Source organism: Pipistrellus hanaki (assembly GCF_964339955.1).
Source record: "Pipistrellus hanaki genome assembly, chromosome: 12".
NCBI lineage: Eukaryota > Metazoa > Chordata > Mammalia > Chiroptera > Vespertilionidae > Pipistrellus > Pipistrellus hanaki.
The window spans coordinates 23193102-23301556 of record NC_140514.1 but is presented as its reverse complement, the minus strand read 5'-3'; the positions used below and the strand labels follow the sequence as shown (position 1 = coordinate 23301556).

The window sequence follows — 108455 nt, the reverse complement described above, 5'->3', positions numbered from 1 at the left end:
TAAGCCTATCCAGTCTACACTGAAGCTAACCACATTGCACTGTAGATATACAGTTGATGAGACTTGTAAAGAGTGTTAACTGTTCCATCAGTAACCACATTACTGAACTATGCTTAAATATGTAGAAATTATCTGTACCAGCAATTTTAACAAAGAGTTGGTTTTTAGGAGATTATTTATTCTTGGGCACATTAGGCAAAGAGAGACCTATACCTAGCTCAAAGTATGGTCCATGACCATCACCAGTCTAAATACTATTTGTCTTTGTTACATGATAACGTAGAATACAAAAGTTGAAAGTGTTTAGAAACTTTTACAGCAATTCTAACAGAATGATTTTATGTCTGTTGAATCTACTATTAAAAAGTTAGGTGGCATTTTACATCTTTGATTTTTTTATTTCATCTTTATAGTAATTTTTATTGCATTTTACAAAAATATTAGTCCATAAAAGATTAGAAATTTAAAATAACTTGTCCTTTTTCTTCATATAGTTTGAGAAACACACTCTAGAGATGAGCTGTCCAATCTGACAGCCACTATCCACATATAGCTAAGTTTAAATTAAATCAAATTAAATTAAAAATGCATTTCCTCAGTTGCACTAGCCACATTTCAAATGCTCAGTAGCCACGTGTCCAATGGTTACCATATTGTGTCCAACACAGACACAGAACACTTTCGTCGTCATAGAAAGTTCTATTGAATAGTGCTGTTTTAGAGACTTTTATTCATCCCCTATTATGTTCTATCGTCTAAAATTTAATGTAAGGTAAGCATCTAAAGGCACTTTTCAGCCTACTTTCTTGGTTTAGTGTTTAGTCTCTAACGACCAATGAAACATTCCTTGTGGGTATGAGTTTTCCTGTCTCAGTGTTGTTTTCCTATCTCTTAGCTTAAAATCTTGGCAATGGTATGCAATAAGTGTGCTGAATTTCACTGAAGTTACAAATTCTATAAGAATTTTTCTTTTAAGAGCCCCATCTTTTTATTTAAGTAAAATAAAATATTTAAGTATTTAAAAATATTTACCTTTATGCCCTGGACAGTGTGGCTCAGTTGCTTGGAATGTCGTCATGTGCACTGAACCGTTGTGGGGCTGATTCTCCATCGGCACATACCTGGGTTGAGGATTTGATCCCTGGTCAGGACAAATCCTCAACCATATGGAAGGCAACCAATCAGTGTTCTCTCTGCATCACTATTTCCTACCCTTCTCTCTCTCTCTCCTTCCCCTTTCTATAAAAATCAATAGGCATATCCTTGGGTAAGGATTAAAAATAAAATAAAAATGAAAAATATATAACTTCTATCCGCTTTATCTTTTGAAGGATGGAATAGAAATATATATCCAATATTTGCTAGAAAATAGTTTAATTTATCAGGTTGATTCTCATAGGACAATGAAATTATTCTATACTGCTAGGTATTATCTTTATAAGTGCTGCATATTTTATTTCACCTGTTATAAATTTCTTTAATGATACACTCATTTCTTTTATTTCGTTTCTCCTACTATATATATACCCTAGAGCCTTACACTTGGTAGGTGGTTAATATTTTTAGGTTATTCACTTTTATAACAGAAATGTAAAATAACCATAAGGAAAGCTTTTCCCTTATGAGATGGTCTCATAGAAAGTGTGTGCATTCTTAAGCTGTATAATCTCTCATACATAAATCACAAAAACATCAAATGCTTAAGAAATTCATATTTATAGCTTGTATTTTTTTTCACAATGTTTGATACTATCATAAGTCCCAAAATGACTAAAAAGAATTAATCAACCTGGAATAACTCAACTTACAAAATATTTTCAAAAGGTATTTTGTCCTATATTCATAATATCTGGTTTTAGTTTCTTCAAAACTGAATTAAGTCCATGCATAAATTAAGAATCTTTATGTCACAAAGATTTATATAAATGTGTTCATAAATGGAAATAATCTTTTTTTTAATGTGCAATATTTTTATTGAGTTTTTTTCCTACAAATTATTACCACGGGCCTACTATTTATAATTTAGGCTTCTAGTTATAAATCATAAAGTTCGCACCTGGCTTAGAGTATATTTATATGAATATCAGCATAATGTTAACCAACTAACATGAGTCAAAAGAAAATCCCCCAGTAAATTCCCCTGCTCACCACTCCAATTAACTGTTGCTATACAATCTAGGGTTGTTTTCCTGTACAAATTAAATAAATGAAACAGAGCCTTAAGCAGAACTGGTGTCTCACTGACCTATAAAGTCTGAACTATACATATGATTATTTATACATATTATTACATGTTGAATAAAATAAGTAAAGGAGGTATTCTAGGCAAGGGTGGTTGGTTATCCCTAAAACACTGACTATGCAAACTCAGCATAATCTTCTTAGCCTATAGGGAGATGTGGAAAGTATGCAAGAAAACATATGGAAAATATGTAGAATATAAACATGAGAAAAAGTTTTAGTTGGGAATTATGATACATGATACTTACACAAATTTCATTTAACCAGCAAACTGTAATCTCTATAAATGTAACCTCTACCTATAAAACGGTATAGAATGACACTTGCCAAAGTATTGTATTTCTATGAACTTAGAACCTACTTTTGACATTTTGTTATAATATGTAACAAGAAATGTTTAGCTTGGACATGGGGAAGAGGTTTCTAAAAGTAAAAGTAATATCATATCAAAACCAAGTCTTGGATAAACTCCACCAAATCATAGAGCTTAAAGAATAATTTTTTCTTTTGGAATAAGATTTGTCACGCTCTATCTTTAGCATGTGTTAAAAATACTCATTAACTATGAATCATGACCCATCAGTATGTAGTGAAATCAATTTATTTGGTCAATACCATCATTTTTGAAGTGTATTAGAACAAAATCATATATATATATATGCCCCTAAGCAGGGAGAAACCAAGATGGTGGCATAGGTAACCACCTACACAATAATTTCAAAACTACAACTAAAAGACATAACAGACATCATCCAGAACCATAGCAAAGCTGGCAAAGTGAAAATTCTACTACCGTAGAAGGAAAGAGAAAAGCACACAGAGACTCAAAGGAGCTGCAAAAGTCAGAGGTAGGGAGACAAGCACGGAAAGGACTGGCTGCTGAATGCGTGGCTGCCTTTCTCAAGCAGGAGGGAGATAGAAGCTCCCAACTGCACTGAACTCTAGTTCTAGGTGACACCCTGGAGACCCAGACTCATACAAGGGGAATCTGGACTGTCAGGAAAAGAGAAAAGCTCACTCAAAGGAGCTGCGGAAGGCAGAGATCCAGAGGTGCACACACATAGAGGACTGACTGCTGAGTGAGCAGCTGGCTTTCTCAAGCAGGAGGGAGACAGAAGCTTCTCACTGCACTGAACTCCAGTTCCGGGTAAGATTTGGGGAACCCGGACTCATTCGGGGAGAAACTGGACTGTCTGGCAGCAGGCAAAACTAGAGGACAGCTTTCCCTCAGAGGTGCTTGCAGCAATTACCAAGGGACACTGAAACCCAGGGGCATTATAGAGCAGGGCTGATGGGAAGCCAAGACTGTCTGCTCAGCCCTGGGACTCTGCCCCATCCAAGCTGAGCACAGAGGCTTTTGCAATTTTGCTAGTCTTGTCTCATAAGGCTATCTCTAGCACAGAAGGTCTCCCAGAGTAGACACAGCTGATCCTCACAGCCAATTGGCCTGGAGGTCAATTACTCCCAGTGATACCAACAACAATCAAGACTTAACTACAACAAGGCTGTGCACACAGTCCACAAAGGGGTGCACCAAGAGTATCCACCTCAGGTAACTGGGAATCTGACCCACTGAGCCTTATAGGTCACCTAGCACACAAAGCTACTCTACCAACAGTTGGAAGCAGCAAAAATGCCGAGACAAGGAAATAGATCTCAAACAAAAGAGATGGAGGAAAACAAAAGACTGGGTATAGAGTTCAAAACCATGGACATAAGGTTTTTCAAGAATTCCCTAAAAAAGGTCGATAAATTTAATGAGACCCAACTGGAAATTAAACATAAACTGAGTTAAATAAAAAATATTATACAGAGATGCAACAGCAGACTAGAAGAACACAAGAATCAAGTCAAAGATTTGGAATACAAAGAGCCAAAGGACACTCTTCTGGAGAAGCAAGAAGAAAAGAGAATCCAAAAAGTTGAAGATAGTGTAAGGAGCATCTAGGACAACTTCAAGTGTACCAACATCAGAATTATGGGGGTGCCAGAAGAAGAGAGAGTGCAAGATACTAAAAACCTATTTGAAGAAATAATGTCAGAAGACTTCCCCCACCTGGTGAAAGAAATAGACTTACAAGTACAGGAAGTGCACAGAACCCCAAACAAGAGGAATCCAAAGAGGACCACACCAAGACACATCATAATTAAAATGCCAAGGGAAAAAGATAAAGAGAGAATCTTACAAGCAGCAAGGGAGCACCCATATGTAACCAATTCCACATCAGCTGATTTTTCAACAGAAACTATGCAGGCCAGAAGGGAGTGGCAAGAAATATTCAAAGTGATGAGTGATGAGAACCTACAACCAAGATTACTTTGTCCAGCAAAGTTATCATTGGGAAGAAGGGCAGATAAAGAGCTTCACAGATAAGAAAAAGCTAAATGAGTTCACCACCACCAAACCATTATTATATGAAGTGCTGAAAGGTATTCTTTAAGAAGAGGAAAAAGAAGAAAAAAGATAAAAATTATGATCAACAAATACATATCTATCAACAAGTGAATCTAAAAATCAAGTGAATTAAAAATCTGAGGAACAGAATAAACTGGTGAATATAATAGAATCAGGGGCAAAGAAAGGGAGTGGATTGATAATTATCAGGGGGAAAGGGGTGTGGGGTGCAGGAAGAGACTGGATTAAAATCGTACACCTATGGATGAGGACAATGGCGGGGGGGGGGAGGTAAGGGAGGAGGGGGGGAACTTGGTGGAAAGGAGCTATGGGGGGGAAAAGAGAAACAATTGTAATAATCTGAGCAATAAAGATTTATTTTTAAAATAATAATAATAATAAAAACATCAATGGCAACAAAAAATTTAATAAAAAAAATGAGAGAGGGGTAACCCAGTATGACTAGGAAAAGGACATAAGTCTAAAGTTTCAACAAGTAGAATGAGAATCTAACCTAATTCTCCCTCACAATTCTCCCGAGATAGGAGGATACAAGAATGACCTGGCCACAGGATAAGCCCAGAGAGACTGATTCTTAGCTCAGGAACCCTGGCCTCAGGAAAGATTTCCTTGTTCATGTATAGCACGGGCTTAGCAGAGGCGGCTGCCTTCAAGGAACAATTTGGGTTGATCACTAGTAAGGAGTGTATACTAAAAGACCCAAAGAGGCCCTCTTATATATTCTGCTACCACTTAGTGAGAGATGGGAGGAGCACCGGCTCCAATCTATTAACTGATCCTGATTTCACTATGCAGGGGAATTGTAGTCTGATTTCAATTTTATTTGAAGATATATAAATGTTACATTTCTTCATACTCCATCGCACCTATGCATCTATGCTTTGTCATGGTATAGATAATAAGGGTTTAACAAAAAGAAACCCTTTTAAATTAGTAAATGAAAGAAATATAAAATTGTATATTTATATCTGCATCTGAATTATAATTTTATTAAATTCCAGTGAACCAAAATTTGAGCAGCTTTGTGGACTATATTTAAACAAAAACAAGTTTCACAATACATGATATAGTCCCACTGGTGTTTATGATGTATTGAGCGCCTAAGTTTTACCACTCTGCATCACCAATAGCTTTTGCAAATACATAGTCTCTCCCTCCAAAACACATAACACCATCTTTCAAATAGAATTTCCATTTGTTCTTGCTTCGATGAATCTGTAGGAAGAAAAATAGTCTAAATTAATTAAAGTCAATGTATTATTTACATTTCTTTGCATATCACATGTGATTATTCTGACTCTATATGGGCATTCTTAAAAACTAAAACTTCCTGCCCGGACTGCGTGGCTCAGTGGTTGAGCATCAACCTATGAACCAGGAGGCCAGGGTTCAATTTCCAGTCAGGTATATGCCTGGGTTGTGGGCTCAATCCCCAATAAAGGACATGCAGGAGGCAGCCAATCAATGATTCTCTCTGATCATTGATGTTTCTATCTTTCTCTTCTCCTTTCCTCTCTAAAATAAAAATAAAAATTTTAAATAATAAAAATAAATAAATAAAACTTCCTCAAGATAGTTCACTCATTCAGAAAATATTTGAGGTTTCGGGTTTTAGGAACTGGATATATCAGTTTTTAAAAAGAAATATATATACAAATGTTAACAAACAAAAAACAATGCTATCTTTGAAGAGTTTACATTTTAGTAAGGACTGGAGAAACAAAATACATAAATTATATGGAATATTAAAAGGTGATAATTGCTATGAAAAACAGAGCAAGAAGTGGAAGGCCACAAATACAGAGGTGGAATTATAATTTTAAATAGGAGAGTCAAGGTGGCCCTGGCTTATGAAGTAACACTTGAACAAATACATGAAGAAACTGAGGGATAAAGCTAGAAGATATTGACTGGAGAGCATTCCAGGCAAAGGGAAAAGATTGCAAAAGTCCTGAGGAGGGGCATGCCTGGATGGTTCAAGAACAGCAAAGAGTTCAGGATGTCTGCAAAGAAATAAAGGATGTAGCAAATAAAATCAGAAATTTTTTAAAGTGGTGTTTCATTTTGAAGAAAAAAGTCACAATAAAGCACTGAGCAAAGTCAGAAGATATATCTTATAATCTATTAGATTGTATCCACTGTTCTTTGAATTCAGTAAGTCAGCCTAGATACTGACAAAATAAAAACTAGGAAATTCTACTATCTCAATAAGAAATAAATTATAAAATCACTGTAACCTCTGGGTAAACTACAAATCACTACATATATATTTTTTAAAAACTTAGAAGTGAATAATCTAAAATCAAGGATTAAAAATTAAACCTAGTTGACTGCAAATAGTCAAATAAAGAAAGAAAAGTCTATGATTACTATTCAGATGGGTTTTGTGGAAGCATAAGAAAACACAAAAAAGAAACCCCCTGTTGTGTGAAAAAAGTCCTAATAACGGAACTTTCTTCTCAGAATTTGACTCCCAAATTTCCCCTTGCATATATCTTAAAAAGTCTCAACATAACAGTGACAACAGAATCCTGAACTCAGCAATGGTGATAAAATCTGGCCAGAATTAGGGAAATAACAGTAGTAACAACTCATTCAAGTAACTTTATTAAGTAACTACATTCATTCTAGAAATGCAGCAAAGGTTCATTATTAGGAATTTATTAATATAAAAATAATATTGCTAGGCCTAATGGGAAAAATCATATAATCATTTCCAATGATACTGAAAAAGCACTTGATAAAACTAATGCATTTTTAAATTTTATAACTCAAAATAAGAATCAAAGATTATGCCCTACACACACACACAGCCTAAAAGTAGTTGAGTTAATGCCTACATATGATGTTAATACCTTCAGAAAATTTGACATATGAAGTTTTGAAGCTTGTTGTTAATACAACAAAAGAGCATATATATATATATATATATATATATATATATATATATATATACACACATATATATGTGTATGTGTGTGTGTATATATATATATATATATATATATATATATATATATATATATATCAACACATGTGTAACTCCATCTATTGAAAACAATCTGCATTATTAATTGGTATACCTGGTATGACAACACCTTCAGAAAATTTGATATATGTTGTCAATATAATGAAAGAGCATACATTTCAAATCGCATATATATCAACATATGGGTAACTCCATCTATTGAAAAAAAAAATCCACATTACTAACCAGTGCACCTAGTATTGGGGGGAGGGGGGGGCGGGAGGGGGATCTAAAAGTATTTCCACAAAAGTCAGGTTATAAACAAGGATACCAACTATTATCTACCCACTATTATCCAACTTTTCATTCTAGAGATACTAGCCAATACAATTAGACAAAAGAAAAGTATAATTTTAACTAGCCATTACAATTTGACCATATGTATGTATGGAAAACCTACTAAATAAGAATTCAGTATTGATACCAAATTAATATACAGAAATTCATAACCTTTATGTATACACATAACAAAAGACATAAAGAAGAAGCCCATTTACTCCAACAACAAGAGATGGTAGCTAGGATTAAATTTTAAAAACACTTGGATCTACTGGCACCATTCAATCTACTGGCACCATTCAGCATACTCTCCTCTTTGAAATATATTCCTCCCTTTGCTTCTAGAACACTGCTGGTTTTCCACCTAACTCTCTGGCCACTTCTTAGTTTTCTTTACTGATTCCTTTTCTTCTCTCTTACCTCTCAGTTTTAGAGTGGGTCAGGACTCTCTTTCTGTTTATACTCACTCTCTTGGTGATCATAACTATTATCATGGCTTTAAACACCATCTATGTGCTAATGACTCCCAAAATTTGTATCTCCAATTCACACTGCTCCCCTAACTCAATTCTCATTTAACTGCTTCAGCATCTATCTCTTCCTGAATGTCTCTGGTTCCCTGTCTGCCAGCAGCCCTGCTCCTGCTACCACTGTTCCCATACACTGATGGCACCAGCCCCATTTGCACCCACTGATGGCATGGAGTGATTGAGGGTAGTGCCAGCCATGGGTGAAAGCAGGGCCATTGCTAGCAACGGGTTCAAGAAGTGGCTGCTGCCCTGATAGTCCCGCTGCTAGCAATGGCCCTGCTTGCACCCATGGCTGGCACTACCCTCGATCACTCCATGCCATCAATGGGTGCAAATGGGGCTGGTGCCATCAGTGCGTGGGAACAGTGGTAGCAGGAGCAGGGCTGCTGGCAGACAGGGGACCAGAGACCGCAGCAGAAGGGTCCAGGCAAGGGTGCAGAGGATGGACTGAGATCCACCCCTGTGCCCACCACAGCCTCAAGGACCAGAAAGCCCAATGCATAAAATTCATGCAAGAGTAGGCCTTCCTCCCTCCAGCTGCTGGCACCGGCTTTCCTCTGGCACCTGGAACCTGGACTTCCCTCTGACCACTGGCAGGCACCCAAGACCCAGGCTGGAAGGTAGTCCAGATGACATCCAGTCTAATCAGCATATTATGCCTGCCTATATATACTCAGCGCCTGCATCTGCAAATTAACCTGCCATCTGTTAGGTTAATTTGCATACTCAATCCTGATTGGCTGGTGGGCACTGCGAAGGTACAGTCGATCTGCATTTGAAGTAAAATGAAGGTTACTGGTCAAGATGCTGTGTGAGAATTCCTTGACTTTTCAGAGGTTTTTTTTAAAGAGTTTTACTAGTCAGTGTGTTTTTGAAGGCCAGTAGCATCAGTTCCCCTTGGGATAATTACCAATGCAGAATTTTGAGTCTTACCTCAGACTACTGGATCAAAATGTGCATTTAAACAAGATTTCACCAGGTCATTTTCATGCTCATTAAACTTTGAAAAGCACTTTTAAGAAAAGTCAATTCACTGGAGTCATTCAATACTATTTGAAACAAGACAACTAATGACGAAAACTGGGAAATTACTTACAAAAATTCACTGCCACATGGTCTTTCCCACTCTACTCTGACCTTAGAGATACATTCTCTTTGCAAGTTATATTTGACTTCAGCACTCTTCTTTAAAAATACTTTTCAATGGTTCCCCAATGCCCTGGTTTCCATTAAAAATTTTAGTACTTAAAATGTTAACTAATTAGAGAGTACCCTCAGACAACTATATTTGTTAACACTATAAATCTAATATCACTCCTTCTATTACCCCACAAGGTTATTATAAGAAACAAAAGGAAACGTCTGAGAAAATACTTTGAAAAATACAAAGCACTATGTAATTAATTACAAGCTATTTCCCACAATGCAGTACAACCAAGGTTACACTCCCCATAATGGTCTAGAAATTCTTTGTGCCTCTATAGAATGCACATATAATTTGGTGTCTTATAATATTTGCTTCATAGAAGGCAATATACTATTTATAAAAAGGTAAACTAAGTGTGGTCCCTTTTCTGTTACCTATTCCTTCTTATGCTTTGCCAGAAGACAATTCCAGCATGTCAGTAGGACTGACTCATCTGGGACAGCTAAAAAGCACTTCCCCCAAACCTGAATAGTATTTTTTGCTGCCAGACTGCTCAGGGCATTTTAAATCTCCATGTTATTGCCTCCTGTTGCTATTCCCCAACCTGACAATGCTTCTGTAAACCCCACCCTTTGAAGTGTATGTCTCCACCTTGTCTTAGGACAAACTGTGTTAATAAATAGCACAGGGTCCTTAGACAAGGGGTAGTCTTTTAGCTCCTTTACCTGAAGTTCCTTTGACCCCCAATGCCTTTCAAAACTATCTTTCATCTTTGGACTCCTTATTGATTCTACACATCAGCTCTTTTCTCCAGATTGCTGCACCCCTTTGTAATGCTAGAACAAGAACCCCAGCAATGCTTTTGTTTACCAGCATCTAAATTGCCATTTTCCATCTGTATGAAATGTTATAGGTGAGAAAACAAACTTATTTTTAGGGGAAAAAATTATTTATTTTTACAGCATTCTAAATACCATCCTCTATTTCACCCAAGTATATTGAAATTGTTAACAAAAAAAGTCAAAGATGTAAACATGCATTAGTCATCAGGGAAATACAAATCAAAATCTCAACGAGGTACCACTTCATCCCCACCAGGATGGATAAGATCAAAATGTCAAATAACAAGTGTTAGTGTGAATATGGAGCAATCTAAGCCATTATACACTGTGGTGGAAATAAAAACTGGTACAGCCACTTTAGAAAACAGTATGGTCGTTCCTCAAACTATCACCACATGATCCAGGAATTCCACTCCTAGAAATAAATGGAATTATATATTCACACAAAAACTTGTACACAAATGTTTATAGCAGCATTATTCTTGCATCAGCTGAAAATGCAAAGTGTGGTATAGCCATACAGCAGACTAGTATTAAGCAATAAAAAGGAATGAAGAACTGTTACATGCTACACCATGAATGAAACTTTAAACACTGTGTAAAATAAAGAAGCCAGTCACAATAGACCACATATGAAATTCCAAAATAGAGAAATCTTAAGAGACAGAAAGTAGATTAATGGTTCCTTGGTATGGTAGTGGAGCTGGGAGGAAATTATGAGATATATGCAGTGTCCCCCAAAAATATATATACACATCTTGAATACAATTCATTTTCAAAATATAATAGAATCTATAGACATTGTGCGCATATATTTTTTTAATAGCCTGTAGGAGTGAGAACTAATAGGCATGAGGTTTCTTTTCAAGGTGATGAAAATGTTCTAAATTGATTGTGTTAAGGATTGCACATATCCATGAATGTACTAAATAGCTGTACACTTTAGGTAAATTGTGTAGTTTGTGAATTATATCTCAAAGCTTTTAAAAATTAAATGTAAACATGCACAAGTTAAGGACAAAAACTGATCATTCTACTTCATAATTATAGGTATAGTGTTTCTTTAAAAATAAAAAAAGAACATTATGTTTAGTTACTAAAGTTAAATTACTACTAACTTAATTTCTAGGCTTAAAATTTGAGAGACACCTTCAACTCTCCCTATTGATAATTCTCTAATATCCAGCTAATCACCAAGGCCCATTGATTCTTTCATATAATCATTGATTCTTCCATGTTCTACTGGCACCTTTAGTCTGGTTCTGATTACTTCATGTATGTACTATCTCTGTTCTTACTATTTTCCTATTTCAAATCATCAAACACTGCCAGTTTTTAAATCCAATTACAATTTTTTCAGTAACATTCTCAGAATACCAATGCCCATCAAATCAAGTCTAGATTTCTCCTACCAGGATTTTGGATTTTCCAATCTGCTCACAACTTTGTTTCCACCCAGCCTCATTTCCTAACACATCCAAGAGAACACTTTAGTCAAGACAACTATCCTTCACTGTCCCTTGTACATTCTACATGCATTCATGTCTCTGCCTTTTTATCAGGCTATTCTACTCTAAATGCCTACCACACTTACCTATCTTATATAATAAAAGCCTATTATGCTAAGTGTCCAGTCGTCCATTCAACCAATCAAAGTGCAATATGCTAATGATATGCTAAGGCTGCTCAACCACTCACTATGACATGTGCTGACCACCAGGGGACAGTCGACTGGTCGACTAGTCGCTGTGACGTGCACTGACCACCAAGGGGCAGATGCTCCAACTGGTAGGTTAGCTTGCTGCTTGTTCTGGCCGATCAGAACTGAACAAGACAGGCTGGACATGCTCTGGAACCCTCCCGTGGTCCCTCCCCGGCTAGCCAACCTCCCACATCCCTCCTGGCCTTGATCGTGCACAGATAGGGTCTCTCAGCCTGGGCTGCACCCTCTTGCAATTTGGGACCCCTCGAGGGATGTCTGAGAGCTGTTTCAGCCCAAGCCTGGCCAGGCCAAGGAACCCCATTATGCATGAATTCGTGTACCAGGTCTCTAGTATCCTATAAATCACTCAAAGCCTCAAATCACTCATGAAGGATTTGTAGAGAACTCCAACTACAAATGATTTCTTGTATCTCCTAGCCACTTTTAGGGCTTATTGTGTGTACAGTATCTTAGCAATATGTATGTATATAACTTGGCAAATGTTTTACATGCCACTCATCTTAGCATTTGACTTACCTGTCACATATTTTAGCTTTTGATTTACCTACCATCCTATTTTATGCCATTCTATTATTCCATACACAAATATCTTGTCTCAATAAGATCTCTCCTTCTTTAGACAAGGACTACCACTTTTCTGTATCACTCTGACACCCCCCGCCCCGCAAATGTATACAATTAATGAGCTTTTTCAAGATTAATTTAACTGTGAACTATAATTCACCATCATATTCCCCATAATTTACATAAATTTCTACTATTAATGCAATTAATAAACCCAAAGTCTAAAAAATGAATACAGTACCTTGTCATACTGACAGACAATTACATTATCCGTGTCAAACAGGTCTGGCACATCCTGCTCACTAACATCATCTCCAGAATTTAAGGGGTCCTGAAGATGAAAGATGAAAGATGATCACATTAAGGAATTTAATGATGCTTTGAATTTTTTAAAGGTAGGCATATGTGCATATATCTTGGAGAGTCAGAACAGTAGTGTACATAAAAGTCAAATAGCCTGAGATTGACTACTGATCTTCAGCAAATTATTAAAACTCCTCATAGCTCAGTTTTCTCATCTGAAAAAAATGAGGTTAATAATAAGACTCATAAGGCAGTGAAAATGTTAAATAATGTAAGGCAGATAAGATTTAATATGATACCTGGAACATATGTAAGAACACCATAAATGACAGTTATTACTACTTATATGCTTAATTGCCATGTTCCATAAAAATTTTGGTACATTTATTAGGATTAGAGTAGATACCATATGCCTCTATTCTGGCTGCCGTCTTTACCTATACTTCTCTCTCCTAAATTTCCCACAATCTCTAGTTAGCACCTTGTTGACAGGTTATTTCAAGCTAGAACTTGCCCATGCAGCTCGCTACTTTTCTTTTAGTAGTTTTGGCAACCCACGGTTCCCCTTATTGTTCCACAGACCAGTGTTTTGTTCTTCAATAGTAGTTCAGCTGTAGACATGCTGTTGTAGTAATTATGTTAGTAAATATGATGCCAAGAAAAGGCTGTAAGATGGGAATTATAGTCTATTGTAACTTTTTGCCTTCTCCTGTATATATCTCAAAATTGCAAACACAGCCACTCTCACTTCCACAAAGCATTCTTACTAAAATTCCATATTTTATTACTGGATTATATGTCTTGAATTTGATGGTGTCCTCTCTATGGCATCATTACTTCACCAAGTGATAATGCTGTTTTGGTATATATAAAGATTTAAATTTCAAGGTAGTGATCCAAAGGAGGTCTGACTTTGTAAGGACGGTCTGAGTTACATGCTGCTTGTGAATTATCATTAAGAATGTTAAGTATTTGCTTGAATCTCTTTCTAGTCATAGTTTTTGGAAATATGGGTAATTCAAGTAAAGGATTGGTTAACTGGCAATCCTTCCATTCTAGCTTGTTAGTTTCATCAATATAATTAAATGAAAAAGTTTCTTTATATCCATATAAGTAACTCAGTCCATGTTGAAGTTTTAGCAGAGATTTTGTGGTATTTTTCTATTTAGTACTGGTATAAGTTGATTTGAAAAATGAGATAAAAAAAATCCTTACCAAGACATAAATTGGTTACTTCACTTATACTTTGTGGGTCCTCAAGCTGAACAGTTATGCTTGAAATATTTTTATAACCCTCCAAGGTTGGTAAAATACCTTTTTTGCCCATTCTTCTTTGGAATCACTTTCACTATCAGATACTATCACATTTCTCTTTTGCCTTCTGATGGTCTAATGTCAGACTCATTACTATCTTCTAATAAAGTACTCTCTTTCAACTGACTACCAAAGTCACTCGGACAATCAGACAAAGTGGCTGTACATAAATTTTCTCAAACATTCCTCTCTGCTGTGACATGTCTTTTTTTTTTAATTTTTGGCATAATAAAAAATGGATGGAAAAAATTAGATGTATTGCTTGTCATGTCTCTTGAAATACTGGGTGACGAGTTGAGAAAAAGCCACAAGTTAACTCCTGACCTGTCAGCAGCATTCGGACATGGAAACACGATCAGCAAGATGTTAAGATTAACAACTATAATAGCTGATTTCTAAATACTTGCTACTGGTGTAAATTACAAGTTTCAGATTAAAAGTTTAAATACTAGCATACAAATAAGTCTCATTTTAACACTATAGACAGAGTTCATCTTAATTGTTATTCCTCTTGGTTCTAAAGTATATGAAAGTACAAATGTTACATATTGAACAAAGTTTCAGCTCAAAAGTAATACTTACTTCTTCCACAATGTCTATTGGAGGGTCTTCATTATCACTACTGTTATCAGTTGAATCTCCATTTGATGTATTATCAGCTTCTCCTTCAAGTGCCTTCAGGTCTCCTGCATCAATAATCTCTAGAACTTCATGCTCACCTACATCTCTTGTACTTCCTATGTCATCATTGGAAGATGTATCATCAGTTCCATCTATTTGAATTATTTCATAAATATCTTCATCAGTTACCTGAATGCTTAAACCCATCTGAGAATTATAATCCTAAAAAGAGAAAGAAATGCAATGAAGTTTTTAAAGTCAAACAGTCTAAAATTTTATACAAAATATAAAATTACTTAAAACATCTCACAAGTGGTCACTTAAAATGTTTCTTTCTTGTAAGATGATATTCCCTGATTTTAAATAAAACATAGGAATAATTTTAAAATTATAAACCTTATAGTCACATATAAAGAGCAAATGAGTTCTCTGCTTTAAGATAACATTTGTTCGTGTTTATATACCTTACTTATATTTATACTAGAGGCCCGATGCACAAAGATTCATGCAAGAATGGGCCTTCCTTCCCCTATAATCCAAAATTATAGTTAGCAAGTTCAATACTCCTCTCTCAGTAGACTAAAATTCAGTGAGGATGTAGAAAACCTGAACAACACAATTAACTAAGATAACCACATTGACAATTATAGAAAACTGCACCCCAAGATGCAGTTTACAGAATATTCACCAAGATGGACCATATTCTGACACATCAAATCTTGACAAATTTAATACACACAAAATATGTTCTCTGAGCACAAAGGAATTATTAAACCAGATACCAGTAACAAAAAAATCCCCAAAGATTTAAAAATTAAATAACACACTTCTCAATATCCATGAATCAAAGAGTAAGTCACAAGAAAAATTAGAACAATTTAAATTAAATGCAAACAAAACATAAAATTTCAAAATTTGTGAAAAGTAGCTAAAGCAGTGAATAGAGGGAAATTTGAATAGAGGGAAATTTATATCATTTGATTACATATTAGAAAAGAAGTAAGTTTGAAAGTAATGGCCTAAAATTCACCTTAAGAAAGTATAAAAAAAAAAAAAAGACCAAATTAAGTTCACAGCAAACAAAGAACTAATAAGATTTAAAAAAAAAAAAAAGAAAGAAAGAAAAAAAAAGAAATGAAATAGAAAGTAGAAAAAAAAATTAGACTAAATGTTCATTCTTTGAAAGGATTAATAAAATCAATAATCTTCTAGCCAGAATGACAAAGAAAAAAAGAGAGAGGCCAGATAAACAATATTAGGAATTTTAAAAGGGGTAATGCCATAGATCCTGAAGACATTGAAAGATAGTAAGTTATCTGTTATTTTGGATGCTATAATAACATATCATAGACTAAGCAGCTTAATAACAATAAAAATTTACTTCTTATGGAGGCTGGAAAGTCCAAATTAAGGTACTAGAAGATTTGGTACCTGATGACAGCCCACTTTCCAGTTCACAAGGCAGTGCTGTCTCATGATGTCCTCACATGGCAGAGAGGCTAAGGAGCTCTGTGTGGTCTCTTTATCCTATCTAATAAAAGTAATATGCAAATTGACTGTCACCCCAACACACAAGATGGCTGCCCCCATGTGGACACAAGATGGCCACCACAAGATGGCCAGCAGAGGAGGACAGTTGGGAGGGACCAGGCCTGCAAGGGATGGCAGTTGGGGGCGATCAAGCCTGCGGGGGAGGGCAGTTAGGGGTGACCAGCCTGGCAGAGAGGGGAAGCTGGGGGCAAACAGGCTGGCAGGGGAGTGATTAGAGAGTGATCAGGCTGGCAGGCAGAAGCAGTTAGGGGCAATCAGGAAGGCAGGCAGGCGAACAGTTAGGGGCTACTAGTCCTGCATTGTGAGAGGGATCTCCGACTGCCCGTATAGGCCCAATCCTACTGGGATCAGCCTCAATTGGCAGTTGGATATCCCTCGAGGGGTCCCAGATTGGAGAGGATGCAGGCTGGGCTGAGGGCCACACCACCACCCCATGTACACAAATTTTGTGCACCAGGCCCCTAGTATATATATAATTTCAGAGAGAAAAGGAGGAGAGATAGAAATATGAATGATGAGAGAGGATCATTTACTCATGCCTCCTGGATGCCCCCTACTGGGGATATGACCCACAACCTGGGCATGTGCTCCTGACCGGAATCAAACCTGGGACCTTCAAGCCAATGCTTTATCCACTGAGCAAAACCGCCAGGGCTCTATGGTCTCTTTTAAAAAGCAACTAATCCCATTCATGAGGACTCCATGCTCATAACCTCCCAAAGGCTTCACCTTCTACTTACTAATATCTTTGGGAGTTAGGATTTCAACATGTGAATGGAGAAGGAAATAAACATTCAGACTGATATAAGTCAATTTACAAAACTTAATTTTATGTCTGTATAGTAGCAATAACAATTTGAAATTTAAATTTAAAGATGGAAGGAGCTGAAACCGGTTTGGCTCAGTGGATAGAGCATCGGATTGTGGACTGAAAGGTCCCAGGTTCGACTCCGGTCAAGGGCATGTACCTTGGTTGCGGGCACATCCCCAGTAAGGGGTGTGCAAGAGGCAGCCGATAGATGTTTCTCCCTCATCGGTGTTTCTAACTCTTTATCCCTCTCTCTTCCTCTCTGTAAAAAAATCAATAAAATATTTTTAAAGATGGGAAGAGGGACAGGAAGAGATTAACTATAGAACTCATATGCACATATGCATAACCCATGGACACAGACAATAGGGCAGAGAAGGCCTGGGGAGGGTGAAGGGAGACAATGGGGGGAAAAGAGGGTTATCTGTATTTCAACAATAAAGATAAACTACTTTAAAGGTATATAAATAAATAAATAACGTGAGAAGAAAAATAATAAAACAAAACAATACTATTTAAAGCAGCAAGAGAAAAGCAACTCATCACATTCAAGAGATTTTCAATAAAATAACACTCATATTCAAAAGATAAAACTCTCAATGCCAGAAGGCAATGGATGATAGATATGTTTAAAGTGTTGAAAGAAAAGACTGTCAACTGGGAATTCTATACCTGGCAAAACTATCCTGCAAAAATAATTGAGAAATTAAGGCATTCCCAGATAATGAAAGAAAAGGAGTAGATATGAAAGTAAGATTTCTGAAAAAAGTAATAAATGGGTCAGTAGGAATTAACCAGAGGATGGTGGGAAGAAAATACAAGCAGAGGATAACAAAAGCAAAAAGAGGAGCAGGAAACAAAGAGGTCAACACAGAGATTCACTTAGTAAAGTAGTAGGCATAAATAAAGAGTAAATAACAAATTCTAACTGAGAAAGAACATGGAGGTCCATTCATGCCACATTAAGGACCTTTGATAAGAGGCTGCACTTTGGATAAATGTCTGGTAGCCATAAAGAACAGAAATTAATAGCTAATAGTCATTGAGCACTTACCATGTGCTGCTAAGCAGCGTGCTACTGAGCACTTTACATTGATTATATCTCCTGTAATCCTTCCACCACTACAACTCTATGGTATATACTATTACCTTTATTTTACATGTAAGGAAACAGTAACTGGTCCAAGTCACATAGCCATTAAGGGACAGAAGATGAATTCAAAGTAATTCTTATCTCTGAAGCCTAATGCTTTAACCTCTAGGATGGATGGACTTGGAAGAATAGAGTGAGAAACAGCAAAGACTGTAGGCTAATAAATTAGGAAACTACTATGTTAACCCAAATAAGAAGCAATTAGGGCAATGGTAGTAAGTATGAAAAGGGAACAGATTCCAAAAATATTTAGTTTTTAAAGTTATCAAAATGTTAAAATTTTTACATGATTACACCTTAAAAATGAATTAAATTCTGACATAGGCTGCAACATGGAAGAACCTTAAAATATTATGCTAAGTAGCCCAGCCAGTGTTGCTCAGTAATTGAGCACCAACCTACGAACCAGAAAGTCGCAGTTTGATTCCTGGTGAGAATGGTTTGGGAAGGGAATGCAAGAGATAAAAAGAAATTAAAGAAGATACACTACCATTTCTCTCCTAATCCTACTTTTTGGAGTTCTAATAAAGACCTAAGTTTGATGGTATTATAGCTCCATAGTTCTCCATGGCATTATAAGATTAGAAAACAAGTCCTACACTGAGGAAAAACTTAACATAGTAATAACGTAGATTTTAAAATAGGAGCTCATCAAAAATTGTTGGGAATATATGTATGAAACAGTATGAATGTTAAATTTACATAGAAACTTAAGATCTCTGGCAGGCTACACAAGAAAGTAAACAATTATAGATAATTTTATCTTCCAATAATAATTTCTAAAAAGCTACTTATATAAAAAAGAAAAGCTATTCATACATTTTTTGAAAATTATATTAGCATAAACTTCACCAGATTAAAAACTATTTTAAAGATAGCCAACAATAAATTTTAAAAATTGATAAAGTAAATATTTTGAATGTTTGGACTGTTTTTTGTTGGTTTTTTTTTTTTTTCTTTTAAAAAAATATATTTTATTGTTTTGTGTTTTGTTTTGTTTTTTACATCGATGAGAGAGAAACATCTATCAGCTGCCTCTTGTATACCCCCCTACTGAGGATGTGCCCACAACCAAAGTACATGCCCTTGACTGAAATCGAACCTGGGACCCTTCTGTCTGCAGGCCAACGCTCTATCCACTGAGCCAAACCGGTTACGGAGTTCACTATTCTTTCTGAAGTGTTTAATAGTGGATCAGTAACATGCATTTTATTTTTTTTAAATAAATTTTTATTGTTCATATTATTACAAATGTTCCTTCCCCCCCCCCCCCCATTGCTCTCCTCCACCAGGTTCCCACCCCATCCTCTGCCCTTTCCCCACCCCCATTGTCCTCATCCATAGGAGCACAGTTTATGTTCAGTCTCTTCCCACAACACCCCTCCCTTTTCCCAAGAATCATCAGTTCACTCCCCTTCCATACCTCTGATTCTATTATATTCAACAGTTAATATTGTTCATCAGATTTTTTTTTAATTTCCTTGGTTTTTAGATTCACTTGTTGATAGTTACATATTTGTTGTTCATAATTTTTATCTTTATTTACTTTCTCTTCCGAAAGAACCCCCTTCAGCAATTCATATAATTCTGGTTTGGTGGTGGTGAACTCCTTTAGCTTTTTTTTATTAGTGAAGCTCTTTATCTGACCTTCGATTCAGAATGATAGCTTTGCTGGATAGATTATCTTTGGCTGTAGGTTCTTACTATTCATCACCTTGAATATTTCTTGCCATTCCCGTCTGGCCTGCATGGTTTCTGTTGAGAAATCAGCTGACAATCGTATAGGTGCTCCTTTATAGGTAACTACCTTCTTTGCTCTTGCTGCTTTTAATATTCTCTGTCTTTTGCTCTTGGAATTTTAATTATGATTTGTCTTGGTGTGGTCCTCTTTGGATTCCTTTTGTTTGGAGTTCTGTGTGCTTCCTTGACTTTTAAGTCTAATTCTTTCACCAGGTGGGGGAAGTTTTCTGTCACTATTTCTTTCAGTATGTTTTCGATATCTTGCTCTCTCTCATCTTCTGGGACCCCCATAATTCTGATGTTGGTTCGCTTGAAGTTGTCCCAGAGGTTTCTTACATTATCTTCAATTTTCTGGATTCTCTTGCCTTCTTGCTTCTGCAGAGGAGTGTCTTCTGGCTCTTTATGTTCCAACTCTTTGACTTGATTCTTGCGATCTTCCATTCTGTTTTTAGGACTCTGCATAATATTTTTTATTTCAGACAATGTATTCTTTATTTCTTGTTGATCCCTTATCATTTCTTGTTGATTCCTTATTAATTCTAGTTGATCCCTTTTCATACCCTCATAGGTCTTATCGATCTTTTCTAGGAAATTCTTGAAAAACCTTATAAGCATAGATTTGAACTCTATATCCAGTCGCTTTTTGTCCTCCATTTCTTTCGTTTGTGATCTATTTCGTCTCGGCATTTTTGAAGCTTCCCTGATGGGGCGGGGTTTCAGGGTGGAGCCTACAGCTTTGGCTTCTGTCAGCCCCGCCCTATGCGGCTCCTGAGTCTCAGGGTCCTTCAGTACTCGTTGCAAGCGCCTCTGAGAGAAAGGTGCCCTCGATTTTCGCCTGCTACCAAACAGTCTAGGCTCTCCCCCAATAAGCCCGGAACTGGGGTTCAGTTCAGTTGGAAGTGGGATTGGAGGTGGTGTTCAGAGAAGTCTGGAACCCCTGTCTCCTTCCCGCCAGGGCAATCCCACGGCACAGCCAACCGTTTCTTCTCTGCGCACAATGTGCGCTCCTCCGGGACCTCCTTTCGCCGCTCCCCCGGGGTTCCGCCTTACTGCCCAGCTCCCTATGGATGAGCCTGGGTCTCCAGGGTCTGGCCTAGAACTGGGGTTCAGAGCAGTCGGAACTGGGGCCCAGCACAGTCGGAGCTTTTATCTCCTTCCGGCTAGGGAACGCCAGCCAAGCAAAGCCGCCCCGCCCTTCCTCTCCGGCTCCATCCTCTCCGCTCACACCGCATGTCTCCGTACCTTAGGCTTTTACAGCTCCTCCGCGCTTCCTTCTGGTTTTCTCCTTGCTTCTCGTTGTAGAATTTCCAGTCAGTCGACTTTCCTGTAGTTCTGGGTAATGTCCATTTTATATTTTAGTTGTATTTTATTGAAATTGTTGTGTGCGGCTGCAGCTAGGTGTTTACCTGTGCAGCCATCTTGGATTCTCCCTGGACTGTGTTTTAAATACAGATCTATTTTAATACTAACCAACAAGTTATATGAAAAGTTACCCAATATACCACATGCCCATCCTATATAATAAAAGGCTAATATGTAAATCAAATGGTGAAACGACTGATCACTATGGCATGCACTGACCACCAGGAGGTAGACGCTCAATGTGTTGAGCATCTGCCCCCTGGTGGTCAGTGCACTCCCACAGGGGGAGCGCTGCTCAGCCAAAAGCTGGGCTCATGACTGGCGAATGCAGGAGTGGTGGCTGGAGCCTCTCCCACGTTTGGGGCAGCGCTAAAAATGTCCGGCTGCTAACTTAGGCCCATTCCCTCAGGGGAGTGGGCCTAAGCCGGCAGTCGGACATCCTTCAAGGGCTCCTGGAATGCAAGAGTGTGTAGGTCAGCTGAAGGACACCCCTCCAGTGCACAAACTTCATGCACTGGGCCTCTAGTAGTAAAGTACAATAGCACTACTATAAAGCTTATTATGGTACCAGAAGCTATTAAAAACTCTATATACATCATCTCTGATAATTCTAAGAGTGAGGCTGGTTTTATACCCAGTTCAAAAAGATAAAAGTAGTGAATCTGGAATTTCAACCTATCATGACTCCAAAGCTTAAGTTCTCAACCACTATCCCCTTAAGCTCCCTTAACTAATCTATTTCCCCATATCAGAACAAAGTACAAGGTGATATCTAATAAGTAACAGTAGACTAAGTCCTTGAATCATCACACCAGAAAACTGCAAAGTTCATATAGAGTCCAGGAGAAAAATGCCTCTAAAAATCGTAAGTGATGAAAACAAACACTGCTTCATAATTATGAGTTTAGCTTATATTTCTTAATTTTTGTATAGTATTTGGAAAATATAATAAGAAATATTTTAAAAACACTTTAATCTTAATAGTTTATGCAAAAATTAAATTAGAAACAGACTTGCTAAAAATTTTTGAACAGGCTTCATTGAACATCTGAAACATTTTAAAACAGGTCCAATAGTTTCTTAGAGTCATTTTCTTTGTTGGTTATCCTTTACTATATGCTACAGCCTTCTCCTTCTACCTGTGAAAATGTTCAGGTGGCACTTAACTTGTACAGGCTTGTACAGCACTTCCAGAGGACCACCAAACCAATAGCTAGAAACACAAACCTTTAACTATTTGTCATATGTCACTAAAAAATTGGAAATTGGAGTTATCTGTGACATATTTCACATTTGTAAAAAGACAAGATCTTTTTTATTTTACCGTCCAAAATTCCCCATGAATCATTCTGTCATCACTATGAATTCCTTGAAGATAATCAAAACTTATTTTCAATATGGAAAGCAAATTAGAAACTATTTTTCAGTGGTTTGAATTCAAAAAGAAATTATGTTAACTAGTATTTTAGCAAGAAGAGAGGAACAAAATATCTACTAAAAGATAAGTCCTGATGTGGAGAAAATTTTTACACAGGAGTTTAAGAAAATTAAGTAGAACAAGAAAAAAATACTTTGGACCTCTTTTGTATATTAAGTATGACAATGAATTTCCCCAAAATATTTGTTTAATTACTAGGACACATTTCTTGGTCCTTTATCTGCAGACAAAAACAATTCTTACCATGTTAAAAGAGAGGCAAAATTGATTATCTTAAAACAATGCATTTTCTGCCAAAACCGGTTTGGTTCAGCGGATAAAGCATCGGCCTGCGGACTGAAAGGTCCCGGGTTCGATTCCAGTCAAGGGCATGTACTTGGTTGCGGGCACATCCCCAGTAGGGGTGTGCAAGAGGCAGCTGATCGATGATTCTTTCTCATCAATGTTTCTGACTATCCCTCTCTCTTCCTCTCTATAAAAAAATCAATAAAATATATATTTTTTAAAAATGCATTTTCTTTAAAGAAATATTCTAATTTATTAATTGAAATCAAACGTTTAGAAATTCTGAGCATGAGCATGAATACCTTAAAAACTAATAGTTATAGTAAAAAAAATAAAAAATAAAAACCATTTTCTAAAGAAAAAAACAAAGCATACATACTTTTAAGGAACCTTATATCTTAAAAAACTCAAAATGTCTAATCACTGGCCATTGCTTATTCTCTAATACCTTCTCTGAGACAGGTAGGCTGCTGGGCTCCTCTTTATTTCTTGGCTGCTTCACAGAATCACATCCCAACATCCTATTTTTAAGAAAACGAAGCTGACCATCAGATGAGTGCTGGTGCTGAGCCCCCTGAGGGCTTGTGGAGATAGGCCCGCCATGCAGATTTTGAGTCCCGCTAGCGGAAACACTGAGCAAAGGCTCCACATTGGCATCTCTTTGAGAGACTAGTGGAGGAGCTCCAACACCAGGAAGACTGACATACTGAGAGCCTGCTGGCTGACTCAACAAAGCTTCAGACACCATTTTATGCTCATTTCCAGGAAGTACAAGTATATCACTGGTGGCATTTTCTAAATGCTTCCTACCCACTGTCTCATAATGAAGAATTGTGGGTTGCTGGAACACAGTTTCCATTTTCTGTGATTTTTCTATAGATGCTTGAAGAGAACATGGATTCATTTGTGGAACACTGGTCTGTATTATTGAAGGCTGCCCAAGCTGCTGAAATACTTGCTGAATTGGATGCTGAAGAATATTTGCTCTTCCAGAAGTCTGTGTCACCGTAATTGGTACATTGACTTTATAAAGGTAACCTTAAAAAGGAGATATCAAAACTATAAGAATAATAGGATCCTAATTTCCTTCAAAATACAGCATGTACAACAGCATGGGAGGAAATATATCAATATGTTAACAGTGGTTATCTCTAGGAGCTTTTCTTTTTTGTATTTTCTAGAATAAATATGTATTGCTCATTTTAAAAAATTAAATATGTCTTGCTTAACTCTAGCCTCTTGCCACTATTGCTTATATAGCACATTTTGAAATACTTATAGACCACAATATTTACTCCATAAACCTCTCCCATTGTTTGATAAATTACAGAGTTACCAACCCAAATTTGGGATTTTAATGAACATAATCATGGAGAATATGTTTCATATATTTAAGATATAGCTACCACATAACAATTTTAAGAAAAGGCTACCAAAAAAGAGTTTATTAATTTCAAAAGTTATCAAATTTCTCCTCTCCTTTAAAATAAAACTAAAAGGATGAAATTTATTTTTTGAGCATTGTGTTAGGTATTTTGCTTAAACTTTACAACAACCCAAAGAATAGATAAAATTCTCTTTCAAGTTAAGAATTATTTGAACATTTTGTATATTCTATTATGCTATACAATCTCCAATAAGAAGGAGATTATAAATGTTGCTCAATATAATCTTTAGTTTTTCTTGATTAGACCTAACAGAGACACAGATATGTTTGTTTTTTTTATTTTAATTCTCATTTAAGAATATGTTTATTTATTTTAGAGAAAGAAAAAGGGAGGGAGAAGGGGAAGGGAGGGAGTGAAGCGGGGGAGGAACCGCAGTCATTTGCCTCAAGGCCTGATCTGGGATCAAACCCACAACCTATCTATATGTCCTGACAGGGAATTGAACCTGCAATCTTTTTGGTGTACAGGATAATACTCCAACCAACTGGGCCATCCAGCTGGGGCCAGATATATTATTTTGTATTCATCAAAATTTAGATAACTGACTTGAGTTAGGGAAAACATATATAAAGTACCGTATTTTCCGGACCATAAGACGCACCGGACCATAAGACGCACCAGTTTTTAGAGAAGGGAAATGAAGAAAAAAAGATTCTGAAACAAATAGTGTCCTAAAATATTTTATGTGCATTAAAACCCAACATCACAGTCATAAACACATGTAATCAACCCTGTAAAGTAAACAGCAGCATTTAGAACCATTTTAGAGCCGGGCAAGCACACAGAGACCACACAGAGCCGGGCAAGTAAAAAAACTTTTTTTTTACAGTATATGTGTAGGCTATATTTGGACCATAAGACACAGGGACTTTTTCCCCCCCACTTCTGGGGGGGAAAAAGTGCGTCTTATGGTCCGAAATATACGGTATCTTATACAATGCTGGGAAAGAGAATTGAGAATGAAATACAGGACAGGCTTAGTACGGTGTCTTTCATAGTAGATTGCCTCCATAACAATAATAACCATCATTAATCATTACACTTAAAACAAGTTTTATTAAAATTTCTTATAATTTCTGATATGAAGTTTAATCATCAATATTACCATCTAGAAGTCACACAAATGCTAAAAATAAAACATTTTAGACTATTCTCTTACCAGATGCAGTCTGTAGCGTCACACCTGCTGGTACATGAATAGGATAACCAGGAAAAGCAAAGCTTGCACTGGAGTTTGCGGTGCTCTAGATATGAGAAATTTATATTAGAAAGCTACAAAAGAGCTTTACTTGTATCTTTCTTGCCTGATCTCATAGATGGTCAAAAAATCTGATTCAGGACAACAGTTTGACTACGCTTAACATTACATCTTAGCTCTTTTTTAAAAAACAGCTTTTTATATTTAATTCAAATAATTTCATTATAAATAAAAATAATTCTGTCTATGGCTATTAGCAATAAATCCATTAAGTTTTAACAGTATGAGAACTGATGTAAAACTTGCCCACTGCATAGCCTTATTTGGGCCACTGACTTTCAAGATGTCAAATATAAGAACTATAGTTGTTTATAGTCCTTTGGTCTATAAGTTGATCACTAATTATATTTTAAAGTAGATGATACAATAGTGTATAATTTTTATTTTGAAATAAGCTTTATGGTTTAAAATTTTTTAATACTAAATCAAAAGACAAACACTTTTGCCTATCAGACCTGCAATAATTTATAAGACCTATTAGTAATACTCAATGTTAGAAAGGATGCAATAACAAACAAACAAACAAATAAATAAATTTTCTCAGATCACTGCTTGTATGAGTGTATATAATTCTTTTGGAGAACAATTTTGCAATATATACCAAAACTGCAACTTTCCAATATATACTATGCATGATCTTTGACCTAGAAATTCTATTTCCAGGATCCGGATTACCTGATTATCACACAAGTACACAAAGATATATCTACAGGTATAACAATGGGATGTTATGTTAAAACAAAACTAAACATAATTTAAATGTCCATCAACAAGACTGGTTAATTAAACTGCAATATACCCACTAAGACTAATCAATATTTAACTAGCATTGAAAAAAAATACCTCCATATTACTAAATTTTAAAAAAATAAATTACAGAAATAATACAGAGAATGATCCAACTTTTACCCTGAAAATTAATATAACTTTCATGAAAGAAGTCTAGATGGGTATACATCAATCAATTAAAAGTTATATTTGGGGTATAACACTGCATGGTTATTTCACTTTTTACTTTATAAATTTGCTTTTATTTTTAAGAATATTTTTTCTTTAATCAGGAGAAAAGTTATGTCTATTAATTTCAAAGGCAGAGACATTTCTTCATTAGTCTCCTATCAAAAGCAGCACCATTCTTCTTAAATATCCTGAAAGCAATATAGTTATTATTTGTTTTTTTATGAGGAAATGGAAATAAATAGCCCACTAAACCGTCAACCCTAGAAAAGTAGCTGATGGGCTGGAAGACAATGAAAATAGTTACTAGATTACATATCCATCAGTACCATGGAAAAAAGGTAAAAGACAAAGCATGCTATTTTTCCCCGTCGAAAACTACTCAATTTTCTATACATGTTTAATTTTATTTTCTTTCTCAAATCATATGTGTGAGGAATCTATACTTTATCTTCTATTTAAAAGCAAAAAAATGACCAAAATGCTCCAATTAAATCAAGGGACTAACTATGATTTGGCTCAACTCTGGGGAGAAAAAAAATCAGAAAAAGTACCGTATCAAATTATCTATTTACAATCCACCTTTCTAATGCCGCAATCCTTTAATACAGTTCCTCATGTTGTGGTGAGCCCCAACCATAAAATTATTTTCGTGCTACTTCATAACTGTAATTTTGCTATTGTTAATGAATCGTAATGTAAATATCTTAGGCTCTGTAACAGCAGTTCTCAACCTGTGGATCGCGACCCACATGTTGAGAACCACTAGCAGGGTCACCTAAGACCATCGGAAAATACAGATATTTACATTATGATTCATTTAACAGTAGCAAAATTACAGTTATGAAGTAGCAACGAAAATAATTTTATGGTTGGAGGGTCACCACAACATGAGGAACTGTATTAAAGGGTAGCGGCATTAGAAAGGTTGAGAACCACTGTTATACTGTGTATTAAAACTCCGTACAATATAACTTCAGAAATATTATAATCTTGAAGGTGTAGTCTTGGTAGATGCTAATAACTTCTCTGGAAGATAGAAAAAGTTGATAAGAAAATGTCAATTCTCAAACTCCTGAGTTTTCACAACATTTTTGTTAAAGAAATTTTTTCTGTCTCCCCATCCTTTACCACATCCTTTCCTAGTCACATGGAGAATTAGGAATTATATCTATGCCCTGTCTTCTGCTACCATTCACTAAATGTGGGGCATATCTTTTAAAATATATCTTAAATAAGCTACATACCAGTTCTGCTGTGGTAAGACCAGGAAGAGTTCTACCAGCAGGAATAACTAATGAAGCTGCATAGAAAATGAAATAATTATACAATTCATTAAAATTTACCAAATGAATAAAATTCCTAAGTATAGCTTATTTTTTAAAACTGGTTTCCATTACTAACATGTTGACCGTGGTGAATTCTAAACTTCCTTACCCCAAAAGAGGTAAAAGTATTTAACTATATTTTTTCCAACAAATTAAAGGACTTTACAACTAACCTATTTTAAATACCAAAAGAAAGTTTTCATTTTAATAAAGTATACTGTGTAATAGAAAGCCACAATAAGTACCTAGATTATCTTTAGTAAGTCAATGTAGAACTAAATCTCCATTACAACATTTCACAGGGGAGAAAATGTAATATTTGTTAAAGTGCATTATCTCCAAAGATTGTACTATTGAGCAAAAATATATAACCCAACACCAATTACCCTAAATTCTATAGGTTCAAAAGAGCTTTCAATTCATTCATTTTATTTTTTAAAATGTACAGTACTTTAGCAAAGTAAGACAAGCACAGCTACATAAGTGTAGAAATAAATGAATACCATGTCTCCTGAAATCTTTGCATAAAACAGGTGTGACTGCTTAAAAAAACATATATAATAAGAACAAATTCTTCTTGGGGAAATACCAACTCAACCTGTATAAAGCTGCAATTTCATATCTTTATTTTCTACCAATTTTCTATGCTAACTATCCCTTTATTATTATATTTATAATATATCTAAAAAGTTGGCCAAATGGCTATAAATGTAATCATTTTAAATATCAGTCTAAAAAACAAATAGTAATGTCAGTAGAAGGATCTCAGTTGATCAATATAACCTTAAACCTTACCTCAAGGTTCATTTTACCTACATGAATATGACTATTAAGACTATCATTTTGCCTTTTCTTTAATAAAAATCAGAGTGTTAATGTAGCACAAAGGTATTAAACATATATGGCCTTTCTCACATACTACATAAAGGAAAATTGTCCCAAGATCTATTTCTGACACTAAAATATACAACAAAAAGCTCAGAAGAGCAAATATCCTTTAAACCATTCTTCCCACATTAAGACAACAGAAGTGAGGCTACATAGATTGATGGTTAATGAAGCACAAAATTATTTTTATCTTCTGTTCATCTATGACTTCGCTTATTAACAGGCATTCTTTTAAAAAAGCTAAATTAGGAAGAATTGTGGAGGCAGGAAAACAATGGTATTAGTCTTAATTAGCTGAAGTGAGCAAAGCTTAAGCTGGTACAGCTTAAACCATAGCCTGAGAGGAAACAAAAATCTGTTAACACATTGTCTGAAGCAATTAAATGAATTTCTTAAAGAAAAATAGCAACAATAATCCTCTTTTAAAGACCTTGCAATAAATCCTAAAGGGTAATTCTCTATAGTTATATAAATCAAACAGAGCTATAAGAGTTTTAAGAGTTTCTTTATAGTCATCAGAATAAAAGTATAAACAAACAGAATTTTATAGTAAAGTTTCATGCAGCTCCTACTTAAGTTGATACTAAATTCACAAGTTACATGCACCATTTATGTATGTTCATAAATTATATATATATATGTGTGTGTGTGTGTGTGTGTGTGTGTGTGTGTGTGTGTATATATATATATATATATATATATATATATATATGTTATGTATAAATCTATGTTCCTGCAACACACTTTTCAAAATATTCAAAATGGTTTGGATAACCAATTAAGTTTTAACTGAATACATGTTTTTAGTTAAACAAAGTGTCAGAATTTTGGTCTTTATGTATATATTTTAAAATATTAAATTTCTTTATTTAAAAATAAAAATTCTTTCTAAAACCACAAAGAATGTGCTTTTAGAAAGAATTCAATCCACAAATATAATTTAAGAAATTTATGGAAAAAGACAATACGGCACAACAATATTCACATTTATAAGTGTATTTTTCCTGGTACACCAAAAAGTCTTTGTTACATTAAGACAATAATTTTACAATTACTAGTCCTACTTTGAATCATTCCAAATGATTAGTAACCAAGTCACGTAATCAAGAGTTGCAAAGACTAGTCAATTTCCTCTTTGTGACTACTCATTAACATATAGATGTATCCATATGTTAACCAAACTGAATATTCTAACTAAAATTATTTCAAGAATCAACAGCATTGCTAAAATTTTCACCAGATCTAAATTCAAGAACTACTGGACCTAAGAGTTTATACTTGAACTTTAAGAGTTTTAATACTTAAAAATGAAAGCCATCACAAACCTCTCTCTATTCCTGTTCTTTTACTTCCTCCCTCAATGACTAATGGTTTCATGAAAAAGATCATATAATAATCTGATATAAACTGCCCTAGAAATAGATTAGGTGACTATATGTCCCAATTTGCCCAGAACAGTCCTAGTTTACACCTGCTATTGTGAGGTTACTAAAAGAATCCCATTTCTCTCTAAAAATCAATAAAACTGTATCCTTGAGTGAGGACTAAAAAGTGAAAAAAAACTTACAGAACCTATGGTTATTCAGATTTAGGTATTTGGCAGACATTTTGGCAGACAGTTTACTTCAAGGAAAGCAAACTGGTAATATTTGTTTGGTAATAATAACATTCACATTTTCAAGCAAAATATCGAAATTTGGAAACTTTATATCCACCACAGTGGGCTTGATAGCTTTATAATATCAATATTTTTCTAATAGGATATGTGGTGATATTAATGCACATAATTTTTTTAAAATCTTATTTAATAAATGATGTGTCAACTGCACAACTCAGTGACCCAGTATTTTCCAAATAACCAAATATGTTACAAAATTACACATGGATTAAAGAGTCATTCCAAGTGCAAGATCTACCAACGAACTTTAACATTACAAAAAATCCACTTAATGGTTTCAGATTCCACCTTGCACTACCTCTCAGAAACTACCACTTGTTGATTTTTAGTGTAATATTAAATTATCTGAAAATAAAATTAAAATACTCTTTCTTCTCCAATTATCTATCAATGGGAGGATAGATTTTCTTCATATACTTTAGCTAAAACCACATAGCACAGCAGATTGAACTAAAACTTGATAAGAGAATCCAGTCTTTTATTAAGCCAGACAGCAAAATTTGCAGAAAAGTAATACAATGTCACTCTTCTCATTAAATATTTTTGTTCTGAAAAAATAGTTTCAACAAATATATTTTAACTCATTTTAACAAATATGTTTTTATGTTAACATAGTCATTTTTAAATTAATAAACCAATAATTTTTAAATTTCTCAGCTTTAATTTCTAATATGGTAAGTGGATACTTAAAACACGTATAAAAGAAAGCTCTTTGAGTCCTGGCCGGGTGACTCAGTTCTTTGGAGCAGCATCCCATACACCAAAAAGGTTGCATGTTCGACTCCTGTTCAGGTCACATACTAAGGTTGTAGGTTCGATTCCCAGTAGGATGGATGTTTGTCTCTCACATTAATGTTTCTTTTTCTTTCCCTCCCTCCCTCCCTCCCTCCCTCCCTCCCTCCCTCCCTCCCTCCCTTCCTCCTCCTCCTCCTCCTCCTCCTCCTCCTCCTCCTCCTCCTCCTCCTCCTCCTCCTTCTTCTTCTCTCTCTCTCTCTCTCTCTCTCTCTCTCTCTCTCTCTCTCTCATCAATAAACATATCCTTGAGTAAAGATTTCTTTTTAAAGAAGCTCTTTAAGGGCCTCAATTTTTAACAATTATAAAGGAATCCTGAGATGCCCCAAAAAAGTTGACAACTGAAGATACAAGAATTTCTTAAATAGTAAATGGACAATACAGTCAGAAACTATAATAGGACAAATAAGTTTAAAAGGATGGGACAAAGGCAAATATTTATTGTATTGTAGAATTAATATGAACTTGTTATCAAGAGATAAAAAAGATTGTAGAAATTAGTTTGTTATTTTAATCAAGCTTTTAAAAGTATACATTGGAAAGATATAATTAAGAAGTACACGAATTTTAAGAATCTTATTTTTAGAATATCTAAAAATGAAGAGGAAAAAAAAAAAAATATATATATATATATATATACACACACACACACACATATATATATATATATACACACACACACACATATATATATATATATATATATATCTTTTAAACTACTTGATTATAAACGATATAGAAGAAATGAGAAAACTGTCTTATTTAAATGTAATTGTTTCTATTATTCTAACTTCTAAAACAGAGAATAAAAGTGCTGAGTGAAAGCCAACTAAATATATTAGTTTCAAGACTGCTTTGTGGTTTAAATCACTGTGAATATTACCATCTTGTGGCAAAATCAAGTATTGCAATATTGAAGGACAAAGAACCTGAGAAGTGTGAACTATGCTTTTGATAAAAGACGGTCAAGTATTTTACTCCTTTCACACTTGCCATCCTCCAAGCCACTCCTAAGTAAAAAAATCTCTGAAGTTCTTTAATAAAGAAAAAATTCAAAGAGATGTTATTTAAATAGAAAAATAAAGGGATGTCTTAATAAAATAGGAAAGTTAAAAACAATCAAAAATCCAACACTGATAGAAAATGTTTCGATGTGCCAACTAAATAATTAAAACTGGCATGGCTAATTCTTATAGAGCAGAGTTATACTTTATAAACATAGCATTAGATAAAATTTGTGTTTGGTAATTTTCTATCTATTGGTAACTTACTTCATTTTTTTAATAAATTGTAATTGCTGCCACACTTAAATTGTCTCATTTTGTAAATGAGGTATTAGCCTCCTTACTATTTTTCTCTTCACCTTGGCCCATATGATTTTCATGTGAATGTTCCCCAGTGTACAATAAACAATCCAGTTATCATTAAAAATCTAATCCATAATCACCTCTTACAAACATTAATCTACTGAATTTCAGCTAAACTCTATAAAACCTATTTTTGTGTGTAGCTGCATCTGTGTGATTGTATAAACATATACATGTATATATGTGAATGTGTACATGTTTACACACATATGTCTACACAGACAACACAGAGACACACACATACACACACAAAATGGAACGTTAATAAAAATATGGAGATTATTCAAGCTACATCACTGTTTTGGATATATATGCAAAGATGGCTAGAAACACACACACATTAGTGTAGCATAAAATATTGTAAAAATCAGAGAAGAAAAGAAGGAATAAAGGCTAGAAAGATATAACACTATAGTTTTCTCTCTCATTAGCTAGTCTTTCCCAGTTTGATATACATAATATGGACACATATTTCTCTTAAAAGCATAGGTCTAGATTTAATAAGTCAAAGAATAAAGATTAGATGCGTAGGGTCAATTTCTAGCCAGCACTATATATATCAAAAAAAGTGAGGTAGCCTGAATAACCTCCATATTCTTGTCAATTCTCCATTTTTCTTTTAATACATTAACAGATGTATAGTACAGAAACCAAGTTGCATAATATATACAGAAACCAAGAGAAAGAATGCACAAGTATGCAAGCAAGCATCTTTCCCTCTGCTTCTTCAGCAAAGGTGTCTGGATTATTCCTTGACCAGAACTCACCAAATTCTTTGAAATAACCAAAGTATACTCCCAATAGCCACAAATTATATAACTTGTTCCTCTCAAGGAACACTTTGTCACCTTTGTGCACTTTTAATATTTTAAAATATTAGTTGAACAATCTGATTATTTGTCAATAGTTATACGGGGTAACTGTGTCCACTTAATGGTAATGATTTTGAGGTCTGAGCCCTCTCACCTTAAGAACATTACCCTGTCTAATTCAAAACCACCACCAAAAGAGAATTTGGTCTGAAGATCCAAATGGTACTAATTTACTAACTGTATCCAACCTGTTGATGATTGCAGTGTTTGGTGGAAGCTGTGTGGCAGCTGAAGGGTGAACAGTGGTGAATGGACACTATTTCTGAAGAAGTCTTCTGTTGCTTTAGACTGCAAAATCTTTGTTTCCCAGAGCTGCAGATAAAAATATATATATATTTTTGCTTTTAAATAAAATAAAACATTATAATGCTCATTTTTTTTTTACTTTTAAAAAATTAAGATGTCAGCTGATGGCACAATGAATGAGTAAGTATTAAACTATAATTAAGGGATTTAGACTATAATTATCAGTTTTATAAGCTGAAAAACAAGACAAAGAAACTTGTATTGACAAACCTGCTTTAAGTCTTTTAAGACGTGTTCCTCTATACCTTCTTCAGCAAATAGATCCCGTACTCCTTCAATCACATCTTCAATTACAGATCTGTAGAGTTTAGGCTACACAAAAGCAATTGTTAAAGTCTTAAATTTTCAAGTTTGAATGTATTCCAAAAAGACATGCAGTGTACACTTCCTAAAGCTTAGAGTTTAATGACAAACCACCAAGTGAATTTTAACTAAGTGCATCCACCTCCAGTATGTATAGTCTTAGCTTGCCATAAATTGTGTTACATTCAGACCTATAGCCTCAGCCTATATCTACAAGGCTGAGTTAGAAGACTAAATAAAATATGAGATAACTAGAGGCCCGGTGCACAGATTCATACACCAGTGGGGTCCCTCGGCCTGGCTTGCGGAGATCAATGGACCTCTGTGCCATTACAGCCCAGCCTTACACACCAGTTCATGGGGCTCCAGACCACTGTAAGCATCAATCTCGCACAGTATGAAGCAGTGCACGAAGCAGCAAGCAGCCGGGGAGGAGCCTGAGCCCGGGCTAGGCACCGTGGCACTCCCCCTCATCCTGGCCCGCTGCACCTGCCACCACCTCCGCTCAGGTGTGCAGTGGGAGTGTCCACAGGAGAGGCTCACACCACTGCAGCTGCACTCACCAGCCGTGAGTCCGGCATCTGGCACCCATCTGCCAGCTGAGCAGCGTGGGACCACACTGACCACCAGGGGGCAGCTCCTGCATTAAGTATCTTCCCTCTCGTGGTCAGTACGTGTCATAGCTACTGGCCCATGGTCCGGTTGCTTAGGCTTTTATACCTATGCATATAAAAGCCTAAACGTCCATTACAACCTGATGACCGGATGGCTGGCCAGTAGCTATAAAGGAGCAGAGGCTCAATGCAGGAACTCTCCCCCGCCCCAGTGGTCAGTGCACTCCCACAGCAAACCTTCCACAGCTGGCCAATCTCCTGTGGTCCCTCCCCCTGGCCGGCTGGCCTCAATTGGGACCAGCCAGCCAACCTTCCACAGTTGGCCCATATGGAGATTGGGTGAGACACCCCCAATCAGCCCTGATCACTGGCCAGGCTGAGGGACCCCACCTGTGCACGAATTCATGTACTGAGGCTCTAGTCCTATATAATAAAAGGCTAATATGCAAATAGACTGAACAGTGGAATGACCAGTCGCTGTGACGCGCACTGACCACCAGGGAGCAGACACTCAACGCAGGAACTTCCCTCTGGTGGTCAGTGCACCATTCAGCCAGAGGCCCGGCTCACAGCTGGGGAGCGCAGTGCTTCCACCTCCAGGGCAGCGCTTCAGCTGTCCCACTGACTGCTTAGGCCCACTCCCCATAGTTGGTCATCTCCCAAGGGCTCCCGGACTTCGAGAGGGTGCAGGCCGGGCTGAGGGGACCATCCCCCACACACCCCTGCCCAGTGCATGAATTTCGTTGTGCTGGGCCTCTAGTATATAGGTAATCTCATCAAGATGTATGGTTATTGTTATGTTACCTGGCTTTTGTGTATTTAATCTCCCTACTCCTTTTCAAAAGGGAATTTAATTTAAAATTGGTGGAAATGAACCTGTCTTTAATTTACCTTTTTTTCAAAGAGGACAAAGGAGCTTTTTTTAGAAATCACTATATTTTTTCCATAAATGCAAGTAAACTCCTAATAAGCCATAATATTGGAACAAGCACTTACAACAGAGTAAACAAAGCCTGACCCACTTACAAAATACACATAAGCCAAAAAAATATTCTGAACCATTGTCAAGTAAAAATATAACTGCACCAAAACAGATTGCCTAACAGAAACCAAGAAATGAAAGAACCTTACTCTTCCACAATCTGCATATTGCACAGACTAAGCAACACTCAAATACTTCCTAAATACCACATGACCTCACTCATTTATGGATAATAAAGAACATTATAAACTGATGAACCAAAAGATATAGAAACAGTAAAGCAACAAGCAGACTGTCAAATTACAGCGGGGAGAGTAGGGAGCTCTGGTGGAGATAAGAGATCAACCGAAGAACTTGTATACATGCATATAAGTACAACCAATGAACACAAAACTCTGGGGAGGGAGGGTATGCATGGGAGGGAGGAGGGCAATGTTAAAATATGTACACAGATAATAATTTAATTAAAAAAAGAAATATATCAAACATAAAAATTAATTAATTAATTAATTAAAATAAAATAAAATACTTCCTAAAAAAAAAAAAAAAAACACATGCCATTACAATAATATTAAAAACATTTCTATCCAGATTAAACACTGGCCATTATCAATAGAAAAATGGTCCTACAAATCTACATAAATTGTGCTCTACTCTCACCCCAATGTAAATTGGCAATACTAAGTATAATCACAAGACTGACCTAGTGAAAAGTCCCACTAATAAGAAATGGCAAAACAGAAATTTAGTTGAGTTGTTTGAAATTGCTTAATCAAGCCAAAATGGAAATTGTGGCATTCTAGCATTGCTTTTTCAGACTATCCAGGAAATACTCCCACTCATGCCAAGAGCAGCCAGGTTTTAAACTAATGCTTCTAAAGATCTAGGTTAAACTTATGAATAGGCCAATCAGTTACCTTTAAATAATGTTATTCACAAGCATATCCATTAAGATTAAGTGCCCTAGATTAAATGCTTCTCCTTAAACAGTTTGCCCTGATAAAAGGCATACTTCAATGTTAGTCCCAGCTAGTGTGAGCACATTTAAAGCTGAAGGGAGAAAAAAAACCTCCTAGGGCTAAAAACATCTTTAAAATCTGCCCTCAGAATGTAACAGCAGCCATCAAAAATAGCCCATTAGAACACAGTTTTTCAAAAGCAAAGTGGGCCTTAAACATTCTTTCTTTCTTTTCTAGGACTACAGTTAGATTTTATATTCTTTTCCTATCTGTTACCTTTTCTAAAACTTTGTATACTGCAGAAAATCTACCTTAATCTCTTCTCTATTTAAAACACACACGCCGGCACTCACTCTTTATCTCCTTGGAGTACATCAGCAGATAAAATGGCATACATGGTAAGCTTCTATTAGGACATAAGTATTTTACATTATCTTAAAACTCATTAACATCAGAAAATGGATACACATTAAAATAATATTTCTCTAAAAATTGACTTTTTCATGCTGCACATGTATACATGGAACTCATCAAATAACCGATCTGGACAAGCACATTGCCTTTCAGCAAATATGAGTTGTGTTGAGATGCACTGAAAATGAAAGTGAGTCCTTGCTTTCCCCCGCCCCCCGTCTTTAATTCGGGTTTTTAAGATTGACAGAGGGTCTCACGAGTGCCACTTCCACTGTCAGTCCTCATCCTGAGGCTTAGGAACCCCTAAGAGAGATCTGGTTGTACAGTTAAGCAGAAGCTACAAGTTAGGGGGGGGGGGGGGGGGAGGAAGGTGAGGGAAAACTGAAAATATAGCGGGTAACTAACATGAAATATATTACCTGTGATTTTGTGTAAATAAAATAGCAGGTAATATATATAGATCAACTATAACCGAACTTCAGAATTACAACCGGAAGGCCACTGAACTCGGGAAATGTTTAAACGCAGGACACTGGGAGGGTTAAGGGCAGTTCCGTATCTCACCACCTTCTAAAGGTCTCATTCATTCTAGACACCCTCAGTTTGGGGAGGAGGTCAGAAGGGGCACTTGCTCTTCCGGTGGGAGCCAGGCCCCACTTCCGGCAGAGCTACTGGCCCTCCTCCCATCCTCCCACATGGAGAACAGCCCCTAAGGGTGAGGGTGTGGAAGCCAGGAGGGAAAAGGGTGCGCAGTGCTCGACCGCCATGAACCCAGGTCCCGGCACCCTCTGCACCGGGAGCGCAGGCCCAGGGGCCAGGCTGTCCTCCTTACCACGGAGTTGACACAGGCCATGACGGCGGCTGCAACGCCTCGCCGCCAGCGCCCGCGCAGCACGCTGTGTGCTTTGAACGTCCTCGGGTGCACGTGGCCTGCGTGGCTACGTAAGGACGTGCAGGCATCGAGGCGAGGAGGAGAGGCAGAGTCACTGATTGGGCCGTGTGGTCCGTGTGGTCTGGAGGGGCGGTGCCAAGGCGGGAGCAGGGGGGCCTGTGTGGGCAAGGAGCCAATTAAACCAGGATGGATGGTTCAGTCTGGTCTGGTCAGTTTGGGACTGTTCACACGACCTCTGAAGAACCTTTATTTTCTCAATCTGGGGGGGGAAACAAAAAAAGGCTAAAAATAAAGCTGAATGTCAGTTCACCTTCAGATTTGAGGGCAGTTGGGCCAGGAGAGAGGGGAGGCTCGTGGTATCTGTTCTCTCCAACCAAATTTTATTCCTCTCTGCCCACTCGCAGCTCAACTCCAATAAAAATATAACAAGTCCTGAAACCGGCTTGGCTCAGTGAATAGAGTGTTGGCCTGTGGACTTGAGGGTACCAGGTTTGATTCCAGTCAAGGGCATGTACATTGGCTGTGGCACATCCCCAGTAGGATCGATGTTTCTCTCTCATTGATGCTTATAGCTCTCTATCCCTCTCCCTTCCTCTCTGTGAAAGAAATTAATAAAATATGTTAAACATACACACACACATCCTATATAATAAAAGGCCAATATGCAAATTATCCCCACTGGAGTTCCAGCACTCACTCTGGTGTGTGCTGACCACCAGGGGGCGGTGTGGGATGAAAGAAGGCCCCAGCCAGCAGATGGCAATTGGGGGAAGGGGGGGCCTCATAGGCCCTGATCACCAGCCAGGCCTGGGGACCCAACCCATGCATGAATTTCATGCACTGGGCGTCTAGTCACTAGACTCTAGTGCATGAAATATATATACATATATACATATACATATACATATACATAAACATATACATATACATATACATATACATATACATATACATATACATATACATATACCAAGAATCGGGCTCTTCAAGATTGGTTCTCAAAGTATTGGACAGCAGCATCAGCAGTATCCGGGAACCTGTTAAAATGCAAAGTAGTGAGTACCACCCCAGAGCCACAGAATCAAACTCTCTGGATGGGGCCCAGGCTTCTGTAACTTCAACATGCTCTCCGGGTGATGCTGATGAGCACTTAATGAGACTCTGTCCCAAGACAAAGCTTCTCAGCTTGGCTGCACATTAAAATCACCTGGAGAACTTAATAAAGATTTGGCACTTAAGTGGCACCCCAGAGAATCTGATTTTATCACACAGCTAAGGTGGAGCATCGCTGCTAAAGAAAGTCAGCACCCCAATACCACCCAAGGCCGGTTGCTCCTCAGGCAGAAATCACCATCTCTTATTCTACAATAATTCCCTTCCTCCCCTGAAGGGTAGAGTATCTAGCCTAGATTCTAGGGTATACCTTGCCTAGGGCATAGGATAGATGTAAAAATAATAACCTGCAGGATTAGAAAAGGGAAGAAGTCATCGATTGCCAGAGTCTGCCTGTTAAACAGCCTTTCTAGCTTGCAGATCGGCCCTCACCTAGTCAGATGGCTTATTTAATGATTAAAAATTCTATTAGGTTTAAAATTGGCTGTTTATTTATTTAGTTGTGCATGTGAGTTCAGTTGAGCTATTTATGCCCTACCACTCTTTATTTGCTTCTCCTGGGTCTGGTATCTTATGGTTTGTGAGTTTCAAGCAGTTGATTTATATGAAGCCCTTCAAAAGACTTTCCTAAATTGAAAACTATCTGAAATTTCTTTTACCAAAAAAAACAAGAATTATATATAGTAATTTTTAATGATTGTGTCTCTACCTGGCAATTTACTACCAGAAGTGTTCAAAGTGACTTATTTTTCACCCAAAATATAAAGCTAAAAGCAGTCATTGATTCCTACTGATATTATAAAATCCAATTAAATTATTCAAGCTGGGAAATAAGAAAGCTGAAAGGTCTCTTGTTTTCCGTCTTTTCATACCCTGGTTTTAAAACTATTCCTAAATGCATAGTATTGGTAATCACCTAGCTTTTTGTTAGAGCATACTATTTCATATTACTTCATTATATATTTTACCCTCCTAGGGCTATACTGTAGACCATACATACTATTTTTGTTGTTAATGCTCTCCCAAGAATACTTTTTCCTTGATTTTTTTTTTTCAGAGAGAAAGTAGGAAGGGGAAAGGGAGGAAGAGAGAGAGAAAGAAAGATTGATGTGAAAGAAGCACATCAATTGGTTGCCTCCCGCATGCACCCCCAACAAGGCCAGGGATTGAACCTGCAACCCAGGTACTTGTCCTTGACTGGAAATCAAGCCCAAGACCCCTCAGTGCTTAGGTCAACTCTCTAACCACTGAGCACACCAGCCAGGGCAGATCATACATACTTTTGAAATTAAATTTGGAGCTTGATACCCACAAAAAGTATGACTAAGAGTTGAACTGTTATTGCTGAGTATATTTAATAGAGTATATTACTTAGTAAAATTACATTGAGGTTATGTAACTTTGGCAGAGCTGTGTCAGCAACTTTCCATTTGTCCCTTGGGATGTGTCTGGATGATGATTAGTAGACTCAGATGTAATTTTTTCTCAAGAACACACATGGCTTTTAGAAGACATATACTTTAACCCACATTCTAGGTGAATCCAAATTGTCAGTCAGCTCTGGACCTATGGTAGCCAGTTTCCAGGATGCCCCCCAGTGAGCCTCACTTCTTGATATTCCCAACCTTGTGTTGTGCCCTCCCACATTGCACCATGGTTTTGCTGGGTGACCAATCAATAAAGCCGAAGTGATGGCATATCACTTCCAAGATTAGGTTATAAATGACTATGGCTTTCTTCCTTAGGGTTCCTTCAGATCACACACTTTGGGAAAAGAAATCTGTCCTGTTATGAGCACACTCAGATAGCCTATGAAGAGGCCCATATGGCAAGGAACTGAGATTCTAGCCCATGGCCAGCAAGGATCAGAAGCAGTAGACAGTCATATGAACAACCATTGCTCCATCCCCAGTTGGGCTGTCAGATTATTGCAGTTCTAACTGACAGCTTGACTGCCTCCCTTTGAGGGACCTGGAACTAGAACCACCCTCTGGGTTCTCCCAGGTTCTCAATTCCCAGAAACTGTGTGAGATAATAAACACTTATCATTTTAAGCAGTTAAGTTTAGGGGCAATCTAGCCCATTCTCTGATTGGACTGTGACTAATGAAAGCTTGGTTTTCCCTCACTGTAATCTCAGCACTTAAATACCTTCATCAATCACAAGAACATTTGAAAAGTATGTAAAGGATTCGTTCATTATAGACTATAATTTTATAGCCTCGACCCCAGGTTATCATCAAACAAGCAAACGGTTATAGTCGTGTAATGGTCACATTTCTTTTGTCAATAATTCAAACTCAGAGGGAAAGTGTATTCGTACACAAAACACCTTTGATGCTAAAATTGAAATTTCAAGATCCCAAAGCCTCAGTGAGGCAATTTTACAGTGTCTATTTTTTATGTTAGTAAATAGAGAATAAAAAAGGAATGCTGAGCTTTGGTCCTTCTTTGTGTAGTCAATTCTTTGGAATTATACGAGTAGCAAAGCATAAAGGTCTTCCCCAACTGCCCATCACAGTTCAGAACATCAGGTTTTCATTTTCTCCTGCTTTGTTTAAAGATTACAATATATATTTAATATATCATTTATAAGCAATACCAGTTTTGTAACATTTAAGCAACTTTTTAATAATTAGATTAATTTCCTTGCATTCTGTATGTTCTCATTACTTTTGCCTGGAGGTTTCAGTGATACCATTACAAAAGTAAAGAAACAATTTCACTTTGCTTATTGTGAGAAAAGGCCATATGAATGAAGTCCTTTAAGAATGTTTTTGTTAATGTATTTTAGAGGCAGCCCATTATTTTTAACATATTAGATTTTACAAATACAGGGTATTTCAGTAATTGTATAAACTCTAAATAGTATATTTATCAGCAATAAAAAATACAAGGTAGTGTATGATAATATGGCTTATGGCAGCAAATATTCATAATTAGTTTCTGAGCATTTTACAACCAATGCACTAAACCCAGCAGCATTGTGTTTCTCTGCTTCTGTTTCATCCTTCACATCTTCTAGGAAATGAAGGTTCAGATAATCTCTGCCTCACCTTGTAACTTTGAAATAGTTACAATGTTGGTAGTTCTGATTTATTTATACTCTACACTTTTGTAACATTTTCCATTTTCTAATACAACTTCAAAATCAATTTATGTTATTTGAACATCAGATACTATCATGGTGAATCCCTTCCCCCTCCAACTCCAATAGCATTTCAATTAAAATGACTGTGTGACACAATGCTATGACCTTATCACACAGTGGAACACTGTTAATGACCACATTACTGCCTATTTTAAAATGTTCCATAGTAAAGAGATGTGTACATTGTGTACATATGAAAATTAGTGGTTATAATTAACTCACAGAGAGTATGGAGGGTGACTTCAAACACAATTTTCCCCATGGTTACTTTTTCAATATTCTCATTAGGGTCTTGATAAGGATTCAGTAATTTCCTAGCTAACAACTTATTCCATTTTCATTTCTTTAATCACAATGTGTATAATCATATGTGAGCATGAAATATCAGCAAGAATAATATCCATTGTCTCCAGTTAACTTTCCAATCTAAATTTCTACTTAGAGAAGATGCGGGTAAAGACCAATAAACTGAACTGAAGGCTGTGACCTGGAGAGAACCAACCCACTTTGTTCTCAGAATAATTGTCCTTTACTTTTTTTCCTAACTTGTCTCATTTTATAAGAGGTAAATGGAAGCATCCTGCATATTCTATATCTTAGGTTACCTTAGGTGCTTCAAATATCAAGAGAGGCAGGGACAACATGGAGCAGACACTTCTTCCTAGTCCTTCCACTAAGTATAGCTAAAAACTCTAGATATTGCATATAAAACAATCATAAGAAGACTCTGAAAGGTGGAGAGAAGAGCATAGAGCAATTAAGAGCCTCAATTAAGAAAGAATGATATAGCAGTTAATCCCTTGGTTTTCTTTTTGCTTTGTGTATACTGCACCAGGGTGCTTGTGAAGCTGGCAGGCAACCCAGAAACATCAATGGCCGCAGACAAAAAAAGAACAAAAGCCTTTTCCTCTAGCCAAAGGTCCAGGAGAGGGGCAGCAGGACTGAAAACTTTTAGACAAATAACTGTTCTACTCCAGTCAAATACCACAGGAAGAACCGGCCCCAACCCAGCCCTGCAGGGAGTTTAGATTTCACTCTGCCCAGCTGCAAAGAGGTGCAGCCATCTCCACAATGTCACTGGAGATGCAGTGCTTAGACTTGTACTCCACCGAGCTACACTGAGGCATCCACACCACCTCTGGGGCCGTGTTAGAGAAGCCAAGATTTTCATTCCTGCCCAGTGACAGTGATTCCTCCCTCTCAGTGTCAGTGCAGGCCATGTGAGGAGTAATAATATACCCCAGGGTGATGTCAGTGGACCTGATGGGGGATCTGAACTTCCACCCTACCCAACAGTAATGAGGGGCTCCTCCCTCCCCGAGGGTGTCAACAGACACTGAGCCAGAAACATGGCGGTCCTTCACCCCCACCTGGCAATAGCAAGATGGCACTCCCACTGGCCTGGTGTCAGAGAAGATTCTCTAAAACGGAAGACTTAAATAAGATACAGAGTATCCTAACAAACAAACTGTCCAGGATGCTATTGAAAATCATTTGTCATACCTAAAACAAGGAAAATCTCTACTTGAATGAGAAAAAAGTCAATAGACACCAATACAAAGATGACTAGATGTTGAAAGCATCTGACAAGGATTTCAAAGCGGTCTCATAAAACTGCTTTGATGAGCCCCAGCCAGAATGGCTCAGTTAATAGAGCATCAGTCTGGGGATTGATCTCAATCAAGAGTATGTATCTCGATTGTAGGCTCAATCCCTGGCCCTGGTGGGGGCTTGTGTAGGAGGCAACTGATTTTTCACATTGATGTTTCTCTCTCGCTCTCTCTCTCTCTCCCTTCCACTCTCTCTCTAACAATCAATGGAAAATATCTTTAGGTGAGGATTAACAACTACAATTAAAAAAAAAAAACCACTTTGATGAGCAATTAAGAAAACAATTTAACAAGCACTTTATTCAAATAAAATAATAGAAAGTCTCACCAAAGAAGTAGAAGATATAAAGAAGAACCAAATAGAAATTATATACTGAAAAAATTTAAAATTCAATGAACTTGTTATGACTTGAACTATGACTTCCGCGCCCCCCCCCCGCCGCAAAAAAAAAAAAAAAAAAAAAAAAAAAAGGTATGTTAAAGTCCTAATCCCTAATCCCTCCAAGTGTAACCTTATTTGGAAATAGAATTTTTGCAGGTTAATCCTATTAACTAGGATAATTAGTTAAGATGAGGTCATACTGAAGTAGAGTGGGCCCCTAATCCAATAGAACTGATGTCTTTATAAAAAGAGAATAAAGATAACAGGAGGACAGCCATGTGATAACAGAGGCAGTGATTGAATAAATGAATCTATAAACCAGGGAATACCAAAGATTGTCAGCAAACACCTGAAACTAGAAGAGGTGAGGAAGAAATTCTCTGCTAAAGGTTTCAGAGGGAATGTGGTTATGTCAACACCTTGATCTCAAACTTCTAACCAAACTTCAACCTATGGTAATATATTTATGTTATTTTAAGTTACCCAGTTTATGGTATTTTGCTATGGTAATCCTAGGATACATACAGGGCTCAATAGCAAAACAGATGTCAAAGAAAAGAATCAATGAACTTTAAGATCAAACAATAGAAGTAACACAATTTGAACAACAGAGGGTAGAAAATAGGCAATTCAACTATAAGTGGACTCTTAGAGAGGAACCATTGAGGCCAGAAGGAAGAGGCCTGAAAGAAAAGAACTGTCAGCTCAGAATCCCATACTCAGTGAAAATATCCTTCAGCAGGGAGAAAAGAGGGCTGAGGATCAAAACATTCTCAGATGAAACAAAACAGATTATTTATCACTAGCAAAAACACTCTAAAAGAGCGACTAAGGAAGTTTTTTAAATAGAAAATAATAATTAAAAAAAGGGATATCAGGAAGAAGTAGAGTGAAAAGTAAATATATGAATAAGTATCATAGACTTTCCTTCTCTTGAGTTTTCTACTGTGTCTGACAGTTGAAGCAAAACATATTACATTGCCTCATGTGGTTCTCAAATTCTATGATCAGTGGGGGAGGATAAAGTAAGGTAAAGTTTCTTCAGTTCACTGGTACTAGGAAAAATATTGACTGTGGTAAGTTATGTATGTATAATGTAATACCTAGAGCAACCATGAAAAAAGCTACACAAAGAAATACACTCAAAAATACTAGATATATATAGATACATCAAAATGGAGTTCAAAAAAATGTTCAAGTAACCAACAAAAAGGAAGGAAAAAGAAAAGAGAGACAGAACAGAGGGAACACACAGAAAGCCAAAAGACAGGCACAAACCAGTGTTGGCAAGGATGTGAAGAAAGTGTAAAGTGGTACAATTTCTTTGGAAAATAGTTTGGCAGTTTCTTGAAAATTTAAATATAAATTTACCATATGACCCACCAATCCCACTCATACCCAAGAGAAATGAAAACGCATGTCAAGCCTAGCCAGCATGACTCAGTGGTTAAACATCAACCTATGAACCAGGAGGTCACAGTTCGATTCCCGGTGAGGGTACATGGCTGGGTTGTGAGCTTGATCCCCGGTGTGGGACATGAAGGAGGCAGCCGATCAATGATTCTCTCTCATCATTGATGTTTCTATCCCTCTCTCCCGCTCCCTTTTCTCTGAAATCAATAAATATATATATAAAGAGCCAGGGTGGTAACATCCAACATGAACGAAGGCTCAACTGAATGCCAGGCTGCATGAGCAGCAAGCGAGCGGCTGAACTGCTGACCTTTTGGAGACAGAGAGAGGCGAGGCGGATCAGCAGCAGCAGTAGCTGCTGGGGAGGCCTGGAGAGAGAAGCAGGGTTATCAGAACCTGCTTCTCTCTCCTGGCCTCCCCAGCAGCCAAGCCTCTCTCTCTCTCTCTCCCAGAGGTCAGCAGTTCAGCCCATTAGCCATCAACCTGGGGCGGCTGCTGATCAGCCCTGCCTCTATGATCAGGCCTGGAGATAGCCCTGGAGATGCTGAGTGGTATAGAAACCAACCAATCAGAACCAAATCTGGGTGAATTGCGAGGAGCCAATGGCTTTCTAGGAAGCAGAGCTTTTGACTCTGACTGGCATAGAAACTGAACAATCAGAACCTACTCTGGGTGAACTGTGAAGGCAGAACCTAAGGTGGGGGCTGAGGAGGAGTTTTAAGGGCAACAGCTGTTTGGTGTAATGTGTAAGAAAGTGATTCAATATTTAATAACCAGTTTGGCAGTATAGTGCATATGGCGGACTATCAGTCCAGTTATAGGGATTATGTGTTTTTGTCTGCCAAGAGCATCTCCTCCTGCTGAAAAATGTCCCCCTCCCCTCATTTAAGCAATCCTATTCTATACAATCTATCTATACTAATAAAAGGGTAACATGCTAATTAGACCAGGTCAACCAGCCATCTTCCAGACGTCCAACTTACTTCCAGACAAAGCCATGGTGGTGGGGCCGAGGCAGAGGCAGTTAGGGGTAATCAGGCAGGCAGGCAAAGAGGTTAGGAGCAATCAGGCCAGTAGAGGTGGGTGGGGGGAGGGGGAGATAAGGTAGAGGCAATCAGGCCAGCAGGCAGAAAGGTTAGGGGCAATCAGGCATGAAAGCAGAAGGGTTAAGGGCAGTCAGGCAGGCAGGCAGTCGAGTGTTAGGAGCCAGTCCCAGATTGCAAGGAGGGATGTCCAACTACCGATCAGGCCTAAACCGGCAGTTGGACATTCCCTGAGGGGTCCCATATTGAAGAGGGTGCAGGCTGGGCTGAGGAACCCCCCTCCGTGCAAGAATTTCATGCACCAGTCCTTTAGTATATTTTGAAAAAGAAAGCATGTTCACACAAATACTCATACATGGATGTTCATAGCAGCACAGTTGATTATAGTAAAAATGCAGGGAAAACCCAAATGTCCATCATCTGATGAATGGGTAAATAAAAATGTGGTATCGCTGTACAATGGCATGAAATATTTTGACAATAAAAAGGAATAAAATTCTGATATATTCATGAACCTGGATGAACAATGTCAAGGAATCTCAAAAACATTTAACTAAAGAAGCCAGAGACAAAGGGCCTACATTGTGAATTCTATTTATATGAAATACCTAGAAAAGGTAAATATATAGAGACAGACATTAGATTAGTGGGACTGGGATGAAAACAAGGAGTCACTGAAAATGGGCTTGAGGGATCTTCTGGGGGGATATGGAAATGCTCTAAAACTGATTGTGGGGATGGCTACTGTACAATTGTGTGAATGTAATAAAAACCATTGAATTATACACATAAAACAGGTGGATTTATTATATATGTTATTCCTCAACAAAGCTGTTAAAAGGTGTCAGGAGAGACTCTCTTCTTTAGTGTAGACATAATTTTTTTTAAATTGTGGTAAAATACACACAACATGAAATTTGCTATCTTAACCATTTTAAAGTACAGTTCAGTGGCAGTAAATACATTCATACTGTAATGCACCCACCACCACCACCAATCTCCACACCTCTTTTCACCTTGCAAAACTGAAGTTATATGCCTATTAATCAATAACTCCCCATTTTTACTTGGGGAGTTATACTCTATCCTTACATGGACAAGTCAAGGAAATGAAACACCTTCTGCAGCTATAGAATGGGTCCAAAACACTTTTAACAAAAGGTGCTCTCACTTCATAATCAGAAATAACACTTACTGTATCAAATGTTAAGGTATTCAATGAATAAACACAATCCCTGGTACATAGTAGGTGTTAAAAGGCTAAAAGTGCTTTCTCTTCTCTTTAGCAGCTTTTACAAACAAGATAAAAATCAAATTTAAAACCAGCATTTTAATATTTTCAACCCTTTGAAGATATATACATGTGTGTGTTTATTAAGGAAAAGTCTTTTTGTAATAAGTGTGATAGATTTTAAATTTCTCAAGAACTGAGGCTATGTATTATTCATCCTTACATGCCCCCTGAGTGCCTAGCACCGTCCCTCCATTACAGAAAGCATTCATTAAATCTTATTGATTTGAAGTTATTGTTAAAATGATATAAAATGGAATTTCTAGCCCATTTGTGGGGAAATAATTAGGGACTGAGATGCAATTATCCTTAGGAGAAGTAGCACATCGGTCCAAATTCATCCTATCATTTATTCATTCACTCAATATTTTTTATTCAACATATAGGTTTTAAGCTCTGGCTAAGGGGTCAGCACCATAGCACTGGCATTGATACTACCATCACCTACCACCACCTCTGGATTTGGGCCTCTTCCCAGAAAATAGGAAATCAATGGGCAGAGCACTCCAATCAGAATTCCAGCAGGGGAAGAGGAAAAGATAAATACACAAGCAACTACAATATAGTGGGATTAGTTCTAAAAATCACTTAGGAAAAACACCACCTGAATGGGGAGAGCCTGAGAATGCTCTCTGTGGCGAGATCCCTAAACTAGGATGTGTGGGATGCATAAGGGACAGAGGACAGGGGCCAGGAAGAGGAGACCAGGGAGAGGGCACTGTACAAGCCAGAGCGTGGTAAAATGAGAGAGAACATGGTGGGTTTGAGGAAATGAGAGCAGTTTGGTTTGGCCAAAAGACAGAGAACCAATTGCCAAGCAAATGTGGCAAAGCTGAGACAGGCTGGTAATCCATGCCAGGTCATTGACTGCAGCATGGAGCATGGGTTGGAGGATGGCCATGCTGAAAGCAGAGAAGCAGTTAGAAGTCTGTGGGGTCAGGAAGAAAGAGCAGCCCTGTTTGAAAAGCATGCAGCCGGAGTAATGTCTACAGGGAAGGACAGCAAGATCTATGATACTGATATACATCCTTTCTGGACACTCAACCAGTAAGGCAAACAGGAAGAGAGGGGAAGACCCCAAGGGACTTGAGGAGGTTTAGGGGACGAAGTAGAGCAGCCAAGGATGGAGAGAAAGGCCATAAAAAGAGGGCGACAAACATCATCCTGTTCACAGCTTTACCCAAGGCCACTTCTGGTCCCAGTGTGAGTTTAATATAGAATCTGTCCTTTTCCACAATGAGTACTTAGCGAAGCCTTTGAAAAGGGTTTCAGAATATCTCAAAATTATCCACTGGAGAGGCAGGCTCTTGGCATTTAACAATGACACTGTTCACAGATGCTCTTTCCCTGTCCTTTTCATGGCACTTGACCTTTCAGTGGAATTCTCTCTGAGCAGTGTAAAAATATCAAAATAAAACCCTACAGAAAAGGACAAGCACTGCAACTGGGTGCCATCTCCCACCCACCTCGCAGCCACTCGCAGGTCTGCAGTGTCTCTCAGAGATGAGAGGCAGGAAAGGAGACTAAATTCCACAGTGTTCACAGTGGGTCTCCCCAATCAGAACATTTATTCTCTGTTAGAGGGAATTAATAATCTCAGTTCCCAAATTACAAAATAATTGATATTCAATCAAGCATTAGCATCAGTAAAGAGCACATACATTGAAAGACATGACCAAAGTATTCAAGAAAATAAAATTAGCACTGGCCAGTGTGGCTCACTTGGTTGGAGCATCATCCTGAACAGCAAAAAGGTGGTGAATTCAACTCCCTGTCAAGGCACATACCCAGGTTGCAGGTTTGATCCCAGATCAGAGTGCATACAGGAGGCAGCCAATCATGTTTTTTTCTCACATTAATGCTTCTCTCCCTCCCCCTTTCTCTCTCTAAAAAAGTCAATGAAAATAAACCAAAAGAAAATTAAAGTCCATCACAAAGGAACCTTAAAGGGATTCCACAGACACCCACCCTCTGTGAGAGGGTGAAAAGTCTCTGAATCCAATTCCATTTCCGGAAAAGAAATAATACTTTGGATATATAGGCCTTCCTGCATCTATACCCATAAACTCTGCCTTCCTGCCTATTGCAACCAGTGAACTTTTCATGCCCTTATCTAAATCAGCCCCTCTGCTAGCATCTCCGATCCATCTCCTCATTTACCCAGAAGTATAGCCCCAATATTTTCTCTCTCTGTCTTCTGCATCATCATTTTCCTTTCACTAGTGCCAGCATGCAAAGATAGTCGCTACCCAAAGGTATACAAGGGTGGGGAGGAATAGTCAGTCTTGGGTGCAGGTAATAATGGAATGCATTGTCTGTACAGAATCTATATATATAAAAAAGCCTAAGCAACCAAATGACCAATCGAAACAACTGGAACAACCAGAACAACTGGTTGCTATAATGTGCACTGACCACAAAAGGGCAGATGCTCAATGCAGGAGCTGCCCCCTGAGGTCAGTGCACTTCCACAATGGGAGCGCTGCTCAGCTGAGACCTGTCCTGCAGCCCACCAGCCCGGTGGCAGTCACTCACTCCCTCAGTAGTCCTGAAGCTCCAATTTCTAGAGAACGGGTCAGACACCAATGGACCAGTGCCACTGGCATGATCCCAATAGTGCCTCTGGCCTTCTAGAAGTCAGCCTAGAGCACTGAGGCTGCTTCCTCTCCCTAGCTGCTCCACAACGAAGAAACATAAAAGCAGCCACCAGGTGGCTCCTAACGGTGCGAATGTCAGAGGGACAGATCCGGATCCAGGCCAGCAAGGGCATCCCACCACCTGCCTGGTGGGCCGATGGCATTCCAGCCTCCCCAACCCCTTTGGGGCCCCACCCATGCACAAATTCGGGCACCAGGTCTCTAGTTTAAATATAATAATGAAACTCACTAAAAGTCAGTCTGCTTTCTATAATCACCATGTGCTATTCTAAGCCATGTCAGAAATAAAATGCTACCACCAAACCCCAATTTTTTCATTAGCATAGTGTTCTAAACAATTGCTGAATTACTATTGAGTTTAATCATGCATATGTAAGCTTCAAATCAGAAAATTTAAAATTTCTCAGCATTAATAAACATTGTCTTCTATAGAAAGGGTAATTTGGAAAATTCCCAGTTATGTACTTAAACCAAGGACATATGTGGATTCAGATACACATGTTCATTTGGAGGATACCTGCTGGCCCAGAATCATTCACACTTGATTTAGGTGCAGTTCTTGCCTCAATCCTGGATTTAAACCACAGAGTAAACATTAAAAAATGATTGTAAAGATAAAGAAATAGAACCTGAATTACTTCAACTCTGTCATTCTCTGTGACCATTTGGAGTTGCTATTTACATCTTTAAATTTTTTTAAGTGAAATAGAATGTGAAGGGCAAGACGTAATATTTTTGCTTAATAATTTTTGTTTAGTTACTTTACACATAAAATATTTATTATATTTGAGTAATAATATTTAAAATTGAAGTTTATTATTTTATTTACTTTTTAAATATATTTTTTATTGAGTTTAGAGAGGAATAGAGAGGGAAAGAGAAACAGAAACATCAATGATGCCGGGGCACATGCCCTTGACCATAATCAAATATAGGACCTTTCAGTCCACAGGCCTACTCTCTATCCCACATGTGTCAAACACAAGGCCAGCGGGCCAAATCCAGCCCGCCAGGCCTTGCAATGTGGCCCGCACCGCGCTGTCATCACTGCACTCCGCTGTCAGTTTATGACATTGTCAGTTTATGACTGTTCAGTAAACCATTCGGCCCGCGATTTAGGCTGGATTTTAGATTTTGGCCCCTTCTCTGATTGAGTTCGACACCCCTACTCTATCCACTGAGCCAAACTGGCTAGGGCTATTCTTTAATCATTGTCTTAAAACTAAAGAAGGAATTTACACTAATATAAGAGTAAGATGCAAATTGACTGTACCGTCATGACGCCCACCAGCCAATCAGGAGTGGGTATGCAAATTGACCCAACAAAGCTAGTGGGTTGATTTGCATACACAGGCACCAAGTGGCTGGGGGCGGGTGGGAAGGCAGAAAGGTGGCTCTGGGCCTGAACGAAAAGGCAGCTCTGGAGTGAAGGTGATTTTGGCAGCCAGGGGAAGAAAGGTCCATTCTTACACAAATCTTTATGCATCAGGCTTCTAGTAAAAAATAAAACATTACAGTAACAGTTGCTTAAGTTGTACCATTTGCAAATATTTTTATTTTATTAAAATTCACTTGTAATTACTGGACAACTATTTAAGTAAAATGTTATTATACCAAACTGTAACAAAGAACCAAAGTATAAACTGCTAGGTAAATATAAAAACTATTGAATAAATATTTGTGGTTTTCTTTTTATCCTGCACAAATGTGGAGGAATTTGCAAGTGTTTGTTTGCAAGATTGTGAAACCAGCAATCAGTTCATAATTATTCTAAAATTCATAACAAACTCTAAAATAAGATCTCCCTACCAATATGAAATAACATTGACTGGTGGAGTTCATCCAAGAAAACATTTAAAAGCAAAACAAGAGGTGTTGAAGCAATGGCTAAATTTATAGTTAATGAAAACTCTGAAGCAATACAAGCTGACACATCCAAAACACCCTATGATAGAAACACCACAAGATTCAGATGATATGGGACTGAAAGATGACAAGGTCCCAATTTCTGTAAGCACTAACAATGAGGAAGAGAAGGAAATGTTCAGCAGGAGTCAACATCAATAAGATGGTTTTTATTTTTAATGGGGAGACACTAGTAAAGACCAAGACTAAGACTTTAGTCTTAAGCAGGGGATGGGTGTTAAAAAAAAGATCTCATCCTCACCAGCTACTGTCCCAATGTTCATATTTAAAAAAATAAATAAATAAATAAAATAAAAACCTCCTCAAAAAAGCCATCTGTTGTCTCCACACCCAGTTGTCTGTCACGGTCACCTACGATTTCTATGTTGCTTGCCAAATTCAGCGGCCACTTCTTAGTTGTCCTCTTATCCTATTAGCAACACTTGAGACAGCTGTTACATTTACTCCACATAGCTTCTCATCTCCCACCCCTTTACTGAATCATCCTCCTTTTCCTGCACTCTAAACTTCAGAGTCCAAACACTCAGTTCTCAGACCACCTCTACTCTTCATATTCAGTGAGCTTATCCAGTTCCACGGCTTCTAGTACTTATAGCTCTAAATGTTACATCTCCAGCCCAGACCTCTTTCCAATGATACACTCAATTGATACCTGTTGTCTCCATTTGGATGTCTGATAAGCATCTAAATGTTAACACACCAAAACCTGAATATCTGATCTTTCTCCCCAAAACTTGCACCTACAGCAGTCTTATTTTTCTCCATAAAAGACAGCTCCATGTTTTAGTTGTTGAGGCCAAAAATCTGGCAGTCATTTTTGGTTCTCATCTTTCCCTCATGCTGGGAATCTCATTCAATCTATCAGCATACCTATTAGCTCTGTTTTCCAATGGGTTCTGAGTCCAACCATTTTTCATCTCCCATCACCATTGCTAGTGACCATCTCTCACCTGGGTTAGTGCAATAGACACTTATTATTGAACCCAATGGTTCTCAACCTTTCTAATGCCGCTGCCCTTTAATACAGTCCTCATGTTGTTTGTGGTGACCCCCATCCATAAAATTATTTCCATTGCTACTTCATAACTGTAATTTTGCTGTTATGAATCCTAATGTAAATATCTGTGTTTTCCGATGGTCTTAGGCGACCCTGTTAGCGGTTCTCAACCTGTGGGTTGTGAACCAGAGGTTGAGAACCGCTGTAGAGCCTAAGGGTCCTGGGCTCCATTCCGATGAAGGGCACGTACCTCGGTTGAGGCTTCCGGCCCTGGTTGGGGGCATGCAGGAGGCAACCAATCGATATGTCTCCCTCACATCAGTGTTTCTGTCTCTCCCTCTCCATTCCACTCTCTCTGAAAATCAATGGGAAAAAATATCCTCAGGTGAGGGTTTGTTTTTTTTTAAGTCAACAAAAACATATTCTTAAAATATATATTTTTGGAAGGATATTGTTCTAACAGGCTTTATAAAAGAGGACAACATCCACCCAGAAAGGTTTTGGAGAGGAAGATAGTGCCCATCTTGAAAAGACAAAGCCCATTACTGACATCTCCCATCACCATTGCCTCAACAACTACACAGGGTGAAAAGGCTCATTCCTGAGTCCAGGTGGCCTGAAATATTCTCCTGAAAGCATATATTTGCTTGTTCTTACCTTAAGAATCTGAAAGTACAATCCTAGGCTGAAGCATTTTTGAGACCACATTGACCTTGATACATGCAACTGAAGCTCAGAAGTCAAACAGGATGGAATCATTATAATTGTTTATAAATCTTTTAAAGTAAGCAGATTTTAAGTTTATTAACTCTCATTAGAAAAAGTATTGAATATGTTTGAAATATGTTGGGAAGAATGTCACTCTTTTTCTGTTCCTAGCTAGCACTTAGAAATGTTTACAGATTAGCATGGTATTTAAATCTTTGGGATGTATAAAATTGTATTCAACAGCATTTTTAGACAAAGCATTAAGAATACTTCTAAGTGTTTGTCTAGATGATTAATTTTAAATATACTCCACTGGACTCCCAATGCTTTGAGATGCTTTACAAAATGCCCCCAAGATCTTGTATTACAAGGAACCACCAAATTCAAATGTTTCTAATGCTGAGGAGCAGCAGCTTGCATGTGAGCGCCCTCTTCTGTTTCCAGAATATACCGCAAAATGCCTTACAAGAAATTTACAATTCTGGATAGTACAAAATGGGCTTTCTGAGAAAACTCCAACACACACAATCATGTTCTTGAAATAAGTTATCCACTCACCTGTGGCTTAGAAGGCTGTTTTGGAGCAGATGCAGAAGGGGAAGATAAAGGAAAATTTTCAACCCCCTAAGCCAAATGATGGTTTGCATTTCTTCACTAAGAAGTTTCATAGAAATGAACTTCATTCAATCTTTTAATGTTGGGTGGTGAGCATGCAATAGAGTATACATATGTTGTATTATAAATCCCCTGAAATTTATATACTGTTTCTAACCAATATTATCGCAATAATTTTTTTAAATGGGGAAACTAATCTGTTTTCCTTTTCCTTACGGATGAAAGATGAATTTAAAGACAGTATTATCTGAAACGTTTTTTATAATTTATATTCTTTATTGTTTAAAGTATTACATATGTACCTAAAACTTTTATTCTATTGTTTTTTAATTCAACTATTTGCTTTCTGACCAGTTGGCCTTGCTTTAGAAATTAATTTACAGTCAAATTCTTATTTAGATGCCAGTTCCAAGTAGGAACTTTTAAATACAATTGTGACAAGAAAATTATTTTATTTCATAGACACTGGGAAAATATGAAGGTTACACCCCATTAAATTGCCATCAAGAATGGATAAATTTTATAAGATTCAATCCAATACATCCAGCCCTGTGCTTTAGGACCTTGGGGAAGGGCATACGAGGTTCCTGGAGTAGATAGAATAGCTCCAGAGGCTGGGGAGGGGCTGGAAGAGAGCAAAATCTAGTGGAATCACTGTGTGTGTACACCAAGCATGTCAAACTCGTGGCTGGTGGGCTGTTGCAGACCACTGGCCATGAGTTTGATGTGGTTGGTGTACACAAAGTGGGTGACAGTGAGACAAAACAGGAAAGAATTGATGGATGAGAATTTGAGAGGTTTTGTTACAAATATGACCAGTGTTAGGATACTTAATCCTTTATTGTTCCTAAAGAATTAGAGCCACGCCTTGTTAATTCCAGCAGTAGCTAAAACAGTGCTTAACAATCTGGCCTGTATAAAGTTTTATTTCCTGAGGCAGTTTTGAAATTTAACTTCAATATGAAAGAAAAGTTAAATTTCAACACATGGAAGTGAGGAGAGTTTGCAAATCTAAAATATGCCTTTAGGGTGGGGGGGGGTCAATATTTGATTATTTTAAGATGGTTATTTTTAAGAAACTATTTTAATATGGTTATTTTTAAGAAAAGACTCAGGAGTAACCTTTGACCTTCCCCCTGCCTAAAATAATTTAAATAGAGGACCTGCTCCAAGAAGGGAGCTATCATCATAGATAACTGTAGTTTGATATAAACTAAATGTGATGGACAGGGAGGAACCCAGCAAAGCCCATTTGGTCAAAGTCTTCTGACCTTTGTTAAAGAGGACCCAGCAAACATTTGTTTACCAAACATTTGCTTTTCATCTCCCTGGGAATTGTCTCCTCCCCTTTGGAGTTCCAAACCAGGATCTCCTGTTCTTTATCCTTAGCTCAAACCCCAACACTGCCCAGCGACTGGGGGTAGGGCAGAATGACACAAGCATCCTGCCCACCCCCATCACTCAGCGCCTGAATATACAAATTAACTGCCATCTTTTTTTGTTCATTTGCATATCACTCCTGATTGGCTGGTGGCGTAGTGAAGTTATGATAAATTTACATGTTTGTCTATTATTCTGTAACATAGCTTTCTAAACATTCAGAAAATTGTTTTAAATGCCCATTGTATCTATAATACTAGTTGCCAAGATTTGAAAATTCTTTAGAATTATCCTGTGGACAAAGTTTGTCCTGTTGTCAGGAAAAAATGCCAAAAATTTTGAATAGTAGCTCATTTGTCCAGGGTACCAACACCTTTCATTGTCTTTGCATTATTTTATAACTCTGTATGTTTTAGAAAACTGATAATACACATAATACAAGTCCATACAAATGCAACTTAATTTTGGGCCAGTAGGGGAAATTGATTATCTATATATATAAAAACCTAAGTGACCATTATGATGCAGGAGCAGACCCCCTGGTGGTCAGTGCTCTCCCACAGCCAACCTCCTGTGGCTGGCCAACCTCACACAGTCCCCCACCCTGGCCAGCCAACCAACCTCCTGCAGTCCTTCCCCTCTCTGCTGGCCGGCCCCAGTAGGCCCCATTAGGCCTCAATCAGGACTGGGCGAGATGGCCCGATTAGCCCCAATTGCTGGCCAGGCTAAGTAAACCCACCTATGCACAAATTCGTGCACTGGGCCTCCCATTGATTATATTAGTGCGCTTTGGATAGATTCATTTTACATCTATTTGTAAATTCATTTCAGAATTCCTTATTTCATGCTTTTGAATTCTCCTTGGAACAAGTTGCAACATCTTAATCCCCTCCTCCACACACACACCCAATTGGTTAATGAGTTAAGTAAAACCATGGGCATATACTCACATTATTTCTTTAGGAGAGTAATGATTATATCCTCTTTTAAAAGTTATCCTTTAACATCCCAAATGATAGTTTGGTGGTATTATTTTTCCAGGATGTACCAAGATGCCATGTCCACTGACTCCTTAATAATAAAGCAGTATACATTCATCTGACAGAGTCAATTGTTTAAGGTTATTGCAATTGATTTCACACCTTTAAAAAAAAATAGCCCCAGACCTTGCAAAAGAAGATATAAGTCCACCACACAGCAAGAATCATTTGAAATACATCTTTAATTTTGAAAAACCAATATGCAATCTACCAAAAACTTTGTTACACAATTATTAAAGCTCAATCTATTTTATATTTGTGTTGCTATGTTATAAAGTAATATTTTAAGTAAGATATAATACTTAATCATTATTAAGGAAGGCTTTCTAACTGAATTTACAAGAAAAGGGCTGTATCATAAGCACAGCTTCAGAATGAAGGTAACGAAACCCTAGAACTGTCCAATATATAAATCACGTTTAAAAAAACACACACAAAACAAATCCAATCTTTATGTGCTAAAAAGTATTTTTTCATACCTTTGTAAATGAATAAACTATTTCTATTCCCATAAGAAGAGAAAATGTCTTTAAATTCTGATCTGTACAATTGATCAAGTAACCATCAAGGCATGAATTCACTTCCACAGTTAATATGATCCTTTGCCTGGGAAGGCACCCAGACCTGAATAATTAGAACCTGGTCAAGTCCTTGGAAGCCTGACATGTGTAATCCAATGTCTGACCCCTAACCAGTCAAACTCAGAAAGGGTTGATCTAAAAGTACCTAAACTAAAATGCTAGAGAGGAGTAGCTCCTCCTTCGCTCTCTTTCATCCTTGCCAACCTTAAAAGCAAGGGGTTTCATTATTATAGTTGTTGTTTTTCAGATCATCATTTACTTTCTAGCAAAGAAGATTCTACTTCTTAATTTGTAAGCCTAAATGGACCCTATCTAATTTTTCACTTATAAGCACTGTGGTCACATATTCTGTCATTTCTGAGGTCAGAAGAATTGTATTAAAAAACCTCTCCTCCCTCCACAGAATGTTAATTTAACTTTAAGTAATGACTATTTAAGGATTCTAATAGATGTGCAAATTAACAATTATGCCAGAGCACCCTGCTGTTAATGCCATCAACCTTTGCATTGCAGAGGAAACTCAATTTGGGCTTTAGTCGGGGGTTTGTTACTAGGTTTCCAACACTAATCTGGAGATGCTCCTGAAGGCTGATGGCTGGTGAGTAAGTGACCCCAACAGGGAGGTAGTCACAGACTGGGCAACCTGTGAAGCACGAGGGGCGATTAATTGAACCGTTTGCTGAAATTATTCCGAGGTGTAAATATTCATTAAGTCCAACTGAATCAGACTCTGAGTTCTTTATGGGCAGGATGCTATTAAACAGATCTGAAAGGAAAGGCAGTAATTAATCCAGCGAACTTTGCTGGCACCTGGAGCAGCAACACCCGCAGCCGCCTTCATATTTGCGTTGAGCAGACTGAAGTCTCTCCAGAGTGTGCCACACCAGAGGATGGGGAAAGATGGTGAAATTTTTCTTAATGATGCACTCACAGATTTGCCCTCCAATACATCAACAGTGAGTCTCAAGCATAGGATATTATGAGCAATGCATCAAGTGGAGTTAAAAAGAGCAATAACACTTCATTTGAACAGTCAACTTCTGCGTTCCTTGCTGTTACAGCAAAATAATGAAAAACAATAAAATCTGCTGATTGATACAAACCATCATACATGTTCGCTTTAATCTGGTTTTGGAACAGATTACAATGAATGTGACACAGCATTAAATAAAACATAAGACATAAACTCTGGGCCGACCAATAAATGTTGTTTGGAAGAACATTAGTATATCAGTTTTTATTCAAAACAAATCTAGTAAATAGAGAAAAATATGTCCTAATCATACTGTAGATTCAACATAAATTGAAGCTGTGTTAATACCAAATGGAGGACTTTGTTTTTCAGGCTAAAAAAAATACCTAGAATATAGATTTCATGAATTTTAAAATTTGACCTTTCCCTGTAAATATTGAAAGAAGTTATAAACAGAATTATAACTGCTAATGTTATTGGCTTTTCATTAGAAACCAAACATTTAGCTGAGTGGAGAACAGAAATGTCAAAAATCTAGGGAAAATAATCTAATGTTTTTCATTTTGCTCTAAATTTAGTAGAACTAGCATAAAATAATCATGAGCTAGGCTTCTACTCAAGGGAGACTTATGTTAATCACAAATAATACTTTATCAAAATACATTCTTAGAGTCTGTACTTTTGGGAAAGAATATTCATGAAGTTTAAAAATTCATCTTTAATGCACATAAATATTTTAAGTGGTGTCCAATCCTGGGATTCCATTTTAAAAGAAATCTCTCCAAGCAAAAGGCAATAGGTCTTAGTGACTGGTACTAAAATATGTATATCAACAGAAATAGCTTCTTTGCGGCCAACACCAGAATACAAATACATTTTGAAAACAACAATACGGGTGGGGTGGGGGGGAGACAGGTACCAAATAAACAGCCAATGATTACTTGCAATGTGATAAGAGGACAGGAAGATAAATAATTCAAAATCACAGACTCTTCCACATCTCCATTTTAGCTTGTGGTTTCAGGATCAATCTATACCGACCCACATTTCAGAGATGAGCAGGAGGGAAAATTAAGTATTTTGGTTTATGTTTCTTTTGACGGCCTCACCCTCCGGTACAGGTGCTAACATGGCAAGAAAAAATAGGGACCGGGGGATAATAAATATGACAGCTGGGTAATCCAAAGCACAAAACAATCAGCCACCGAGTAATCAAAAAACAAAACCCCTTTAGCCAAACTGGGTCACACACTGAATAACAGCGCCTTTGAGCTTCAATAGGAAGCAGAAACATCACGCAAATTACAGGCACATTTTAGATCAAATCCCTGGGGCATAAATATATTGAAAAGCATAAAATACAGATTGTTCAGTTTCACGTCTAAACTTCTCCAAACACAGTCAGCCACTGGACACTGTCCTAAGCCCTCTATTCAGAAGTCATTTCCACTAGATAGTAGCGGAACTGTGTGTGATTTCTGTTTGAAAAGTGGGTTGTCATCACTAATTCTTGCTATTCCTACTGAGTGATGCAATCACCAGCTTTATCTGGGTCTTCTCCATCGATTTTAATCCACTTCTTTTCTATTTCAACCTGTTATGCAAAAGCAAAAACACAAGCAGCATTAACAAATGCAACACAGCACTAGCACCTGTTCAGTCCCATTTCATACAGGAAGCATGCTCTGCAGCCACATCACCCTTTGGACACACACAGCCCTTCCACCCTCTTCATGACAGTTTCTTAGTGAGGACCTCTCCTCTCCTTTTGGGCAACAGAGGCCGGCCTCCCCGACCCCAATCCTTCCTCTAGGGTCAAGTCTTAAAAAGAACTAAAACTCTCCTCTCTTCTAAGTCAAGCATCATTTTAATAAAATGTCCTCAGAATATATATATTGATAACACAGACTTTCAGCTAGGCATGTAATCGATTATATCCTCATATCATAGACCCAGGCCTTGGCCCACCTAAGATAACACAGACCACTCTCAATAAGGAAGCCATCATCAACCTGTATCCTATTACCCCATTTGATTCTCTTCCTCGGATCTGTCACTATTTGAAATTACATTATTTATTTGTTTTCTAATTGTTTTTTGTTCCCCACTAGAAGGTAAGCTGCATGTGGACAAGGCAGTATCTCATTCACTCTTGTATCCCCAGCATCTAGAGCAGTTCCTGGCACTTAGAAATGGCTCAATAAACATTTACTAAATGTAAGATTACATTTTGAAACCAACTACCACCCAGTGCAGGTCAATTAGTAAATGCTATTAAACTAGAGACTCTGTTGCACAATTTTGAGCTGCCCTTCGACACCATGTGAAACGGGCACACCCTGTGAATAGAAAACTAGGCATAGAGGAAGTCTCTGTGTGCACTCGGCCCACATTTCATTCACACAGAACACTTATATACCTAGAGTTACAGGTCAGGTTCCCCAAGATGCAAAGTCTGAGGTGGATAATGGTGTGCAGAAGGTCTACTGGAGAGTGCTGTTGGGGTTGACACCTGATGGGGGAGGGAGAAGGGGGGAGAAGGAAGGAAGCAGAACAGGAAGAAGGAGAAGCTGGGCTGAAGGAGGTCACAGTAAAGGCTTCGGCTGATGCCCAGGGAGAGCCAAAGCTAGGATTACCCTGTGGAGTTACCCAAGCTGAGGCAAAGGGTCTTCACACTCCTGCATCCAGCAGTCACTGAACGAAAGCTGCCCCAGGAAGAGCGCAGGATCTGGAGCCTTCTTCAGCCAGGGCAATTCCCAGCTGCCCGGGGGGGGGGGGGGCCAGGGGGACGGACGGACAAGTGCTTAGGTCCCCACGGGGCCACACAGGACAGATGGTCCAAAATAAAGAAAACTCCTGACAGACTGCTGTTTATCCAAACCACAATCAAAACACCAGTTGGTGTTTATGAGTCAAAAAATCAGAATGGCATTAATCATAGCTGAGATTCAAGCAACATCCTATCTAATAAAGAGGGAATATGCTAATTGACCCTTGTGCCATTGCAAAGATGGCGGCGCCCACAGCCAAAAGATGGTGGTGCCCAGTCCCCTCAGCCCTGCTGGGGCAGCAGGGGCCCGCCCCCAAGCAGGTCTGGCCACTCTGTGTACCTACCTCCAGAGTCCCCCAGTCCCCTCAACCCCCCAGGTCCCCAGGGCTGGCCCAAGGGATGACCAAACAAATGAACAAGCAGGCTGCGTGAGGCAACCAAGCAGGCAGAGGGGTTAGTGAGGGATGGCCAAATGACTGAACAAGCAGGCTGTGTGGAGTGACCAGGACAGCAGGAGGGTGCTGTTGGAGGCAACCAGGCTGGCAGGAGGAGGGGGCAATTGGAGGCAACCAGACTGGCGGGGGGGGGGGGGGGGAGGGGGGGGCAGTTAAGGGCTACCAGGCTGGCAGGAGGGTAAGTTGGGAGCAACCAGGCCAGCAAGGGGGGCAGTTGGGGGCAATTAGGCTGGCAGGAGGGCATTGAGGGGTGACTAGGCTGACGGGGGGCAACTGGGGGCAACCAGGCCAGCAGGGGTGGGCAGTTAGGGGCAACCAGACAGGCAGCAGGCAGGTGAGCAATTAGGAGCCAGTGGTCCAGGATTGTGAGAGGGATATCTGATTGCTAGTTTAGACAGTTTGTCGGACATACCCCAAGGGGTCTCAGATTGGAGAGGGTGCAGACTGGGCTGAGGGGACACCCCTGTACATGAATTTTGTAGATTTCAAAGTATTAGAAAGTATAAAATACTACTCATGTGCAAGATAAAAAGAAAAATAAATTCTAAACAGAACCACCTACTTGTAATTTACTGTTTACAGTTTTTTAACTTTGGAAATATTTTCTAATTAAACGAAATACTGGTAAACAAAATCAGTGATGCATCACCATTTCAAAATACTATGAGAAATAACCAATCAGAAAGGATATATTCACCCCTATGTTCATAGCAGCACAATTTACAATAGCTAAGATTTGGAAACAGCCTAAGTGCCCATCAGCAGATGAGTGGATTAAAAAACTGTGGTACATCCATACAATGGAATACTCTGCTGCTGTAAAAAGAAGGAATTCTTACCATTTGCAACAGCATGGATGGAAATGGAGAGCATTATGCTAAGCAAAATAAGCCAGTCAGAGAAAGATAAATATACATGATCTCATTCATTTATGGATAATAAAGAATATTATAAACTGAACAAAAATAGATTCAGAGGCAGAGAAGCATAGAACAGACTGTCAAACTACAGCTGGAAGGCTGGGGAGTGTTGGGGTAAGGAGCTTAGAGATCATCTGAAGGACTTGTACGTATGCGTATAAGAATAACCAATGGAAACAAGACACTGTGGGGGAGGGGGAAGGGCATATGCTGTGGGGTAGGGGAGGCCGGGGGAATATCAATGGGGGGAAAAGGAGACATATGTACTACTATTTGTAATACTTTAAACAATAAAATAAAAATTAAAAAAAAATTATAAAAAGATATTATGGGAAATATATGGCAGAGTTTATGTCTAAATCTACTAACTTTGAAGAGGAGAAAAAAAGCCAGTTTAGAAACAGGTGCAAATGTATGCCACTCTTGAATTCATCTGGCCTAAGGATGCAGAAGCACTGATGGTGAACATTTAAAAATTGTTGTAATAGAGTAACTTCACATTTCCCAAGGGATGCTTCACAGAATACCATTTTGGAAGATATAGATATACATTTTACATGCATATGCCCATACAGACCAGATTCCATACTCAATAAGTTGGAGGAAACGAGTTTAAGGTTAACAAGCTTCTTTAATGCAGGTCTTCTCAGAGCCTTCATTTAACATTAATTTACAATATGGCATTCCCGAACTTTTTTTTTCTCTTGGATACATGTCCATAAAACACATATTGGGAAGTGCTAGTCTAACATAATTTTTGTTATAAATATGCTTCTGAAACGTGAATTCATTGTTATAAATATGCTTCTGAAATGTGAATTCATTTTCCATTGATGAGAGCTGATTAAGTATGTAGCACTGTGTGCTCAGGCTCCTAACATTCTCTAGAACTGAGAAGGGACAAACGAGGCTCACTGGTGACCATCAAGTTTCCATAGTTAAGCTCTTTTTTTAGCTCAAACACACACACACACACACACACACACACACACACACACACTCTCACACACTCACTCATACATGGTCACATAAGAGGGCAAAGCAAATATCTAAAACCAATCATGTCACAGCTCTATAGCCCTAAGGGGTTTGGGACGTACCTGGATGTTGTAGCAAGCTCGCTGATGAACATGTTTCTGGGGCTGCACATCGCTCTCCACCCCCAGAGACCTGACCTCGGTCCTTGAGGCACAGGTGTCAAGCATCCCAAACTGAACAGTAGCAAATGGATACCAATCAGAGGGAATTTCTTGGTCAGATCCAAGTTCTAGTTTGTATGACAAACAGTGAGGATGATCAGGACCTTGAGGAAAAAATAAAATTGGTCAGTCAAAGTATTTCAATGGCCATTGAGCATTTCTCTCGAATGAGAGGCACTCATCCCTCTCTTTAATAAGAAATGCCATTAGCACTATGGCAGTGTGAATTCCATTTGAGCAAAATACCATCAAAATTTACAATTCTGCTCTAAAGGGAAATCTTCCATTTTTAAGTACTAACTTTAAAATAAACACAACTTTATTACTGTATACATGTATATATTAACTCCTAAAATTGTTTTCAGTTAAAGTATGCTGTTTCTTTAATTAAAAGATCATTGATACCTTTTAATTAATATGTGTAGGATTTGTAAAAAAAAGTACTGAGGTATATAACATGGTTTTCTACAATGTATGTAGGATTTGTAAAAAAAAAAAAATGTGTGAATTTGTAAAAAAAATAAATAAATAAACTTTTTTAAGTAGACTAAATGAGCTCTTGTAATAATTCTTAATTTATTCATTTTCTTACTATTCTTATTGGTAGTTAATGCAAAAATAAACTCTCTAAATTAGGTCACATTATAAAATAATTCTGAATTTTTTAAAAGTTAAACTCAATGAAATTGTATTACATTTCAGGAACTATTTTAGGCCAAGAATTCCTTTTTCAGTAGAACAAATTATATTTTAGTACATTAATTTCCACTCACCCTTCTTAAAGCTTTGATGAAAACAGACATGCTGTGTAGAGATGGGCATATTGGCTTTGAATGTTTCAATCTAATATTTGTTTTCACTTAATTCAGTGTGTCATTTATTGAGCATCTACTCTACGCCAGGCCAGGCTCTGTGCCAGACCTAGGGCTATCAGATAAATGCAAAACTTTAAGTGTAGTCATATAATGTTTGTGTGAGTGTGTGTGTGTGTGTGTGTGTGTGTGTGTGTGTGATAATGGAATAAAAATATTTCCATTAAATCACTGTAGTAACAGTGATTCTGTTGCATTTTCCACAGCATCTGCATATTCAATGCAGCTATCTGCACTTTAATAAATGTATGAGGTGACAGTAATTTCAAAACCAGATTAAATTACTGTAGCACTGACAGCTTCCGAAATAACATTTCCATCAGAATATAGCTTTAGGCACAAAAACAAGAGTTTAAAGGATTTCACTTAATTCTTAAAAGATAAATTGCCTTTCATCCCTTACAATCTGTTTCTTGTAGAGAGACTAATAGAATTCTAAGGCTGTAAAAGGCCTTGAGAAGGCATCAATCCATTAACCACCAGAGGCTCCTTAGCCCCTCCACCTCTTACATGCAGGGTAGGACCACAGTGGCCTCTGCGGTGCTCTAAGCTACCCAGATCACTGCAGGCAGATGGTAACTTTATTCACACACACACACCCAGGGGAGAGTCCACATCCATTACCGTTTGTTTCTGGTCTTCTGCCTGCAGTGCAGACACAGTAAGTTCATTTAAACTTAACTTAGGAACTCTAATGTCCTTTGTGGCACACAGTGGTGAGGAACACAAGCACTGGACCCAGATTGCCCAAAGCCCAGGCCCGGCTCTGCTACTTAAAAGCTGTGTAATCCTAGACAAATAACTTGACCTCTCTGAGCCTTGGTTTCCCCATATGAAAATGAGGGTGATGGTGATGATGATAATAATAACATAAACCTTACAGGATTGTTATAAGGATTAAATAAAACAATCAACAAACCTAGACACTAACACCATGTTATACCATAGATAGAAGTGGGGGATATATATGATTACTTTACAAAGTACTATTCAATGGTAAGTACAATATTATTATTTAAGTACTATAGTTTTGCTAATGAAGCGACAGTGAATTCTACATTTTTACAGCTGAAAATTATATTGGAGATTATCTAATTAGATATTCACATTTTAAAGGGGAGAAAAAAAAATTTTGGTGCCTTCTGCATTCAAAATTACCAAAGTTAAAGACCTAGTACTCCAAAAAAATATTAGGAACAAAATCTTTCTACTTGCTTGTCTTAAAAACTGGTAAAAGGTAAAGGAGAGCAATTGTTCCTTTAAGTTTTCTGGCATATTTTCCTTGGCTTTTAAAAACTCTAAATACTCTACAATGTTTAATAACATACTCCTTCTCCTTTAGACTTTGAGCTCCATGAGGAGAGGTATCATGTCTGTCCCCAGGACAATGTTTGGCACGTTTGTGGCTCCATGGATATTTGATGAATTTTTAAAAAGGAAAGAAAGAATAAAAAAGGTAAATCATGTTATTTATCTCAGTACTGACCAGCAGGGGGCACTCTCGGGCTTTGGTAATTGCTATTCTCTCACCATAACTTTCTCAGCAAAGGGAATGTAAATTACTTATCTTCTTAGGTCTAGTAGATACTGGTCCTTCTTGAAACAACACATTTCACATCTGAAACAGAACTGTTGCGAGTTGGAAGATATGAATGGAAAGAGTATGATACAAGTGGAGGAGGAGAAAAACAACCAATGTGCTGGTGACAGAGAGCAAAGAGAAAAAGTAAAGGCAATTGGGAAGGTAGAGATAGATGTATTTGTTAATTGGCCCTCACTATTCCCTCTCTCCTTTCTAATTCTATGCCACCTTCCGCACTTTCTTTGGTTAATTAACTTAATATTCTCATCTTTTCCTCTTCTTCCTCTCTCTCCCAACCCACCTCTGTTTCCCAACCCTCCATTCCTCACACCGACCTCCTAACTCCCCACCAAAGCCTGTCCTCAGAGAAAGCTCCTCTGTTCCTTTGCTGTCATTCACATCTTTGTCTGAATAAACTATCTGAGCTACCTTCCCAAGACCAACTTCTGTTGTAAAATGAAAGACCTGCCCACTGTTAAAATATTAAATATTGACATGTCAGAAGAAGACACATTTAAAGGGCCAGCAGCCCATCCCACCTCCCTTGAAATCACATACATGTAAGTGAAAATGAAGTCAATCCTGATCTCAAAATTCCACAGGAGGAAAGGGTTGTTTTGTTTTTTTTTAATTAGTATCTAGTAGAATAGTTCTTATATTCTCTTTCACTTTCCATTTTAAAATATTTTTTCTAAAAGTGTAGATTTTTCAGAAACTAGCTTGGAAAAGGTAATGTTTTAATGACTTTAAAAACCTGCTGTTCTCTAAACACCCAAGTGCTTTAAAATCATATAGAAAAGTAGATATGTACTCTAAGACATATGTATGTATGGTCCGAGGGCCAACAGCATTGGTATCTGCTGAGGACAGTTGTCAGGCCCCACATGTTGAATCACAGTCTACATTTGAACAAGGTGATTCATGGACACACACAAGTTTGAAAGCACTGCCTTAGAAAAATATTGTCTCTCCACCCCAACCTATTTCTGAACTTCTCTCCTGCGGAGGCAAGTTGCCAGGCAAACCTTTCCCTCTTTGCATTTCCTCTCCCGACCCCCACAATGGTGAAGCCACAAGACTGGACCACAGGATCCCACCCACCTCAGAGACACCTCCTGCCCCCAAACTCTACCTGACACACTCCATTTGCCTTTTCCCTAGGCCTCCTCTTTGCACACAGAGCTAATCTGAACAAAGCAGCTTTGATCCCAAAGGATTTGTTCAGTAAATTATCACTGGAATGCTTGTAAAATGTGTTCTGTGTGGGCCTGGTGCTATGAAATTCTTCAAAAAGAATTCCCAAAGGCCAAGATCAAGTCCAGCCACCTCTCTGGGAAAACCCACTCTTGTAATTGTTCTTTGTGAGCTCAACTGCTAGTACAAACAGGTACAAGGGTAATAACAGAGCTCTGCAGACATAGGGATAGACAGCGCAGGGAGGGATGTTCTCTGCCTAGGGGACCATCATGTTCCACTGGTTGGTAGTTCTCAACACTAGCTGCCTGGGAGAGCCTTTTATCAGCGCCCATGCCTGGGCCTCCCCCCATCAGAGAGTCATGGTTGGGATAGAGCCTAAACATGGGTGTGATGTTTTTAAATCTGATTCTAGGGTCTCTGACAGACAGACAGGGCTGGGAAACAGGTTTTAAAAGGAAGAGTGATGACAGGATCTTCAGCTCTCAGCTAATGGCACCACTGTCCACCTATTTCCCAAAGCCAGAGATCCTGGCCTCCTCCCATGCTCTCCCAGGCCCACAGGGAACCTGTCATTGTCTTGGGGGCACCTCTTTTGAATTTCCTCATCCATCCCTCACAGGCCCAGTGAAAGGCCCAGATGAAAACGCAAGTTAGAAGCATAAGAAAATGAAAGTGGTATACTCACAATGCAGATCTTTGAAGATTAATCAGGAAATCTAATGTCAAGAAGTCAATTACAAGTTTTCCCTGTGTGCCACCACGTACAACTAAATCCTAGCCTAGTATACACACACACACACACACACACACTTATCTGGCAGATACAGGCACAAAAGAATGAAATACGCCAGTTGTTTAACTAAATGTTCCATCTTCCACCCAGCAATGTATAAGCATGTCCTCAGCTGACCTAAGTTACCATCTGACTCAGCCTCATTTCAATCTAAATAGGGTGAAAACATTGAAGCTGTTTCACATGCAAATCAACTTAAGGTGTTGAATATTTACTTGAATGTTTATCAGGAAGCCGATCGATCTTCCATACCACGGCCCGGTAGGCACTCTCATATTTTGCTGACCCCACAGTGACCTGTATGACAGGTTCAGATTCGGGTTCATGTAAACTCCCCAAACATGCCCGGCGGTTCATTTTGGCTTTCAGAGACTTCTGCCTCTGGAGGTTCATGGTCCAGAGAGCCTTGATCCACTGCGAGGGGACAGGAAAGTGTATCATTACGTTGTCACAGGACCTCAAGGAGCTGGCCTGGGATGATTTCTGAGGCAACGGGGTCATGTTGACAAAGGCCTGAAGCTCCACATATGCCCCCTGGACGACCACTACAGACTTCAGGGAAAAGGGAAGTTCTTCCCCGTTATACAACGTCTTGAAACGCATCAGCTCAAACCGGCAGGCATCCAGAGGCACAAACTTAATGATTCGTGATCGCTCAAATTCTTCTGCTTTCACACACTTATGAAAATGATATTCAAGAATATCAATCCCCTTCTTTTCTGGGTCTGTTTCAAAATACTGTTCATTTCGCTTCTGCAGCTCAAGATCGTTTAATGTTAAGAAGCATTCCGAGTTCCCATTCACAAAGCAGAGGCAACAGATCTGAGTTATCACAGCACTTTCAACCAATTTCCCTTCTTCTTTAGTGATTTTACCCCAAAAGTTGTCCACAATTTCGAGGGAGATTTCTTGTTCCTCGTAGTTCTTTTTTGGTTTGGGAACAGCTGGCAGCTTCATCAGCTCCTCCTCCACAGTGGTCAGAAACTCGAGGAAGTCATGGTACTCAATGGATCCCAACTTCAGCATCTGCTCTATGTCTGGCTCATGAATGACTTCCGTCTTCGAATGGTACTTTCTCTTTTCTGTGTAGGACACATGTTCAATCTTCACAGTATGGATTTTTCCCGCCACGGTGAAGTTCTCGAGTTTGGGTTCAGAAAGCCTACACTGTGAATCAAGCTGTAACTCTTTAAATGGTTTTTCTAACCCCTTCTCATAATACATTTGCAAAATTCCTCCAGGTAAGACTTTTAAAAAAATGGGCCCCCACTGACGGGAAGACATCATGTTCTTCTTCTCAGGGATTCTCAGCATGAAAGACCATCCAGGCTTGGGCTGACTCCTGAAGAGGGTGTGGGAGACAAAGGAAGAGCCTGTATCTGCAGCATCCAGACACTGCATAGGCAAACTTCCAAATGAGTCTTGGTCCTCAACTGATTGGAGGTGTTCAAGCTTCTTACAGATGTAGTTGAGTGAACACTGATTTAAGCTTTTTTGATCAATGGGCATTTCTTTGTCTCTTGATGGGAATCCCTTTTTGCTTCCTGGAGGGTCAAAGGTGAACTGGGAAGCACTGCCTTCTTCTTTCCAAAATGGACTTGAAAAGGCACAGTCCTCCTGAAAATACTGAAACTGAGGAGCCTCACTTTGGAACCCCAGGCTTTCGGCTTGTGGAGGATTAACTTCATCTGGAAGATCCACTTTGGGAACTGGAGGTGTGCATGAGTGATCTTTGGGCAAGGAAGCATGGGGTACACAGGTTGGTTTAGTAGACACTAAGGAAGAATCTGCTGCAGGTGCTGTGAGTGGGTTGTTTGAAGATAATTCTGGAATAGGATAAAGCACATGAGTCCCTGCTTTGGGGAAGCCAGGAATTCCTGGGAAGTCTTTGGTAGGTGTAGAAAGAGGAGAGTTACTTGGAGGTCCTGGACTGAAGTAGAAGTCTATGATGGGAGAGGGGAGGGGGGTACTGTTGGTGGAGGAAGACCCACTGGAAAATTCTTTAGGAGTGGAAAGGTTCAGCTTAAGTCCGTTTGGCCTACAGATGCCTTGATTCTCTGGACGGAAATTTTTTGACTTTTGAGAAGATTGAAATGTAGGGTCATCATCAAATGTGACCCAGTTGCCTGGGTTTGTAGAACACATCTTTAAAATCGGATTGTGATCTTGTCAACGATTCAGATGTGTTGTCTCTGTTAAAGGAGAACAAGAAAAGAAGAATAAAATGAGGGGAAAATTTCAATTTACTAAGGTCTTTAGTTCTGAAAAATACTTTGACTTAAAAGCATCCGGATTTACAGATTAACCATGTTCAAAGAAGTGCTTAAAAATTGCAATATTTTTTTATGGCTGAATGGATTTAAAATACAATATCTAACCATATGCTGTGACAAGAGACTCATTTTAGTTTCAAGCACACACATAGGCTGAAAATGAAAGGATAAAAAAATGATATTCTATGCAAACAGAAATCTAAAAAGACCAGGGGGGTAACCATACCATGAGAAAAAATAAGTTTAAGTCAAAAACTATCACAAGAGATAGAGAAGGACATTATGTAATGATAAAGGGGTCAACTTACCAGAAAGATGGAATGATTAAAAGTATATATAACTCAACATTAGCATACCCTAATGTATGAAGCAAACATTAAAAAACTAAATGGAGAAATAGACAAGGACATAATAATAGTAGGACATTTCAATACCCACTTTCAATAATGGATAGGACATTCAGACAGAAGATCAATAAGGAAATGGAGGACTAGAATAACATTATAGATCAAGTGGATGTACAGGACATATCCAAAACATTCCACATAACAACAGTAAAATACACATTCTTCTCAAGCACATACAGAACATTCTCTAGGATAGATCACAGGTTAGGTCACAAAACAAGTCTCAACAAATTTAAGATTGAAATCACACAGGTATCTTTTCCACCACAATAGAAGAAAGTGGAAAGCAATAGCAGAAGGAAAACTAAAAAATTCACAAATATGTAGAAATTAAACAATACACAATGGGTCAAAGAAATAAAAAACAAAATTAGAAAATATCTTGAAACAAAAATTAAAACACAACATACCAAAACTTACGGTATACAGCAAAAGTGGTGCTAAGAGGGGAATTTATGCTGGTAAATGCCTACATTTTCTTAAAAGATCTCAAATAAACAGCCTAACTTTATAGTTCAAAGAACTAAAAAACAAACAAACAAGAACTAAGCCCTAAGTTAGCAGGAAGGAACAAATAAAGATTAGAGCAGAAGTAAATGATATTGGCAATAGAAAATAGAAAAAATATCAACAAAACTAAGAGTCACATTTTTTTTTTAAATCAACAAAATGACAAATCTTAGCTGGACTTAAATAAAATCACAAGTGAAAGAGGAGACATTACAACTAATGTCACAGAAAATTTTTTTTTAATTTATTGGAAGAGACTATGTGAATAATTATGGGCCAACAAATTGATTAACCCAGTAGAAATGGATAAATTCCTAGAAACATAATGTCTACCAAGATCCAATGATAAAGAAATAGGAAATCTGAACTGACCTATACTATAATTAGTGAGAAGACTGAATTTTTAAGGGGTAGAGTATTGCTACCAATATGCACATTGTTGTACAACAGATCTCTCGAACTTTTTTTATTGGCATGGCTAAAACTCCATCCCCATTGAACAGCAATACCCCTTTCCCTCTCCTCCCAGCCCCTGGCAACCATCACTCTACTCTCTGCTTGTATAAATTTGTCTACATCGTGCACTGCTTAACAATGGGGATACATGCTGAGAAATTTGCCATTAGGCAGTTTCATTGTTGTGTGAACATCTTAGATTGTACTTACACAGACTTAGATGTTATAGCCTACCATACACCTAGGCTATATGGTAGAGCCTATTGCTCCTAGGCTACAAGTCTGTAGGGCATGTTATTGTAACAAAACAACATGAGATTAAATCAAGCACAAGAGAAAATGGTGCAATCAAGAGTTGTGGTAAACATAAGAGGTATGAGGCTGCTGCTGGAATAACATGGTGTACTGTTTCACAATGAAAAATTTGAGAATTTTTTTTATTCACTGCAACATTTTTTAATCACTTCAAAAAGTCTTTATTTGAATAATTGTTATGTAGCCAGACCCTGTTAGTGCTCTAGAAAACACAGAAGGAAGAGATAATTAATAATGAACTTATAACCCTCTTTCAGCCCCAAAATATGTGATGTTTACACTTTAGAAGCATTTTCAAATTCATGGTCTCATTTATGAAAACAATCCTGAGAGATGTACATCGTTATTCCCATTTCATAGCAGAGATTACTTGGGTTGAGTCATTGCCTAAAATACTCCAGCTGATTAAAAGGCAAATCTAAGATTTTTTTAAAATAACAGTTTTATTGACATACGACTCATATATAAAATTCACTCTTTAAAGAAAAAAGAAAAGACAATTCAGTGGTATTTAGGACATTCACAGAATTGTACATCACCACTACCAAAGCCCAGAACATTTTTATCACGCTCCTCCCAAATAAACTGCACCTACTCACAGTCACTCCTCATTTTCTTCCTCTCCCAGGTCCTGGAAACCACTGAACTACTTTACTTTCCTGAATTTGCCTAGAATAGACATCTCATATAAATAGAATCTCTACAACTTATGGCCTTTTGGGTCTGGCTTCTTTCACTTAGCATAATGTTTTTAAAACTCATCCATGTAGTAGCACATATCAATCAGTACTTCACTCCTTTTTGTGGCTGAATAATATTTCATTGTGAGAATATCCTATATTTTGCCGAAACCGGTTTGGCTCAGTGGATAGAGCGTCGGTCTGCAGACTGAAAGGTCGCCCGGGTTTGATTCCAGTCAAGGGCATGTACATTGGTTGAGGGCACATCCCCAGTGGGGGGTGTGCAAGAGGCAGCTGGTCGATGTTTCTCTCTCATCGACGTTTCTAGCTATCTATCCCTCTCCCTTCCTCCCTGTAGAAAATCAATAAAATATATTTTAAAAAAAAAAAAAGAATATCCTATATTTTGTTCACTGGTTGATGGACATTTGGTTTGTTTCTATATTTTGTTTATTATAATACTGCTAGGAGCATTTGTGAGTAAGTTTTTTAAGTAATCACTAGAGGCCCAATGGGATCTGGCCTAAACGGGCAATCAGATGTCCCTCTCACAATCCAGGACTGCTAGCTCCCAACTACTCGCCTACCTGCCTGCCTGTCTGATCACCTCCTAACTACTCCCCTGCTGGCCCGGTCACCCCTAATTACTCTCCCTTGGCAGCCTGGTCACCCCCAACTGCCCTCCCCTACTGGCCCAGTAAACCCTAACTACCATCTCTTGCCAGCCTGGTTCCCCCTAACTGCCCTCCCCTGCTGTCCCAGTCACCTCTAACTGCCCTCCCTTGCAGGCCTGGTCCCTCCCAACTGTCCTCCCCTGCTGGCCTGATCACCCACAACTGCTCTCCCCTGCTGACCTGATCACCCACAACTGCCCTCCCCTGCTGGCCTGATCACCCACAATTGCTCTCCCCTGTTGGCCATCTCGTAGCGGCCACCTTGTGTTCACATGGGGATGGCCATCTTTGATCACATGGGGGCGGCCATCTTGTGTGTTGGAGTGACAGTCAATTTGCATATCACCTCTTTACTATATAGGATTTGTCTCAGGTATATACCTAGCTTGAAAGAGCCTGAATTTGAACACAGGGCACTTCATGCAAATCTAACTCAACGTAAGTTATTGAAAATATTCTAATGACATCAGAGGTGAAGAGCTATACAGAACACAGTACTGCCCCTGGGGGTGGGTATAACCCAAATACTGGGCATTGCTCTGCCACTCATTCCAGATATTCAGTGATTAGACTAGAATCAGCTCTGAGTTTCTTTCCAATTCTAATACAACTCTATGGTAGTTGACATCCAGTTGAATTTTTTTTTTTTTTCAAAAGCAGTAATTGTGTTACCACTGGGATTTTTGACCAAACTTCCAAACTGACAGAAAGTAAAATTCCATAAGATCTACTAGTGTGAAAACTCAAAAACTCCTGGAATAAAGGCCATGAGAAAGGCATATTTTTCTCCCTCCCCCCCCGCCTTCTTGCCTCCCCTTGTGGAAAATGAAGTCTCAACCAATGCAATCACTCAAGCTCGGAAAAGAGCCAACACAAAGGAAGAGCGAGGGCCTGGGGCTCAGCTGAGGACAGGGCTCGCTCAGTGTTGTCATTTGCTAAGTCCGCACATTCCTAAAGGCACAAAAACACACAGTGGAGCGGCAGCCCTGGCCAGCTGGCTCTCTGGAGGGCATTTCACTGTCACTGCCCTTGGGCTGGAGTTGCCAGCAAACGAGTTTCCTTGGGGGCAGGAATAGCAGTGTTTCAAGGGACCCTGCCAGGAGCCTCAGAGGCAGGAAATCAGCAGCAGTATTTATCGACCCATCCCATCTCACCCTCTTCAGAAGGAATCCGGCCAAAATACTTCTTCAGATAGGGTAGAATATCATATAAATATTTACTTTAGTCTGGTTTATTAAAAAAAAAGAAAAAAAGTGAAAACCAAGAGAAGAAATCATTCAGCTTCAGGCTGCCTCCTATTCTGATCTATCCCGAACGTTTTGCCTCATCCGTTCCTCATGGGTAGCTTCAAAATGTGGAACAGTGATATTGGTTTCTTTAGATTCATGCTTATGGGGAGGGGGGGGGAATGATTTCCATAAACCAGATAGAAAAATCAATCCCATTACTTTCTAAGTGACCCCTGAACTTTGGAAAGCACACCTTGCAAAACCTCTCCTACCTTGAGTACAAAAAATCTATGCAAACCATACTCTTCTCCCTCTGCAAGACTGTTCCACAGAAGGCACTCAGCAAATGTAATGTGAACTAAGTGCAACCAATCAAAATTCTGTATGATGCCAAAGAGAGCCCAAATCTCTGTCCCTATTTAAAAGGCAGGACTGAGATGCTGCTCTGGAGTGAGTGGCTAAGACTCCAGCTCCAAGGTCAAAGGCAGGTTTGTTTTCCTGTTGTGCTCCTCATTCTCCTCTTCTCTATTTCTCTTGCTGCCCTTCATTATCAATCCTTTTTATACTCATTTCCATTTCTCTCCTTTTACCCCTTCCCTCTCTATGGCCTCATCTTTCTTGTCTAGTCTCAAAGCAGCAACCAGACAGCTTTCCCAAAGTCAACAACTAGAATAGATTCTATTCAGTGCTTTCCTTCCCTCCTAACCCGCCCCTACCACCCGCAACAGGGAAGGGGGCCACATCGGAATCTAGAGATATAGAATGTGTCTTCTTTTAGTCATCTGCAAATTCATCCCATCTACTTCAAGACATAGATTTTTAAAAACACTGGAGCAGTAGCGTCCATTTAACCTCAGGGATTTTCATTTGTTTTGCTTTTTTCTGCACTGCAATTTGGGTAGGATCTAAATATGCATCTGTGCCTCCCAGGGAGCCCCGAGCTCTACCATTTACAGAGCCCTTTTCCAGACAACATCTTGTTTAAATTTTATGACAATCCAGGGTGAGCCACACTATTTAAGAGCCTTCTCCAAAGTCCAGGATCCAATGAGTGCAGAGCTGGGAACCCAGGGCTCCTGGCACCAAGTCCCCAGCGGCCTTCCTCTGAGGCAAAGATTCCTCTGGTTCAACTCCCTGGCTTTTCCCTGGGAGGTGGATGCCACCCCACCCTGTTTTCAGTTGATCTAGATTATCCTGCAAACTTGTAGAAGACAATTCCAGATGAAATTCAGAGACAGGGCAAAACACTAAGACTGAATGCGGGGCATAGAAAAGAAAAACGTACCGTGGTAATAATTTCTAGAAATCAATTTCTAGGGAGTGTTTGCTTCCTCTTAAGACTATTAGACATCCTTTTCGTCTTCCTGTTTTCAAAGCAGCATCAGAATACACTGAACTCAAGATTAAACTGAAAGTAAATGCCCATTCTTCCTCGCACTGGGAATAACACGGAGCTAGGCAGACTGGGGTTTTCAACTTCTTACCCCAATATACGTGACAAATGGCATTTTGTTGGGGGTTTTTTAATATGTATTTTTATTGATTTCAGAGAGGAAGGGAGAGGGAGAGATAGAAACATCAACCATGAGAGAGTCTTTGATCGGCTGCCTATTGTACACCCCATACTGGGGATGGAGCCCACAGCCCAGGCACGTGCCCTGACTGGGAATCAAACTGTAACCTCCTGGTTCATGGGTCAATGCTCAACCACTGAGCCACACTGGCCCATCCAGGTGGCATTCTGAAGCATAGCACATTCTCTTGGATGTACCCAAAATTTTACAACCCCCAAAATATTTAGGAAGCCTTAAAATGATAACTTACTCCCTATGCTGGATGTTGGATAAGCAAAGGAGGGGCCCAGGCCACGACCAGCATGAGAAAGGCTGCACTTACATACAATTCCTGAATTCCACCCCTTTCTTCCACCTAAGAGATCATATGAGAATTCTTAAAAAGCATTATGGAAATTACAATAAATTTATCCTAAATTGTCTTAAAAAATGAAATCTTTCACAAATAGCAACATCTTAAATATTAATAATACTGCAAATTACTTGCAATAAGCCTTATGAATAAGTTGCAGTGGTATGAAAATGTGGTCTCACCAAAAACAACTTGGGGATAAAAATGTTCATGTTATCGTAGAAAAAATTCATATCTTCCCAGAGAGTCAGAGTGAAGCTTTTTTCAGAAAGGGATCACGTCTCATTCATTAGACCATTTCCCACAAATGTCTGACACGAGTGTGCAGCACAATACAATTTTGATTGAATCATTTTAAATGGTCTATTGGGTGCTCCATAAAGTAAATCTCTATACTGCCCTCCCCAGTTCAAAGAATCACTGAATTTTAGAGTTGGGCAGAAATTGGAGGTATTCTGTTCGATTAACTACATCAACAAACATTTATCGAGCGCTCTGTGCTCATGGTAAGCTAAGCGCTTGTCCGCACTTAACCCTCACATCCACGTCAGGTAACGATATCATCGTTTTGTAGAAGAGGAAAAGAAGGCTCAAGGAGGTTAAGCTACTCGCCGGAAGTCGCCCATCCAAGGTAGGCAGACCTGTAACTGTGACCAGGTCTGTTTGGTATCATTACCCCCAAAGGTCCCAAGAGATCTGATGCCTGACTGAGCCAGTGTCCTAACTGCCACTTCCAAGCACTTTCCACCCTTCAGTAAGGACGAAGCTCCGGGGTAGAAGCCACCATTTCCCGAAGCCAAGAACTCCCTACGCTGGAAGGATTTCGTTCTCACATGCGAAGGCCCTGCTTCTCCGTGAAGCCCACCACACGTATCTGCTGCGTGGACCCCCCAGGCTTGGGAAAGGCAGACTCTGGGACAGTTTTCCCCATGATGGCTCAAGAACAACAGCAGCTCATTATCAAATTGGGTCAATTCCGAGACAGGCTTTTGTCACTCAGCCTGCCCTATTCCCTGCCCCTTCCTCTCTGCATCAGCCGGACAGCCCACCCTTGGGGATGAACAGTCCTTCAGACTTGCTGCCAAACAAATGCACTGATGTGCCGCTCTTCGAGTGGCAATCTTGGCAGCCTAATTCCCCAAACGCTGTGTAACTCCCTGCATTGTCCTTCCTCCCGGGCCAACTCCCAACCCCCTCCATTCCCAGTTGTCCACTTCCGCTGTTCTTTGCAGTTTCCCTTTGCTTTTCTCCAGAAACCCTTCAAAGGAAGGAAAAACATGAAGTTCTACCTTATCCTGCAGATTATCAACATTGAATTAGACGCACTTGGTTGTTGAATCGGCATTCCAGATTATCTGCGTCTGACGACTATGTCCCCACCTCAGCGTGTTACCTTGTGGATGAATCCAGGGTCCGGCTTCTCTGTATCTGCCAGACGCTGGGGGAGACCTATGCTAAAGGGGTGCTCAGCAGAGAGAGAGCTCAGGGAAGCGTCGCCACCCTCAGCAGGAGCCTCCTGACATCGGCCCCACCAGAGCTGTCATTGTTGGGCTGCCTCCTACGCAAGCGTCACGAACAGAGCTGGACCCCAGCAACGCCCTCGCCTTTGCAGAGGGCTGAATTTAGTCCTTTATGCCCGTGACTTTGTTGCTCTATAACAATGCTGCATAATCTAGAGAAAGAATGTCTTCACGTCAGTATGTGTGTGGTTTCCTTGGCTGTCCCCCAGAGAAGGAATTCTCCCACTCTCCCCAGTGCTGGACCCCTCAACCGCCACACAGAAACGAGCCTGGAGCTGCACGGGCAAAGCCTCCCTGTTGTTTTGTTTGGTTTGATGTCTGCAAAAGTGACCCCCCTTGTCCTTCTGCGATGGGTAGCCTGGAAACAAACCCAAAGTCAGGGAAAGCCTAGGGTGCACAACGCGTCCATGAAGAATTTCCTGAAAGGTTTGCTATGAAAATATTTAAAATACCATTCCTATACATTTAGTTTCACTTAAAGGGGAAACTAAAAAAGTTTGAAACAGAAAGGAATCATAAGACAACACAAAACCCTAAGGGAAAAAAAAAAAGTAAAATGAAAATGCTTGCAGAGGTCTTACCTTAGCTCACAGGAGAAGGGCCCACTGCATGCACTGGAAGTATTATTAACACATATGTCCTGCAGTCCATACAGTTAATCGCAAACATGTGTGGTATTTAGTTCAGCTCTGTGGCAGGAAATACCATTTGTAAAATATTAAACCCCGGCAAAACCTGTCCATGCCTTCCAATATCATCTGTGCTGCTTCTAGCTGAGCTCCCCAGCCCACTCCGCCCCTGGGGCACTTAACCTCCACTTTTCCAGGATGAATTTGGTTCCCAGCTATTTTTTTTTTTAATATATTTTATTTTATTGATTTTTTACAGAGAGGAAGGGGGAGAAATAGAGAGCTAGAAACGTCGATGAGAGAGAAACATCGACCGGCTGCCTCTTGTACACCCCCTACAGGGGATGTGCCTGCAACCAATGTGCATGCCCCTGACCGGAATCGAACCTGGGACCTTTCAGTCCGCAGACCGACGCTCTACCACTGAGCCAAACGAGTTTCAGCGTTTCCCAGCTATATTATTTTAACCTTGTTCTAATAATCTGCTTGTTTCCTAAATTTGGAGGGTAGTAGAGTCAGATACCAACTCGAACTGGCTAGTCCCGAGAGACATGAACAAAGAAGAGATTGAAGGCCAGGCAGGTATTCTGACTTCAGAATCTTATTCTTCTTACCATGACAGCTTTTTGTGTGATGTTTTTATTTTTGTTTGTTTGTTTGTTTGGGGGGTTTTTTTGTTTTGTTTTTTCAGCTAAACAAGTAAGAATGCATTGGCCACAGCAAAAGCACACTTAGGTGGGAAGTTTCTTAAAGCTGGGGACAGTGAAACAAGGAAGGGCTTAGCATAGAAGAAGCAACAAAAGAGCCTAGGTTGGGCTGCTTTAGCTCACTGGGGAGTCAGAGAAAAAGGGAGCCTCAGAGACATGGTCAGGGGATTCGTCCAGGAGGAGTTGCTACCGCCCATTGCTCCCCTGGTTGCAAATCTCCTGGGTCCCTTGGAGTTTAGAGGTGGCGTGCCTGAGGGAGGAGGAATGGCATGGGTGTGCTGAGGGAGAGTGCACCACCATGACAGCTGTTGTTTTTTAAAGATATTTTTATTGATTTCAGAGAAGGGAGAGGTAGAAACATCAATGATGAGAGAGAATCATTGATTGGCTGCCTCCTGCATGCCCCTCACTGGGGATAGAGCCTGCAACCCAGGCATGTGCCCTGACCAGGAACTGAACCACAATTTCCTGGTTTATAAGTTGACGCATAACCATTGAGGCAGACTGGCTGAGCACCACCATGACAGTTTTATGGAGTATCCACGTTCATGTCACTGTCATAGATGATATGGAAATTTGTTAAACAGAGGTCTCTGGGTCTCAGTTTCTTCATCTGTAAAATGGTGGGATGTTTCTTAAAGCTGGGGACTGACATAAGGAAGAGCTTGGGATCTTATGTAAATTGTCTCATAATAGTAGTTTTCCTTCCTCTTTCTCTCCCTCTTATTTCTCCTCTCTCCCATTCCAGCCTTCCTTTCTCTGGCCAGCAAGAAAGTAAAGAGCCCAGATCCTGGAGTTGGCATTGGCATCGGGTCAACTTGTTACAAATCCTTTTCTAGAACTGTCTCCATTCTGCCTGGCACATGACCATGCCTCTACCCTGCCCTCCAGATGTGATCTGTGCCTGGATCCATACTCAGGGCTTCTCCTTGAAGACAGCATCTCCCAAAGTAGAGAGAAGTTAATAGTGTGGGGACAAGACCCAGGGCCAAGGGCATTTATGGGTCTCTTCATGGCAATCCTTCCCAAAGCCTATGGCTGACATGAAAACCTGGGCCATGCTTGTCACCCCCAACCCCGACTCAGCATCAGTCTATGCCACTAGTTCTCAACTGGAGTGATTTCACTCCCAGGACACATTTGACAGTATTTGGAGACATGTTTAGTGATCACAACTGGGGGTAGGGCATGCTACTGGCCTCTAGTGGGTAGAGGCCAAGAATGCTGCTAAACATCCTACAACACACAAGATGGTCCCCCCAACAAAGGATTATTCAGCCCAAAATATCTCTAACACTGAAAAGAAATCCTGCTCTCTGGTGAGGAGGTCAGTGAGCTGAGTGTGCCAAGAAGGTTGTCCGTCCACATGTGTGTGTCTACTTTGTAGATAAGGAATTGGAGGCACAAGTTTGGGGATTTGCTTAAGGTGGCACACTCAAAAAAAGGTGCTGTCAGGCCCAAATCTCATGCTCTTCCTACTAAACCATAATGACTACCAGGGTGGTAATCAGAACAGGAGAGAGCCCAGACAAAGGAATATTGTAAAAGATTTGACAGGACTTGGACACCAAAAGCGATCTAGAAAACACGGGGAAGGAGGAGTCCGGCACTTAGAAAAGCAGCAAAGTGATACCATTGTAATGACCTGGTTATTATTTAACAAGAAAGGAGTAAAGGGAAGACTAGACACTATAGACATGCCATTTATCGATTTGCTAGAAATTTAACACTCTCCAAGTCTGTTCCCTGGTGACCAATGGAGGAAGGGACTGGGCCGAGGCAGCTGGACCCACGCCCAGTAAGGTCTGAAGGGGAAGGTGCTGACCTGTCAGCCACACCTGGGAATGAGTCAGTGGACAGAATAGGTGTGGCCACTGCAAAGTCTAAATATTTGAACTCCTAGACAAAGGGAGTTCACTCTCTTGGCTCCTGGCCCTCTAGTTCTCTTGAAAATCTTGTCACAGGGGGCGCATTACCCTGCCTTTGCCCACGTGGCCAACAAGCCATGTGGGATCCACACAATGGGCTGATGGACTTTGCCTGATGCTGAACTGGACCCCGCTGCAACATGGAACGGAGACTCTGGCCCTGCTCCTAACTTTGCCGAATCCACAGCTGCTCCTTTTCTAAGAGACTGGATTAAGGGGCATGGGCCTTTTAAACCCAAGGAACGTAACTCCAAATAGTCTTTTACCTCATCTCACTCCCCCATAGGGGGGCCTCTAAACATGCTTATTTCAGCAGCATCCCAAGAACCCCTCTCCCATGAGCGACGGGGAAATGTGGCCCACTCATTTCTCCAGTAGCAATAGGAGAGGCAGGAAGAGGAGCAGGTCAATCACAAATTGGTCAGGTCTGAGGTCCATCCCAGTGGAAATATCTAGCAGGGAGCTAAAACACAAGACTGTACCAAGAGAGGAAACCAGAGGCCACACACATAGAGCTGGGGGACTTTCTCCACTAGGGGAAAGATGAATGCAGGAGAGAATAAGAGAGGCCACAGGGCACCAAAGCGAAGGACGCTATCATCTTATAGGAAGAGGAATGAAAAAGGAGAAAGTAAGTCACACAGAAAAGGCCAAGGGAAACCCAGGAGGTGCAGACACAGACACACACACACACACACACACACACACACACACCACTGCCAAGGCAAGAATGAGTGTTCCTATGAGCCCTTGAAGAGCTGGGGAGGGTAGAGACAGATGACCTTTGGGTTGAGTGATTAGGTCAACAGTGATAGGGTTGGGGGCAACTTCAGCAGAAGGTGGGCATGAAGCATGGCTGCCAGTCTAGAAGCCAAGGGAGCAGGGATGCTGGGGCTCATGGATGGGCAGAGGCCAGGCTCAGCTGTCCATGTCTCAACAACTCCATCCCTATACCCTCCCTCACCCTCCCTCCCCAGTTTTGGGGTTTCTGCTGCTCTGGGACTGAGTTGTTTGCTGGTAGACTGGTTTCTGGCAGCCCTAGGAACAGCCTACTGCTTTGTACCCTACCTACCTTTTGGTCTCAGGAACACAGAAGGGCCCCAGGGCTTCCCACGCTCCAAAACATCCAGCCCACCCCCACTGGGGAAGGAGGCAGACAAGTGAGCCTTCGTGCAGACTGAGGGCCTGAAACAAGGCCTGCTTTCAGGGCAGCCTTCTGGTATTTATATTGCCGTGGGTTCTCCAATGGGCAGAGCAAGGCTCTCAGAGACGGAGATGAGAAGCGGCATTATCTCCTGAGGGGCCCCCAGGGCTGCACTGGTGTGTGGCTCCGTGGTTATTAGGTGGCAGCTCCTGGATTTTGGTTGAATTCTTAGAGGAAACCATGAAAAAGATGAGGGATAGTTAGCTCAAGGGGCTTGGTGCAGATCACACATCTTAAATATGCAAACCTCTTTCCCCTCTGCCTCTACCTGCTGGCCCAGGGTCCCCCTGAAGATAAGCAGAAAGTCCTAGAAGGTTAAAGAACTAGAAAGATCTCTCTCTCTGGATTTAAATATTTAGTGAGGGGAAAACCAAAATTGGCCACTTTGCTATGAAAATGTTTCAAGTAATTTATCTTAATTACCGTGTAATTGCTTTTAGTGTTTTGAGAGGAGGCAGTAGCTAAATGGCCCAGAAGAATAGTTAATGCTTTACAATGTGATTCCTACCCACACACTAACGGTGCTGTGTTCAGATTGGAATGGCCTGCATGAGAAGTTAAGGACCAACATCTTCCAGGAAAGTCCCCCAGGACCTTCACCTTTGGATGCTGGGCTTTGAGGAATGCCTTCCAAATGTTCTTCCATCACACACCCACTGCGCATTCATTCAGCGAAGAGTTACATTGTCTTCTAGGTGCTGGGTCCTGAGTGGAACACCATGCAAACCACAGAACCAAGACCTGAATCACTGTCCATGTGGCCGAGAAAGTAGGGTTGAAAAGTTACTATGTGTAAGCCCTGTCCTCAACTAACTGAGCATCATGGGGCAAGTTACTTTTCCTCTGTGAGCCTCAATGTCCTCATGTGTGAAACAAGGACAATAGTTAACTTTTATGATTTGTTACGGGCTGAGTTGTGTACCCCCAAAATTTAGCCCTACTGCCCAATGCCTCAGAATGTGACTGTACTTAGAGGTAGGGTCTCTAAAGAGCTGTTTAAGTTAAAGTGATGCCATCAGCCTGGCCAGTGTGATTCAGTTGGTTAGAGCAAAACCCCGTGTGCCAAAAGGTCACCGGTTCAATTCCCCATCAGGGGCACATGTCCAGCTTGCAACTCAATCCCTGGTTGGGATGCCTGTCGGAGGCAGCCGATTGATGTCTCTCTCTCATATCAATGTTTCTCTTTCTCCCCTTCTGCCTTCCTCTCACTTTAAAAAGAATAAAAACATCCTATCTCATAAAGAGGGGATATGCTAATTGACCATCACACCCTCACAAATATGGTGATGCCCACAGCAAATGAGGGAATATGCTAATTGACTGTCACACCCTCAAAGATGGTGGCACCCAGTACCCTCAGCCCTGCTGGGGAAGCAGGCGCTGCAACACAGTTGGACCTGCCACCAGGCGGTTCTGGCCACTCTGCATGCTTGTATCTGGAGTTCCCCAGTACCCTCAGCCCTACAGCCACCCAGGGCCATCCAAGGCTCAGGTAACCAGGGCCGGCCAAGGTTTACACTGCTGGCAGTAGCAGCAGCAGAGGTGTGATGGGGCATCACCTTCCCCTGATCACCAGGTCGCCTCCCACCCCTGAGAGTTCCTGGACTGTGAGAGGGACGCCCGCCCCCATCCAGTGCATGAATTTTCATGTACCGGGCCTCTAGTATTTAAAATAAAATGAGATTGTTAGTTTGAACCCTGAGCCAGTCTGACTGGTGTCATTATAAGAATAGGTTAAGACACACACAGAGACATCATGGAAGCAAACACATAGAGAAAATGCCATGTAAGGACATAGTGAGAAGGTGGCCATCTGCAAGACTAGGAGAGAGGCCTCAGAAGAAACCAGACCTGCCAACACCTTGATCTTGGACTTCTAGCCTCCAGAGCTGTGAGAAACACATTTCGGTTGTGTGAGTCACCCAGTCTGGTATGCTGTTACTGCAGCCTGAGCAAAGTGAGGCAGGGTTCTTGCACATATTAAAGCAATATCTATAAAATGGAAGATTCAGGGGGAGATCATAAATAGAGGCTGTTGTTACTATAGAGTCCTGCTCCTCAGGTGCTTAAAACCTAGTAGAAAAGACCAGAGAAAAGAACAAATAATGGACAGATGTGCTGTCCCCTGTGCTGAAGTGTACTGGGCTGTTCAGAGAGGACAGCCCCTGCTCAGGGGCAGGGAGGCTACCTGGGGAGGGGCGACTGCTTGGGCAGAGACAGGGGACAGCAGATGAGGCATCAGTAACCACACCCTCTGCTCATGTTCTGTGCATCTGGGTAACATACCCATCAGTTAATACCAGCCTACGGGAACTTCTCCCACCTGGCTTCATTCCCTCCACGAAAAGAACACAAAACCCAATTACTCACATATTAATCATCGCTAAACAGGTCTCCTCTCTGGCTGCCCAAGCTAGGCCACATGTCACACAGACAACCTCGGGTCAGGGCTCTGTGCAGACCCCAAATCTAATGCTTTTTGGTTTATCTGTGGCCCGTCCTAGGCTATTGCTGACCACCAAGCTCACCTGGAAATGTCTACATCACTGTGGATACAGAGGCAGGAAGCACTAACTTACAGAGAACAAAAACATATTGGCTTTGATCCTAGCCATTTCTGGAAATTTCATGAATACACATACGAATAAATATTTAACAACTTGAGCAATACCAAAATTATGGAAATTTTTTAAAGAAATCAACACACCCATCTTTCCACCAGACCTTCCTACTGCTCAGAGCACACAGAGGTCCCTCTGGAGGAAGTCCCACAGCTGTTGGCCCAGTCTGGGGGCCAGGAGGCCAGTGTTTCGTTTTTTTTCTTTGGGGGGTGGGGGAGTGTTCCAGTTCTCTCTGGCTCTGTGTGTTAAAAACCAGGGCCCTTTAAACTCTAACAATGCAGGTGAATTCTCCTAAGGGGGTCTGCAGAGAAGTAAGTGCGTGCTGAAGACTTCCCTATTTAAACTCTTTAAGACAACTGCAACCACACCTCAGGCAGGACGTTTCCTGAAATGTCACCTTCTCCCTCCTTCCTAGAGAGCGAAGCTCTGTTTCCCACCCCTTGAATCTGGGTGGGCCTGTCACTGCTCTGATGGACACGATGTGGCAGAAGTGACACAATTCTGGGCACAGGCCTGAAGTGACCTAGAAGCTGCCATTTCCTGCTCGCCAGAGCCCTGAGCCACTGCCACCATAGCAGAAACTTAGGCTGGACACATATAGTGTGTCCCCCCAAAATAAATGTATACACACTTTAATAGCTGATAGCTGTTAAATGAAAATGAAATTTATTTTAATAAACACTGCCTTTATAATTACCCGAAGTATGTGGGGGAATTTTTGAAGGAAGACCCTATATATATATGAGATCCTCATAAGAAGAAGTGTATGTTAGAGATTTACTTATGTTCAATAGGTGCTTGCTAATATTTGTGGAATAAATAGACGAATATCAAGATTATAACAAGACTCACATTATAACAAGTGTCCCTCACCACACTTCAGAATCCCCTGCCAGTGTATCTTCCAGAAGGCCATCTCTCTCCCCAGGAGGTTAAAACCAGTTAGCCTTGTTCTACCAACCAACTTACTAAGCCTGTACAAGCTAGCCTTGCAGTCTCCCAACCTGCTGGAGCTAGCCTGACATCCAGGGTCAGAGCCTGTCCCAGTATCCCTGCCCCAGCCCTGGCCCAGCTCCCATCTTCAACATGGCATGAGACTTCATCTTGGACCAACTGCCAAGTCCAGAACCCTAGGTCTCCATTTCCTTTGACACCAGATGGAAACAACTCATTCCCCTTTCCTGATTTTCCTGGAGCATGGGTCAAATAGAAGATTTGTAGACCACAAGCTAGCATATCTCAGGGCCCCCTTTACCCATAACCTTCACCTGCAAAATGAGGCTCACATGGGCTCTTCCACCTCAAAGGGCTCTGGGGAACTTGATAGAAAGTGATGGCCTTAAAACTTTCTTTGAAAAAACAAGAAGCACTCCATAAATTCCTTTGCTCTCATCACTTCAGTGTGATCTCAGAGATGATCTGAGGCCTGGGACTGGCCCCTGGGTAAATTCTTTCAGCACAATGACCACACACACAGAGAAAAGCTTGATGATCTTTGTGGCTCCAGTGTTACCAGCAAATGCATGTGATCTCCCGGACAGAGGCTGGAAAGTCAGGAAGCCATGAGACTTGGCACTGCCAGTAAATTAGACACATCACTTAACCTCTGGGCATTTTTCTTCATAGGCACAATGGAGCTGACAAGCCACCCACATTCCTATTCACCAGGATACCAGGAAGGCAAAGAATTTGAAAAGAGAAAACAAGTAGAAATGTGGTATTCAGTGAGCATGGAGAATTGAGAAAGAATAGATGAAAAAAATAAAAGGGGAAAAGAAACAAATAAAAGAAAGGGAGAGCATTTGGGGTGAAATGGGAGATTCTTGAGAAGGCACAGATGGACTGCCATGGAAGTTCCCAGTACAGAAAATGCACCTCAAAATGAAACTCACTGTCTAGATTAGAAAATTTATTGCAAAGGCATCAGAAGTTCAACTCCAGCTCAGCTGGCGTGGCTCAATGGTTGAGCATTGACCTATGAACCTGGAGGTCATGGTTCAATTCCCAGTCAGGGCACATGCCCAAACTGCAGGCTCAATTCCTAGTGTGGGGCATGCAGGAGGCAGCTAATCAATGATTCTCACTCATCATTGATGTTTCTTTCTCTCTTTCTCTCTCTCTCTCTCTCTCTCTCTCTCTCTCTCTCTCTCTCTCTCTCTCTCTCCTTCCTTCCCTTCCTCCCTCCCTCCCTTCCTCTCTTAAATCAATAAAATGTATATTTTTAAAAAAGAAGCAGCAGCAGCTCAATTCCAGTGGAGAAAAGTGGACAAAAAGAAATAAAGTCTGTCCATCATCTGAGGTGGCATGAGCACATACCAGAGGAACCAGGACACGCTGCTGTTTGCTTTTACAACCCAGCTCAGAGCAAGAGAGATGAGGAATTAATAGGTCCACTATCTGTAAAAATTGTGTAATGTCCCTAGAGAGGCCCTGGCCAGGACACATCCTGGCCCATGAGGTCCAATTCAGGAAGCTTCACTTTAAGGGAAACCTTCAAAGACTAAAGAGTTCCTAAAGTGTAACCACATAGAAACTCCATTTCTTTAACATGACCCTTACCCCTTTCTATCCTTCCACTCCCTTCCTTAATCATTATGCCCGTAGGATATCAGTTTCTGGTCAGTATCAGTCTTAAGAACTATCTGTTGGCCACAGAAACAGAGTTTGGTCAAGCTAAAGATAACATCTGGATTTCAGGTGTTTTCAGCCCTAAGCCCATAAAAGGGAAAGGACCCTACAGACCACACCCTCATGAAACAGAACACTGCGATGGCTGACACCAGCACAAGATACAATGACCAACTACACCCTACACTGGCCCCAAGCAATCGGTAGAGCCCAGGACCCCAGCTCCTTTAACCACCAGGTTTAATGATTTTCCCCTATATAGCCCATCCCCTGGAAGCCATCGGGGAGCCAGGTCTTTTAGCACTAGTTTGCCTGAGACTCCAGGCCTGGCAGCATTTCCTCTATTAATAAACCTCTGCTTTCTTTGCTGCAAACTTCTGTTTGTGTTTGATGGGACTTTGATGCACACAGATGAATGGACCCCTTTAGTCCAGTGACAAAAGGCAGGGTGGCTGAGAAGGGTTCTGAAACCTGAAAGCATTTCCCTAAATAAGATTTGGGGGGGACCTGAGAAGCAGAGGCTCTCCTAGCAAAACTTTAAACATCATCTAGTCCAACCTTCCCAACTGAGGAATTCTTATACATCGCTGCTGAGGAATTGTCCAGCTGCTACAGAAACACTTCCAGTAGAGGAGACCTCATTACTTTATAAGCAAGTCCATCGCATTATCATTTAGACAGATTATACTCTTCTCCCACCGATTAACCCCAAATCAACTTCCTCCTGGTTTCCATCTACGCTGGCGGCAAGGGGGTGGGGTTGGGGGAGGGAGTGTCACAGACTAAGTCTAAACACCTTTCCACCTACTCATCCTTTAAACAACTGAAGCTGCCTTGATGACTTGCATTGGGTCCTCTCTCACACTCTCCTGGGAGGGGAACCATTGCCAGCTTACCCCTGAAAGCTCACTGTCCAGCTCCCTCCCAAGCTCCTTTCCCAAGGATCTGGCAAGCTTTGAGCTTGAACTGAGTTGGGTCACTGACTGCTGCTCCTGCCTGGCTCGGGGCATCTCGCCCTATCTTTGCTTTCCAACTAGGTCTTGGCCTCCTGCCACCGTTTGGGAAAACTCTGGTCCATCTGTTGCTCTCGGCTTTGCTGCTGCTCTGCCCAGAGCTAGAGGGCTTGTCATGAACGTGCTCCATGATGAGGCTGAAAAATCAGTCCCACATTCATGCCACTTAATGGAAAACAGCTGGTGGTTTGACTTTAGGCCCTCTAGTAAAAATGGCATCTAGACTATTCAATAGGCATTAAATACCATTTCTAACACCTCATATGACAGATGAGGAAATAGGGGTCCAAAGAGGTAAGATGATCTCTGCAGGGAAACAGAGCTGAGAAGATGAACATGAACTCCAACCTTTGATTTTCCAGTCCACATTCTTCCTACAGTCATTACAAGGAAGCAAGGCTGCATGGTGGCTCTCTTCTTTAGATATTTTGGAGTAAATTTTCCATAGTTTGTAGGTATGTGCACTTATTCTTTCTTCAACTCAACAGACATTCACTAAGCGCCAACTATTTGCTTTGTAAATACTCTCAGTAAGATTTAAAGTAAGCTTCCCATGGGAATCTACATCTTGGTGTGTGTGTATGAGTACCCAGTGTGGGGTGTGTGTGTGTGTGTGTGTGTGTGTGTGTGAATTTCATGCAGGTGAACATTCACCTGACAATGATAACAGAACACCCTTAACACTAAACAACATACTGGTACATGTGAAAAAGAGGCACAGACCATTATCAAGGCATTCCTTGTCTACCAGGGACAATTCTCAAAAGTTATGTTAACGTAATAAAGCCAAGTGGAGGGTATTGTGGCACTTCATTGAGCCAGATGCTCAATTAAGATGGGTGACAGAGATAGTGGCTGTGTCCACAACAATAGGGGAAATAAAGCTGCTGGTCCTAGTGTGAAAAGACCTCAGGAAGAGCAGGCTTCTGGGCTGAATCTTGAAGGCTGATGTGAACTGATCAGGCAGAACAGAGTGGAGAAAGGTGTGTGTGCAAAGACAGGAAGGCAGGGAGAGCCTGATTTTGCAGGTGGAGGGACCTGGCTGGGGCCGGGAGTGAACATGGGCAATACAGTGACAGAGGCACACAGGTGAGGTACAGGAGCCTTTCTGTATCATGCTAAGGAGTTTGACTTTATTGTAAAGGATACAGTGAAAGAATGCAGAGAGCGTAAATAGGATCGGGTAAGAATTTTAGAAGGAAAGCTCTGACGGGAGGATGAACTGGAAGGTGGTGAGGCCAGAGGCAGGGAAGAAACCAGGGTGGAACCTGATGCTTCCTGCCCCCACACACTGAGTTCTAAAGCCTCGGATCTAAAGGGAGAAGAGATTGTTTTTCAAGCACATCTCTATGGTATGGGACAATCTCCCCAACGCTTTGCAGAATGGCAACACCTTCATCATTCTCCACATTGACTTGATGGCACAAGCGTGATGTCCCCCAGGGCACCTCGGCCAATGGGGACGTGTAGGAGCCTCAAACAGAGGATCCACTCAGTAAGTGGTGGCTGAGTGTATGAGCCACAAATATCAAAGGAGGGTGGAGGGTAGACAAGCCCTTCACAAAATTAGGTCAGGGTCTCTGGAGCACGGATCAGTCTAAGCAAGGCAACAAGTCAGAGAGAAGACAAACCAAAGTTGAGGAGGGAAGGGGTTAAAGACACCAGCTCTCCACAGAAACGGAGGGTTAAAGGCACAGACAGACTAGGAACCCAGTAAAGGAGCTAGCTCTGCCTCAGGAGTCCACACGGTGCCCTTGTGAGAATCCGGGAAAGACCCTCCCTCTGGCCAGAAAACAAGCAGGCCCCAAGCGGCAGAGTTTACAGCAGGGTTCCCTCCCACGAATGGCCAAGCCTGTGTGCACGTGTGGAAGGGCATGTGCGAGCAGTTACGGAGGAACATTGGCGGGAGAGGGGAATGTGTGGGTGAGGAGGAGGCAGATCCTGACAAGCAAGGGCTATTTAAAGCGGAGTAAATCCCATCCCCTGTGGTACAGAGCCGTTCCTACTGGGAGTGTACGATCAAACGAAGAACGATCAAGAGGATGAGGTCGGAAGCCTAAAATAACAACCCTCTTAAGGGGGAAATACACTCAGCTAGGCAAGCCGGACCCTTCTTAGCACTGAAAACATTCTGACATTGCCACCCAGTTGCCAGGAAAGCCTGATCGTACCCCTCCCCAAGATAACTTTCCTGAAAATCAAGAGCACCTGACCGCCAGCATGCTGCTTAGAAAGACTCGAACTAGGCACTCTCCCCGGAATCCAGGACCAATAAAGGAACCGACAATTTTCACAAAATTTATGAGGCTCTGCTTCCAGCCACAAACGAGCGACAGGCCTGCAGCTGCATCTCAAATGGTTCCCTTCTCAGTGGTAAAGACACGAGATTAAAGCATTTCCCTGTGTTTGTGTTAACACGAAACTGAGGCCAACAAAAGCAAGGTTTGTAGCATCAATTACCATCTTCCAGGCCCTCCACACTGGCCTGGGATATGAGTTACCGTGAGCTCAGAAAAAAAACATTCAAAGGGATGAACAGAGGCCAACGTGTCAGCCCATCTCCGAATTTCTGGCCACGGCTGTTTTAAATTAGATCCTCAGTGCTGATTCCATGAAACTCTTGGCTTAGCTCTCCAGTGGAAAAGTTATTTTTGTGCTCCGAGCCACAGATATTTATATGGAGGCACATCCATAATTCCAATTATGTTTTGTCTTCATGATGCTCTTTTCCTCCACTTAAGAGCAATGATAGCTATCATTATCATTTCTGGTAAGACACTTGCAAAAAGGTCTAAGCCAAGTACAGATTCCACGGGGCCCAGATAAATGACTATAAAATAGGCAGATTTTACATCTTGAGAAATCCTCAAGGAATACTTTCTGTTCTGCCCACTATTCTGCCCTTCTTTGTCAATTCCCTATCCCCACATACCTCTCATAATCGATCCTCAGAAAAACCTAGTCCCAGAAGTTATTTATTCCTTCTATTCACTCTCTGGGGTCTTTGCATCTAAAATGCTATCTTCAATAACAATGAGTTTTTATTTTCTTAAAAGAAGGAGCACCAACAAATAAAGCAAAGAGCTATCTCTCATTAAGAGCAGCATGGTTCTTAATAACAACATAGTCATTCTATAGAACTGTTGGAACAACAGTCTAGGAGGGCTACTAAGAGATGGTATAGATATAGAACCAAAATGGTGGTCCAAAAGCTTCCAGGAAATTGATCCAAGAGAAATCTAAATTGATTATCAAGAAAGCCAGAGACATGGAAGTACGGAACAGAGTGTGGAATATCCGAGTGAAGGCGTGGGAGGGTAGGAGGTGACCAACCAAAGAATTTATATACATATATGCTTAACCCATGGACCCAGACAATAAGATGGTGAAGGTGAGTGGGGGTAGGTTGGGGGAGAGGGGACATATGTAATACTTTCAACAATAAAGATTTTAAATAAATAGCCACCATAGAAAAAAAAAGAAAACATAAGGTATCAGTACACACCCATGGCCTCTTTCTAGAAGTCTCTCTGATTAGACCTTCTGAAACACAATTCTGGTTTGAAAGAAAGAGCAGGAGAGGGGAGATGATGAGAAGAAACTATCATTTGTGAGCATTCACATATGCCAAGCATTTGGTCCATATTATTTCCTGTGATCTCACTTAATCTTGAAAACAATTTGGGGGAATAGGTTTCATTATTACTGTTTTATAGAGAAGGAAACAGCCTCAGAGATGTGAAGCAACTTGCCCAAGACCATGCGGTAGTCTGAATTTTTGTGTCTCTCCCCCACCCCCAAATTCATGTTGAAATCCTAAGCCCCACAGTAAAGGTATTAGGTCATGAGAACAGAGCCCTCATGAATGGGATTAATGCTCTTATAAGCAGAGGCCACAGAGCACTAGCTCACCCCTTCCACCACGTGAGCACACAGAGAGAAGTCAGCTGTCTGCAAGATGAGGGTCCTCACCAGAGCCAATGCCAGTACCTTCATCTTGGACTTCCAATCTCCAGAACTGTGAAAAATCAACTTTTGTTGTTTATAAGCTACCCAGTCTGTGATTCTTTCTTATAGCAGCCTGAACACACTACAATAGCCACACACCTAGTTAGTGGCAATGCTTGGATTCAAACCCAGATCTGCCTGATTCCAAAGTCCATTTCTTTTCCATATCATAGAAGGCTGTCGTGAGAGCAGGTAGAGGCCAAGGACGATTGCTGGTTTGGTTTCCTTAAAAGAGTAGAGTTTGTTGCAAGAGTCTGGGAAAGACATATGTTTATGTAGAATTCTTTATATGTAGGATGTCCTCCCAAAATGTCTACACACACTTTGAATAATTACAAAGGCAGTGTTTATTAAAATACAATGGATTTGCAATATTGAGCTATCAGCTGTTAAAGTGTATATACATAATTTGGGGGACATCCTGTATAATAAACAGGCTTTGTTAATATCAAGTAAAATTCCCAGAAATGCTGTTAGCCAGTAATAGGAAATCAACTGTTGATTTCTGCACTGTTAGAAACACATGTTAACACACATGCGAGCAGAGAGAGAACATCATCTCATGACCAAAGAGAACAGGCACCTCTCCTCAGAGGCTTTTCTTTCCAACATGAATGTGAGTGAGGATACTGGTTGATTATAAGAAGGTTTAGTCTACCACAGAGAATCTAAGGACAGCATTCGGGGACTGGAGCAGTGTATTTGGGAAACTCAGAACTCTTCTCAACTGAGAGCAGAAACACAAATTCATCAATAATCATTAACAAAATGAAATTGTCAAAAACCTGACACACATGTCTATACATATAAAAGGCTAATATGCACAGTGTCCCTTCATGAGTTCTACTGGGAAACCAGGAGTTCGGTTGCTCCCTATGATGTGCGCTGACCACCGGGAGTGGCGCAGAATGAAGGAAGGCTTCCGCCAGCAGCTGGAAGGCCCCAAGTGGCCCTGATCACAGGCCAGGCCTAGAATTTTGTGCATCGGGCCTCTAGTTTTATAATAAATTGTACCAAACTCTTAAAGAATAGATAGTCTTTATCTCTTACAAACTGTTTAAGAAAAATATAGAGGCAGCTGGTCGATGTTTGTCTCTCATCGATGTTTCTAATTCTCTATCTCTCTCCCTTCCTCTCTGTAAAAAATCAATAAAATATATATATATTTTTTTAAATGAGGAATGTCTCTGTGGGCCAGTAAATAACCAATTTGAAAATATAATAAGAAAAAAATATGTAAAATATTAATAAAACTTATAGCAAATCAATACAGCAAAAGTTGTATAAGACTTTTATAGGGGAAATCACCAATAATTTACCTGAATAAAAGGAGAAGGTCCAATATTATAAATGTGTCAGTTCTGCTGGAATATAAATTAAATACAATTTTAATTAAATTCCCAACAGGACCGTGTGCGCTTGCGTGCGCGCGCATGTGCGAACTAGACAGACTAACATTTAGATGAACTAATAAAACCCAATAAAGTCAAGAAATTCTGAAAATACATAAAAGAACTCATGTTAGCAAACAATTATTATGTGCAGGCACTTAAATGGCAGGCACTATTCTAACAGTTTGTATACATTATCCCCTCACAATTACCCTTAAAGTGGATACTATGATCTATTTTATAGATCTGGAGACAGAGAAATTAGGTAACTTGTCTAACCCAGGAGCAGTAATTGATGCAGGATGACAAGAATGTAATACTTCCAAGTACTGGGGAGAAAATAACTATGAGTCCAGAATTCTACCCTCAAACTCTCATTTGTAAGAGCAAAATAGAGACATTTTCAGGAATACAAATACTTTAAAGTTTGCCAAAGACCTTTTATGAAAGACCTTCTAAATTTATGTTGACATGAAGAAAAATTAACTAGAAGGAAGGAATGGGATGTCAAAAGTAGCAGCCTCCAAAATGCATAAATAAAACAAAACTATGTAAAGTAGGTAAGAAAATTGGGACTCAATGAAAAGTAAAGTAAAAGGGGTATAACAATGTTATTATTGAAAAATAGAGACTATAAAGTCCTGTACCTATGCTAGAAATGGGCCACTGAGCTGGTCACTGAGTTGGCCAAATAAGAAATGGAAACAGTCAACTAAAGGATTCCCAGCATCCACAAGACAAAACAAACAAGATGCTCACAAAAACTTTACTTGGCACTGTGATTAGAAAAGCATTTTTCACATAGTTAAACGTCTACAAGATCTAGAATATTCGTCTGAGTATGATAATTTGGGAAAAGTGCTTGACTCTTCATTTTTTTTTCAACAAGGAGGTGATTTAGATGCATCAGCCTTCCAGAGAACATTTCCTTGAAGAAGAGAAAAGATAAAACCTCCTTCTGAAAGTGTGTCATTTGAATGGCAAGGTGTTATAGAAAAGCCCATCCTTCTGGGATAGTTAGGTGTATTTCTGGAAAAGGATGAACAAGGTGACCTCTGGGGGCCTGGTTACCTGTGAGGGCAAGTAGTGGTCAAGATGTGGGCATCTGTCCCCATAGTCTTCCCCAAAATCACTCACATTGAATATTTCCACCTGCACTAAACCAGTTAATCTTGCCAATGCATGGAATCGTCCACCTAGCCAGTCTACTAAAAAAGAGTTTATCATTGCATTTTCACAGGAATAAGTATCAGGAAGCAATTAGCTTTCCTTCTTCTTCTTGTGCCAGAAATCCTTGACTCCCCTACCAGGTAACACACAGATAAATGGGAGCCGGGAACTTTCCCTGAGTCTTTCTGTCCATCACATTCCCCCGACAATGCCTAGAACAGAGTAAGCCCGTATTGACAGAGCTGAGGACATAATTTGCCTGAAGTATTTAAATTAAAATCCTACCTCTACCAGGACTGCTCCAGAATCCCTGGGGTTCCTGGAGCTCAGACTGTCTGAGAAGCCTCCAAGGAATGCTGATACTTATCAGTACAACTGGCTTGCAAGGGAAGGTGAGCTTCCTCTAGTGAAGGCTGGAGCAATTCCCAAGGACTTCCAAAGAAAAGTGACAGTGGAAGGAAAAAAAAAAGGGGGGGGGGGGGAGGGAAAAAGAGAAGTGACAGTTGGAGTTAGGAGAGATGGGAAACAGAAGCACTTTACTATTACTCAAAATATCAGTTATTAAAGCACAAAACACTCTTCCTTTTTCTATCTATTTTTCTTCTAATTAAAATAATAATGATAATAATACAAGTGAGGAAGATCGTAGAGAGTAGGACTGAGATACATTGACTTTGGCCACTGATCTGAATTCAAAATGGCTATAAGACGTTGGCAAGTTACCCCTCTGATTCTAGCTTTTGAACCTTATATCATGAGAATATTAATAACGGCCCATACCTCAAAGAGATTTTTAATGAGATGCCATATGTGTGTGCTTCATACTCAATAAATCTTAGCTCTTACTATTGTAAAAAACTTAAGAAATGCAGGCAAGCACACACAAAAAATTAAAAGTGCCTATAATCCCACCATCCATTTTGCTGCATACAACCCCAATATTCTTGGCTGTGTTTTTAAAGAGTTTACAGTGCTTCCTATTTCATAGCCCGCTTTTAACATTTCACACCATAGCCTAAGCATGTACTGTGTAATTCTGTATTCTTGCACAATATTTTGAAAGGCCACATCCTTTTCCCTTGGGCTATTTTACCTCTTAATGACCCTTGCCCTCCTTCCTCTCCGCAGGCTCCATACTTCATGCATTTCCTTCTCTTCTGACCCGCCCAAATGATCATTCACTGCTCTCCAATTGGCTCACTGGAGTGGCAGCCTTCATCTCACCATCCGGAACGCCTGGTCCTCAGGTAAAGGGCACGTTGCCAGCACTCACCACATCCCCAGCGTCCAGAGCAGCCTACCTGGGTCCGGCTGCAGCAAACCCTCGTGATGGATGGCAAACCACCCACTTTAATAAGATTCCATGGAGTGTTGGCACAAAAGCTGAACAAGGCAGAAGGGGCGTTCTCTCCAAAAAGCCTAAGGTTAATTTCTGGGGCATCAAATGCACTATTTAAAAAAATCTCAGGAAGAGGAAGAAACTGAAGATTTTTATCTGAGTGCATTGTTTTTCTAAGCAGCAGGGCCAAACAAGTTCAAAATTAATGGGCTTTCTTTTTGAATGGAAGTCGCTATCAATGCGTCATTGAGACCACAGTGACACTTCAGTAATTCATACAAATGGGGAATGGTCAAATGCAAGCAGCGAGGGAAAAGGAATTCCATCCTTTTGAAAATAGAGGGATTTATTTCCAATGAAATTCAATTTAAAAAAAAAAAAAAAAAACTCTTTATTTCCAAAGAGTTTAATGTTTTGATGGGTTGTTCAGAACCTGACCTAGTACATGTGTTATAACCACACTTATCATTTGTATAGAAATGGGAATTGCTAAAGTTCTTCAAAGGTGCATTCTCCCTAAAAAATAAGAAGTTCAACTCCCCTAGGATCCTGCTCACTCCTTAGGACAGCTCTTCCTTCCTGGGTTTAGGGGAAGCATACTCCAGCTGGGGTGCCCCTGCTGCTCCAGTTCTGAATGGCCAGACGCTTACCATAGCAACCCCCATCAATCCCTCTCCCCTCAAAATCTCCAGATTCCAGACTAGATCTGTCCAGACCCATCTGAAAATTAACAAGCTCCTTCTGAGCACCCAGAGCACCAGGCCTTGTCATGGAAACACTGATTCAACCGTAATGAGAACCGACATAAAACCACACAAATGAACTAAACATTCTTCCACCCAATCCGAGTCAAGCTGAAGCAACAGCCTCAGGAGTGAGAGAAGGGAGGCTGCATTTTCTTTGTGGTCCTGCTGCCTTGTTTTCACAACCCCTGTTAATGAGAAAGTGGGAGTAGGGGGAGCTGGGAGAGAGACACAGCTAGCAGGAGGGGAGAGAAATGCAGAGGGAATGTGCCAGGGTGGGGAATGCCAACAAACACTGCGGCTTCTGTCGGGCAAATTAAAACTTCTAGTCTGCTTGAGAGAGAACAAGCTATAGTGAACGCCCATCTTCCACTAACAGGAATGAAGTCTTCACCTTCCAAAGAATGTTTCTGCACAGCAAGCATTGTTTTTAACTTTCTTCTTCATTATTTTTTCTTGATTTTCCCCCCCTTTATTATAAAGGCTAATTACATGGAGCACCGTTATTATGGAAAGAAAAGCGGAGTTAAAGAAGTTGTTTAAAAGATGCCCAACCAATAGAAATAGTAAAAATCCGAGGAAGGAATACAGTATTTCAGTTCCCCTTGGACGCCTAAGGTACAGCGTGTGGGTCCAAGGAACCCAGCTGCGGATCCCAGGGACGGTCACTCCCGCAGGAAGTGTCTGGGCGAGGGCATCGCCTTCGGGGGCTGCCGAGGACGGCGGCCCTGGCCTGGGGGTGCGGAGGGGAGAGGATGGAGGGGAAGGGCCGGACCGCGCGTGAAGGTTTGCACGAGCCCCCGGCCCCGCCCTCAGAATCGCGTCTAGAGTTTCTGCTCGTGGAGTTTTCTTTCCCTTTAGCGTGGGGCCAGGTCACAGCGGCCCCGCAGCAGAGGGGGGCCCGCAGCAGAGGGGGACCCGCAGCAGAGGGGGGCCCGCAGCAGAGGGGGGCCCGCAGCAGAGGGGGGCCCGCAGCAGAGGGGAGCCCCGTCGGGCCACCCGCGGGCCCGGGCAGCTCCGGGGAGGCGGGGGAGACCCGGCACTGCGCTCCCGCCAGCCCCGGGGATGGATGCCACGTCCCGGGGCGCCCAGGCTCCCCACCCGCAAACTGTCCCCCGCACCCCGGAGGGACTTCCCATGCCCCCCGCCTTCCCCTGGGGTGGTCACTCACGGGCAGCACCGCGGGGCTCCGACTCCGACCGCCGCCGTCCGCACCGGGAGGAGGGGCGGGAGGAAGAGGGAGGCGGCGGGGAAGGCGAGGAGGGGGCGGGGGAGGCGGCGGCGGAGGGCGGAGGCGGCGGCCGGAGCCTACCCGCGGGGAGGGGAGGGGAGGGGAGGGGTGGCCCCTCCTCCCGCCTCCCAGTCCCTCACCCTCTTCCTCCCCCACCCACTGCTCGGTCCCCGACCGGACCCTCTCTTCTCTTCTCACTCCCTTCCCGCCCTGGATCCCCCCAAAGTTTTCCTGGTGTCCGGTTCTCCGTTCTCCTCCTTCCCCTGAGTCTGCAGCCAAAGTGGGGGGCGAGGCGGGGCAGTGTGCATTACCGTTACACGCTCCCTGGAAGCAGGTGGCTGGGGCGCTGGGGGGTGTGAAGCGAACCTGCACCCCAGGACCCTGAGCCTCAGGACCCTGAGGGGTGAGATGATGGGGGGATGCGGGGTTAGGGACTTTGTGGTCGCGCTTTCCACTTTCACTGAGGTATTTTTGTTCGTTTGGGGTTTTATTTTGTTCTTGTGATTAGGCGAATTAAAGGACTAAAAGATTATATTTGAAGTGTCTGTGAGCTTCTTTTTTCCTTCGGAAGAGGAACTAAGATGAACTCTAAAAATGAAGCCTCACCTTCCAGGGGTGAATCAGCACCCAGGACACAGGGTGGCTTGGTTGTGGCTCCGTGAAGGGCCACGCTGTGTGGATAGGGCAGGAGGTGAAGACTTACAGGTGTGTGCTGTAAGTGGAGTGCAGAGGAGACCGGGAGTTGACCTCTGAGGAAAACTTGGAGGGGAGCTTTTAGTCCTTAGTCCATCCCCTGCTGGCAGGTGATTCTGGGCAAATCACTTGGCATCTAAGCCTCCTCCAAGAGTGGGGCTGCCCCCCTGGTCAGCATAAAGAGGAGAGAGATCTGCCTGTGCCTTTTCCCCTCTGCCCATCCCCAGGGTGGAAGCTTGAACTGGGCTTGAGCAGACTAAGGGGAGAAAGGAGGGCATTCTGGGCCCTGAGTCCTGAGGCACTTTGGAGGCTGGCGAGGCTGGGAGCCTTGGGGGAGGTGGGAAATGTTTGTTTGGGAATGTATAACTGGACACGAAGCAGAAAAAAGGAAATCCATGAAAGCTTTGTTTTAAATATTTTTATTGATTTTTAGAAAGAGAGGAAGGGAAAGGGATAGAGAGAAACATCAATTAGCTGATCCAGAAAATCATGGATCAGCTGCCACCTGCAGGCTGCCTACTGGGAATCAACCTGGAAACCCAGAACCAGTGACCTCTTGGTTCGTGGGTTGACGCTCAACCACTGAGCCACACCCAGCTGGGCTCCATGAAAGTTTTCAAGCAAAGGAATATTTTGACCCAAGTGGTGTGCTATTCGTGTTGTATTCTCAGAGCCTGGCATACAGTAGGCACCATAATGGTGGTTGAGGAATGTTGGTGTAACAGTCTGAAAGATGAACTACCTGGGAAGAGAAGGCTTGGGCCCTAGAAGGGGTTAGAAGGCCTAAGAGAACATGCTCAGTTGACGTGCTCTGCCTGGATGGTAGAAAGGAAATGAAGGAATTCTGAGTGAACACTTGGTGTTTGCATGACAATGTGATTCTCTTTTAAATGCTCTTTCAGGTCCAGTCTTGTACTTGACTTTGGAGTTCCTGGTGAAATGGAAAAATATGTTGATCCGTATCCTCTTCACCCTCCAACCAGAATTAAGAATCTATGCTGAGGGCTGAGGAGGTCACATGGCCAGGATCTATTTAGGACATTTTTACTCTCAGGTAAAATCTTTCATTGTGTTTTTCCTTAAGATACCCTAAACAGTCAAAGGCATCAAGTCCACCTCCCTCCCTAATTTCCTCCAGCTTCCTTTCTGGTAATGGTCATGGTTTGAGGAAGGGCAGGGGGGAGGCTAGAGAACAGAAAGTCAACTGACTGATGATTTTTCAGACTTCTATAGAACCAGATAGATACTGGACCGAGCCAGGCTTCTTGTAAGGAGCAGGACAAGAAGGACAAAGGAAGAGGAAGGGGAAAAAACAGGTACCTTTACCCTAGGCCTTCTGACTGAAGCTCCAAACTGAGCCTCCTATAAACTGTCCAGCCACTGGGCCTCCTAAGAAGACCAGCCTATCTCAAAAAATGCCACAGGTAACAACTAGAGAAAGGACTGACTCACAGGAAACAATACACTTGACAAATAACAATCATCATTTCATTAAAACAGGGTTTTGAATGCATCATTTAAATCTATCATCTTTGCATAAGCAGTGTGGCCTTTGAATAAGCAGCAGCCCACCTAGTGGATGAAATATCTTTTGGAAACGTTGACACTTCTGCAAAGCAAATAGGCCCGTTATTTCCTAAAGACCAATTACTTGGTTGGAAATCATTCATCTTTTACAAGGGACATCCCACCACCACCATCCTCTTCTGTGTGACTCTGCATTGCCCCAAAGGTTGCCACTTTCACGAATGCAGATTTATTTCTTGTAGCTCCATCACGTCTTTCCAAAGGACCCTTTCTTGGCATTGTCTCTTTGTATCAAAATCTGCTGGTAAACAGCTCAGCCTGGCCTCAATTAGTGAGCCCACCACAGCCAGTCATCACCAGCTGTGACCTCATTTTACTCCAGTTCCTGCTCTTTTCCTTGCTCTCCTCTTTGCCTTGCTCTACACTTCAGATGATATCATTCTCCTTCCTATTAACAGGTCCACTGCCTGCAGCCTTTTCATGGAAACCATTTAGAACTCCCACACTGTTTAACAAGGGGTAACCCAGAAGATTAACGTGGAATGGCTTAAAACTCAACTCAGCTGAAGTTGTTGGGATCAATTAATATAAATTCAAACCAGTTTGCAGAAATGCCTGATGTGAAAGGGGATATGGTTGGGAAAAGAGAGGACTTCAGAATTAGGACAAGCTTAGCCCCAAAGGCTTGATTAAGAACATCCCTCTCTAAAAACTTTTCAACAATTAAGTCTCTATTTATATTGCAACATTCATTCAAGATGGAGTGAAGGCTTTTGGAACGCCATATTTTAAAAGATTACAGTGTATGATGGCTTCAACGGAAGTGAAGATTAAATAGGAAAGAAGGATCACCTTTTTAGGTGCATGATACATTTTGGCCTATGTCTGAAACATACACAGTTTTTAAACGGCCTTTTCCATGAGGAAACCTGAATACTCTTTGAATAGAAATTCCCAGACTAAAAGCCTGTATCTTCATGGAGAATGCCAACTGCCATCACTGATATTTTGGGAGATGATCATTTAATTCAGAATGGCCCACTAATGGCTATCCGTTGTCTTAGATATGGGGCACTCTTAGGTGTGCCTTGAGCTACACTGACCATTGTCATTGGCCAGTCCCTTGGCTTGCTCCCTAAAATGTACCCAATTAGTATTTATTCAACACCTACTATGTACAAGACATTCTGCTAGGCATTGTGGGGGAGTTAAGTACCAGTATAAGGCATGGCTCCTGCCTCACACATCTGGGTTGCTTAGGGAGATAGCATACTACATGACAATGACTACATGAGGTACGTTGGCCATTTAACACAACAGAAGTGTCCTAAAGAAATACAGGAAAGCATAAGTCAGAACACTCTTCAGCATCTGAGCACGAAGTCACTGACATTTTGTTCTTTGCTGGTTCACTGTGTTGATTCTATTCTTGGACCTATGTGCTGTCACCACTTGGCTATTCCACTGGTGTTTAGGGACCAGTGGGATTGAGTCCAGAGATCATGAAAGCTCCTTAAAAAAAAACATAAAGGTTCTAAGTGGGGGAGGTACCTGCAAAGCAGACAATAGTCTCCATCATGTTTTCACCTAGAAGCCCATGCTTCTAATCCTCTCTCCTTAGGAAAGTGGTTATTCTAATGCTCTACGACCTTTTCTTCCGAAGATTTCAAAGAGCTACAATGGATTTCCATGCTCTAATGCTTTGACTGCCAGTTAATTTCCTAATTTGGAGCTAATTACTAAACTGCTTAAAAATGTAAAGCATGGGCAACTGCTTACTGACAAGCTTTCCATTTATCACCATGGCGTCTGAGGACGTGGCCCTTAGCCAAGAACAGAAGCTTCCTCTTCTCTCACAGAACAAACTAGTCCTTGTCAGTGCGGCTCTGCCGGATGGTTTCTTAGCCATCCTCTTCTCGTGTTAAAGTTATAGAGTTTGAAGCCTTGCAAGAGCTGGCGGCAACTTCCAGGGTTATAGCTTCAAAAAAAACAAACTAGCCGAAACCGGTTTGGCTCAGTAGATAGAGCATCGGTCTGCAGACTGGAAGGTCCGGGTTCGATTCCTGTCAAGGGCATGTACCTTGGTTGTGGGCACATCTCCGGTGGGGGCTGTGCAGAAGGCAGCTGGTAGATGTTTCTCTCTCATCGATGTTTCTAACTCTCTATTCCTCTCCCTTCCTCTCTGTAAAAAATCAATAAAATATATATTTTTTTAAAAACTATAAACTGCACATTATTCTCTCTGGGGATTTTTATTATTAAGAAGGCTTTAATTCATGGTCATTTGGAAAGAGCCTTGAGCTTTTTCAACTTTTTTGGTCCCTTTCTTAGCTAATTGGTTCCTCATTTTATTTATTTTCTCTCACATTTTTGTTTGGAAATAGTGCAGCTCGGTTTTTGTTTTAATTGGATAATGAACTGGGGAAAGTGGGCATGTTGTTAAAAGGTCTGTTAGCTGAACTGATAAAAGTTAGTCTCTTACCAAAAGCAATGGAAAATCCAATTTTATCCGCTTTTAAAATTGACCAGTAGTGCTTGTAACAACATAATGGTGTGGGTTGGGGGTTATTTAAAAATGCTCCCAAGACACATGCTGTTTATCACAGCTTCTCAAGCTGTGCCTGGAGGGTCTTAACCCTTCACCCAGTCCTGCTATGTAACATAACATAAACAGTGCCCTCTAGAGTTGTGCAGCCCTCTAACCTATACCCTGTCCTATTACAGAACCTTTTTTCCCCTCATCTGGAATTCCTTATAATTCCAATTTTGATTAAAAACAAAAACAATATATATATATATATATATATATATATATATATATATATATATATATATGGAAAAAGCAGCAATAAGTAAAAGATTAATAGTTGAATCTCTACAAAGAGAGCTGTGAGCTCTTGATACTTTTCCTAGACAGAGAATGACCTCTTATTTTCCTTTCCATGGCACAGGGGACAAGACGGGTAGACCAGTCTTTGAGAGGTGGGCTGCAATGGGAAGCAGAGGGACAAGGCAGTCACTGGGAGGGCTCGTGGCATGTGAGAGGGTTATGTTAGGAGTGGGAGACCCTTGAGGCCCAGGATGAGGAGGAAGGACGACCCTGGGACAGCAGCAGCACTGATGGCCTGGAGAGCAACCCGTCCAGCCTGGAGCAGCTCAGAGGGCTCTAGGAGAGACTTCTTGAAGAAGATGAGGTTGGCTGAACACCCAGTGGAATTTGACCACACTGAGAGGAGAGTTAGTTATTGCACACCTGGGAGAGAATTTAGGAATAAGGTAACATAGAAAACACAGTGGGCAACATTTTTAAAAAGACAATGATTAACTCCAGGGAAAAACAAAGAGCTGTGAAGGAGAAGTAATCATAGTACATGATATGACTCAGCTATGACAGCAATAAAGGCAACCAGCATGTCTGTTTCGCTTATCACAGTTTCCTTAGGACTGAGCACATAGCGGGTACTCAACACATACTTACTGAATGAATGATGAAATGGATAAGGCAGATTTAGAAGTCAGTGCTTGCCATTTATACAAAGATATGCATAAAGTATTGACAGGCAAAATTGGCCAGTATCTAGGAATTGTCTTAAAATGTTTAGGGGAAAAAAAGAAGTATGGAAACAAGATAAAACAAGAGTGACAAATGTTCATGACAAGTAATGGGGAGAAAAGGATTTACATCCATCTCTCTACTTTTGTGTATGTTACAAAATTCCTTTTAAATAAAAGAGAAATAACTACAAAGTTTGTACAGAAAGAGGCCTGGAAGGAAGAGGCAGCATTATGACATAAATATATTAAATTCAGAGTTCAATAATTAGGAAGGTTATTTGAATAACAGGGAATATATAAATAAAAATGAAACATCAGCCAAAACCAGTTTGGCTCAGTGGATAGAGCATCGGCCTGCAGACTGAAAGGTCCCAGGTTCGATTCTGGTCAAGGGGATGTACCTTGGTTGTGGGCACATCCCCAGTAGGGAGTGTGCAGGAGGCAACTGATCGGTGATTTTCTCTCATCGATGTTTCTAGCTCTCTACCCTTCTCTCTTCCTCTCTGTAAAAAATCAATAAAATATATATTTAATTAAAAGAAAAATGAAACATCAGAAAGAAAAGCATGTCAAAGGCAAACATTGTGCCAGCCCATTAGCCCAAAAAGCTAACTAAAATAAAATAAAATAAAATAAAAGCTGACTGAAAGAAGGGGTAAGTAGTACTTAGTGAAGACATGGAAAGGGAGAATTGAATGAAGTACTGGAGTTGCTGGAAATTAACAATTTTATCCTTCAATATAGAGAACTTGAGGAACAGAACTGGATGTCCCAACTGAAAGGCTCATATTACAGTATGAATAATCTGGGCTCTGGAGTCAGACTAACCTGGTTGAATCCTGGCTCAACATGTTCTAGTTTGACCATGCGTAAGTTGTTTAGCCTCTCTGATCCTTAGTTTTCTATCTATAAAATGGGGATAGTAACAACACAAGTGAGAAACAGTTATTGGAGGCTGAAATGAAATAACACATGTCAAGTCTTACCCAGGCCTGACTTGTAAATGGTTAATAAATAGTGGTTGTTATAGGTTTTGGGAAGGAATTCTGCCAATAGACCAAAGCTCTAACCCACATGTGTCAAACACAAGGCCCGGGGGCCAAATCAAGCCCGCCAGGCCTTGCAATGTGGCCCGCACCGCGCTGTCATCACTGCACTCCGCTGTCAGTTTATGACATTGTCAGTTTATGACTGTTCAGTAAACCATTCGGCCCGCGATTTAGGCTGGATTTTAGATTTTGGCCCCTTCTCTGATTGAGTTCGACACCCCTACGGAACAATCTTGCCAGAAAACCATCTGCACCCTTTGTAGTCCTGTCCCTCAGCCCTAGAAAACCTCCCAAGGTGCACTGACACTCACAGAATAGCCAACCAGTCCAAAAGTCCTGCCTGAGGGTGTATGGGGCCAGACACCAGGCAGGATAATAGGGGTGTCTGGTCTGGGAGCTCGGGACAACTCACAGCTGGAAAGAGACACAAATCTCAGCTAACAAAGCAAAGAGGGAAATCCCCAAGATTCACATTGTCTCGGAGAGAAAAACAGGCCCGTTGTGCAGGAAAAGTTAAATTTTCCTTGACCTAGAGGTCTGAGAGTTTTCATAAAGGTAGAGGGAAAGTACACAGGATGCATGGTAAAGAATGGAGAGAAAGTGAGAGCCTGACCAGAGTGGTGGAGTGCCGTCCAGTGCAGCAGCAGGTTGCCAGTTCAATTCCCAGTCAGGGACATACCCAGGTCAAGAAGTGTTGCCGAAACCGGTTTGGCTCAATGGATAGAGCGTCGGCTTGGGGACTGAAAGGTCCTGGGTTCAATTCCGGTCAAGGGCATATACCTTGGTTGCGGGCATGTCCCCAGTAGGGGGTGTGCAAGAGGCAGCTGATGGATGGATGACTCTCTCTCATCGATGTTTCTAACCCTCTATCTCTCTCCCTTCCTCTCTGTACAAAATCAATAAAATATATTTTTTTAAAAAAGTGTAGTGAAGGCAACTGATTAATGTTTCTTTCTCTCTCTCTCTCTCTCTCTCTCTCTCTCTCTCTCTCTCCTCTCCCTTCCTCTCTCTAAGAGTGTACTGAAGGTAAATGATTGATGTCTCTCTCTCTCTCTCTCTCTCTCTCTCTCTCTCTCTCTCTCTCTCTCTCTTCCCTCTTCCTCTCTCTAAGCATTTCTCTAGTGAGGATTAAAGCAAACAAACAAAAAGAGAGAGATGTTAGGCTATACGTGTCACACACACACACACCACTGCTAGATGGTGCCCAGCAGGCAATGAGGAGCTATGTGAAGGCGTCCCGTCAGGTTCAGCAGAGATTATGCTTTATAACAATGCTCTGGTAAAGGGGATGGGAGGTCTGGAGTATAAGAAAGGGTAGTCCAGCCGAAACCGGTTTGGCTCAGTGGATAGAGCATCGGCTTGGGACTGAAGGGTCCCGGGTCAATTCCGGTCAAGGGCATGTACCTTGGCTGCGGGCATATCCCCAGTAGGGGGTGTGCAAGAGGCAGCTGACCGATGACTCTCTATCATCGATGTTTCTAGCTCTCTCTCTCTCTCCCTTCCTCTCTGTACAAAATCAATAATATATATATATATATATATATATATATATATATATATATATATATATATATATATTTTTTTTTTTTTTTTTTTTTTTTTTTTTTTAAAAAGGGTAGTCCAGAAACACTAAGTTATGATGGCAGTAACCAGCAGGTTATTTGATGTTTCCCTCACAGTGCTCGGGGACCTAGGCACAGCTGTGGGGAAAATAGCCTGGTCCAGCTGACAGAGAACTGGAAACAGGCAGGTTGCAGAACATGGAAAGGGCAAAGGGGCTATGGACTTGAAGGGCTAGGAAGAATGGGACTGAGCTGACTCATCAAAGATCCCAAAAGCAGGACCCAAACACTTCATCACTGTGAAGACGGGGCATAACGACCTGTCTCTCTATGATTTGGGCAGAAGCCAAGAGGTTGGCTTAAGTGCTGAGCACAGAGAAGCCAGTGGTAAACTCTC

At 40.4% G+C, this 108455-nt stretch overlaps 2 protein-coding genes across 3 annotated transcripts; both read right to left on the bottom strand.

Annotated features, from left to right (window-relative positions):
- Positions 1 to 5623: 5623 nt before the first annotated feature.
- Positions 5624 to 38364, bottom strand: GTF2A1L (general transcription factor IIA subunit 1 like; the record flags this gene model as incomplete). The annotated part of the gene is made up of 9 exons (XM_084900961.1): positions 5624 to 5872; positions 13012 to 13101; positions 14970 to 15230; positions 23794 to 24383; positions 25953 to 26037; positions 28256 to 28311; positions 34122 to 34245; positions 34450 to 34551; positions 38344 to 38364. 9 exons carry the CDS (start codon positions 38362 to 38364, stop codon positions 5765 to 5767), a joined length of 1437 nt encoding a protein of 478 aa, XP_084757087.1. The 3' UTR covers positions 5624 to 5764.
- Positions 38365 to 57890: 19526 nt separating this feature from the next.
- LOC311631188 (stonin-1-like) lies at positions 57891 to 99708 on the bottom strand. 2 transcript variants are annotated; one of them, XM_084901007.1, is made up of 5 exons: positions 99613 to 99687; positions 79642 to 79749; positions 69286 to 71262; positions 64528 to 64730; positions 57891 to 60876 (listed from the first exon to the last, which is right to left on the bottom strand). In XM_084901007.1, exons 3-5 carry the CDS (start codon positions 71213 to 71215, stop codon positions 60802 to 60804), a joined length of 2208 nt encoding a protein of 735 aa, XP_084757133.1. In that variant the 5' UTR covers positions 71216 to 71262; positions 79642 to 79749; positions 99613 to 99687; the 3' UTR covers positions 57891 to 60801. The 2 variants fall into 2 exon arrangements, with proteins under 2 accessions (XP_084757133.1, XP_084757132.1); XM_084901006.1 differs by lacking the exon at positions 79642 to 79749 and having other exon boundaries at positions 99613 to 99708.
- Between the last annotated feature and the right edge of the window lie 8747 nt (positions 99709 to 108455).

Excerpts from the sequence above, each read along its gene's own strand:
- LOC311631188 (XM_084901006.1), bottom strand. The coding sequence starts at position 71,215 with ATGTGTTCTACAAACCCAGGCAACTGGGTCACATTTGATGATGACCCT. Across the intron at positions 64,731-69,285 it reads GCTTCCTGATAAACATTCAA|GTCCTGATCATCCTCACTGT; the intron begins GTAAATATTCAA and ends TTTTTCCTCAAG. Across the intron at positions 60,877-64,527 it reads GAGCTTGCTACAACATCCAG|GTTGAAATAGAAAAGAAGTG; the intron begins GTACGTCCCAAA and ends TTTGCATAACAG.